Raw genomic sequence first — 132,531 nt, forward strand, 5'->3', positions numbered from 1 at the left:
ACTCTGCGGGAGGAAGCTTGTGGGGTTTGAAAAGCCTGGAGCAAACTCCTTTTAACACCACTGGCTTCAGTAGATGTACCCCAGGGTTGCATTGCCCAAATATTTCCTGCGAGTCTCCCCCGAGGACAACGTTTCCCTCTCATCCCCTCTGTATCCCCCTGGCACCGCCACGGGGAACAGGAGCCCCGGGGTCCTGCGGCTCAGGGCTGCCGACTGCTCCTTGCTCTGCAGTCGCCTCCACGGGAGACCTGCACTAAGGAGCCACGTGATCGCTGCGCACAGGCTCGGATCTGCCCGGGGCACTGGCAGCATGTGACCAACACAGGTTTGAGACCTCCCTCCTGGGACTGAATTTCACCCAGCCTGGCGGATCACCCGCTCCACGTCGCAGCCTCAGTCCCGGGCGCTCGTGCCGAGGGGAGGGCGGAGGGGCCGCCCCGTGCCCGCAGCCCGGAGCCGCCCGCCACTTGGAGCTCAGCGGGGGAGCCCCTGCGCCCATCGGAGCCGATGTGATCGGCTTTGCTACTGATCGGACGGGCGAGGTGGCAAGCAGCACAGGTAAGACGAGAGCCTGCAGGGATGCCGGGGGGGGGGGTGAGTGGGCGGACCCCAGGGCCGGGGAGAAGTGCGCTGCGGATGACCCCAGGCGGGGCAGTGCCTGCGCGGACCCGGGGCTGCTCTGCCAGCGCGAGGCCCCAACTTGCCAACATGCTGGGAGGAAGAGGGTTAGGTAATCCACCTCCCACCTGTGCCTGGGGGTGCCTTTCAGCCCCTGACCGGTCAGAAGAAGGAAACAGCTAGCCAGCTCCTTTTCATGCTGAATTGCTTTGCTTCCCTAGAGAGTAGTTTCCTTGTAGGTTGAGCTGAAGGCAGGGCAGGTAACTTCCTTTTCGCTCCGGTGTTAAAGAAAGTGGAGGTGGATGTGCTTTAGGGAGACTGCTTTTCCAAATAGCATCCTGCCTACTTCTGGATGCAGATTCCTACGCAGAACTTTTGGCAGAGGCGATGCCTTTTATTAAACCAACTAAGTTGCAAAAAAACCCCCAAAACTTCATTTACAAGCTTTTGGGCAAAAAAAGACAAAAACATTGCAACTATTTTGTTGGTCTAATAAAAGATATCACCTCTGCCAAAAGTTCTGCATGTTTTTGCCTGTAGACCAACATGGCTAGAACCTGTATCCCTGCAAATTCCTATTGTCTTCCAGAGGCAAGGATTTCTTAGGGCAAAATGCTCTGGTATAATTTCTGGGCCATTACAGCTACAACATCGCTCTGGCAGTATTGTCTTTGAGGTGTATGTGGACTAGGAGTTAATCTGCAACACCCTATAAACAGACCTGCCTGCCACCTCCTCTTACTGTTAACACAAATCAATTATCTAATCCACTCCCAGTGGTACGGAAAATGTCCTCAGTTGAATGCTCACTGTGACTGCCAGTTCAGGAGTTGGCTTTAAAACAAAAAAAAAGATTCTCAATATCACAGAGTGGTCTAATTCCCAGTGAAAAGTAGTTGTGGCATGAACTGGGAAGTTGAGTTTTCCAAGACCAAAATTGGTCTGGGTTTATCCAGGTACCAGCCACAGGTGATTTGTGTAATTCAGATCTGGTCTTGGAAGCTGCTAAGTGCCTTTAAAATTCTTCTGACTTCAGTAGGAGTTGAGGACACAGGTCAAAGACTAGGCACTTTCCTTGCCCTTCTGTCTGGTTAAGTGCAAGTGAGATTAAGAACCTCTTGGCGGGGCAGCGGAAGTTTTGGCAAAAAGTAAACCCTTCAGTTGTATTCATCTGCTTTATATCCTGACAATGTCTTCTATGTAAATGTCATAATTATTTTACCTCAAATGTCTTAAATGAACTGTTAAATGATACAACTACTTACTCTAACCATATTCTTCTTTCCAATCATTGAAGTTACTCTCCCTCCCTTCTACCCCCAAAATGATCCAGAAGATGCTGTACTCTGACTTCCATACAGTTTTAAAACTTTTGGCATATTTAGGCCCCCTGGTACTAACCCTCCAGAACTTAGGGTCTTCTTCAGCAAGGTTTACTGAAATACAGAAAATGTAGGGTTTTCAGACTCTGCCATCTTGAAAGAAATGATGAATCCCAAAGGTATAATCTTGGTTGAATTTTTCAAAATACTGTTTTTTCAAACGGTCGTTTTCCCCAAACTTCCCAGAAAACCCATCCCCTGGGCTGGGATGTAGTACACAAAACTTCCTGGAGATCTTCTTTCTCTGAGCAAGTTGAGGGTGAAGGTGGAATATTATATTTAAGGTTACTGCAGCTGTGGAACAAATAATGTGACTCCCCAAAGCTGACAGTTGCCCAATTTATGTTGTTCCATGTCCTGTCTGGAGCATAATACAGCTGGATTTTTATTTCTCTTCATTAGGGTGGCATGCCCCAGGCTCTGAGGTCCTGATCTTGCAGTCTCTCTCTCTTTCTCTCTCTCTCATACACCCCAATTTCAGGGAAAGGATGTTTGGGGTCATTAGGAAAAGGAATGGTTAATCTCACAAAAGTCCAATGGGATATGTTGTTCAAAAGGATCTGGATTACAGTCAGGACAAAGTATTTGTGTAATTGCCATAAAAATGTTTTGTTTTTCTTCTTCTATGCTACATCAACCAGTGTACTTCACTTCTACGCCTACATGACAAGTGCATAATTCACTTGACCTCAGAGAAGGGGAAACAGCTGTCAAAAAGGTGCTATTATACATACTCCTGCACCAAATATTAGAAACCTTGGTAAAACAAGAGGAACTAATCAGTTTTGAGACTGCTCTGTCAGTGCTGCGATATTAGCATTGTTTATGTTAAATTCAGATACATGCAGGCTCTGGGTACACACATGGCCTTAGGACTGAAAAAAAGGCTATCCACTTAAATGGAGTACACTGTACAATAATAAATACTGCTTGATCTGAGACCAGAGATTGTCAGATATGTCTGAATTTAAGAAATGTAGGGCTTGTCTTGGCACAGAGTTATTCAGGAAAATCTATTCTTTTATAGCTGTCTGTGTGGATGCCTATTCCAGAACAACAGCTCTTTTTCAAGTTACTTCAATCTGCTTTGAAAGTAGATTAAGTAGAGAAAGCTAAATCAAGCAGTTTTATTCCAGATCAAGGATAGTTATGCATGGAGTTGTTCCAGAATGGGTATACCAATTTAAATTCATCCTCTGCTGCCTTTTGGAATAGTTTTCACGTGTAAACAGACAAGCCCTTACTGTGTTCAGCTGTTGCCATCTGAGAAAACTGTCATGGTCTAGTTTAATAATATACAACACTGCAGTCTTATAAGGCTAAAATACTATAAATGGCAAAGAATGTGTATGTATGTAATTTAATTATATTAATAATCAGGCCTGGTAAATGTTGATTCTTTTCCTTAGTGGAAGATATCATTGAAAAATAGTTTGTTTTCACATCTGCAGGGGGGCTGGACCCAATGATCTGTAAGCCCCTAACAACTATGAAACTAAACAATGTTAAGGTTTACTTTGGTTGCTCCCCCTTATTGTATGAGAGGGTAGTTCCAGAAGGACGTTTTATTTCCACAATTGCCAAATTCCCAACGTGAAATTTAATAGAACCTCAGAGCACTTGAAAATAAGTCCCTCGGTCTCAATTTTGTATGATTTTAATGTTAATGCACATGAATGTTTCTGAAGGCTTGAGTACGTAAGTGAATTAGTGCATGTTAAAGATTAGTGTGTGAATTGCATGCAACCAGCTGATGCACCAAAATATTATCGCCTCTGTGTCCATTTCCTTAATGTAATCGGAGGCTAGAAACAAAAGATAGTAACCAAAATATCTCATATTCTTCAAAGTCCAAATATGAAATGTGGTTCACCAAAGACAAAAATGAGGGCTATGGTGGGGGGGCAGGGGTAGAGGAAGAAACGAGAGAAAGGAAAATAAGTTAGTTAAGCAGGAAGTTTAATATTCTGAAGAATTCCTTCCTTTAACTGTTGATAACTCTTTCTGCAGATTCTCCTTCGTGATTCTTTCTAAAGCAAATAATTTTCACTGGTAAAGCTAAAAGGACATCACATTTTTTGTAATTCGGTGACTAAAATAAGTGGTTTCAGAAGGAAATACACTTGAGACTTGTAGTAACCTTAAGAATTTCAGACCAAAATATCTTGTACTTCTGAGGTTCCTTGTTTTTTCCAAAAGAATATTGGAATAAAGAATATTTTTGAAACCGGCCAGAAGAGTAGCAGTCGCTAGTCAGTGCGACAAAATCAGGCCCCACGTGGCCTTAGATGGCCCTGTACACTGGGATGGGGCCCTACGCCAGGATCGGGCCTCTGATGCCCAGTGTGGTGTGCAGGTCCACACAATCCAGCCCCACAGGTGCAGAAATTTGGCAGCAGGAAATTGGCAATTAATGCTGCCACCCCTACCGTGCCACCCAAGTTTTAGACCCATGGGGAGCTCCAAGGGCAGGGTGACACACCAGAGGCCAGGCATGGCCCATGGACTGAGGGTTGGACACTCCTGTTTTGATATGTTTAATATTAAGCACACTTTTGGCTTCTATTTTTTAATAGAGAATATTTCTACAGTTAGGATCCTAGGTATTCAAAGTGATATATATTTTAATTGTAATGTGTTTGCATAAAATTTGTCCATTCTTATTAATCACTGGAGACTTTGCTGCAGTCATTCCAGACATGGGGCTGGGAGCTACAGTTTCATCTTTTTATTTTTGCTTTTATTCATTTTCCTTCTAGTTTCATTTTTGAGCATCATGCCTCTGTAGCATTATCTTAAGACCTTTCTTTTCAGTTGTAAATAATTTTACATTGAATACAATTATGATGTTTCAGGCAGGCACTTTTCTATTTAAGGTACTTGTATAACCTGTTACGCAACTTAATGAGCACCTTGTAGTCTGTAAGTTTTTCATCCTACCAGCATCCCTGTGAGGCAGGCGAGTATAAATGGGAAAACAAATGCAAAAAGGGTAGCTTTCCCAAGGTCACAAAAGAGGAAAGGCTTAATTCCCTTCTTACAAGGTCTCTTGCACTGCCTACCTAGCTTCCCAGTGGAGTGGATTTCCAGAAACCAACCTGGTAGCTTTTGTTATGGCAGGCATCTCAACCTGAGTGCTGTGTTCAAATCCAAATTCAATGTTTGAACTGGGATCGGAAAGTGTGGGAGTGTTTACATCTTGGAACTTGATTCAAGCCTATCTCTAAGTAAAACACTAGCAACAACTGGATGTCTGGATAGTGAATTTGAGCAACAAATATCTGAATGCCCAAGAACCTGAATAATAACACTTCCATGACCTGTGAAAAAGGGCAGATTTAAAGGAGAACAGTCTTCTGGTGTTCCACTGTAACCTTTCAAGCATGGGGTACAAGGGCTTTTAGTGCCCCCTTCTTTTTCCAGTAGAGGGTGGATGTAATAATAGGATGAACATTTGTTCCCATTGAATGTTGAATAACCAAGGCAATTACCTTGTATTGTCTTTGTCAGTGTTATTTGAAGATAGAAAATATGTTCCTGTACCACATTTGGGCCCTTGGTAGTACAAAGATGTATAGATAATGTATGATTTAGTTGTGGGGTTTTCTTTGTTTTTTAATGAAAGCTAGAGAAGGTCCAATTTTTTTAAAGGAAAAAAGTACTTTCCTTGTTTTTTCATTTCTTGAGGAAGTATCACTGGCCTATACTGGTATCACTGGCATAAGAGCAAATCCAATAAATATGTATTGATAGTTCTGACTGGAATGTGCTGGAAACCAGGCTTTCATTTTTGAGGGGAGGGAGAACATTTTTGTTTGTTTCTTTCATGGAAAAAGTTGCTTTTTTCCCAAAAACCCTGAAGCAGAATTTCAGTTTCGAAATGGAAAGTGTAGCCAGCCTTGCCTCCCAGTAATCATGCATAGGCTCTGCAAGTCTTTCTAAAGTAGGCACTTAGGCTAGGGATAGAAATTACACATAAACCAGTAGAAGTGATCAGTAACCAGTTTAAATCTGTAATACAACGGAAGTTCAGTGCATATAAACTGCTTTCAAAATGGCCAAAACCGGTTTAAGATAAATCTGGATGGATGTAGTATCAGACTTAACAGATCTAGGTTAAATCAGTTTATTGAACTTCTATCCCAGATCTGCTCCAGTTTCAAATTATCTCACAGTCCCCCAGCTTCCCCCTAGGATTATTTGCAGGTAGGGTGGGCTAGCCTTGGCCAAAGCTGTTTACACTAGCTGAGCAGGAAGGTAAGGTATTCTCTAGCATGCACCACCCACCCACCCACCCAGCTTTTGGCCTGGGCCATTGCAAGCACGTGGCTGCATTTCCAGAATCAAAAGGGAATGCTTATCATTTAAATCTGGGTAGCTTAGACCAAGCTGCAAAGATTGAATCAATTTAACCTTGGGCTTTTTGACTGTCTGTATATAGCCTAAGATACTTGTACACCCAGTCTGTATACACTTTATCTTCTGGAAAGCACATACACCTATAGGTTTGCCTAATCTTGTTTTCTGTGCAGACCTGGGGCCAGATCTGAGGCTAATGTAGATTGTTGGAATCCCATTGATGGTTTTGCACCAACCAAAGATCTGCCTGATAATCTCCCATTTGGGTAAGCTTTAAATGTAGCAGGTCCTATATTCTGATTCATCAGAGCACAGAAGTAGATGCTTAACAAGCAATCTCATTGTGGGGCCAGTTATTGTGCTTAAACCAGGGATTTGCTTTGGGGTTTTGCCAAATCAGGGCCTTAATGATTTACTACTGTGTTGAAAATCAAATCCTTAAGTCATCTTGCTGCCAGGTGAAGCCCAAGATACATGAGCAAAAGTTTCCTTCTAAGCTCAACCCCTGTAGGTTGCTCTAGAGTATGGTCATGTTATGCTGGGAGCAAGACTTGTGCCCAGAGGTTTTACATTGACTTGTTCACATAGTTGGCAGGAAGTACTCAAATGACTGACTTGTAACAAGGATGTATCATTTGCTGAAATGGCTAGAAGAAAGAGCAAGCAGCAACTGTCATGAATATCCTTCTCTTTGCCATGGTAAAAATAATGGTGGCTTCATTACAGTAGGAAATTCAGTTCCCAAGATTCTTCATAGGCCAAATAATGTAATAATAGATCTCTTCTATGTTCCTTTGAAATGCTTTTATTCTAGACGCAAGCCCAATAGTATTCCATAACCAAGATCTGTAGGGCCAAATAAATTTCTGTTGTAACTCTATTTTATTGAGCCATTGTTAAGACTGGTAATAAAGTTTGTCTGGTCCTGAATTTTGAAGCATGCGATGGCACTCAGACCAGGTCTTCTGAAATGTACTTGACATTCGTTCATCGTTCCCTTATGTCAGCTGAAACCCCACCGTCATTCCCATCCTTTAGTTAGCTGTTTAGTCATAGAAAATACTTATGCGTGTGGAATCCTTGGACTTGCACAAGATGGAAAAGGAGATTGGGTGCATGCGTGAATCTGGAATTTAAAAAAAAGGAGTGCAAGTGATGAGTCTGGTGCCACAGGAAGGCTGCAGCCACCTTCTCCCTCCTCAGTCTCCCATGGGCAGATTATGCCATGGCAGCACCTTCAGGGGACCTTTTATGTGCCTGAAGCATGTATAACTTCCCCCCACCCCACTCTGGGTACTCCCTCTCCTCTGGCACTCAGTGACACCTTCTCTCCTATTCTTCCTTCTCCCTCTCCACTCCACCAGGGCTTGCTTCTTGATGTAGAAAGAGGAGTGAGACACCCACAACTATTGCTGTCTCCAGCAGACTTGGGTCAGGGAAGGCCTAGAGCTGCTCCTGCCCTGCTCCAGCTGAGGGCTGCAATGAACAGCTGTGTGGGGTGCCAGGTTCAACCAGGGACAGCATCAGTGGTGGGTGGGTTCCCCCTTTCAGTGCCTGCTCCCTGTCCATTCCCTTTAGGTATCCCCCACTGGCCAGGAGTAGGCACTGGAAGGGGAGACTGACCACCACTGCCAGTTCAGCCTGGCACCCTGAGTAGCTGTTCCCCACAGATAGAGCCCCCAGGCTAGCAGGAGAAGCCCAAGGGAGGGGATGGATCAGGGACCCACTTGTTACCTCTGAGCTAGGCAACCCATGCAGCTGCTCCCAGCAGTCCCTAGCTGGAGTGGCATGCAGGTGGTCCTGGGGCTTTCCTTACCAGCTCTCTACTTGGTCCCTTCTCCCGGGTATTCCCCACCTGTCCAGGGCTTCAGCCACCAACTCTGCAGGAGACCCAGGAGTCTGCTGCATGGAACTGGAGTCAATGCCAGGGAAGGGAAGTGCAACTGCCAGTGCCCTCCTCCCCACCCTTGAATCTACCCCAGCTTATGTGTGTTTTTACCTACTGTTTACTTTTGTAACTTTATTTAATTTTTTTTTTTTAGCAGTTCTGTGTAGCTGCTTCTACCAAGTTTTTAATATCTGCCCACACACACTAGATACAGCATTGTCTAGCACCAGACTGTTTTTACAACATTAAAAGACTTATAAACACCCCTTATCCTTTCTTGGGCATGATCTAGTAGGTGCTTATTTTTCTTTTTTTAAAGGAAAAAAAATCTTTGTCCTCTTGTTAAGCCAAATTCCTTTTCCCTCTACTTTTTTGCATTGACTAGCATTTTACCTCTCAAGTATTTCTGACAGTGGGACTTACTTGCACAGTAAAGTACTAGTTAGAATGAATAAGAATGACATAATCTGCTCCTTGTTTAAGACAAACCAAAAATAAGAGGGAGGATTGAAATCTTGCTCATTGTGGTAAAACCCAAACTCTGTAAATTTGACATGCATGCTGTAATGTCTCAGACATCAATTAGCCAAAATGTTCCTGGGCTTTTAGCTAGGGTGACCGTACATCCCACTTTGACTAGGAGAGTCCCAGATTTTCTAGGCTGGTCCTGGCCAAGCTGTGAAAATGAAAAAAGAAGTTCTGGAATCACAGGGGCATGGGGTGCAGTCTCATGGGGAGGCACAGTGGTATGGTGTACCTTGCTGCTCTGCCTTCCTGCTGGACTGTGCCTTGTGCCCCTATGTGCCTGCCTCTACCTGCAGCAGCACTGCTGACTTGAACCAGGGAGAGAGAAGTGGAGGGCAGTGTCTTGGATGTCCCAGATTTCCTTATGGTCACCCTATTTTTTCCTATAACTTGGACCAGTTGCTATTTACTTTTGGCTTCAGAGAACTGAGTTGATTATGGAACAGGTAAATAACAGTCTTTATCTTGGAGCCAGGTTATGGCTTGTCCTACGTGACCAGACATGATAATAAGGAGCTGTAAGATGCCCCCATGTGCAGTCACTCCAGTGCAGGCTATGATATGGTGGGGAGTGAGCAGCCTCCAAAGGGCAGGAAGTACCTGGAACCTTGAGTTCATCCAACCCTAGCACATTGTGACTTTGGCATAAAACAGATGTAGGATTTCTTTCAGGACAAAGACTTTAATTCTGGGATCCTACAGAGGTACAAACTCATTGATATTGTTCCACCCTAAGTACCTGTGAAGTATCAAGATGATGCCTTACCCCCCCCCCCCACACACACACACAATTGGGGCTAATTTCAGTTAATTGCCATTCAAGCCCAGAACAGTTGACCAAGGATATGCCTGAGTCTGTTTTTAGCCATAGAGAAACTGCCTGGGGGCAGCATTGGATTCAGGGCCAGCACAGTCTCCTTCCCTAAGAAACAAAAAGGTATCATAGCTGTCAATCTTATTTTGGCCCAGCACTGACTGAGATACCACCCTGATTCAAGGCTAGCAGCCAATCCATAGTGTAGTCCACTGGGAAGTGTCTTTATAAAGTCATGGACACTTAAAGGAGGGAAGCATAAACTAATCGAGTAATTTATAAACTAGACTCTGTTATGCTGCTATCCAGCCTAATGCTCCATATCTGTCTCGCATGCTGCTCTCAGATTAGGGAATATACCCCTTTACAAAATATGGCTTGCACTATTAGTGTTAAATGCTTGTCAGTTTCCAATAAAAACTGCAGATAAAACTTAATTTTTTAATTTTCAGTGCTTATAAATTTGTGTCTGTAATTAATGTCTGAGATGTTTGCTTTGGTCAGTGATCAAAGAACAATGTAGTAGTATTTCACTATTCCTTACTGTTCCTGAAGTGATGCATTACTTGTTACAAGGTTTGTTCTGGTCTTCTTAAACTGTCTCCAAAATGAGGTTTAACCATTAAATAAAGGAGAGAATTGTGAGAGTGCCTGCTGCATAACAGAGAAATTCCAGTTAGAACCTGTGTTGCATACCTCTGCTGAAGGACTGAGAAGTACCAATAATACAGGCTCTTTTAAAACCTGCCAGCAAGCAAAATGGGGGGACATGTGATTACAGACCTGAAACATCCCATGACTCTGACACTGTTCCAGAGGGGGAGGTAGAGAAAAGAACTAGTGAATTGTCCTTTGACATCAGTGGAGGCTCCCTCAGGGCCAAGCAGTGTGAGCTTTCTGCGGGCCTTGTTTGGAGATAGTAGCTTTCCATGCTATAATGCACTGTTTTTCAACCCATGGGTCACAAGAATATATGAAAGCATCATGAACAAACTTAAAAATGGATCAATGCACCTTAAAAATGGATTCTCCTTTAAAGGAGAAAAACGTGGGAAACCGTGGCTTTTCCCTTGCAAGCTGGAAGAGTTCTAGCCTGCAAAAGGCTCCTGGTCCCCCCCCCCCCCACCCCGTGTGTGTCTCCCCCCCTCCCCCCCCCTTCCACACACCAACCCCCTACCCCACACACTGGCAGTCTGGGGGCAGGGGGCAGTGGGTTGGGAGTGAGGGGCACGCACAGGGCCAGAGGGCTCTTTTCTACTTAAGCTATTTACTGGGTCAGGACTGACCATCCGTTTTTACAAATGGGTCCTGGTACAAAAAAGGTTGAGAACCATTGCTGTAGTGAATGTAGTCCTTTGTGTCTGCTTTGCTTGGGCATGAGCTGCAGATTTGGCTTTCAGATTCAGGTTTCAAAGCCACCCATCCAGCTACAGCTTGGGAATTGTCCACTGAGGGCATAAGGTGTGAGAGATGTGTAGAGATTGACATCAGTAGAATCACATTTGACTTGAATGAGCTGATCTGGGTGATTATATCTAAAAGACTGGTTACTTCATTCACATGGACAATCTAAAGCTTTAAATAATATTGGTACCTGATTTTCAAGAAGGACAAAAGTTTTGAGGACTGGCAGTTTGAGGATAGTGGAGCCTTTGGTTCAATGGCCAAGCCAAAAATATTGGCTGTACTTTAAGTTTCATTGTTTCATAATTGTTAGGGGATGGCAGGGACCTTACAGATCATCGGGCCCAGCCCCCCCCTGCACTTGGGCAGGAAAGACTGCTGGGGTCAGATGACCCCAGCAAGAAGGGCATCAAATGCTTTTTGAAGATTGCCAGGGTGGGTGAGTTGATCCTAAATGCCTCATTTAGTCAAAATGAAATATTTATTTTTTGAGTTATTTATCCCTAAAGAAATGGAAATAAGGGTTTTATTCTTTTTCACTTCAGCTATTCACCAAACCTGAATTTTCAATAGTGTCAGTTAGGCTTGTAGACTCCTTATCTGCCATGTGGGAGACCCAGGTTTGATTACCAGGCATGTATATAACTACAGCCATCAAGGCACCAAATATCTGTCCTTGGTCTGACTTTTGGATTCTGTCTTAGTTGTCTAAATAGGGATGGAAGATCTGGGCAGCCGCCACTCTTTTATGTTCCTGCCTAGGCATACGTGTCAAAGGTCCTGGGGACCTCTCACATGTACATCATGCTCCAGAAGGATCTACAGTTGCCTATTACAGTTTGGCTCTCAGAACCATGTCTTTCAGCAACTTTACTATTTGCCAAAATCATTTTCACCTGGCTTTGTTGATCAGACTTGCAGACTGAATATACACCCCGCCTTAAACTCTTACTTAGTAAAGTGTTGGAAGAGAGAGACACTGCTACTCTCCAGATCTGAAAACAAACTTTGCCTTCTGTCCCCGATTTTGATCAGCAGTACCTCCTTATTCTCCTAGTTTTTCATCCTTCAGTATAGGCCTGTTGGAGCCTTCACTCTACTTAACCACATGTGAGGCTGCTTAGGAGAACTGCTGTGCTATCCTAGCACAGAGGACTGAAATCACCACTGCGCTACATTAACTTTGCTGGGAGTATGGTGGTTAGAGCCATAGGTGCAGAGTATGTGGGGGCCTGTTCTCTCAGCAAAAATAAAAGACAGCACCTATGGTAAAAGCAGCTCATTTTAACCAGTCCCAGTGGCACTTGTTTTGTACCTACAGGTCCAGCAGCTGAGCATACTTGTTGAATAGCTGCATTGACAAGCAGTTCATTATGGCCAACTGGCCACACACATGTACAAGTTCCTGATTTCTGTGGGAATCTGTGTGCAATATAAGCACATCTTTGTGTGCAGCATAGGGTCTTTCTCCTGAATATCAAGCCGTCAACATAAGCTGAGAAGCCTGTTTGTTTCTTGAGACACTGGAATATTATTGCATGTTAGCTTTGTGAATTGGTTAGTCATAGACTTGTATTGCACTACAGTGTGAACTAAAACACATTAGGACACAATCTAGTATCCTTACTTCCACCTTGCACCTTGCTCTGGACTTGTTTACATTATGGAGTTGCTGCTATAGCTGTGCTAGCAGACCCCCCACAGTGTAAATGGTAGCAGAAGGGGTATTTTTCTGCCAGTTTAGCTATGCCACCAGTCTGAATGACAAAAGCTAAACTAAGAAAAACCCTGTTCTGTCAATCTATCTGGATTCCCTAGCCTCATTATGGATCTTCTCACACCCCAACCTGACATGTCTATGTGATGAAATTTTGCCAGCTTAACTAAGAGCTCTAACTTCACTGAGTTCCATGTGTAGAGTAAGACCACTGGAATATGGCCTTGGGAATCTGTTGTCCTGAGATAATGATGTAAAGATAAAGGAGAGAGAAGTCACTGAAGCCACTTGTAGGACACATTGGTACTTTAACTTTGAGTGATTTGAGCATTTGATCTTAATCTGATTTTTAGAACAATTTTCTTGTATAAAAAAATATTCAACCAAAAGAGCAAAGGTGTCAGGTTTATTTTGTAAAGAGCAGCCCTTGGAGATATAATGTATACAACAGCTTATCCCTCTAAGTTTTGTTCCTTTTATTAGCTGAAATGGCCAGATCCCCAGCCACTGTGACCTGGCATATCCTTCTATGAGTCTAGCCAAAAATCTAGTGCCATTACTCCTGTGATCTCTATAGCTAGTAGTGAAGTATATAAAAGGTTGCTGACCTTTCCAATATTTAATATCATCCAGTGTTAGTTTCTTTTCTTATTTTTTTTTCTCTCTCCTTTTTCATGATTCTTTTCTTTGCCTTGGGCTAATAAGATTATATGGTTTTCATCTGCATTTGCAGCAGGCAAAAATGATGGGGAGATCAGTTGATGGTCATGTGGATTTTATTTTCTTTCTTAAAATAGGAAGTTGTGTGTGTTGCTTGGATCTTGATGAATGCCCTTCTTGTAATACCACCATAACATGAACTGATTTGAAGATCATCTTTAGTCAATGCGTGTCACTCACTAGCAGGGCAGAGATTTTATGCTTGAAATGGCTTGTGATACCACATACCTAATTTGCTAGAACAACTTCCAAGAAGCTTTTTGCTGGTGATCTCTAGTTAAAATAACCATTTTCATGAGAAATTAGCATTTCTGACTTGTGGATTTGCATACTGCTGACAAAAATAACATTTGCTTATAACAATAACATTTTTGAGGATCGATGGCAGGAATAGTATTGATTTGTGTAATTCTTTAAGAATTTAGGGTACAGTTTTTCAAAGGGGGTGAACTTTGGATCCGTTCTGTTTCCAGGTCTCAGTTCAGCAGACCATTAAAGTGAGCAATCGCTGACAGCATCAACTATACATTGATATTGTCAGCTCTGTTTTTTAAAGGGAAGTGTGTCTTTATGTTGCCTACTAAGTTGGGGTCCTATTGAAGTTACTGGGAGTGTTTCCCACTTCAACAGGATTGGACTTAAACCATTGGTAAGTGTTTAGGGTTCAGGTCTGTCACCTCTACTTAGACCAAGGGCCACTTTATTTCATGAGTGTGCTCCTGTGGGGCAACTGATTAACAGGTGACACTTCTACAGCCATTCTGGGTAGGGAAATACTAAAGTTGAACATGTGTTGCATGGACCACTGTATTTTCTGCCTGGTGGTTTAGGGCTTGTCTGTTTTGCAGCAGCTTGTCAAACATGCTCTAAACTTGGAAGGTCCCCAGTGAAGACGCAGATATATAACTCTATGGCTGCTCTTGAACCCGTGGTGTCTGGTACCCTTGAGAGCAGCTGCTGGAGTGAGCCCAGAGCAGCCTCTCTGGCATATCTCTGAGTTTGGAACATGTCTGTTATTGCAGGGGAGTGGGGCATGATTGAACCTATCATGGTTGGACCACTGTGTGGACAAGCCTTTAGAAGTCAGCGTTCGGTGCTCTCATCCATGGTGTCTGCATCAGATTCCTGGTTGGGAAAAGCTTTCCCTTCAGAGGTTGGACAAGATGTCCCCTGTGGTCATTCCAGACTTTAGGTGGCCATGCATTATTTCACTGACATATTGTGCTAGTCGATAAACATAGATTGCTGTATGTGGACGCTAACTAGGGTAACCACACGTCCTGGTTTGTCCAGGATACTCCTGGATTCCATAGACCCAGTCCCAGCCAGTTGGTCAAAAGTCCTGGGCTGGAGTCCAGTGGGGAGGCGGAACAGCATGGTGTGCCAGGCAAGTGGACAGGCAGACATCATTGCCACTGTGTGGGAACAAGGAATGTAGGGATCCTAGATATGACATCTTAGGGGGGCCATGAATTTATCCACCTTTCTCCTTCACCACAGCAGCAGTGTCTGCCTACCTACCTGCCTGGCATACCATGCAGCTCCACCTACTTCCCCCCCTCCCCTCCCCAGATTCTAGTCCAGGACTTTTGGCCTACTGGCCAGGGCCAGTTTATGGAATCTGGGGGAAGTGGGCAGAACAGAACAGGATTCAGTTTAACAAAGATACCATGGGTTGCACCTAGGGAGGAAGGATCATCAACACTCCTACAGCCTAGGAGGTACCATTTTAAGTAGCACAGCTGCAGAAAGGGATCTCGGAGTCGTAGTCAACTCCAAAATTAACATGAGTCACCAATGTGATAAGGTAATAAGTAAAGCTAATAGCACTCTTTCTTGCATAAGTAGGTGCATCACAAACAGGTCCAGGGAGGTGATACTTCCTCTCTCTGTGGCATTGGTCAGGCCACAACTGGCATACTGCATCCAGTTTTGGGCACTGCACTTCAGTTGGGATGTAGATAGCCTGAAAAGGGCTCAGAGGAGGGCCACCTGCCTGGTTAAAGGCCTACAGGAAAAACCCTTCAAGGACCAATTGAGGAACTTGAATCTCTTCAGCCTGTACAAGAGAAGGCTGAGAGGTGATCTTGTGGCCGTCTGCAAACTCATCAGGGGGACATAGCAGGAAATAGGGGATACCGTGTTCACCAGGGTGTCGATCGGGGTAACTAGAAACAATGGCCACAAACTGAAGGAGAGCAAATTTAGATTGTACATCAGGAAAATATTCTTTACAGTAAGGGCTCCCAAAATATGGAATAGGCTTCCAAGAGAGGTGGTGCTGTCCCATTCTTTGGTGGTATTTAAGAGGAGATTGGCCAAACACCTGGCTGGGATCATCTGAACCCAGCACTCTTTCCTGCCCAGGACAGAGGGTTGGACTTGATTTAATAGGTCCCTTCTGACCTTAAAATCTATGAAGTTAATGATGCCTCTAGCTCTGACTCTTCAGCCTGACTTCAACATCCACAGATCTGCCTGTGGAACCATGATTGTACAACCACCCATTATCCCACACTGACAGAGCATCTTTTCTTCTCTTCTGTTCCAGATCAATTGTTTCTGCCTCTGTTCAGTCTGTTTCTCCAATATAGAAAAGCTCAGAACTTTGTATCAAATTCAGAACCATTTTGGTGGCAGGCAGTCTAACTGTATCGTTCATATTGTCATCAGAAATCCAATTGTCAGGCTTGATATAGTAAGACAAGGTAAATTTAAAGTTAATGATGACTAGGGACGGACATTCAAAAAGCCTGAGCCTGAATTGATTCAATCTTTGCAGGTTAGTCTAACCTGCAAAGCTTGAACCAATTTGGAGGTGGATAGACATTCATTTTTCATTCCAGAAATTCAGGCACATGCCTGCAGTGGCTCTGGCTAGAAGCCAGGGGGCACTAGAGCAGCCCTCCCTTCCTTCCACTGTGCTGAGCTGAGGGTGCACGGCCAGGCCCCAGCAGGATGCTCTGATTAGGGAGGGGTTTCTTCCCCCCCCCGCCTCCCCAAGCAGCCCAGCAGAGAGTTGATAACAGTGTTCAGCAACCCTAACTCCGTGTTTATCAGCCATTAGAAAAAAAAAGTGTCTCTCATTAGTTCAAGCTCTTGTTAAACAACTTTTTCCAAGGAAGGAATGGAGGGACATTACCAGCTACCTGTTGATTAGCTCCAAAAAGCCATGAGCCAACACTGTGCTGTCTGCTTTTTGTCCTATCTGCCACAGCATGGACCATAGCCAGCATGTGGTATGCTAGCTAATGCTGAGAGGTGTCTGTGTAAGACAGAGGGGAGGGGGAAATCCCTGCTTCAGCAGAGAGTGGGGAGTGGGAGTAGTGGGGAGCAGGAGGAAGCCAAGCAGACCTCACTGTCCATGTAGTTTCTGCCAGAGCTGCAGCCAGGGAGCAGAGGGGAGGTGCCAGAGCCCTGCCGAGCCCAGAGATCATGCTGAGATGCTGGGGGACTGATTCAACTTAAACTTAGGATGGGGTCTGGGACAGACATTGCATACCAGTTTGACCCAAATCAGTTAAATCTGATACTACATTCAGCCAGGTTTATCTTAAACCAGTTTCAGCCATTTTCAAACTGGTTTATGTGCCCTGAACATCTGTTCTGTTACAAGTTTAAACCAGTTTCTGATCGCTTAAACCAGTTTATCTCTGTCCCTAGCCTAGCAGTCATTAACAAATTAACGCTCAATTCTAACCTGTAACAGCAGAAGCTACAAGGCCCAAAGTTACACCTACAAACAAGCTCATAACTTTAGCAGGTCTAGTTATGACCACTGTTTCACTTTCTCCTAAAAAGATTTCTCTATTACTGTCTTAATCAGAGCAAATTTTAATGTACATAGCTCTCCTTCAGTTATTTGAACAAACAGCAATATAACATTATGCAAAGATGAAAAGCTTTGTTTGCTGACACCAAGTTCCAGGTCATACTCCATCCACCTTCAACAGGTTCCACCCATATCACCTCAATTTTAGATATTGTCCTACAGCACAGGTGGGAAAATCCTGGTCTCATATAATTAGACCCTGCATTTTATCCAGAAACACAAAGGACTATTTTAGTCTGATAATTCACCTGAAAGAAGGCATGGAATAACTTTGATACCCTGGATGTAAAAAAGATGGGTGAGCTGATACCACACTCAGATGTCTTCTGAGTCAAAAGCAAGTTTTTAGGAGATGTAAATATCAGAGGAGAGTGAATGACCTTCATTTCATAACCAAAATCTATTTACAACTCTTCTTCCAGCTGAGGTATTAGCTCAACAGGCTCAAGTGTTTTACTAGGAAATGAGCAATTAGTTTCTCAGCTACTTATGTAAGCTTATTTGTAGAATGGCTTTGACCCAATGAATCTGAACAGCAAGTTAATATTTAGCACATCACAATGAGACCCTGTTTAAAGGTTTTTGGTGCAGTTAATTATACCAAGACCTCCAAGGCACAGGTTTGCTAGGAGAAGAGTACTTTCTAACTATTCACATTCAGCTGAATATCTGCATGCCTGTTTTCAGTTTCCTATCCCTTCCCAAACACAATATACAATCATCTCAAAGAAGTAAGAAAACATTTATTTGTTGACAAGACAGTTACACCATTTGCGTTCCACAAGCCAAGAAACCAAATGCAGAAATGATCATTTGAAGTAGAATTTGAAAAATTTGCTTAACATTAGACAGAGTGATCAAGAGTTCTCACTTTCATACCTTTTACAGCAATGAACTTTCTGGACTTACTCTTGCACAGGCATAGCCGCAGTTAGCCAATATAAAGGATTTGCCAAGACATCCAAAGTTTGCTCATCACCCATTTGCCATTTTTTGGGGATGACCTAAATTTTCATTTGTAGCTATCCTGCTCTTATGAGCATAAAGACTAGGGACAGAAATCGCACACAAACTGGTATAGAACCAGTTTCTGGTGATCAGAAACTGGTTCAAATCTGTAACATGACAGAAGTTCAGTGCTCATAAACCACTTTCAAAATGGCTGAAACCAGTTTAAGATAAACCTGGATGGATGTAGTATCAGACTTAATTGATTTAGATTAAACTGGGTTATTGAACTTCCGTCCCAGATCCCCTCCACATTCAAGTTAAGTCCCCCAGCTTCCCAGGATGGCTTGCACTTTCCCCACAACCCCTTCCCCTCCCCCCCCCCCCCGTCTTGCAGGGTAGGTGGCAGCCTTGGCCCAAGCTGCCTGCTCCAGCCAAGTAGGGAGGCATGCTCTAGCACCCCCAGCTTCTGGCCTGAACCACTGCAGGTATATGGCTGCATTTGTGTAATTAAATGTGAATGTCTGTTTACTTGTTTATCGGTTTAATCTATGTAATTTAAACTAATCTGTGAAGATTGAATTGATTCAGCCTTGGACTTTTTCACTGTCTGTACTTAGCCAAAATGGTAAATTGGCCTGTCCAAATCCACCTGGATTCTCTCCCTGCCCTTTAGTTTACCTCCCCCCATAGTTTGGTGTTATCTGCAAACTTGGACAGAGTGCTTTCTACTCTCTCATCCAACTCACTAATGAAGATATTGAACAGTATCAGTCCAAGGACAGAGTCTTGGAGGGCTCTGCTGCCCACATTTCTCCAGGTAGAAATCGACACATCCACCACCACTCTATGGGTGCGTCCCATAAGCCAATTTTCCATCCACTGGACTGTGTAATCATCTACATTGCAACTGTTTAGTTTATTTATAAGAATTGTGTGCAACACTGTGTCAAAGGCCTTTTTAAAATCTAAGTAAATAACATCTACCTCTATTCCTTCATCCAAGCATTTTGTGACCCAGTCACAAAAAGAAACCATGTTAGTCAGGCAGGATCTGCCTGCTGTGAACCCATGCTGGTTGCCCGTTAGCATTATTTTACCTGCTGGTCCCCCACCAATGTGATCCTTAACAATTTTCTCAAAGGTCTTGCCAAGGATAGAGGTCAGGCTAACTGGTCTGTAGTTACCTGGTTTCTCCTTCCTCCTCTTCTTGAAAATAGTGACCACAATGGCCCTTTTCCGGTCCTCCAGGACCTGTCCTGAGCACCACATTTGGCAAGTGTCATTTCCTCCCTCTCTCTCTCTCTCCCTGTATCAGATCATCATCTAGGAATGACATTTAAAAGTCTAAGCATGTACTGTAGTTCAGATGCCTACAAGACCACATGCCCTGAGACATGGTGTCTTTGTTTATTGTATGTGCTGTTTGCAGAGGAAAATAAAGGAAAGGACAGAACAACAACGAAGTATATATATGCCACTTATCCCTTGAGGTTTTGTAGTTCTTTTCCATTTTATCAGACTTGAACTTCAAGGAATCCCATTCATTCTGTTCCCTTACGGACACAATGACCTTAAATACTCCTAAAGCAGTCAAGTTTAGTTCAGGTTTATCTTATAGTCTGTACTTGCTAATTAGCAATTCATTCCACAACACAAATCCAATGAGGACTTGCAAGTGCATCTTGTAGTCCCAAGAAGACTGGTAAAAGGAAATATACCACTTTCCCATAATTCCAAAGAGCTTTCCTGCTAGTAATTGGCCTTAAATTATACTCAGTCTCTCTCTCTTCCCTTCCCCTCTCTTTCCCCCTCTAAAAGCAGGTTCTGTCAGTGGTTAAGTTACATTATCACAGGAGGCCAAGTATAGTTCTCCATACCATCTAGCATGCCAAATTGTTTGAATGGACCAGCTCATATGGGTGTTGACAGAGATGGAATAAAATGCTTTTCCTATGTCAATATCAAATCCTTCCCAGAAGGTGTGAGCTTGTACCCTCATGAGTAAAAAATAAGATAGTGTCTCCCAAGAAAGCATATCGGGATTGTCTCTAATTTGGCCTGCCATGGTAATGTTCACTGCTTTTCTTTTTCCTGCTGTTTAGGTTCCTTAACATAACTTCTTGCTAGGATGGGAAGGAAATTGGATCTGTCCAAGCTCACAGATGAAGAGGCCAAGCATGTTTGGGAAGTGGTTCAACGGGACCTTGATCTACGGAAGAAAGAGGAAGAAAGATTGGAGTGAGTACATTCTTTAGGGCTACTTCAAGGCTTTGATGACGCTCTGAAGGAAATAGCAGGTCCCTTTAGATCTTGTTAAACATGAAAACAGACGTTAGAGATTAAGCCAAGAGTCTGAAAATACAGACAAGGAAAAAGAATGAAGCTTGAATCTGACTATTAACCCAGTCCACCAAATGTTTCTGAAACTAAGAACTCAATGGATGCAAATTACAGTAGCTCCATTGGGGTCAATCATTGGTTTAAAGCAGCATGGCTACATCAGTTTACACCAAGAAATTGGGCACCCCAAGGCATTATCATCATCCAGGGAAGCATGATAAACCAACATCTAGTTTCAAATACACAAGAGCAAGTGACATCAGGAGGAACTCTCTGCATGGATCAAAGGACAGAATTAGCTTTGGTCACTTTTGTTTTTATTAATGGCCTTTTATAGGCTTGAATTCAAATATCAACATGATTCTCATAAGTGCACGGTTTACAAAAGAGCTGATTTAAAATGGGTCAAATTCTATAAAAAATTTTATTTGTTTGTCTCCTTAAAATGGGACCTTTTCTCCCCAAAATGGTTGATAATTCAAGTCTAAGAATTTGGACCAGCTGCAGTCTGCATTGGGGTCAATCGTTTTGTGCCTAGGAGCCAAAATGTATGGTAGAGAAGTTATCTGTACTTCTGTTTGAACAGAAGTGTCTGGCTACAATTTGTTCAAGCAGTTGTCTAAAACAAGTTTCTCACATCACAAGGTTTTTGGGGGGTTTTTAATAGTGAAATCTAGTGGGCATGGGAGATAGATGCATTATTTTTCTTGTCACCAGCTATATCTCGCATAGTTCTAAAGACTAATCATGCAGCATGTAGAGCAAAAATAAAGGTGGAAAAGAGACATAGTACCTGGAAAGTGAAGGGAAAAGCTATTCAATTCCTGTAAAGGATAAGAGATAGAAACTGACTTAACTCCGCCATACATCGTAAGTGGGTGGTTCCATTGAGATTCCATTTGTATTAATCACTTTACTGTATTTGATTTGTACTGTAACCATAAAAGATTTTCCTGTGGCCACAATGAGCTGACTTCCTCCCAGCCAGAGTGGACCTGGAGAGAGTTAATTTTCTAGTGCCAACAAAAATCAGAAACAGCAAATGCCTGCTATCCACTGCAAAAAGTTCAGATTTCCCCACAGTTTGCCAAAGGATCTCCATCCTGACCTGCAGACTTTCCTGTGCACTTCCTTGGGCAGAAATTTCTGGTTATACTGTTAAACATATTTTTCCTGCTTTGCCAGGCCATTTCAATGTAATCAGCCTTGTGAAATGTCTGATTCAGGGGAGCATGAGAGGAAGATCAGAAATGATAAAGTTTGTAGTAAATCCTGAAGAAGATGCTCCAGCATTAGTTGCAATAAAGCACAGGTTAGTCTGAATGGTCCAGTAATGCTGGAAGTTGAAGGAAAGCTTTATCCTTGATGAGTTTGATTTAGTGTGGCAGGGATCAGCATTTTTTTCTTTTTGATCACTGGGCCTGAAAGTGTTTTAGACCAGTTCATTAGCTAACCCATTCTCTCTCCCATGCGATTTCAAAAGGAGATGTCTTGCAGAAAGCCAGAGCTAGAAAGGAATATTTTAGGTCATATGATAGCTTGAAGAACAAGTCTTCAAGAACAAGAGGGTACAAACATAACTGTTTCACAATCCAAGAACAAAGGGTCAATTCATGTAATTAACTCTTGAGGCTGATTTCCAGGGGGATAGCATCTGGATGCTGGATATGTCTTGAGGGTTAGGAGACAGAAACAAAATACCTACCAGGTCTTGAAGGTGTATCTGTATATCCTACTGTGCCATTAATTTCTACCTCTGGTTTACGTAATATCAGGCCTCCAAAATGAGTTTTCATCTTGTTCTCATTCATGTTAATACCACCATGGCTTTACTAGCTGCTCATCAGAGAAGCATTTACACAAGCTTACTTGTCTTCCGTACACAAAAATGAGTTGCCAGAAACAAATCTGCCTGTTTGCTTTGCAGCAGAACCTTGGAGCTCCCGTCCGGAGCAGGCTGTATTTTGTAGGGTGCATTAGGATTGATTTAAAGGTTTACCAAGCAGCCACACAGAATGGTGAAGAGCCCTTGGGTGCAGACACATTACATATTTGCTCCCAGGTAACTTATCTTGGATTCTACTCCAGAGTAAATGACCTAAGTTTTCTGCACAGATACACACCCAGCTGTCTGGAGATGATGGTCAATAGTAAGTCTACTAGATGGCAAGGGAGCTAGTAATAGCCTGTTTTGCTTTACCAAAGTGCTATCCCAGAAAATCTAGTAAATTGTTAGATATGTGACTGGTTCACCTGTGCAGCCTACACTGGTTTGTATTTACTCTGGACTTTCCAAGAAATTACCCTTTACCCCAAAATAGTTATGCACTTTGGTGTTAGGCTGTGCACAATGTGTCTGCTCATCTTTGACCCTACAGCTGGGGTGCTCAAACCCTGGCCCATGGGCCAAGTCTGACCAGTGGAGGTAGAGGAGCAGTTCCCCTGCTGCCAAGTTTCCAGACCCATGGGGGAGCCCCACAGGCCAGATAATGTGGCCCTACATGCCAGATGTGTCTGGGTCAAGACCAGACCAGGTGGTGTACAGGTTGGATCGGGACAAGTGGGTTCAGATCAGGTGGCACAGGTCCTGATCGAGGTGGCACATGCTAGATCCAGTGGCATGGGTCCATTGGGGTAACACATGGCTGGATCTGGCATCAAGGGTCCAGTTCAGGGTGTTGCTTGGCTGGAGCAGGGTAGCACAGGTCTAGATCAGGGCATGTGGGATCTGGCCTATGGACCTACCCTACTCCACTTATCTGGCCTGTGGAGGCAAAAGGTTTGGCACCACCATAAAGTAAAGGCAAATTATTCTGGAGGAAAGTACCTCACCAAGGGCTAGTAAACAGTGAGCATCACAAAAGGCCAGCATGCTCACTCTGTGCTCAGTGAGAGAGATGCCACCTTGGGAGGCATCAAACCTTAGAGACACCCTTTCCAAAACAGAATTTCTGCTTCCCTCAGGTAAGAAAGTGTGTACATGTCACAGCCCTTTCTGGGCAGGCCATGCACAAGGGCACAGGGCATTTTTACCTGGCATTGGGGACACTCAGTTGAGAACCACTATTTTGCTGCCTCACCTTCCCTCGGTAGTTCTCAAATGAGGGTACCACCAAATTCAAAAAAGTTTGGAGAGAGGTCTCCTGACTGAAAAGGTTGAGAGCCACTTGTGTAAGTGTTCAGTAGGTAAATGTTACTTATCCTTGGGTGCTGAGAGCCAGCACCTAAATGCATAAAGATGGGGTAAACAGTGATTCTTGCTCCTCTGCACAGACACATAGCCAAGAAAAAAGTTCACTGCTATCAATCCATACTGTATATGACCCATTTTCATCTGCAACAAATTCTTCCCCCCTGAAAGAAACTTCTGAGCAAGGTGTGTGTGAGCGCAGAGACTGCCCTTAGTGGCCAGGCTTGGAGGTGCAGCTGGAATGTTATGATATTTAAAATATTTTTTCATGGTACATTAAACAGACCCTGTGCCACAGTAGTTTCACACTAACTCCATTGCATCCAGGATTAAAAGTGCTTATAATACAGGCTGGGTAGGTCAGAAATGGGAGGTAATGCTCAGTGGCAACCAACATGGGTTCATTGCAACCAGATCCTGCCTGAATAACCTTGTTTCTTTTTACGACCAGGTCACAAAGTCCTTGGATGTGGGTGTTGAGGTGGATGTTGTCTACCTGGACTTCAAGAAGGCCTTTGACACTGTTTCTCAGCCCATTCTCATAAAAAAACTAGGCGACTGCGGCATTGATGCCTACACAGTCAGATGGGTGACAAATTGGCTCGATGGTCATACCCAGAGAGCAGTAGTGGACGGGTCATTTTCGACCTGGAGGGATGTGGGCAGTGGAGTTCCCCAGGCCTTGGTCCTCGGGCCTGTGCTATTCAGTATCTTTATCAGCGACTTGGAGGTGGGCGTGGAAAGCATACTGTCCAAATTCGCTGATGATGCAAAGATGTGGAGAGAAGTGGGCACACTGGAGGAGAGGGACAGAATCCAACTAGATCTAGACCGGTTACAGAGGTGGACAGATGAGAATAGAATGGAATTCAATGCAGACAAGTGCAAGGTGCTGCATCTAGGGAGAAGGAACCTGCAACACACCTACAGGCTGGGGAACACCCTTCTTGTCAACACGGTGGCTGAAAGGGATCTTGGAGTCATTGTTGACTCCAGGATGGACATCAGCCGCCAATACGAGGAAGCGGTCATTAAGGGTAACCACACCTTGTCATGCATCTATAGATGCATCACAAGCAGGCCCAGGGAGGTGATCCTTCCCCTCTATGCGGCGTTGGTCAGGCCGCAGTTGGAGTACTGCGTCCAGTTCTGGGCACCGCACTTCAAGAGGGATGTGGCTAGCATTGAGAGGGTCCAGAGAAGGGCCAATTGCATGGTCAAGGGACAGCGGGTCAGGCCCTACGAAGAGAGGCTGAAGGCCTGAATCTATTCAGCCTCCACAAGAGAAGACTGGGAGGGGATCTGGTGGCCATCTATAAACTCACCAGGGGGCACCAGCAGAAAATAGGTGAGGCTCTGTTCCCCCGGGCACCACCTGGGATAACAAGGAATAACGGCCACAAATTGATTGAGAGTAGGTTCAGGCTGGACATCAGGAGGCATTACTTTATGGTTAGGGCTGCCAGGCTCTGGAATGGACTCCCAAGGGAGGTGGTGCTCTCCCCTACCTTGGGGGTCTTCAGGAGGAGGTTAGATAGATATCTGGCTGGGGTATCATGATCCCAGCACTCATTCCTGCCCAGGGCAGGGGGTCAGACTTGATGATCTGTTCAGGTCCCTTGTGACCCTAGAAACTATGAACTATGAAATGACAGGAGATGGGGAAGGGGAAGTAGAGAAGAAAAGTTGTCCCCTTTCTTGCTGGAGGCAGGTCAGGAGGCAGGGCAGAAAGCAGGCTATATTGCCCCCAGCAGGTCGTGATTACTGAGTCTGCCTGGCTACCAGTAGCCTAAGTGCCCCTATCATGGAGAAGCTGCCTGCTTATAAACAGCAGGCTACTTAGTATAACAGATGCCTTGGCTCCAGCCATTGACTCTTTATTTCCCAGTCCCTGGGTCCTGCCTTTTTGTTCCTAGTGTTTTAGGTGCTGCTTGTTTGGTCCTAATTTCTTGTTGCCTGGGTCCACCTTGTTGGTTTCCTGGCTTCATCCTTATTCCTGCCTACTGACTCCTTGTTCCAGGCTCCGGCCTCGACTCCCCATGCCCCAAACTGCCTTGACCCCTTTTTTCCTGTCCTCTGACAGTCAGTTTCTCGCTGGTGACTTAGCTTGGCAATTGCCCATGTTTCAGCTCTATTCTCAAAGAGCTTACTGGCATCCAGGATCACGGCGTCCGCTCACTGTGCCAGCACTGCACAGCCATATGGGATGTGGCTGCATCCCCCTCACCATAATCCTGGATTCCCTTATGAATGCAGCTGCACTGTTAGTCATTCAGGAGGTTAGTCATTCAGGAGGTAGTGAATGCAGAGCCTGGCATAAATTTGGGGTATAGACGTGTTCTTGATTCCTTTAGTAGTCTGTATCAGCTGCACTTTGATTACTCATTCAGCACTGAATATAGTAACAGATCAGCAGGTTGTGATCCTGACTTCTGAAAATATATTTTTTTTAATGAGTCACGTGGTTATTGTAACCTTTATGTCAGTTCAGCTGAGGTCTGTCATCACCTTGGCATCTCTGGAGCAGGAGGAATGGGGTGAGACTTGGAAAACAAGACAAACCAGTCTAGTGAAAGTTTCTAGTTCCCTTGGAAACAGCTGGAGCATATAAGCCCCATGAGAAAAGTTGCACTGGGCACATGGAATTAATATTTCACATTTTCTATTGTGGTACCAACCACAAACTATTGCCAAGTTGAGGTCCCTTGTGTTATGTGCTGTGCAAGCATAAAATAATGCCTTTATAAGTCACTCATTGTGATGGACAGGGTCTTGCTACTGTAAAGATCTAACTATAAGCACCGTGCAAATGCATGGCGCATGCTCATAGTGGTGCAGGTTCACAGCTAATGTAAATCAGCACAGTTCATTCAAGGTAATAAAACTATTCTGGATTATACCAAGTTAGAGTTTTAGCCAAGGCTAAGAAGCTCAGTTAAGACAAATTATCCCAGGTCTTGGCAGCTGATGTCTGTCCCAGCCTCTTTGAATAAAAGTTGGGAAGGCTCCTGTAGGACCAGAGAAGCATGCCCTCCCATCCTGCCCCACACGCTTTGGCTCAGGGGCAGGCCTGCAGTCTTTCTGTCCACTCCACCATCACCCAGTACCTGAAAGGGGAAAAAAGTTGAATGGATTATTTTCTTATTAATTAGCTTTGAGCTGACATTTGACCTGTCCCTTAATGGGTCACACTAATATCCATTTATTGACCTACACTAAAGCCAGTGCAGTGGTATGCAATTAATGAGGTTACTTTAGCTCCAGTCTAGGACTTTTAAGAACAACTCGCCTATTGAGGTTTCCCTTGTGTTGCACCAATGTTAATTCTGTTTGAAAAAGGGCAACTTCCCAGCCCTGCCCAGATAAAAAACAAGCCTTGAAAGACCTTTCCTACAAATCAAATAGCAGGCCTCCTGATCATAGCCCAGAAGTCAAACAACCTGTGGTAGGTGTTAGCTAAAACATTGTGCTGAGAACAAATAGAAAAGCTTCAAGTAATGAGACATCATTCAGTTTAATACGCAGGTGTTTGTTTGCGCTTGCTCAGCTGACTGGAATGTTCTCTTCAGCCAGTTCTGTCTGCTGTTCAAAACCCAGGGTACACAGAGGGCTTCCTGCATTGAGTCCAGGCTTTCGTGTCCAAGAAGCAAATAAAATGCTTGTTAGCAGAAAAGGGCTATTGTGAAGCAAAGCATAGAGGAGATGGTCATTTGTGGGGCTGGAACATCTTTCACAATTGCTTTCTTATAAATTAACAAACTGTTCTGTGTGTTGGGTTAAAACCTATGGGAATAGACAATGAAATATTTTTGTAAGCATTGGCACAGTAGCAAAGTGGAGTAGGCACAATGCACTGTCTAGCGAAGATGCATGAACAGACAGTGTTTCTGCTTTTAGCCAATTTCCATACTCTTCATTCCCAAACCCCAGTTATAACCAAATGCCTGAAATAAATGATTGTTGGATCATGTCCTCAGTTAGAGGAAAATGAGTTTCATTGAAGTCCTAAGGATGTGATTGTATGGTTTTTAATTTCTGATTAGAACTAATTGGAACAGTAAGTTGGTTCCAAACCCCAGCGCCTCTGTTATGTTTTGGATGCAGGCAAAGCCTTGTGAAAACAGCCAACCTAGTCACAGTTCTGCTGTTCACAACCGCAATCTTACGAGGACCAGCTGACAAGATTTCAGCATGGCCAGCTCTGAATCTGAGTCTTTACAGATTTAGGTTTGGCCTTGAACTCTCCATCCTTAGCCTGAACTCAGTCTGAATCTAGATACAAACCAGTTCTCTGTTTTCTAATACATGTCCTAGTGGACTCCAAGATGAACATGAGCCGGCAGTGTGACGAAGCCATCAGAAAAGCCAATGGCACTTTATCGTGCATCAGCAGATGCATGACAAATAGGTCCAGGGAGGTGATACTTCCCCTCTATAGGGCGTTGGTCAGACTGCAGTTGGAGTACTGCGTGCAATTCTGGGCGCCACACTTCAAGAAGGATGTGGATAACCTGGAGAGGGTATAGAGAAGGGCAACTCGTATGGTCAAGGGCCTGCAGACCAAGCCCTACGAGGAGAGACTAGAGAAACTGGACCTTTTCAGCCTCCGCAAGAGAAGGTTGAGAGGCGACCTTGTGGCTGCCTATAAGTTCATCACGGGGGCACAGAAGGGAATTGGTGAGGATTTATTCACCAAGGCGCCCCCGGGGGTTACAAGAAACAATGGCCACAAGCTAGCAGAGAGCAAATTTAGACTGGACATTAGGAAGAACTTCTTCACAGTTCGAGTGGCCAAGGTCTGGAACGGGCTCCCAAGGGAGGTGGTGCTCTCCCCTACCCTGGGGGTCTTCAAGAGGAGGTTAGACGAGTATCTAGCTGGGGTCATCTAGACCCAGCACTCTTTCCTGCTTATTCAGGGGGTCGGACTTGATGATCTATTGAGGTCCCTTCCGACCCTAACATCTATGAATCTATGATTCATTGCTGATAATTGCCCTAGGGCATTTTCTACATGCCACGAGACTTGGGCTTTCACATTTACGGAGCTAGTCATGGGGCAAGTTGTGCTAAATGAAATCATAGTCCTCATGTTACACAGGTTTAAAAAAATCAATTATTGAGTCAACTTGTGTTCTCAGATACACTGATGTGATCTTGCAGCTGGACTGCTCCGATAAGACTATTTTTCAGACTCAGCCCCCTTATATTCATTTCCCTTTCTGATTTCCTGATGTATGTTTGTTTGTTCTGTTTAAGGGATCTGAAAGGCAAGATTGAGAGAGAGAGTACCAAGAGGGAGTTCTTATCCAATCAGTCCCACCTAAATGAAACCCACTGTGTCCACTGTCTGCAGCCTTTCAAGTTCCTGGTGAACAGCAAGCGACAGTGCCTAGACTGCCACTTCTACACTTGTAAGAACTGCAGCTGCTACAACAAAAAGGACCAGGGCTGGGTCTGTGACCCTTGCCGTTTATCCAGGTAAAGGGACTGGATCAGCCAACCTCTTAAAGGAACAAGTGTTGGAGGCCACATCTCTGCTGCCTCCCTGCTGAGTCTGTGTCCTCTGCTAAGAAATAAGTGCCACCCACTCACTCTTGCTCTTTGTGTGCCCAAGCCTGGGAATTAGTCAGAGTAGATGCCATGGCATGTGTCCCACAACATGCTTGTGTTCTCTCACACATGTTATGTTGGGGTACATGCTAAGAACCCGTCTAAAACATCTACACTGCCCAACTGCCAGGTCTGAGCACATGAGAGATGCAAGGGAGCAGAAGAGGCTCTGCCCTCAGCAGGGAAGTGATATAGGCCTGGACACAGTGGAATTAGGTTGAAGTTGAGAGGTGTTGTGGTCTGGTGAATAAGTGTTTTGACAGAGACTCAGGAGACCTGGGTTCAAGTCCTAACTAATTCCTGGCCTGTTGAATAACCTGGGACAAGAACTCTTCTTTACTTCAACTACCCCATCCATGAACTGGAATGATACAGCCCTCCCATTGTAAAGTGCTTTTAAATATATCAATGAAGAGGGCTTTGTCAGAGCTGGATTAGCTAGTGGTGTATTTACGAAGAATCCCTGTAGGCTCAGCAAAGAAATATTATGATAGAGGATCACAACGGTTCTTGAGTACCAGTTCCCTCTCCAGGGAGGTTTGATACAGGGGTACCCAAGTTACTACAGTAACCTCAGGTCAGTTCACCTTCCCTGGGGCTTCTCTGCACTTTCTGGATGTTAGATGTCAGTGACACTTCTTCTGAACCAGGTACACAAGCTCTCTCCTTGGGCACTCATTCTCCTTGGGCCAGCCTTCTCAGGCACTCCTTGAACTGTGAACTCTGCTCAAAAGAAGTGCCATTAGAGGATGGGTGTTACGCTGTGGGAAGTACCCTTAAGCAATATTCTGCCCTGAATGGATAGACTTACAAGAAGAGCCATTGTTGTACATACTCTAAAAGGGAGGTTGAGGATTCAGTAGAGTGCAGTAGAAGTGGTACCATCAGGCCTTCAAGGCACTGGCTAAAATTGGAGCTTGTCCAGGCTCTTACAGTCTCAGGATGGGGAGGGAGAATTGAGACATGGTCCCCTCCCTGTCTTTTGGACTAATATGGCATACAAAGGGAATGAAACTTGTACCTTCCAGGCACAGAGACTGACAGAGTGACACAACTTTGCCTTGGGTGTAAAACTCAGGGAGGATCTTTACCATCTCAGTGCATGAGGGCTATTCACGGTCTAGCCTAGAGGAAATGGAGCTTCTGTGCAGACATCCTCCAGAGCTGCTGAAGGGAATGTTGTTACCATTACAGGTGCTGTAAGGCTCTAGGGCTGGTACTGGCCTTGGTTACACCCACATTGCTTCCTTGACCTCAGCAGAATTGCACAATACAGACTATGACCCTTGGTCTTCTTAACTAGTAACACATTTTCTAGCACAAGGTATCAGGTCATTCACTTGAGGAAAGCCAGAAGTTGTATTGCAAAAGGGCCTGAGATTCAGGGTTTTATACCCACAGGGAAAATATAGTTACCACAAGCCAAAGGTACTCCGCAAATCTGCCACATAATGACCACAGAGGTCTTTTTCAGTAAGCCCCACTAGGTCATTTTATTAAGGAGGAAACTTGAGCCATCATTCCATCCCAAAAACACAGCAACTTAAACTAACATGGAAATCCCTGTGGCATTTACAGCTGGATGGTGCGTAATGCTCCATAGGATGTGCCACAGAGATGGGAACAGTGTCCGTAGAAGGTCTAGCTGAAATGCCAATATCGTCTTACTGACTCAGAGTGGGAAGGAGGGTGGATACGCATGTGCCTGTTGTGCTGTTAGGGAAATAGATCCTATATTTTGATTTTTGTCTGTCTTTCATTTTGGGGCCCAATCTGACAACTGTTGAAGACTGTAAAAGTCTTTCTATTGACTTTGAGAGGCGCTGGGTTGAAGCTTGGCCGATGACAGCATGGCCACACTGGCTTATATCTGTATATTCCCACATCTTGCTCTATTTCTGTTTTGCATAGGGTTGTAAAGATTGGCTCCTTGGAGTGGTATTATGAACATGTGCGGTCCCGTTTCAAGAGATTTGGAAGCGCTAAAGTGATGCGGTCACTCTGTGGCAGGCTTCAGCCTGGGCAGGGAATGAATCCAGCATTACTAGGTAAGACAAAAGTCTGGGATCCCTTCAACCTGCCTTACATAGTTCTTTAACGTTGCTGTGGTGCTTTGAATATATACAACATTATATAAGGGCTATTTATGCTAGTGGTGTTTAAAATCTAACCAAATTAATGCCAAGTTATTGTTTTTGTTTTGTTTTGTTTTGTTTCTTGCTTGCTTTTTTTAAAACTAGGAAATGATTGGCATCATAAAAAATTATGCTGTTTAGATAAAATGTATGCTTGGTGCAACTTCATCAACAATGGGGGTGAGCTTGGTTGTGTGTATGTTTTAGTTGTAGTAATATACACAATAATATAAATATGGTGCTGTTATAGTTGTATTTGCATCTAAGTCTTTAAGTCCCAGCTCTAGCTAATGGCACTGCATAGTCAGAGCAATACACTAAAAATGCCCTAGATGTCATCTGAGGGTTTTCCAAAATTACCCATCTGGTGTAGTAGTCTCAGCCCTTTTGAACCTGTAGATATCAGGAGCATGTCATGGCAAAAGTCTGGCATGCACTGCGCTTTAAGTTTTGTCAGTGCAGTGAACCAAGGCAGTGGATGATATCAAAAGATTCACTTGCTCTAGGGCTGTAGGGTCAGGATTTGATGTCACCTTCCCTCTTACCCCACATACAATGCTCCGCTCTTCTCTGGACCAGCTGCGGATTTATCCCTAAATCAGCATTTACCTTTCCTAATACCAAGGAAACCAAAGAGTGTGGATATATTTTAAAGAAATGGCTTCAATATGACTTCGACAGTTTATGCAGGTTGGGGTTCTGGCCCATTAGCTCAAAAATGTACCACCTACTATTTATCGGGCTTTCTACAAACCAGTAAATAATTGCATTCTAACTTGCCAGCAGGTGGCAGTGTTGCACAGTTTTTAAAAGCAAGTGGGCTCTTAAAGCTGGCGCATGTTGTGAAGAAGGCTGGCTACCCCTTCAAAAGTCAAGGAGCAAATCTGCTGAGTTTGCTCTTGGTCAGCACAGTTCAATGTCAAAGAAAGCAAAGGGAAGTGTGATGTGCTTCATGTGACTGTTCTAAAGTATCAAAAAGTAGCACAATATGTGAAAAGCACGTCTGTGAAGATTGGGTGGGAAATAGGGACATGATAAACTCAAAAATGCCCATGCAGTGGTCTTCTGGAAATATTTCGTAATGTTACCAAGTCCTGCAACTTAAAAGAAAAAATCCAAATATTCCAAGACTCAGAACCTACAATATTCCAATGATGAGAGAATCTCAGGGTTTGTTTTAAAATAATAATATAAAAAAGTTTTAATCCTTATCCACCTACCAATAATAATAATAGAAATAGAAGTAAATGACTCCAATGCATTTTTAAATCTCATGATTTCTTAAGCCAACCTCATGCATTTGCTTGGGCTTGGCAGTACTATCTGAATCAAGAAGATTAATAATAGTGTTGCTAAATTCTATAAAACAGGTATTTCATGATTCTTTGTTTCAAAGGTTGGTGGGATAGCATAGAAACACCTATTAAATATCTCTGTGGAGAGAGAATTAATTAAGTGAGCATTATCTGCTTTTAACATGTAGCATCCGTAATTCACATTTCTAAAAACCTTTTGACTCTGATGTGAGAACAGCTTGCAGGAATGTCATGGGTAAGAACTGATTGAGCCTGTTTTAACACAGAAATTTATAGACATATGAATAAAAGCCCATAGTGTAGATTGGATTTAAAACGATGAATGGATCTGACAATCACTTTATAAAAAGTTCACTTTGAACATGTACCAGTGCTGTCACTCTCTAAAATGGGGACATAGAGTTTAGGTTAAAACAAAGAAAGAACTGAAACAAGCATGAAGATTATAATCAATGTAATCTTTTTCATTATAGAGGGGCTAATTACTTTTCTTATTTAGTAAACACAGTTAAATTGCCTGGCTCCTCAAGCTTGTTATGACCTCCTTTATAGTCCCTTGGCTTTACAAGGGGCATTGTGATAGAGTAATTCTAGCCTTTATGTTCAGTATAGTACTGCAGCATCCACCGTACCCAGGATGGACCCCACAGTTCAGCAAAGTATGTAAGACTGCCTCATTTTAAATCCCTGTGTAGTTCTGATGGAAGTAATGGGACTTGGATACTTATCATTTGGCATTAGATAATTACATTACTGAATTCAGGCCTTTATTAATAATGCAGTTCATAAAATACCCTAGCTCTGTTAATTCATATTGTTAGAATACAACGTACCCAAATATAGTTTTCTTTTCCTTCCTTGTTCATACCCTTGAACAACATAGGACGATGGGTGAAACTTAGCAATAAGTTTCTTAACTTCAGGAACCATCAGGTCAGATAGGAAAACAAGCTTCAGAACCAGGAACTTAATTAAGTTGGCTTTTAGTACTTCAGCTCATCTGCTTCACATCACACAATCTCTCAGTTAAGATTCAAAACATTCAAAGCTTTAGTCAAAACCACCATCTACATTCAGTCTGTACTAGAGAACATGTGGCAGACAGCAAAGGTCACAGAAAATGAGCATCTTTGTTAGCTCTGAGAAAATAATTAATTTATTTTTGATTCACTGGTAATTCAAAAAAAATTATATTGGACACACCAAAATTAAATATTTGGCAAATCAAAAGTGGGGGGGGATTGTTTTATTTTGTATGTGAACGTTTTTCCTGGTGTTAAATAGAATCAAAGCAGGTCTCAAATGAAAAGTCACTGGATTGGATAAACTTTTGTTTTATCATAGAATCATAGAAATTAAGGGCTCTAAGGGACCTCGAAAGATCACCGGATTCAACCCCCTGCTCTGGGCAAGAATACTGCTGAGATCAAATGATCCCAGCAAGGTGTCTGTCCAGTCTCCTCTTGAAGACTTCCGAGGTTGGGGACTGCACCATCTGCTTCGGAAGTCTGTTCCCAATTCTGGTCACCCTTACCGTAAAGTTCTTCCTTACATCCGATCTGAAACCATCCTTAACAGTTTATGGCCATTGCTCATTGTCCTCCACTGAGACACCCTAGTGAACAGTTTTTCTTCCAGCTCCCGATATTTACCTCTTACATTCTTACGGACGGCCACCAAATTCGCCCTCAGTCTTCTGTTCCCCAGGCTGACAGTCCCAGATCTCCTAGTCCAGGGGTCAGCAACCCCCAGCACGCGTGCCAAGCATGGCACACAAGGCCATTTTGCTCGGCATGTGACTGCCAGCCTGGGCTCTAGGCAGCTGCTGCCAGCCACAGAGCCTGGGCTGCGCCCAGCAAGAAGCTGGGAGGGTGGAAGCCCTGCTGCAAGCAGCCCAGGAGCCGTGGCTGGCAGCAGCTACACAGAGCCTGGGCCTGCTGCAGCCAGGAGGCTGCAAACAGCTGCTGCCTCCCTGCCCCTGGCCCTCGCCACCTCCTAGCCCTAGCCCAGGCAGGCAGCAGGTGCCAGTGATGCCCCCAGCCATGCTGCCCTTCCCTGCTGCCTCTGCAGAGCAGCCTGTGGAACCCAGCGCGGCAGGGCATAGCAGGGAAGCACACAAAAGCTGCCTACTGCTCTGAGATTCCCGCTACCCTGGCCACACTTCCTCTGCAGGCGGGGGCAGCAGCAAGGAGCACAACCCCTGCGCTACTGCCCACACTGTCCCCATGCACACAAGGGAAGTGTGACCAGGGCAGCATGGAGCTTGCAGCAGCAGGCAGCTCCAGATCATACATGCGCACTCAGCAGGGCCCCGGGGGAGAGCAGCAGTTGTGCCTCTCGCTGCTGCCCCCACCTGCAGGGGAAGTGTGGCCAGGGCAGTGGGGAGCTCAGAGTAGCAGACAGCTTTCATGCGCCTCCCCGCTGTGCCCTGCTGCACTGGGTTTTACACGCTGCTCTGCAGAGGCGGCAGGGGAGGGCAGCGCGGCAGGGAGCACAAGCCCACAGTGCGCACCTGCCCTGCCCCTGCCCCTCACACAGATCTGGGGGGTGCAGGTCCCCTGTCTGCCCCCCAGGAGTGCACAATGCCTCCGGGAGCTGGCCCCACCCTGTGCCCAAGCCTACAGTAGACGGCAGGAAGCAGTTGGGGAGCTGGCTCCTGCTTCTGCTGCAGCAGCTGCTGCCTTCTGTTGGGGGCAGGCTGCGAGCTGTGGACCTGGGTCCCTGGCCCCATAGCCCTGGCAGCTGGGGACCTCCTCCCGCAGGGCTGGGAGGCAGGGGCTTTGGGTGGGGGGCAAGGGGCATGAGCGGGGCTGGGGGGCTGTTGTGGGGGGACCTGCACAAAACAAATACACAAGATCAAAGATAGCATCAGAAGTTTTATTTATTGTCACCAGGCTTACAATTTTTAGAAAATTTGGTATTTTCTGTAAAAAAAAAAAAAAAAAAAAAAAAAAAAAAAAAAAAAAAATGGCAACATTTATGATTTAATTATACTAATATGCACTGCATCCTGCCATGTACCCCCTACCCTCGTTTTGTTTTTCTGGCATGCCAGCACTCCGGCACCTTCCAAGGTAGGCATTGTGATTTTTTTCAGCACTCCGGCCAAAAACTTTGCCTACCCCTGCCCTAGTCTTTCCTCAGATTTTCCCCTTTACTGGAATAAAATGCAGATTTTTCATATTAGCAGAGAAACCCACGGATTTTGCACTTTTGCAGCAAGCCCTCTGTAGGCTGGCAGAGTTCAGCCTGCAGGGACCTGGGAGGGAGCAGGGGCAGGGAGGTCAGGCAGGAGGTGCCATGTGCATGTACATGCACATGGTCCCAGGCAGCCAGGAGAGCAGCTCCCACAGGTAACTGAAGGGGGATTGAGGCCCCCATAGGGAGGGAGGGAGTAGGGCAGGAGCCTGAGCCCACAGCATGCACCTGCCCCGCCCCACCCCAGCCCTGTGCACAGATTTGGGAGGTGCAGGTCCCCCCTTTTCCCCTTCTGGGAGTGCACATGGGAGCAGGGAGTCGGCCTCCCCACCCGAGCCCACAGCAGGTAGGAAGCAGGGGAGAGCCGGCTCCGTGCTCTGCTCCACTCAGGGCGGGGAGCAGCTCCTGCCACTGCACACACCTCAGGAGGGCATGGGGGGGGCGTGTGCCCCTGGATTTGCGTGGGGCAGAGTGGCTCCCACTGCAGGCTGGGGCCAGGGCTGCACTAGACTCTTCCCGGCGGGGTTGGGCTGAGCTATGCTCCAGGCAGGCAGCAGTGGCTCTGGGAGGGGGCTATGGAAGGGACTGCAGCCACCCCAAAATTTTGCTGTAGCCCCCCAACCCCGCTCCCAGCAACGTCACTGCCTACCCTGAGTGCAGCCCAGCACAGCCCCTGGCCCCAACCCACAGCAGCAGTCCACCCCACCCCACCCCACCCCACCCAACGTGCCCTCCTGGGGTATGTGTGGTGGTGGGAGCTGCCCACGCCCAAGATGAGCAATGGCTCCATGCCCTGCCCCGCCCCGCCCCACCCCAAATGGGCAACGCCTGCCCCAGCCCCTTCCCCACTCACTCCCTCACCACAGGAGCCTCGATCTGCCCCTCCGACACCCCTTTCCTTCTGCCTCCCCTTCCACCACAACAGACCAGCCAAACACTGCTCTTCAAGCTGCCAGGCTGTGTATTGGAAATCGGATCGGTATCGGCTGATATGCCTCCTTAAAATTCAACTACCAATATCGGCCCCAAAAATCTCTATTGGTGTACCCCTACTTTCAATATTCTCCGCATCTTTTTTGAAGTGTGGCACCCAAAACTGGACACAGTACTCCAAATGGGATCTCACCAGTGCCAAATAGAGAGGAAGTATCACTTCCTTAGCCCTGTTCACAATGCATTGGCTAAAGCATCCCAGTATGCTATTAGCTCTTGACTACGGTGTCGCACTGGCAGCTCATGTTCATCCTGTGATCAACCATAACATTGGTGACTGGTCCCCCAGCAGGCAGTCAGTGATGGAGGGGGGTCCCCCCACAACCGATCGCGCTGACCAGGGGTGGGGAGGGTTCCTCCGCAGCCAATTGCACCGACATGGAAGTGCCAGTGGCATGCCGCTGGCAATTCTGGGTCAGCATGATCAGCCACGGGGGGACCACGGGAATTGCTTCTCCTGGCACCCCCACTCCCCAGCTGGAGCACTCGGGGGGGGGGGGGGGGCGCACAAGCGCTCTCGCCTACCCCCCTGCCCATTGCCTTAGTGGAGAGCACTGGCTGTCAGGGGATGTGCCAGCACTCTCACGGGGTGCATGTGCACCCCCATGCATCTCCTGCACATCACCACTGCATCATAACCCCAAAGTCCCTTTCAGCCATCATGCTAGCCACGACATCTCCTCTTAACCTGTATTCATACCACTGAGATCAGTGGTTACTTCTCCCCAGATGAAGCACTCTGCATTTATCCTTATTGAACTGCATCCGATTCTACTCCGCCCACCTTTCCAGGTTTTCCAGGTCTGCTTGGATCCACATCCTGTCCCCTAGCATGACTGCTTGTCCCCATAACTTGGTATCATCCACAGACTTGGCCAGCATGCTTTCCACTCTTCATCTAAATCTTTGATAAAGATGTTGAACATCACAGGCCAAGAATCGAACCCTGCAGGACACCACTGGCCACCTCCTGCCAAGATGGTACAGACCCATCCACCAACTCTCTCTGGGTTTGACCTCTTAGCCAGTTTCCAACTCACCTGACCATGGACTCTGCCAGCCCACAATCCCCCAGTATTTTTATAACAGCGTCATGGGAGACCATACTGAAGGTCTTTTTAAAATCCAAGTATATGACAAAATAGAACAATTAACTTCCTAGGATATTTTGCTGTTTGTTTGTTTTCCCCTAACACAGATATTTTGGTATCATTTGAATCTGTGTCGTTTTGCTGGAGGTGGAAGTTTTGGCTGAAGAAATTCACACCCTTCAAAACGTTGGCACAATTGAACTGTTGCTGTGAGCAAGAAGCTACTTTTCCCTGTAGCTGTAGTTTCTTGTGGTATGAGTGCCTGGAAAGCATGTTACTGCATTTTAGCTTTGAGGTAACAAGTGTGCAGACAGTGTCATAGCAAGGAGCGGGGTGAGCAAGGTGACTGCCCCAGTTGCCAAAGCAAAGAGGCACTAACAGGCACTGCCCAGCCAGGGTGGGGCACGGGGCAGAGCTGTGAGCAGCTCATTTTGGGATGTGGGGACGGGGCGAGCGGCTCCCACCACTGCATGCACTCCCAGGCAAGCACGGGGGTTGCTACAGCACAGCGCGTTCATATCTCTTAACACAACCTGCAACCAAAAGAAAAATGTAGGATGGAAATGTGGCCTGTTGTTTGTCAGCGCTTATGAGTAATAAATGGCAGGCCCACACTTGGTGGAAAAAGCCAATATCCTCTTGGGCCATTTCATCACTTGCCTCTTATTCTTTTTGGGCTGAGTCTCTTGCCAGCTGTTTCTTATACAACTCTGCCAGTGTCTGTACAGCACTGAGTTAAGTTACTCACCATTTTGAACTGACTGGCTGCAGTAAATGTATTGCATGTTTATAAGGCATGTCCACTCACTGTGGCAGGCTCTATATATGTGTTGAATGGGAGAGGCTGACAGAATGGATCCCTTTAGAAACTGCACGAACAGAAGTGCAGTTGCCAAACATACCCACTGGGAAGTCTCAGAAAAAATAGCAAAGCTCCTTGAGAAATCCTGTCTCTGCCCATCTGCAGACCCACTGCACATCCTGATCCAGATGCTGTTGAAGTCAATAGGAATTTCTCCACTGAGTCCCACTAGACGAGAATCAGACCTACAATGAGGATAAATAGACCTCAGTAGAACTGAAACTTTGACTTTTGTTAGGAGGCCCAAACCAGGCGCTGCTGGTGAACTCAGACTGGTGGGGCAGGTGGAGCAGCACATGGCAGCAGTGGGGAGGAGTTTGCAGCTGGCCGGGCACTCTGGCTAGGAGCAAGGAGGCTGCAAACCTTCTTCCGCCCCACCCCGCCACCCCCCTCCCATGTGCCACTCCACCTGCCCCCATCAGTTGGAGTTCACCAGCCATGCCTGGCCCAAACCCTAGAAGTGTTGATCACCCACAACTCCCAGAATCAGGCCATTAAATGAAGTACTGAAATCACCATGTGCTCATTGCCTAAAACCATTGGGTTCAGACTGGTGCCAAATGAATTAAGTGAGAATTAGCAGCAGTAAGCCTCTTATGATGGTATATCATGTAGCAATAAGCTCCTGGACTTAGAGTCAGACTATATCCAAAGCTCATGGCTTGGTTCTTTTTTACTGGCTTAGCACTGAGTTCTAGCTCCAGTTAATCCTAGCTCAGGGGCTTGCTTCATGTAAGGTGTCTGTAAAAAGTGTTTATTTTTTCCCCTTCTCTCTTTGCACTTAGGGCTTCATGACAGAGTTTACAGCTTGCCAGACATCAACAACAGTAAGTTAGAGTTCTTTTAAGTATCCCTTAAAACAAAACTACATTGGGTAGACTGTCCTGACAGCTCAGCGTGTAGACACACAAGACCTATACCAGTGTAGGTCACTTGATACAAGGGTAAAATTACTTCTTGGAAATTTGGGAGCACTTATACTCTCATGGAAGGGGTGTACGTACACAGCTCTAGTCAATTTTATTCAAGGTAGCATTTTGTTCCATGCAGAAAGCCTCCCCACCTAGTGACCAGGCTCTGCAGCAGCACTTATTGCTGGCAGTTACCTCAGAAGAGCTGATCCTGCCTGCTGTGAACACTGGTACAATTTAAAGCAGTGTACACACCCACTGCTAGTTACACCAGTGTTCATGTGTCATGTGTCTGCACCTCAGTTTAGTACCCATGGAGTTTTCCAAGTCATCTGCTTTCCATGTCCTCTTGGTTCCTGTAAGTCCAAAGTGCTATATCAGGAGGCTTTGAAGTTCAGCACCTCCATCATGATCAGTGTAATCTTTAATACTGATCCTTCTCTAAATTACATGCCTCAGTTTAAGCACGTTTGCATTCTCTTGAAGTCAAAGGGGTTAGTCATATGCTTAAAGCTGGGCATGTCTTTAAGAACCATGCTGAATGTGGGTTCGTGCAGGTGATGATCAAGTCTTCCCCCTTTGAGATGAACAGGCAGTTTGTTGACCTTAGTGACTTACACTCTTAAGGATTGCAAAGAGTCTGTTGCTTAACCCTTCCCTCCCCCACCCCCAGTATATCCTCATATTGAGACTGGGGCGGCTTGTTACAGTGTGACCAGATGTGACAGTCAGGAGCCAGGATCCATTCATAGAGAGGGATTGGCACAGGTAGCAGCTATAGTTTGGATTTTCTCTTCATAGTGCCTGATCCAAGGCAGGTGGGAGTCAGGAATAAAATGGACATAAAACCATATAGGGCTGAAGTTAGATGTGAAACCCTGCAGTCACCACCTGAAACTCAAGAGCATATCTACACATGCAGTTAATGCAAAGCAATACTGCTCTTGGGTACACTGTTTGAATGTGTGCCCAGGACCACAGCATGTTGAGCCAGATGGAGCAGCCCTAGCTAGCAGGAGGCCTGTGGAGTCAGCCTGCCAGCCCTGGACTGTTCCTCCTCATCCTCATCTCAACACGCAGTGGAAGGGCTGGTTGAGGCACAAAGGTGCTCTGGTGTGGGGCTAGCCGGCAGGCAGTCCCCAGACTGAAGCATCCTTGTGCCCCAACCAGCTGAAGCAGTGTCTATACATGCGCTGCTGTGGAGTGAAAAATTCCACAGCAGGATTGTACTTGTATTTACAAATACTATCCTCCTGCAGAGTTAATTAGTTTACTGCAACCTAATACTGTTGGCTACAAAGGACCAACACTCAGGATCATCATAAATTCTAGTTTATTGTATGGGATGTGAAGTTACCAATAAAATCATAAATGCTTTCAAAGCACCCAAAGCCTTTGTTCCCCTGTCTAGGAGAACGTCATTTCCGTACCAGCAGCAGGGGAGGCGAAGACAGTGATGATGATGTCATAGGTGGTGCGGAAGCTGAGTGCTACAACAGGGTAAGCGTTTCCTGATGCAGACACATTAGGCCTACTTCCATATACTTAAGTACGGACCATGCTCTTGCTTTTGGGTTTTCTTGGTTGATGGGAACTTTCTCTCCTGTGCAGAGTGGGGTCTTCTCTTGCTTTCATTTTCTGGGGGGAAAAAACTATTCTCCCATGTAACAGTTTTCTGTACTGAATGCTTTTCAGGCAAAATATAAATTATGTAAAACGGAACAGATTCCTTTATGCTGTCTCCTTTCAGGTCCCCAGAAAACTGATGTTCATTAATCTCTTCTGAAGATATTAGTCAGGTTTCCTTTTCCCTGATCAATATTTTAAGTTCCTTATATCTATGCCAAATGAGTTAATAAAACCCCCACTTTTTATTCACTTATTTTTAAATAGGACGGGATGTTGTGATGTAAGAGCTAGTGCCCTGGACTGAGACTCAGAAGACCTGGGTTGTGTTCTCAGATCTGTTACTGGTTTGCACGGTGACCTTGAGAAGTCACTTAACCTCTCTGTGACTCAGTTTCCCAGTCTGAAAAATGGGAATGATATCACCTGCCATTTGTAAAGTACACCAAGATGAAGCACAATGAGCTCAGACATGTTGTGGGGCTCACAACCTGCTTCATTTGCAGTATGTTGCTCTGTGAAGGATGAGCTGCTCAGCTGTTCACTGCACTTTTTTTCCTCCAAAGGGCACTGCTTCTCCATTCAGCTGGAGCTCATCTGTGCAGAGCTGAGCAGAGAAGTGGTGCCTTTTGAAATAAGTCACAGCTGAAGAAACGTAGGAGTCCTCCAGAGCTGTTTGCTGCAATAGAGAGGTAGATAGATATCATGCATTACCCTGCATAACACCAGCATAATATATATACCCACAGCTAGTTTGCAAAGCTTCATTTTTACAGGGGGCTAATGAACAAAAATCCTGTGAAGATTCTGGTTCTACTGTATTAGTATCTATCATAATTCAGCTGGAAGGCCATTATTCTAAATGGACTTTTGCTTTTGTCTCAGTATCGTAGAGGTCAGCCCTTTAGACTGTTTCATTATCACAGTCATTTGTTACATCATCTATGTTTTCTAGGTCTATAAGCACTTGTTCTAGAAATGTTGGATTGAAATGAAGTTATAGTCCCTTAAAGAAGGTCTCAAAGTTTTGTACAACTTGATCCTCCTCCAGAGCTACTAGTTCTTTATCAATGATCCTATAAATCTCAGACAATTAATCATAAAACAACATGCATATTGAAATAATTTCAAGAGACACTTTTAAATACTAATCTTCAAGCTTGTGTCTCTTTCTGATTTATCTCTTTGCTGCAGAGGGAAACAAAACATTCAGGAATTCAACATCTCCTGGAGATCTCTGTAAAATCTGTTCCAATCCCACTTTTCCACAACTCCTTAATAAACCTCCAGTGAAGGATTTCTTATCAACTGCCCAGAAAACTCTAGATTCAAAGGTCATTGAATGCAAAGGAAGTCTCTCCATAGACTTCAATTTATACTGAAATGGACCCTCATTTTAAGCATGTCCAATGCACATGCTCAGTATTGGATGCTAGTAGTTTCATTCTCTTGAATGCACCCCCTACCATGAAACAGGTAAACATTGTAGTCCAAATTTTGCTCTCAACCACCCATGAATTGACTTTACCAGGGTTTCATGGAAGAAAAGGAGAGCAGCATTTTACTCCTGGAATAGAACAGGGCAAACTAAGATGCATCTGGTACTATAAGGCCCATAGGAAGTTGAAAAGGAAATATACAACCAGAGAGAGAAGCAGGGAGAGCCAGTTGTGGCCTGGAGGCCACATGAATCTCTTTCTAAAGACCAATCATGTATGTGCTGAATTTTGCCTTCTTGCATTTTCTATGCTTTCTAAGATGCGTAAGACAAAGCGCCTGCTATCCGTTCATCCCTTTGATTTTGATCTGGACTCAGAATATTCCGCTCAATCTCGCCGTCAGTCTATGCAACTTTCTCCAGCTGCAATCAACCAGGATGGCCTCCAGGTACTGGGAAGGTGGTGGGGAACTGCTTACCTCTCTTTCCTTGCTCCCTCCATTTTGTTCTCTTCCCTTTGTCTGTCTCCTTGGAATTTCGGAGAGGATAATGATGATTATCTTTTCCCTTTGCATTCTTCTTCTTCCCTATGGACATTGAACACCATGACTCAAAATGAGGATAGCAAATTGGAGAGAGGACTGGTGAGCTAAGAAACAAGAATGTGTCCTTCTCATATTCCTTTTGGGTTTACTTGCATGTTGTTCTTTTGGTTCTTGCATCTGTTCCTTGTAGTCTCCAAAATAAAAAGGCACAGAACTTTCCACTCTACAATAACTGAATAACCAGCAGGACTCCAACAGCCTGTGGCTCCCAGGCAAGTCCCCTCGTGTGGACATTCCCAAAACATGGGAGCTGATCTCAGTATTTCCAGGCTTTGCATTCCTACTCTGCAGCAGAGAACCTAGAAGGTCTGATATCCCTGGCTCCAGCTGGGTTTCTGAGAGCTTGCAAGATACCTGCTGCGGAGCAAGGAACCACGCCTTGGTTAGAGCCAGGGCTTATGAGGTCATGCCTCCACAAAAAGTGAACCTGGAAACTCTGGCATGAGCCCAGACTGCCCCAAGCAGAGGGACTGGAGCTTCTTGGGTCCTCAGCTGTGGTGCAGTCTATCTAGCGGGTCTGTCTTGGAGTCCCAAACCTTGGAATTGGGACTGTTCTGTCAGAAATTTACCTTGAAGAATTTTCACTGAAAACAAAACTGGGATGAATAAAATAAATTTGAATAAAATGCCTTGGACTCTATTGACTAGCATTTCTCAATGATACTTGATTTCATGAGAAAATTTCCAGCTGGCTCTAACAAGTAAGTTTCTTAAGGTACCTCATTGTCTGAAACTCTGCTCCTGTGTTAAAACTAGGTTGTATTGAAACATGTAACAACAGCTTTGTTTTTTAAAAGTCAAACATTTTTTAAACAGAAGATATTTGATAAGACTTTTGGCCCAGACACTTACATTTACATATATTTTTATCAAGCCCATCCTTATGGATGGTTTTTGTCGCATGGGAAAATGTAGGAACCAGATGAACAAAGTCTGGGGAATATGAAGTGTTTTGGGATGGGGTATGTTACCATCTTATCAGTGAAAGGATATAGCATTTTAAAAACACAGACACGGGTTGAGATTTTCAGGCAGCCTTAGGGTAGAAGTCAGCAATTTATGGCCTGTGGGCCATATCCATCCCTCAGAGCCATTAGATCTGGCCCATGGATGTGGGGCTTTGTCAGCATTTGGCAGCAGCTGGTTTCCCCTGTGCCACAGTGGGAAGAAGCAGCAGCAGAGGGCAATTCCCCTCTGCCATCATGATAGCACTGGCCAGGTCCTAGCATCTGCTCGATGCTTACCCTAGCTGGGTCATTCCAACCTACAGCTTGAAAAGGTTGGGATTGGGTAATGGGACTGAAATGCTCAATTTTCATTGAAATTCCTGGGAGCTTGATGTTCAAATCCTTATGGCAGACTTCTCAAATCCTACCGGGGATTCCTCGCTGAGATGAAAAAGGTCGGTTGTTAGGTTGTGGTCCAGGAATTGGAACTTAAACATTAATCAATTAACTTTTTGGTGAAGGGAGAAAAAATGCAGCCTGCCTCACCAGTGTCCTCTTTTCTCAGTCATATCCAGATTTCCCAGACGGTAGGGAGGACACGTCCCAGAAGGAATCGCTGATAGCAGAAGCAGACCTTGCTTCGATGTTCCATCACATCCTGCAGGAGCAGGGACAGCACCTGGCCCCTCCAGAGCAGGAGTTCAGCACTGAAGTCCGGCTTACAGTGAACTCACGCAGGAAGAGCCTGGAAAGAAATCCTAACTTTGGTAGGTTTTTCTAGTGAAAGATAGTCTGTGCCTTTCATGGAAGGGCAGGCTGGAGAGCATTTCTACCAGAAAGGAAATGTTAACAGTTTCTGGGCAGTCTTAAAATAGTAAAATGACCAAATCATGAAGGGGCTGACTTTCAAAATTAGGTGCACACCTGTGCCTCAGATTGGCATATACAGATTAGATACCGCTGCTAATATTTGAGTTTGAGTGGCTGGGCATACTGACCAGGTGCAAATAGTGTTATCCGTTGAAGCATTATGATTGGGCTGAGGTCTTTCAGCCTTTCCTTGCTTAGCGTGTGGATGGAATCCCAAGCCAAATAGTACTGCTGCAAACTTCATTGCTACCACATTTCAGCCTGGCCAAGCCCTTCCATAGTGTAAATTAAAGTAGTTCCACAGAAATCAGGTGTCTGTGCTGCTTGACACCATCTGGCCTATTAAGTCAGCTCTGCATATGGCATGGAAAGCTACCTTTTGTCCTTGTTTTCAGGTTGTGCACCAGATGTTCCCATTTCAAGTGTATGGCAAGTGTCAATCTCTTTCTGTAATTTATTCCTTTATTCTGAAGCTTGTGCAGTTGCATTCAGGAATTGTGCACTGTTTGTTGAAGGGTCACTAGTTTACAGCTACTATAAATACTCCAGCAAATGAGATTACAGAAAATGAACTCCTGCTTCATTGATGTGCTTTCTCCTAAGGGGACAACCAAGAAGAAAAGGATTGCAGTACTTGAGCATGTGCACTCCTAAAATATTCTCCTGTGTTTCTTTAAGTTAATGTCTTTGATTTATTAATACCCAGCTGCCTGTGCCCACAGATAGACAGACATACGCCTCTAGAACTGGGTTTTAAAAGTTTCAAGTATTTAAAAACAAAGTCTCTTTTATCACTTGAGACCTGATACAAACCCACTGAATTGAATAGAAAGATTCATCTGATTTCAGGTGGCTTTGGGATCTGGCCTTTTATGAATTCATTTCCCCAAATGATTGGGAAAACTATTGTCTTAAATGTCTTCCAGGTGAAGTCTGTGGCTTGCCTTTTTCTGTAATTATAGGCTTCCTTACACTCTCCCAAAATCTGGGAATTGTTTATTCTTCACCACCATTCATTCAGTATTTGGTCTCTTTCCTGAACCCCACAACAAGGGAACTAATTGGAAATGTTGATTTTTGTGAGGCATTTTTGTCTCAATAGGATAACCTGTTGTTTTCATACAGGTCAGAGGAGCAGTTGCCAGGTGTAGCTCAGTTGCTATTTACTGAGGCTGAACTTGAACCTGTGAATATAGCCCCATTTTCCTAATACCACAAGTAGGAAGTGCATTCAGATTATCTGACATGCAGGGTGGGTGGTCAGTTGTCCTTGCCTGTCTCATCTATTAGCAGCCCTGATGCAGACTTGATCTTGTTAGTGTCAAGACTACTATTAGAGGCCAGGCACTGCGTGAGTAGCAATATAACAAGTCCTAATGAGGTACAACCAGCCTCATGGGAGCAAACTGTTCCCCACAAATTAGCAGACGCACTTAAGTTGGTCTTTGTTTCTTTATTAATGAAATTAATGGGAGCTGGTAAATGGTTAGTGCCATTTGCACAATTTAAATGGTAGCTTTCCTTACCCACAGGGGCTCCTTGTACATGTGACGGGGTTTAGTTCTCTCTAAATTGAAGCAGTGTGTTTTTAATTGTGTCAATTAAAAATCCACCATTTCAATTTAGGGACTTCTGTCACTATTACAAAACTGTGACTGCCCACCGGCAGCTCCCCCAAGGGGCCCACTTTTTTTTTTTTCCCAGCCAACCCTGCCCACCTCTCCTGCAGCCAAGGGGTGAGCTGCCGGAGGGATCCGGTCCTTCCTTCCATGGCAGCAGTGTCCCCTGGGCTGCCTGCTAGCACCCTGCCCAGGTGGTCCTGGGAGGGGGGCACTGCCATGATGGAGGGAAGGACCAGGCCCCCCTGAAGCCCAGGGGCTGTGCAACCTGGTGGCAGCTCACACAGACAGGCTGCACTGAGGGGGGGGGAAAAAAAAAAAAAAAGTGGCAAGGAGCTTGTTCCTTCTTTTTTTTTTTTTTTCTCCTAGAGGCTGCCCATGTCATGGTCGGGGGTGAGCTGCTGCTGGTCCAAGCACCCCCTGAGCTGCAGGCAGGGGCCCCGGTGCTTCCCTCCACAGTGACAGTGTGCCCCGGGACTGCCCAGGCAGGGTGCTAGTGGGCAGGTGCTGACTGGGAGGGCACTGCTGCCACGGAGGGTAGAACCAGGACCCACCAGAAGCTTGCCCTTGGCCACAGGAGAAGTGGGCAGACTCTACTGGAAAAAAAAAAAAAAAGAAAAGTAGGCCCCTCGTTGCTTTTTTATTCTTCTTCTTCTTCTTTCTTTTTGGAGCCTGCCCCTGCAAGCTGTCATGGGGCTGCACAGCCCCTGAGCTGTGGGGTGGCCCAGTGCTTCCCTCCACAGCAGCAGCACCCCTCGGGACTGCCTGGGCGGGGATTAGCGGGTGGGTGTTGCCCTAGATCACAGGCAGCACCCAGCCCAATCCAACAGTGCACAGGGTATTGGAAACCAAGGCGTGCTTGGGGAAGCTCAGGCTTGGCAGGCTTACAGCGCCCCATGCACCGTTCCCACTGCCTGGGACCATCCAGGAATGGGTTGGCTTGCCCCTAGGATGGTGCAGGAAGGTAGCAGCAGGGTGACTGTGTGTACTAGTAGCCAGAGAAGGTGGCTGGGACAATGCACAGGGTGCTGGAAGCCCACCAAGCCCAAGCTTCCCCAAGCATGCCTGGGCTCCCAGCACCCCATGCACTGTCCCCACCACCTTCTCTGAATGTATTACTGCAATTTGTTACATAGCAAAACAAAAATATATTGGATGTGTTTTACTCTGCTATATAACAAAGTCATTTAAAGCAAAATACACCGCCGCACATGTACAGCATGAAAAAATGAAAACATTTTATGCTGCGCAGATGGTAACTCCATTAAAACAGTTTAAAAGGGCAGTTGAACCACTTAAAAGGCCAATTTTGTCACACGTACAAGTGCCCAGGCATCCTAAGTTACTTATGCTGTGCTGTCAAGGTCCTTTTTTTTTTTTTTCTCATCCCTCTGCATGCATCTTCCCTGTTTTGTCCTGATACCCAACAGGACAACCCCTGCACTGAGCCCCCAGTAACTCTAACACTCTTTTTCTACAGGCAGCCTCTGGAATAGGCAATACCCACCCCATTACTCTGCAGATATGGACACCTCCGATGAGGATGTGAAGGGAGCTCACAAGTTACCCCATCACATAAAACGCAGAAACAGAGCCTCATCTCAAGAGAGCATAAATCACTCTGGAAATCAGGTAACAATGGGGTCTTAAGCCATTCCCTGTGGCCCTTCCAATCTGATCTCTGATTAAGACTTTGCAATCCACTTGCAAAGCATATAAGATGCCTTTTCAATTAATCTTCTGCTGAGTTGGCCTAGGACCAGAGGGTAGGATTAGAGCAGATGGAACGTGCAGTAGGTAAGCATAAAATTAGCTCCAGTTGCCTGTGAAATCATGGAGTCTTTCAATCCGCACAGAAGTGCTGCTCCACAGTCCCTGCACTGGGGATAGGAGGGAGCAGGACATAGGGCATTTGAACTGAATTCCCCAGCATTTCTCCTTACACAGAGAGAATGTTTAGGAGGCTGGACAAGTTTGTTTTACAGCCCCTTTGCTGGCTCTTAAAATAACTTGTAGCTGCTCTTTTATGGCCGGACGGCATCTAGGAAAGTATGACACAAGCAACATTCTAGGCTGTATTCTGCTGTCAGGTGCAGAGCAGCTGCAACTGATTCTACCACGGCTGTACTAGTGGAACTGGATTCAGGGTTTTGCACCAAGAAGTGCACCTGTTAAACTGCATTAACATTAGTGTGAGTTATATATACATATGTCTGGTCAGAGGGAGAACCGACCCTTCTGCCTGTCCCTTTTCATTCCTTTTTGTTTTTATGCACAGATATTTGCTCTGACACCATTGTTTTTCCTCACTCTGTATTTTTCATGTTGCACAAATGAAATTTGACTGGAGTTCTACCTCACACTCCATTTCATCCTAATGAAAAGTCTATATTTGATGCTTTCAGTTCTCCAGATGTGCCCAGTTTATTTTGCAAGTTGCATGTAGTTTCCTATATAGTAAAGACTTTATTAAATTGAAGATACCAGGGCTTTATGATCAGACAAAATCATGGAGTAGGAAAACTAATCAGCTTCAAGATCCCCTCTACCCCTCCCCTTTTCTTTTGTAGCTCTTTGAATGTTCCAGAAAATTGGGGTCTGTCATTCTGACTTGTCACATACATTTGTTGAATGATACTAGAGAAAAATTGTAGAGTTGGAGCTGTCTGAAAGGCTGCAAGTGTTCCAATTTTTTTCTAAGCTGATAGAGGGGAGTTAGACTCTTTCCCTCCCCCACAAGGACATTTTTGCAAGGTGTATCACATAACTCTATGCTGATTTAGCATAACTCCATGCTCAGCTTCTAAACAAAAATGTGCATTTTTATTTCACCAAGCATGCAGTTAAGTAAATTTCTTGTGTGGATTAACAGCAAGGGTATCTGTCATAAATTTTTTGTACATCCCAGCACAAGTGCTAGGATTGTAAGATTTATAACAAATTCAAAAATTATCTTTATCCCTAGGAACCTCAATTTAATTAAGGTTACACACTGAAAGGTAGATTTTACCAGACTGTTCCTTTCCTCATTTATTTTTCTTGCTGTATGTTTCAGTCAATGAATGTCCTTAGTTTTATATTAAATGATAAAGAAAAAAATAAATAGGATGTCTGTAACTACATATAGTTAAATCATGCATACAGTAAACACAGTACTTTATAGTGGGGAAAATGGGGCCAAACTGTGCTTTCATTTATAGATTTGCTGTCCCATTAACATCAGATAAGTATAACTTGCTATAGAAAGGAAGGACAGATATAAACCTAAAAGAGAGAAGTCAAGAATTTTGTAAAAGACAGAGCAAACTATCTCTTCTAGAAATGCCTGGAAAATGGACATTAGAATAATACCCAGCTCTTATCCAACATTTTTCATCAGCAGATCTCAAAGTGTGTAAGAGGAAATACTATTATCCCTGTTATAATGATGGAACATCCAGAGAATTGTAATGACTTGCCAGCAGGCCAGTGACAGAGCTAGGAGTAGAAGCCAAATTCAGGGAACTCTTCTCTTGGACTCCTTGCCTCTATATAGAAAAAAAAAAGGATTCACTTCAGAGTGATATGTTATGTTCTTTCTGTAGTACGTCTCTCCACCCCCCAAAAAACAAACAAAAAAACCAACCCTCCCTTTAATTTATTCATGCAACTTCAATTATGAAACCTTTAAATCCTCTTTATAAATGAAGAAACAGAGAGAGACTCCATTAACTGACTTGCCTGAGGTTGTACAATGAGTTAATTGTATGACTAGGAGAAAAAAATAGAAATGGTGTTCCCCGCACTAGCCATTACATTATACCCCAGAACAGACTGTCTGTATTGTATAATGTCCATCACTATACGTTTTCTGATTGCTTCATGTATATTCATGAATATCCTGGATCAAACCAAAGGTCCATCTAGTACAGAATCTTGCCTCAGACATTGGTAAGCAGTGGTTGCTTTATAAGGGGAGTATAAGACACAAGGTGCATGTGAAAACCGTCCAGTTACCAGCCACGATAGGTTTAGGGGTTACATTCCTGTCATATCTAATAGCTCCCACCAGACACGTCTTCTGTTTAACCCCTTTTTGAAACTGGTTTTACCTGACTTTTCAGTGTCCTGTGGTAAGGACTCCAACAAGTTACATGGTCTGTTTTTCAAAAAATAAAGGGGGTTTAGGGACATTTTTGTTTTAAACCTGCTGCCTGATGGTAATTGTATTGGTTGCCCCCTAGGTCTTATATTATGTGGTGTAGCAAATAACAGCACCCTATTCACTTTCTTCACACCAGACGGGATTTTATCTATCATATCTTTCCCTTTGTTGCTTCTTTTCCAAGCTGAAGAGTCCTAGCTTTTTCAGCTGCTCTCTGTATGGAAACCCTCTGTACCCTGATTGTCTTTGATCCCCTTTTCTGTTCCTTTTCTAGTTCTATATCCTTTGAGATGGGATGACCAGAACTGTACATGGCATTCAAGATGTGCTTGTACCAAGGATTTGTATAATGTCTTCTGTTTTGTTTTAACTCATTTCCTAATGATCTCAGCAATGTCTCCAACTCTTTCTTGAGTGCTAATGGCTAGTTCAGAACCCATCACTGTGCCATATATACTTGGGGTTATTTTTTCCCCGGGTGCATTACTTTGTGCATATCAGTGTACTGGCAGTTTTTTCATCAAAATTCTTAGTTAAATGAAAAAGTTGATTTCAATTTAACACATTTTGTGTCAAAATTAACCTGATATCTAGGCAGCTCTACTTTCAGAAGAAAAAAATTGCAGCTTAAATAAAACATATTGCTTTTTAAAAGGAAAAATTATTCAACCCAACATTAGTTTTGGGGTGAAAGTCTTTGAAGTAAAAAGGGAGCAGCAATATCCAAATACTGGAGATCCACGTGTTTCAAAGGGGTGCCGTGGCATGGCCACATCCCCCTTTCTCTGAAAGGAGGCTTCAGAGCCACCCCTGCAGCTCCAGCTGTGCTGCACAGGGGCCAGGGTCAGCCTAGGACAGCAGCAGTGGCAGGTGGGTTCCCCCTCCCTGCCCAGTCCCCCCTGCACTAGCTCAGGAACAGGCATAGGGAAGGGAAACCTGCCTTGCCACTGCTGCAGTCTGGGGCTGAGCCCAGCCCCTGCACAGCCCAGCAGATTTAGAGCTCTCCTCACCCTAGGTCAGTGGGGACTGTAGCAGCAGCAGGCAGGGGAGGGAAGAGGACAGGAGTGGATGCGCCTCTGAATAGGGAGGGGAAAGTGGAGGTTTTTTACTTGCTTTGAGGACTTAAAAGTCCCCGACTGCTGCTCCTGTGGTATGGTGCATCCTGGTTGGGTGGCAGGGCACGAAGAAAGGCTGGGCACTGGGGTGCAACCACTCCTGCAGTACCAGTCACTGCTTCTGCACCCCGCTGTGTAAAATTCTGGATCTGCTTCTCTTGGACTGAGAGAGCAGCTACGACAGTGTGGAATTCATCCTAATTCAGCACTTCGGAAGCACTTTAAGGCTAAGAAATGAGATATTCTTTCTGGAGCAACATCTATACCTAGTGGTATAATTTCCTTTAATGAGAGTCATGCAGCTAAGTCATATCATGTTGCTTCAAACTGAGTAGAATTGCTCGAATTAGCACGAGTGCTTCCTGATTCTACAAATATCAGCTTATGGTATTGCCAGTCCCAAGTATTCAAAAGCTCAGAGATACACAGAGTACATACAGGATGGTCAGATAATTTAATCTGCCCTCCTATATGTAAATCGTCCAGTTCTCCCTGCATTGGACCTAATAGCTAATGTTTGTCTAAAACGCATCATCTTGAAAGGTATCTAACCTTAACTTGCAGATTTCAAGAGACAGAGAATCCACTATTTCCCTTGGTAGTTTATTCTGGTGCTTAGTCACTAAAAAATGTGTGTCTTATTAAAATCATGAAAATGACAAAATCATTATAAAATATTAAATATTGCAGGAAAGGTATTTTTCTTCTGTTTTTAACCTAGAGGGGGAGGGTCACATTTCCAGCCCTTTTTTTAGCAAGGCTAGAGATTTACATTTCCTGATCAAAGTAGAGATTCTAACAGAATCTCAGGACTTCAAGAGCTGTGGGTTTAAGAGAACTATCAAATATCACAAGCCCAAAAGATTATGGAAGTTGGAAACTAATAAAGTTTGACCCAGTCCTGTTTCCCTTGAAATCTGGTAAATCCCCTGCTAGCTTCAGTAGGAACAAGAATAAGCCCACAGGAGTCCTTCTTTTCTTTTAACCTCTTTAGTAAAAAAATTGCTTTTTTTCTCAGTTTTCTCAAATTTCAGAGCATGTCAATGGTTTTATCCTCAAATGCTCTCTCTCTAGCTGTTAAATATGGCCATATCTTAGAGCCTGGTCCAAAGCCACTGAAAGTCTTTCAATGGGAGTCTTCCAGTTGACATGGATTGGTATTAGGTGAGGTCAAATGAACAGAGTACAGAATGGATTACTAAATCTTTTGGGATTCTGGCATGTTAGATACTCTATCAGTTCACAGTTATAGGGCAGAATAGTGACACAATAAATGGATGCTAACCAGAAACCAATCAAGCAATCAGCTTTGGAAAAGATAGCTAGTTCAGGCAGCTCCTTTCTCCAGTTCCAACCAATTGGATCCTTTTCAATGAACCAAACCTAAAATGTATTTATTTATTTGGATGGAATATAGCAACCGAATGACAGAACAACCTATAAACAATGTATAAACAGCAGCACTAAGGGTTAAGGCTACAGTGACAGTTTTAAATTTGACATCCATTGCAAGGCATCATCAAAAGCCTGGTGCAGGTCTTCAATGTAACCATTAAAATGATAAAACCTCAAATTACTGGAGGGTTTCAGGTCTCATGAATCATTATTTGATCATTGAGAATTGGGGGGTAGGTTCTCAGCTGGTGAAAGTTGCCCTCACCCCAGTGAAGTCAATGACAATTTACAGCACCCAAAGCTCTGCTTCCCTATGCTGGCAACTTTGTGTTTTAAAAAATGTTTTCGTATAGAGCATTTGTCTGCCAGCCTTTGTCACGCAGAGAACACTGTGACTTTCCAGTGCCTAATTGGGATTTATTAAAGGAAGGGAGCACAGTTTTCACTGTGATGCTGCATATTACAAGGTTCTAAAAATTGGACAAAGCTGAAGCAGTAACTTGATTGTCCTTCCAGCTTGTATGGCTGGGTCGTGCAATTTTATAGCTTGGGCCTGTGTAACCATATTACGACTGAAACAGCTGAGTAGACTAACTAAAAGCACTTGTGGCTGAATTCTCCTGTTACCCTCAGATAACCCCGTAGACCTACGTGAGGCTTTGCATTTGTACATGAGGGCAGAATTTGGCTTTTGTATGTGACTGGTTCACAAGAGGAGAGATTCCTTGGGCATTGTCCACAGGTTCACGTCACCACTGTGGTCACTTTGTGCTAATACTCAGGGGCCTTGGAAAAACTGTCACTTGCATCCCATGAAACAGGGGTTGGCAGTGTATGGCCTACAGGCCAGATCTGGCCCCCAAAGAGATTTGGGGCCCCATTCCACAAAGCCTGTTAATGCAAGAATGTGCCATCTAATGGCTGTCTCCAGTCCACTGCCTCCATCAACTGCCACCTCCAGCCCAAGGAGACCAAGCTCTGCTAATTCAGCCTGCTGTTAGTGTAAGGTTGCTGACCTCTTTCATTAGGGGCCCTATCCAAGAGCAAAATGAGAATTACAGATTCATAAAAGGTTTTCTTAGTGATCTGACATTTCTAAAGTAATACATAATTGCCTCAGCCAGGCAGTACTACCACTTGGGCTGTTAACACTGGGTTTTCTTCCTTGACCTGTCTTCCTGATTCCCTTCCTGAAGCTGATGGTCCCTCTGCAGCCTGCCTGTTATCACTGACATATTACAAAATCTGGACTCAATGGTGTTTACTAAGAAATCACTTTAGAATTTATTGGATCAGTGCCTCTGTGTTCATTTAATGCTGGTAAAGATGCTTACAATTAACTATGGTAAGGACTCTCTCCTCTGAAGTGCCCCCTTTTTTACATTTGGTTTATCAGACTTGCGTTATTCCTTTAAGCAGACACATCCGCTCCAAGTTCGCGTGATGATCTAATTAATCACATAGTACAAATACAAAAGCTACATAAGGAGATGTACATGTTTAAAAAACCCACACATTTCTCTGTCGTTTCATTTGTTAGCTGTTCCTCTTTTTCACTGAATATCTCACATGAAATGAGTATTGAAATAAAGGAACATCATTTTCATTTAAAACTAGCCCGAAATTTTCACATTTTATCCCTACAATAAAAGCTTTTGGAAGGAAAGGAAAAAGTATACAAATATTGGCTTCTTTTTTTTAATTTTTGCTTTAATGAAATAGTTCATTTAGGCATTTGAACATAATTATTATCTGGGTTTTTAGTTTCTTCTACCATACTTCGGGTTTTTTTCCCCCTTTGTTCACTGGAGAAAAGAAAGAGAAGCAAAGAACACCATGTAAATGTTTAAAAGTATAAAAAAATGTTATTTTGAATTAAAATTGTTTTGGTTTTTGAAAGCAAAAATAAAAATTTGCAGTGAATTAAGAGAAGAAATTCAAAGGAAATATTTTTAGAAATGTGTTTTAAAAATAGGCACGGAAAATACTTAACTCCTTTCAAATACGGACATTTCTGTTGCTGAATTAGAAAGAGGCTGGTGAGATAGTTGATGGCTGGAAGGTGGGTCAGTAAGAAATGGAAGCCATCCAAGGCTCACATCTGGCCTAGACCAAATGATCAAGTAACCATGTACAGCTGGGTTTGACTATAGGTGGCCTTCAGTGCAGGTCTGGAGCAAGACTCAAACTTATGCTTCTGTAGTCCTAGCAAGATTCCTTTGCCACTCTGCCACTGCACCCTTAGCTTAGTACATTAATAACCATAAAATGAATTGCAGTGGATGCCCATGATATCACATCAGGAAAAAGACTGATGGTATTGCTCAACAGCAGGCAGGTGTTCCTACCGTACAACCAAGTCAATCAGTGAAATGAGGTGCACCTCAGATCCAGTGTCGGATTGTTCAGATCGCCACTGTTGCCTCTAATGGAGCCTACATTTCATGGGATGTGGACATAAGAAAACACGTGGAGTCCTTTCAAAAAGGGAACATTTCAAAAGGGCAGCTGATAGTATGTTCTGTTGTTACATGTGAATGAGCTGAGAATTACTCAAGTACAGAAGAACTGCTCCAACTATAACTGGGGCCGCATCTACATGAGCAATGGACTATGCAGTTGTTACAGTGCTGACATTTAGTACTTAACCAAGTATTAAATGACTGTTCAGTAACCAGCGTAACTGCGCAGTACCATGCCCTGCATGGTTATTTTACCCTGCTCACTGTCACAATTCATGCCCAGTGAGCTCTGTAGCAATGAGCTGCTGTGCACTCTCATTGCTACTGTGCCATAGCATCTTGTGTATATGCACCCTGGATGAAGGAGTGTTAAAGTTGAAGCAGTTTTGCTGCATTTGAATCTTTCTCAGGTCCTTTGCACATAAAATACCAGCTGCTGTCTTTGTGAAACTTCCCCTTTTGAAAGCCCTTCCAAGCCTTCATACATCTGGAAAAGGATCGAGAGAGTATTTTCTCTGCCAAAGTGCATCCAGTGAGATACTCTATGACTGACAAACAGGGAGCTGTTCAGTTAAACAAGCTGCCCTTCCTCTCTCATCATTTAGGTTGGCAAAACCAAATGAAGTTTCCCACAAAGAATCAAGCTGACGCAAGCCCAGGACTATAGAAGTTCACCATTCTTCTTTCCTCCTGACCCATTGACTTTAAATGGGACTTGTACTTCTGAGTCACATGACGCTTTAGAAACTCCAGCCTATGGTCTGTTCTCTTAATAGCAAGCTGTTAGGTACTTCATGTTTACCCAGTGGTGATGGTAGGATCCGTTCTGCACTCTGTTCTTTATTCTGTGGATTTGATCTGTCTCCACTGTTTTCTCATGGTGATGGCACTGGTGATGGGATCTGTTCTGTACTGTATTCTTTTCTTTCTCCTCTTCCATAGATATTAGAACTCAACAAACGCATGTCGGCAGTTGAACGCATGTTGAACCGCTTGGAAGAAAAGGTCCTGGTGCCCTCAGAAGAGGTAACAAATAGTGCTAAGTTGAGGGGTTTTATTTGAAGGAAGTAACCATTTCCTTTCTTAGTCTCCTTTTTTTCTTTTTCTTTTTATCAATCAAAGAAAACTCTTACAACTTACTTGCATTATATTGTCGAGAGAGGTGGCATGGTACAATTGTATAGGCAGTAGTTGTGAAACCTCTGCACCACACAATGCACAACTTGGGTTAATGATAAAAATTATATCAAATACCGGCTTCATAGTGAATCAGGATGCCTTTATAGGATCCAGTTACAAAAATTAAGGCTCTTTCTCACGTTAATGGGTAGAGTGTCTAACATATAAACCAATTCCCATAGAGCTTAATTCTGTCCTATCTTCAAGTTGCTCCAATGCCAATTAGAATAATAATTCATAGAAAATTGGGTTGGAAGGGGCCTCAGGAGATCATCTAGCCCATCCCCTGCTCAAAGCAGGACCATCCCCAACTTTATAATCCCAGCCAAGGATTTGTCTAGCCTGGTCTTAAAAATCTCCATGGATGGAGATTCTACAACATCTCTGGGTAATCTGTCCCAGTGCCTGATGCAGGCTTGTTGTGGGGCTCTCTAGACTGCCTTAAAGAGGAACAGAGCACTCTACCATGGAAGATTTAGCATTGGTTGGCCTTCATCAGAACAACTCAGTCTAATGGAGTTGGAAGTTAAATGTTCCAGCAGTGTTCTAATTAGTTCACAAATTAGCTGCTCTTCAATCCATTCTCTGCAAAATTATATTCTAATCTAAGCAATGACCTTCTATGTGTATATATGCTTCCAGAATGATGAGAGTTCCACGGAAACCATACAGGAATCCATAACAGGATTCAGTGTAAATAACCTGCATGTTGTGAATAAAAGGCCCTGACTTAGAAGGGCATTTGTCTTTTTTCATGGGCCGCCACTATTTTATGGCCTTTGTCATGCTGTCAAGCAAAAAGGTAAATTTAACTGAAGTTCTTTTGTGTATTATGTGGTTCGCTTGGCATCAGTTTGAGTTTCTAACTGCCGGATATTTATGCACTTCTACTTGCTGTTTCTTTAATATAGGACCATGTTACAGTAAACTGATGTAGCCTCTGGTAGCTCAGTAGAATGGAAAATTACCAAGAATCTTGTAGGCATGCCTTGAACTGATGGTAATTTTCCCCCTCACTAAGATTATGGATGAGATCAAGCTCAGAATTTTGGCACTGGGTCCAAGCATCACCAAAGTTTGGGGGTATTTGGATAAAAGTTTTAAATGAGACTTATCTCTTCATAGCATTGCTTATTAGTAGACCCGTGTCATGGTAGCTTGCATATCTCATGCTCTCCTCTTCTGTTGACCAATCTGCCAAGCTCCCACAATTAACCATGATCTCGCCTCTTGGAGAGAGGAGGCAGTGCATCATGTTCATTCTGTATCCAGTGACCACCTTCTCTGACAGCACTGGCAAATCATAATAGTATTTTCAGCCATAATATTTCATTTGTGATGAAAAATCATACATTTTTATGGAAAATAACACTTGTGAGAGGCATGGTTTTTTTGATTTTTTTTTTTTTTTTTTTTATTGGATCAGCTATATATTTAAGAGAAGTTTGGCAAGCTTTTGGACACAAAACACCCTTCTTCAGATCAGATATCACCTCCCCCCCCCCCCCTTAAAAAAGGCCCTTGCTTCCTGTACATTTCCTAGACCATCACATCTATAACAACACTACAACCCTATAACTTTTTTTTGTTTGAAAAATTGAGTTTAATAGATATCCCAATTTTCTACCAAAATTTATAAGGATATACAAAGTAATTTGCTTGTTCAGTAACAGAATCTTTTTTTTCCTTATCATTTTAATAGTTTTGGAATAAATATCTGTCATAGTAAACTAAAAATCCCATCAGCATGTAAATTACATGAACTCCAACAGACTGAGAATTACTTGTTCTCATTCTTCCAGTCTCCAGGCCAGGAGCCCCCTAATGATCCTGATGTGGAAGAAGAGGAATTGAAAAAGAAGCTGGAAGAGTTGGCCAGCAACATCAGTGACAAAGGCATTTCTTCGGAGGAAGAGGAGGGGAAGGAGGAAGCAGCAAAACCAGAAATGAGTTCTTCCAGTGATGACTTGCCCAGTGAGGCTCAGCAGGTAGCATGCCTCCTACCATCTTAAACTCAGTGCAATGTCGTTCTCTTTGTTCCCATTTAATTTATATTCCTGCCCCTTCTGCTCTTAACATCTCCATAACTGCAGCATTGTAAATCAAGCTGTTGACTTTTTGCTACACCTCAGCTTGACAGGACAAAATCATTGCCTGATCAATGTGAATAGGCAGTGGGGGGACAGAGAAGACAGCAGGGGAGTGACAAATAAAAGTATCAGTAAATTGGCACTTAACTGTTTCCATTCTGAGACCCAGCTCTTCCCTCTCCCATTTGGTAAAAGAAATGCAAGGGAGTCCCAAATATATTGTTCCTAACCCCCAAATGGAGAATCCTTGACTTAAGTGTTTCATTAACCAATACATGGATCTTTCAGGAGCTTGCACTTCACACAAAGCATCCTTATAACTATAGCTAGAAATGTTCTAGTCCTGCTGAAATACCCTGACTACCTTGTGGTGGGTGGTGGTTGGGAGAGGGAGGAAGAACTGACCTGACGTGGTATTATTTCTTCTCCCATCACAACTCTTTGGAGATCTCTGCAGATCTGCCCTGATTCCTGGAAACCCTGATGGCTTTCCCTGTGTAACGTAATGCCACTTAAGTCTGTGCCTACTCTGCACAGGCTTGCCAGCATGGGCTGGGCACCAGAAAGGATGTTATAAAAGCTAGGGCAGGTTAAGAGGTCTAAACAGATAATACCTGTGTGGTGTTCTAAGTGCAGAGCATTAAGCCAAGTGAGGGGCAGAGATGGCATTAGAACTGGCCTGTGCTAATTTACACTCTAAGTGAATGGTTGGAGGATGAGTGACCATCTAGTTTGGCTTCATTGATGTGTCCATTGCTAGCAATGAAAGCCATGGAGTTCCAGACATGGGATCACACACTCTAAATTAGGGTATTAACAGGGTTTTCAAGGATAAATCCAGGCCCTCCCCTTATGACAGAGGTACCACCAGTTTCACAGCTTCTCCAAAGATAGTAGGTAGGGAACTGATGATAAGGCAAGGTCCTCTTATCCCAGGGGTGGGCAAAATGCAGCCTGGGGGCCAGATGCGGCCCACCAGGTCATTCTATCTGGCCTGCGGGGCCCCTAAAAAATTTGGAAAACTAATATTAAAACCCTGGGCTGCCTGTCATGTGGCCCTCAATTGTGTTGTTGAAATTCAGTAAGCGGCTCTCTGCCCAAAATAATTACCTGCCCCTGTCTTATCCTCTTCTCCTGCAGAGGCTGTATGGAAACCCAAACAGACTACTCCAGTTACTGGCTTGTAGTGTCCAGCACATGTTATAGGGTCAGATCTCTGCTGACCTTATACATCTCTGGAACAAGGACCTTATAATTGACAAATCTTTAGACCATCATTTTCCATCAAGCATTCAGTAGTTGTTGTTAAGTGCTGAAATATGGACCATATGCAAAACTCGCTTTGCTAGAAGAGGCCTAGGATATGTTTTTTTTCTGTAATAGTCTTGCTAGTCATCTACCACAGCTGCTCCATTCAGCATTGGAGCTGAGGCGCTGCAGAGACATCCACTAAATTCTACCCACTTGAGATAGATAGAGATCTCCAAGTGTGGCCTTCTGGCAGAGAACCGTTTTCATAGCTATTCTTCTGAAGCTGAAGAGCATAGGCAAACAAAGGCATTCTGTACTGTTAATACACTGGACCCCCTCCTCCCAGGCCCTTGTTGAAGTGATGACCTCATCCCTGAATTCTGCGAATCAATAGATCTGTGTTGACAGCTTTGGTGACAAGGAGCTGATGACAAATCATGAAGGGTGGGAAGCAATTCAAATACTAATTAAAGGAAGAGAGATCTTGTGCCTCTTGTGTTGTGCAGGCTTTGCAGTAGCTGCTCTTCCCTTAATGGAACACCTCAATAAGCATGAGGCGGAAAGGTCAGCATTCCTTTGGGTTTTTAATGGCTCCTTTGTCCTTCTCTTCCTTTTGTTGCTGTTGTTGTGTGCTCTGACATGTCCACTTCTAAAGAACAGCTTCCATATCAAAGCAATGAGTCCTTGAACCATGTTGCACATCTCTCCTTATGCAAAACTACTTTCCCCTGAGAGACTGCAGAAGCTTTTATTTTTCCAGGAGGCCTTTTTTATTCTATTTTGTTCTTCTGAATCCTGAAGAAAAAAAAAAGAAACTCAGCTGCCCTTATACAGATGACTCAAAATGTGCTGGCCAGTTGCTGTGTGTGAAGGGACTGTGTGCATTGGTTGGGTTTGTATGTATTGGGAGGTAGGTCTCTGTGCAGAACTGAAGTTAAAATCTAGGGATAGCACCACTCCAGGCACCACTTTGGTAAAGCTACCTTATGTGCTGTATACAATCCTCCAGCAACATTGCACAAACCCCAAAAAGCTGCTTAATAGAGGCGCATACTCAGTCTGTGCCAAAACAGATTGGTGCAGGAGAAATGGGAAGAAGACAGAGATAAAGTTGTGCCTTCCTCATTTTGGTGTATTGGCATGGGACTTGGCCCATAAGTTTGAATTAGAGCTACTTAGGATCAACCCTAACATATGCCAACTAGCTATGGTCTTATCACACCTATCAGCAGTCATAAATGGACAGACAGAGGTTCATCTGAGCCCCAGTACCCTCCTTATGCCAGAGGGGGAAAGCAGCTGGTATAGCTAACTGAGGGTTCATCTTTGCAAAGGAATTCGTCACAGGCCAGGGAAAGCCAGATTCTAGTGACAAAGTGACTGGAGCAAAACGTAATCTGGACCATGGAGTAGAATTTGGCATTATACTACTTAGAAGTATCCTGCTATATCTTGCAGGACTGAGTTAGAAACTAATTCTGTGACTTTACATAAACACTGTCAAGTTTGTCTGTACTTAAGCAGTAATTGATGCTAGCTGATGTAGGACATGGAGTAGTAAGACCCAACCTTTATGGCAGGCAATGCCACAAATTAACTCTGCATGCTCCCCAAATACCACTGCCCTCCGCCCCCCCCCCGCCCAGTCTGCTGCTTTGCTTTCTGTTGCCTGCCCACCTTGCCACTGTTTTCCTTGTCCTTTCTCTGATCTGCCACACGTCACACAGAGGCTGCCCATGCCACTTATGGCACACATGCCACAAGTTGACTGCCCCTGACCTAGTTCTCACTCTTTACAGTCTTTCTTATTCTTCTAACATTTATTATAAATATTTGTAAAAATGCATTTTTGTTGGAAAATTTTATTTCCCTTTAAAAGAAATCTGATCCTAAGGTGCAGCACTTGAACCTGTATTTGAAGCATATCCACAGAGCCGGCCTGTCCTATCCTGGGGAACCTGCAGCCGCAGGGGGCCCCGCAGCCAAGGAGCCATGCCCCGCTCGCCCCCCACCACCTGTGCTATGTTTAAAGGGCTCGATGCTGGCAGGGAGGCCCTTCCCCGCTGAGCGAGGGAGAAGTTCCCAGCCCCACTCCCGCCCCGGCCCTGGGGAGGGAACCCAGGTGTCCCCAGCACATGCTGCCCCCACCTCACGCAGTCCACGTGCACACAACCCAGCCCCAACTATTTTATTTCAGTAAGTTTATACAGCAATCCCTGCTGCATTACTGGGGCAGTCATCCAGGGCACCCCCACCCCCACGCTTTGAATGGAAAACCCAAAATGATTGTTATCGTTTTTATGTTTAGTGATCTATTATTGGGGGAAGAGGAAAGTGAAACTGCAATTTTGATTTTTCGATAGATTGGGGGCCCCAAAACTATATCTTACAGGGGGCCCCAAAAATTGTGGGCTGGCCCTGCATGCCCAAATGCATCTGGATCAAATTTTGGTTTGACCCATGACAAAGACAGAGGCTATTTTCAAATTTGCATTCAGAACTAGGATTGGATTTCCAGGGGCTCTGGGGTTTTAATTCAAAGCCATTTGTAGTCAGGAAGACTGTTATCTGAGGGAATCACTGTAATAAAGATAGACTCCTATTTCTCTGCAAAATAACCAGGAAGATACAGATCTCTCTGAATCATAGGTACACCATAAAATAATAAAAATATCATATGGGCTAAATTAACTACATCTTTGTTGAATGACATACCAGGAAATGTGCCTGTCCAGTGTGTGACCTTATAAACACAATTGTCTGTCTCTGCCTGTGATTTTTTTTTTTATCACCCCAATCACCTCGGTATCTAGGGAATTATCAGTAGAGAGTAGGATGATGAGTTCTTATTACTATTTTTAAATGTGCTTAGTGCTCATCAAACTAAAGGGCTAACCCAGGCACAGCACAAGGAGGCACTGTACAAACTTTATTGTACCACTCTTTCATCCAAAGTTTTGGCAGTACTGAAAGAAAATGCCTTTATCTATCTACATAGAACCTCAACAATATTTATATCTATGATCAGACCCATTGTAGTGTAAAGCAATATGTTGCAATTAGACTTAAAGTGCAGACTCAGTGCAGCATTAGACCTGGCTATTTAGTAAGACAGCAGCATCCTGAGATGCAGCCAGTGTAACATATGGAAAAAGGCAAGAAAGAATATTTTTTCTGTAACTTATCAGTGCTACCTACCAAGAACAGCTGTAGTCTAATGAGTCAGTGGTGTGCAACATCAGAGAACACAGTTGGCTGGCAAGACTAGAGGAAGGAGTACAGCCACAGGACCCCATCCCAGACATACCTGCTACTCGCTTTCCTGGGACACCTGTTGAGAAGCAGATGTCTTGAATGGAAAATAGAGACAAAATAAGCAAATATCCTGGTGCAATGTCTAGCACACTAACATGTTACTTGTAGGATGGCAGCAAAAAGGACCACAGCAGTGGCACACTTGCCCACTTTCATGGGACTACGAAAGGCTTCTTCCTTTGTTCAAGCTGCAAGAAGCAGTAAAGCACTGAGCTTCTAAAGATGGGTCTGAGACTTTGTCATTAGGAGTTTCTCCCTAGTGAGGATGACTTTAAAATCCATTAGAGGTTCATGGGAATGTAAGTTAGTGGATACATTGATCAGTTATGGACCATGTCCCCTCTTTTGGTTAGCTCCACCTACTTTTGGTGACTGCTGAGATGTTCTGTAGATAAGGGAGGTTTAGTGCATTTTGTGTATTCACTTTCTACCACCTGCATGGGGTCTCTGAATAGTGTCTGTCCTTCCCATGGGGAAACACAACTCAAGTAGAGAAAACAGATCAGGCAAATTCTTTACAACCACCTTAATGGGAATACAGGAATGATGGGCAAGGTCATTCCAGTTGCCAGGGATACCTCTCATCCTAAAGAACAAGTACAACCTATATCTCCACCACTAGGGTGAAATACAGTAGTTATGTAGTGCTATACTTTGGAGAACAGGGAATGTAATGCCAGCTGGGTCTACAGAGTGACTGATGTGGGAGTGGGTTGTAACCACCTGTCTCAGAAGACAGCGTATTTCCATTCTTTTTCTTTTTTTAAAAAAGGTGCTATAGAACCCAGGATGGTTGGGACTTCTGACTTATGCTTCCTCTCAGTCACAGCTGGCAGGTTCTGCTCTCTCTCCCCAGAGTGACATTTGCCCTGAGATCTCTAGCCTAATCTTGAGTTTCATATCAACTTAGAGATGAGCACACCACTCACTAAGACCACTTCCTTCAGCACACTGGGAAATATTTAGGACCAGCCATCTAGGCACTGTTCTACCATAAGCACTCCATGCTAGGAGAGGGGCACTGCCCCTCTAATTGTTCTCTTTAGTGAGGGGAAGAGTTTAGAGGTAGAATCATAGAGAATTAGGGTTGGAAGGTACCCCAGGAGGTCATCTAGGCCAACCCCCTGCTCTCAAAGCAGGATCATCCCAGCCAAAGCTTTGTCTAGCCGGGTCTTGAAAACCTCCAAGGGTGAAAATTGCACCATCTCTCTGGGCAACCTGTTCCAGTGTTTTACTACCCTCCTAGTGAGAAAATTCTTCCTAATATCTAACCTACACTTACCTTGCTACAACTTGAGACCATTTGTCCTTGTTCTGTCATCTGCCACCACTGAGAACAGTCAAGCTCACTGAACAAAACCAACCCTAGGACCAACTCCCGGGGCACTCTACTTGATACCAGCTGCCAACTACACATCAAGCCATCGGTTACTACTCTCTGAGCCTGATGCTCCAGCCAGTTTTCTATCCACCTTACAGTCCATCCATCCAGCCCATACTTCCTTAGCTGGCCTGGGAGAACGTTGTGGGAGACTATCAAAAGCTTTGCTAAAATCAGGATATACCACATCCACTGGTCTCCCCACATCCATAGTGCCAGTCATCTCATCATATAAGGCAATCAGGTTGGTCAGGCATGACTTGCCCCTGACTGTTCCTAATCACCTTTTTCTCCAAGTGGTTAGAAATGGATTCCTTGAGGATCTGCTCCATGATTTTTCTAGGGACTGAGGTGAAGCTGACTGGTCTGTAGTTCCCTGGGTCCTCCTTTTTCCCTTTCTTAAATATGGGTACTATGTTTGCCCTTTTCCAATCATCCAGGACCTCTCAATTGCCATGAGTTTTCAAATACAATGGCCAGTGGCTCTGCAGTCACATCAGTCAAGCCCCTCAGCACCCTCAGGTCCATCCCATCCAGCCCCATGGACTTGTACACGTCCAGCTTTTCTAAATAGTCCCTAACCTGTTTTTTTACCACTGAGGGCTGCTGACCTCCTCCCCAAACTATGTTGCCCAGTGCAATAGTATGGGAGTTGACCTTTCCTGTGAAGACTGAGGCGAAAAAGGCATTGAGCACTTCAACCTTTTCGGCATCCTCTGTCACATGGTTGCCTCCCCCATTCAGTAAAGGACCCACACTTTCCCTGATCCTCCTCTTGCTACTGACATACCTGTAGAAACCCTTCTTGTTTCCCTTCAGATCCCTCACTAGCTGCAACTTCAGTTGTGCGTTGGCCTTCCTGACTTCATCCCTGCATGCAGGTGTTCAGCTCTTATTAGGGTTGTAAATGAGTCAGCTGAGAAGTTTCTAGCCTTCAAAGTTCAGAGGTGTCCTGTTCTTGTATTTTGTACAAGATGCACGACAGTACATCCTTTAAGAATGTGCATTGCATTGTTTGGAACCCAGTTACTCATCAGTTTTTTTTCTGTTGAGTGAATTCTAAGAACATCGTTCATACAGGCAGCCTTCTCTATACCTATAACATATGGGATTCCACGTATGCTTCATCTTGCTTTTACCATAGGTTTAAAACATCTTACAGTTACTGTGTGCGTTGTCCTAAGTGTTAAAACTGCATCCCTTGTGTAAGGGGAGGATGAAAGGAAAGAAATGTCAATTCTGTTAATCATTTTTAATAACTACAGCTCTGTGAAACTCAACCAGAAAAAAAAGTTTGGAAAATCACAGTTTTTTTGCTAACAAACTTATAACCACATACATATCTCATTGGGATTGGAATGCATAGAAATTTTCTCTTTCAGTTCCCCGAACTTCACTCTTCTCATTGCCACTTTACCTCCAGTTACTTCCTTGAGCCGAATTCTTTCTTGTGGTATCCACGTAACCAAGCAGAAATTAGATGCAAGGGAACAGTAAGGAAGTATGATACGATGACCTAACAAAAGGAAAGAAGACAAAAAAAAATAGAAAGTTCATACAATAAAATTCAACACTTAGAACACTTGTAACACTCAGCAGCTGAGATCTGAAGTCTCCGTTTGCTTGGGCACAAGCACATAGTAAGAGTGAGTCCCTAGAAATTAAGGTTTCCATGATGCCACCACAAACTGAATGCAGATATCCAGAATCCATGTCCTGGAGCCATCAAACTCCTTTTTCTATACCACCCAAGTTACAGTAATAACTTGTTTAAAAGTCCTTTTATGCTGATTTGAGTGATCCCAGCCACGGGGTCTTGTGAGGACCTAAACAGACCTCTCCTGTAGACTGTAGTTATGTACAGGCTAATAGGAGCTCTTCAGTTGCATTTTGAGATGGTGTCTTTGTCACAGCCATATTCAACAAGTATCATCTAAGATCAAAGGACTACTTTAGCAGTGCTTCTATCTCAGGTTGAGAGCTCTCCAGGAACCATGAGAACCCTTTAATTAAAGCCCCCTAAGTTTCTCTCAGCTTCTTATGGCCTGCTGTCCCTCTCCCCCATTTCTGCTATTTTCTGTGCATGTATAAAAATAACTTATTCTCTGGCTGTATGTGGCATTCACAGAGGTCATCGGCTAAGGTTTTGTGCGACATCACAGCCAAGGTGTTGAGAGCCATAAATGCCACAGAGAAAGCTGTGCACGAATCGTTGAGTGGAGACGACCAGTGTGATGTTGCCTCCCCCTTCCTCAGAGGGCAGCCTTCCGGTCTGAAAGATGGGAAAGAGGCAACTGAAGCCTATCAAAAACTTGAAGAAAATGTAAGACTCTGAAGTAATAGCTGGAGTTACCAGGCTGTTAATAAGGAGGGCAGGAGCTTCATGTGTGGGAATCACAAAATATCGGGGAACTATAAAGCTCATTGCTGTGAATGTCAAAGTTGAAAGGGAGACTTTAAACCATGGATTGTGTCCTTAGGTGCTTGAGAATTAGGAGATGCAGGACTGGAATGGGAAATTGCTCCCAGCCTGCCCCAGCCACGCAGTGAAAAATGGGAGGGAGCTCACAAGTTGGAGGTGAGGAAAGGGCTCTAAATAAAGGGGAGTGTTGCCTGATTTCAGCTCAGAGGCCAAGTCGTCACTACAGAGTTCTGCTGACTTCATCCCAGTACTCACTGTAAAGTTCTCTGAATGCGGTGGGCTAGTGGAGGAGGAAAAAGTTGGGTTTGTTTTATAACTAGGAGTGGAATGACTAGTACATTGATCATATGTAGGAGGTATGGAGTGGGAAGTGTGGTATGATCCCATGAGTAGGTGAGTGCATGTAGTTCTTGGAAATTCATATTTTAACTACAAGGTAGCATCTTACATGCAGCTTTTTGTAATAAGTATGTCAGTGATTACTGAAATGGGACTCCTGCACTGGAAATGGCCATTCCAAATCTCTGAGTCCCTTCTTTTGACCTCTGTAAATGTTCAGGGGCAGCACTATGTCTGAGTGTTTGGGGACTGCCTTTAACAAAGTTCTGTATTTAGAAATATATCTTCTAGCAAACTGTGCGTCTAATCAGTTGTCCAAGATAATTTGGCAGACACATGCAGCTACAAAGGGCTAAAGTTTCTCAGAAATTCCACAGTCCTTCTGGTTTTTAATCAAAAATCACATCTGAGTGAAAGCAGGACCCTCTGTATCAGTCACAAGATAGCCCTCCCTCCTTGAGGAGAGGAGATCCAAGTGATGGAGAAGTGAATTTTAAATACTGGTTTTGCTTTTTAAAACCATGCAGAGCCCATTCTGGCTCAATAAGACTGTCAAGGAGCAATAGGAGTAAAGTGGTGGCTAGAAGACAGTACTGGGAAGCACTCTGGAGGTCCTATCCTGATAGCTCTCTGTGGTTTTGACTAAGACTCTTCTCTCATGCCTGTATCACTGGAATGTCATGAGACTGGATTGGGGCTTGTAAAGTGTTTAGGCTGGGATTTTTCAGGTGTCAGTCAGCAATTTGTGATTCTCAGGGCCCTGCTACATGTTCAAATTAAAGCTAGATAGAAATGAGCTATAGAGTTGTTACACCTTTTCAAGTACTAACTTTATAGCTGGTTGCCTCTTTTTATAGTTGAATAATCATTTCTTATCGTATGATAATTAGTTTGCACATGTGACTACTCTAAATTTATTGTGCAATTAACCAGTAAATTGTATAATATATGTAACATGTAGCAGGGGTCTCAATGAATCATTAGTCAAAATAATTGTAACAACTGAATAATTGTACTTAGTTACAAAAGAACAGTGTTCTGATTTTTCAGTGAGCCATGGGGCACATGGAACATTATTGCTCCCTGCATTAAGACTTGCATTGATTTTTTTTTTTTTACTGTGCTCACAAATGCTCAAAGTGCCCTCATGTATGTGTGAATTTCATGAGGCCCTTTCTTGACATCTAATTTCAGACATCGCAGTGAGCAAGGACCACAAACCAGTGAGGTTTGGTTAAAACAAAAAACTGTTCATGGTGCCAAGATCATGTGAATATTTAGCGCAAATATAGGAACTTCAGCCTTGGAGCTCTTCCTTTTTTTTTTTTTTTTTTTAATACAAATTTGTGTAACATCTTATACCATAAAACATCTTGGTTGATTCACATTTTGTGAGTACCAAAGTAGACACAACCCCTACAGTCAGATGCAGGATGGGAGGATTTATGAATATGAATTCAGAATTCAGTATTCACTTGAACCGTGCTCTTTGGAAACCTGATGGAAAACCAGATGAGATCACCAGAAATGGTCCTATTAACTCCAGTAAACTTGGATCAAGCCCTGTTTTATCATTCTTGACAAAACAGTCATTTAATAGCATATTCAATTAAAAGGGATGCAATTAGTGTCCTGTTCTTTCCTAGCAGGAGTTTAGGCAACTGCTGCCAAAGTCTCAATTGAAGTGCGAGGTTGAGTAGCATGTTTTGTGAAATCATGTTAGTTATGTCTTCACTACAGACATGGCCCCATCCAGCAAGGGGAAAGTACCCCCATTGCAAAACTCTTCTGGCACCAGACTCATGTAACTGCATCCCAAGTGATCCTGTACTAACAAATCCATGTATCACACCCTGACTTCATTTATAGGTGTTCTTTCTTTGTCTCTCTCTCTTGCCTATGGTACTGCTGCTGTTGTTGCAGCTCTACTGCAGACAAGAGAGCATAATACTTTGTGTAAATAATTTCCAAGTGGAATTGCTCCTCACTAATGCACTGAGTTCTGAAGGCAAAAGCAAACAGCATTTGGCAGCAAGAACTCTAAATGAGAAAGTCATTAAGGAATTCAGTTCACAAATGACAAAGTGATTCATACCCAAATGACTTCTCTGCCTCTCTGTTTCTTTCCTGTCCACTGAACATAAAAATTGCATTTGAGATCCATTTACCTAGAGGATGTGTTTTACTTCCTCCCACTCAAAATGTTGTCAGCTTCTAACCAACCAGAAGCATGGGAGAATTGTGGATTGTCTGTCTGTTCAAATCTTGTAGAAGCACAGAAGAAATGGAGTGTGCAAATATGGGGTTCAAATGCAGTACAGAAGAATGAAGGATTTACATAAAGTTCAGGCCAGGTGAAACTGTGGGATAGGTTTGAACTAACAATGCCCCTGGTAACTATTGGTTAAAAAGGGTAGTGATATTTTTTTAACACTTTTTATCTAGAAAGTGGCATTTCCAGGTATCTTCAATTAAACTTGTCACATATCCCTGGTACAGACATTCACCTGCCCCCCAAGATATTAAGTTTTGGTCCCACCACACTGCGCCTGTCTGCTCTTTACTTCCTCTGGTGTGAGTAGTTTGCAGCCCTGTCATTCTTTTCTCTCTGTGTGCCACAGGCCTATTTGTTGCATTTTGTGAATGTGGGTCTAGGCCCACCACAAACATCTATAAACCCCCCTTAAAAAGAGAGGTTATTGAGAATGCAACAACTGATTGCTTGGGACAAATAAAGAGAACAGGAATGGGAGTGAGGGTTACAGGCTCAGAACAAGGGATCCAGAGGTGGACACTGAGCCGAGCACACCAGCCAGCACCCACTGCCCCCTGAATAAATTGAGGGAGCCTGTGGATGCTGACCAGTGAAACTCTGCTGGGAGATGTGAGTGGAGAAGTGACATTCTCCCGGGTTCCCTCTAGTTGCAGCCTCCTTCCTGGTCTTGTAGATGGCCAGGTTGGCCAGAGCCAGAAGGAGGTTGACAGGGGGTTCCAGGGCTTGGTGGGGCCACAGATGGGGGATGCATATCAAAAGGTGTGGGGAGAAGTGCAGTGAGGAGGAGACCTATGTGACACAGGATACTGGGCAAGATGGACCCACTGTCTGGCCCTCTAAATGGCAGTTCTTATGTTCTCTCAGGCATGCTCCCAAGACTCGGATGCTCAGTCCGAGATGTGGGATCTTGGAGCGCAACTGTTCTAAGACCTCAGGACTAGTGTTAACCCCAGACCAGACTGCTCTGTAGTTTAAGCATACCTTTTCCCAGCACTGCAAACTTGTGGACACTCCAGGTTTATGATGCAGCTCTTTGAAAATGCATGAAAGCTGAAACAAACAGACACCAAAACAAAGGAAGGATTCCACAAGTTGGTTTTTACTCTATTCTACAACATACATAGATGCTGACAAAACAATAAACAGCTCTTTGCATTTTCCTGCCTCAGTTTCCTCATATATTCTTTGGGCCTACATTGTGCTCCTCTAGGGAGTCCAGGGTTTTTCTGCACGTGACTTCTCTCCAAATTCTGGTATCACTCCCTGTGAAGTCACTTTCCTTCTTCCTTGGCTGGTCTATAAAGCCCCCTTGCTATAAAATTGTACTCCAAAGTGTATTAGCAGAACATAGGAGTGCTATGGAAGGGGACTCATGGATTAATGACACTTTGCCTCCCCAGCTGAAGTGCCTTCAGTCTAACACTGCTCATCACTCACAAATTCACACGTATCAGAGAGCAGGAGGATTGCGTAAATTGGTCTATACCCATCACATTCAAATTGGGCTTCCCATCTTATTCCAGGCATGCACAGCAGGCCGTGGCAGCTTTGCTTGTTCCTCAGGGTACCAGCCTCTTAGTCTTGATGTGTGATATGAAAGTCCTTGTTCAGGCATTGACATCACTAGATCAGAGCAAAGAGCTTTTGCCACTTAGTGCTTGCTCTCAAAAGCAGGCAAGCTGAGGAAATGGCCTAATGTCTTAGAGGCAAAAAAAATCCTGCAATAATCAACATGCGCTGACTGTTCAGCAAGACAGAAGTTTGAAATCAGGTAGTACTGATCTCCCCAGTAGTTGCGGAGGCCGTTTGTGGCTGCGACCATGGTAACCCGAGGACTGCCTACCTAGGCAAAAGAGAATAGCCTGCATCTACCTAGCAGGGGTTAGAGTGTGTAGACCATGTAACAGATGATGCCTGACTGTGAGGTTGAGTCCCACTGTGACTTTTTTCAGGTTTACATGACTGCTGGGAAGACATATGGGCTGGAGAAAATGCTGAAGGACATAGAGGAACGTGCCCGTCACAGTGGGACCACGGATTCTGAACTGTCTGAGCTGGAGGACAAAGTGGCGTCAGCAGCTGCGCAGGTGCAGCATGCAGAGAGCGAGGTAATAGCTCTTGCCTGGAGACACATCTCGTTGACTCAACAGAGATAGCAAACAGTCTTAAAATGGCGTTCTGTTGGGATCATGAAAAATAGCTGATCCACTGAGGCCGAGCTACTCAGTGCCTTGCCTTTGAATATTTCCTGGTTCCCAGTGACCTTAGTAAAAACACAAACCCTGAATGAGTGTTTCCTTTACATTGTCATGCTGCCCACCTGCTCACCTGTATGTGCATGCCTGTATACTTACTTGGGAAATTACATATGTTTTTTTTTTCTCTCTGAGGTGTCGGATATAGAGACTCGGATTGCAGCACTGAGTGCAGCTGGAATGACTGTTAAGCCAATGGAAAAAGCAAAGAAGAAGTCAAGTATGCCAGTGAGTTTCTGGTTGCAGAGGATGTATGGTATAAGGACCCAGCTTGCAGCTATACTTGTTCCGCTACGCTCCAGAGATGTTAAAGCCAGAGAGGACCCTTATGATCATTACCTCATCTGATCCTATAAGTAACCCTCCCCCACTAACTTTAACCCAAGTACTGTGGGCCAGAAAAGGCTATCTGGGAAGCATTTTGAAGCAGTCTTTTTCTCTTGTCTAGCACTTTGCCCATAAGACTCAAGCTTCTCCTTTCTTGAATCTAATTGCCAAGTTCCACAAAATGAAAATACCTAGTTGGTTGCTTGAGGCAGGTGAATTTTTCACTCCAGTAAAGAGCGTCTCCTCCCTGAATTGCAAAGAAGTGATTTGGTATCATTATTCCTGCTGAGGCACAGGAAGTTGAAGTGATTTTTGTCCCCTTCAAACAAGGATACAAATTTCCCCATACACTGTAGATCAAACAGTTACACTGGACAAGCACCACAGGTATTTGCAGAGTCCTGGGCTGCTCTTTTTTGTGAATGCCACCCTTTCCATATCTCTAAGGAATAGATTTACTGTTCTCTCTATTCCCTCTGTGTTTTCCTTCCGTATGAGAGAAATGTCAGCCAGCCTCTTCCATTTCCCCCCTTCATCTTATAAAGAAGATATTTATCTGACAATGTCTGTCGTTTCAGTATTCCAGCCATTTAAAATTGGGATACCTTGGCCACCTTCTGAGAATCAGTCCACACAGGGTGGTAGAAATCCATATTTTAAAAAGATATTGTAGGTTTTTGCTGTTGTTTGTATTACAATAATGCCTAGAGCCCTCACTTATGATCAAGGCTTCCCTGCGGTAGTTGCTGTATATATGCATAGAAAGAAATAGGTCCTGCCTTACAGACCTCATATAGTAGTTTAAATAGACAAGACAAATGGAGGGAGGCCAGATGGAGGTGTAGTGACTTGCCCAAGGTCAGCTAGATGGGCACTAGAAATCAACCCCTGGTTCCTGAGTCCTCCTTCAACGTGCTGTCTACTAGATCAGCTGCCTCACCACTCTGAGCCTTGACAAACTGCTTAAGAAACTCAGGAGTTTCCTTCATTGGAAGTTTGCAAGGAGAGGCTAGATAGGCATCTGTCTGGGATGGTTTAGAAACAGTGAATACTGCATCTATGCAGAGGTTTGGATTAGATGACTCTAGAGATCCCAGTCACCCCTATGATTCTAAGTCAGCATAAACTCACAGCTTGCTCAGAATCATCTTAGAGGTTGTACCAGCATGGAGCGCCAGTGCTGCAGATGTCCCAGATGCTCTAGTCAGCCTACAGGCATCAGAATCTATGTATTTTGCACTGAAGAAGTCATAGAAATCTTTATCATGTCTTCTGTCTCTAGGTGTTGACTCTTCATTCTCCCAGGCATGGAAATAGTCAAGAGGATCAAAATATGAACTCCCCATTTATAACATCACCAAATGATGTCAAAGTGAGTATTTGGGTAATCTGCTCTAGAAAGATATGGAAAGTCTTTATCCTCTTGGTTGCCTGTTTGAACATAATCTCAACTTTTGCTGACTGTGACCTCTGTTCTCTGATGAGTCTTCAGAGACCTGTGTGAAATGGATATAGGAATTTGACCCAATTCCTAGTGGGTACATGCCCATGTCACGTGTTCATTACCATCAATAATTGGCAGCTGTTGTTGGCAGTCTAGGCAGAAGGACCAGCAAGCCACTTACATTGTACATAGAGAAGGTCTGATTCAGCAGTCCATTCCCAGTTACTGAAAGATGTACCTAGGTGTGCTGCTAAATAGGGATCAATTTATGCAATTGTGGAATTAGGGACAAATTGATCCTGGCAATGTGGGCCAGAGAAATGTCAGTGAAAAGGAGTTGACACTATTGATAGATGATATCCCAGGCTACATCCATACTTTGGTCAGGAGGTGCAAGTGTATAGCATGTGCAGACATGCCCAACCTAGTTTTAATCTAACTAGTTGCAGTACCAATAGCAGGAGACCTGTGGCAACACAGATTTCAGCTACTATGTGAAACTCCAGGGTCCCTGGCAAGACTTATAGTCTTGCCTCGATATTCTTGATATGGTGGCTGCACTGCTATCAGTACCAGAGCTAACTAAATCAAAGCTAACACAGGTATGTCTTCATGTGCTGAAGTTGCATCTTCTGATGTACCCTTAAATGTGGATGTGCCATCAGATTCCCTAGGGCCGTGAGTTTGGTAACTTATATGAGTGCTAAGTTATTTTCGTTATGAATTTGCTCTAATGCATGCTGCCCTTTGGAGAATGCAGGCTTCTGTATGGTTCCCACCTTTCTAATTATCCATCTGGCTGTCAAAAACACCATCTACCACAGGTGAAGACAATACCAGCAGACAGTACCAACCGAGATACAACACTACAGCCTTACAGTTAGTCCAAAGAAGGATGAGAGAGTTGTCTTTCAAATGGGATTTTGCCTTGTAAAAGGATTAAACATTTTTTTTCTTTCACCTTCTGTTTTTATCATGAACTAGCCAATTGCCCATCAAGAATGACGGGGGAGGAGGGAGGCAGGGAACTGGGATGGAGTGCCACCACCTAACGCCCCATGCTAATGCTGCTGTGCCTCTTGCAGGGTGCGTGGTGGGAGAGCCAAGGTCAGCAGCACCAGTCCTTCGGTCTGGTCCTTGGCATGGCTTCGGAATCATGGCTCACGCTTGGAGCACTCTAATTGGCTGTTTACATCAGCCAATCAGAGTGCAAATAAAGCACTACAGACAGACTTAGTTTTTTATAATATTAGAATTGTGGGAGCAGGAAGCTAATGAAAGTGGACTTCCTGCCAGTGCATGCTCAGCTGGCCTCTTTCATCTTGAGTGGTTGTATCATGAAGGGTTTGACTTTAGTATTTTTCTTTAACACAGTGAAAAAGGTTAACTTTAAGACTATCTACCACCCTCATTATATAGCATAAAGGGTTTGGCCACACAAACTGGCAACAAGTCCTTCTTTTTCTCTTATAGGTAATGTCCATGCCACAGGTGTTACAGAAGAAATTTAACGGCTCTTTTGAAACTGCAGGTAAGACTTGTGTGCTCTATCTGTGCCCGGGGAAGTGGTCGAGGCAGTATCATAGCTTGCAGAAGGTAATGTCCCATACTTGTAGAGTCATAGGTCATCTCTCTCCTGCCTTCATCTATTATTTTCAAGAAGGGATCTCACATAGTGCAGTGGCAGGGTTTTAAGCCAGGGTTCTGTAGCATCTGGAGACAGAGGTTTCATTCACGTCACTAATAGATTCTGTGTACAAAACTGAAAGGTGCTGCCTGCAGGTCAGGGAGCCAGGGAACAAAGTCTCCATCAGCAGCCAAGCTGAGTCTGAGACCAGATTTTAATTCACTCATATACCAGCATACATGTCATTGTGATGAAAGGTCCCTATCTCATAGACTGACCATAAGGAAATCCAGGACATTCATCTAGGACACTGCCTCCCTCCCCACCCCTCACCCTATGCTCTTTCAAGCCAGCAGGAGTGGGGCAGTGTGCCGGGCAGGTGGCAGTGCCTGCCCACCCACCTACGAGGTGCTCCGCACCACTCCAAGTCCCAGCCACAATGTTCCCTTCTCCCCTGCATTTCTGGGACCCTCATAATTCTCAACAGCCGGCTAGGGCCGACCTCTGAAATCTAGGACTGTCCCAGTTAAACTGGGACATATGATCACCCTACTGTCTCACCAGTCTAAGGCCAGGACTGTCTGAGCAGGGTCCTAATTTCCCTCATAGCCCTAAGGAAATGCCCATTGCTGAAATGCTCCCACCTCTTTTCATCCTTAGTATTTGCCACTCATCTCATATTTTTGATACAAGTCCACTTTTCAGTTGTTACTTTGCCACTTCTGGCCCATTATAATTCTGATCTGTCTAGGAGCCATCACCTAGCCCTGCACAGCCTAAACTACGTGACTGCACCTAAAAGAATTTCAAAGAAAATGAAAACCTGGAAGTTAACAGCAGTGGCTATACAATGATGATGTCCTGGGCAGTGTTACATCCAACAGCCTTTGGCCAAAACCATTAGGAAATTACTTTTTCTATTTCTTTCTTATCTTGATTTGTAAGCCCACAGGAGGAACTGAAGAAAAAACTGCTTTCCTTGGAGATAATAATGAATAGGAAAGAGAGAAATAATCATTTAATGCAGAAAATGAATTATAGTTGCCTTCCTCCAATTAAAAACGAATGACAAGGCCTGTTTCCTGAGTTCTGCTGACAGTAAGGTCCCTTGTCTTTGTTTCTGAGGAAGAGTCATCTGCTCTTCCCCTTAAAGGCAGCAAGATAAAAGGGGCTCTTCACCCTGAGCGTGCAGATAAAGTGATGGTGAAGTCAAAAGGACGTCAGGGTGTGTGTCTAATCCCTCCATCGACTCTGTATCTCGCCATATCTCCTTGCCATTCTTCCCACAGGGCAATGACATGCAAGCTCACTCAGGGGGGAAATGGAGATTAGGAAAATTGGAAATAGGCCGAAGAGAATGGAAGATTATTTAGTGGTTGAGAAGGTTGCCCCTGTAACCCTGACGCGTCAGACTTGATGGTGATGTCAGGATCACACAGCAGGGGTTGGGTACGCCAAGGAAGTTTCCAGAACGCACCGTACCATTCAGTGCAGAGAGTTCAATAAGTGGAGTTAAACAGGGGGCTGTTTCATGTGGCTCCTTTAAGCTAGTTTGAAAATTAATAATAATAATTAATGTGCCTTTTTGTGGACAGAGGCCCCTGGGCTGGGACAATCCACCTTCCAGACACAATGTGTGTTACAACATTAAAATGGGACAAGCACAGCCTTGGTTTTAAGCAGCGCAGTCTCTCTAGAAGTCAGTGCAATGGGACCTGCTTCCATCAGGGCTGACTTTGGCCCTTTTTGTCCCTTTAACAATGAACTGGAATAATTAATCCATGCATGCTGTCAGTTGATCCCCCTGCCTCCAGACTAGGGGCTACACCCTGGACCATGTTGAAGCTCTGATGGGTCCACATACTCTTAAGATGCCCTAACTGCAGCAGAAGATTCCCCATTACTTGGATTCCTCCACAGCCCTTCAGTGCAGGGACCAGAACAGATCTGCGTGGGTGACATGCCTGGAGCACACTCTGCTCCCATGGCCCCTCCACTCCTTCAATGCATTGAGCACAGCTCATTTCCCCCTTCCCAGAGATATTTGCAAATTCAGCTGGCAGCAGACACATGTAAGGCCATTAGGACTCAATGATATGCATGCTTTGATTCAGAGAGAAAGAATCACAAATGCAGCATTTTGTCCAGTGCTTCAAGTATATGAAGCAAGCCCATTTTCATACTGTTAAATTTTTTGTGCAGAAGGTTGTATTTCACATTTTTTCCTCATAGATCTTAAAAGAAAAACCCTTGATCACTTGAATGTATTATGAGATTAAGGGCAGGAAAGGGGTTTTGTAGAGATAGCTGGCCAGGCCTATCTGCGTTCCTTTTAGTGTCCTGTCTGCTTAGCTCAGTACCATAGCAAGGGAGGGTGGGGGAAGGGGGCGACCGCCCTGGGTGCTGAAGCGAAGGGGTGCCAACAGCCACTGCCCAGCCAGGGCAGGACATGGGACAGAGCTGCAAGTGGCTCTTCCAGGTGAACATGGGACGTGGAGCGGGGGAAGGTGGCTCCAGCTGCTGTGTGCACTTCTGGGCAAGCATGGAGGGGCGTGTGCCCCCCAGGTCTGCATGCGGAGTGAGGGCAGGCTGCTGCTGCAGGCTTGCCTCAGGTGCCAAACTTCCTTGCTACAGTATTGGCATAGCTGGACGGTTCATACCAGTAGCCTCACTTGAAAACTAGTCCAGCTGCAAAAGAACAGGCTGCATTCTATTCCACTGCCAGTATTAACAGTATTACCCATTGCACAGTGGCCCCAGAGTATTTAATGATGAGGCAGACCCAGGCTAAACAGCTTGCCTCTTGGTCAGCATGTTGAGCTTGCAGTCACAGTTGCAGTAGCCTTAGATTTTCCTTTATACCAGACATTTTAAGTGGCTCTGGACTGAAATGGTGCTTTTGCTGACTTCAGTGATAACCACAACCTTGCCACATGACAGGATCACCTAACAAACAGAAGAAAGTTGTGGACAAATACAAAGTGGAAAAAAATCTCCATTTATAAAACTTTTGAACAGGAGTCTGAAAGTGACTAAATTTATTTTAAGCCAAATCAATAGCTGCAGTTATTCCATTGAGTTTTATGGGCCAGTACACTGCATTGACACCTGAGTAAGTTGGATTGAAACTATTACTAGATCACAGTATAAGCATTTTATGCAACTTTGCCTTGGCTGCAAATGGCTATACAAGTAGCCAGGTAAAAGAGGGCCCTATGCATCCAGGATAATCCTTCTGTAAAGACCACCAGTGGGGCACCTCACATGTGCAGTGTTGCCATTCTAGGAATCTGTTTTGATTGAAATATTAGCCAGTCTCAAGATATGGAGACATCCTCCTGACTTGCTATAGCATCTGTGAAACTACTGCTTAGATTCTTCTCTCATCATTTTCAAGGAAGGCTCATGCTGTGTTTCTGAATAGCAAAGTAGGGAAGTATAGAAATATAATACAGGAATCACTACTAGAATAATGAGTACTTAGGTGCTGGTTCTTTTCAGCCTAATGGACTGGCAGTCTATTTTTTTGAATTGTTAGCCCATTCATAAAATGTACAGAATGAATTGTGAACGAGGGTAATAGAAGAATGGGTAGTTTAGTATTTGAAGCCTCTGACAGATACAGAACAATAATTGGTTTGCTTGCTAATGTTTGTCTTTAATACAAAGTGTCTAATTCTTTGATTTTATCCCATTGTAAATTGGAAGCCATTGGAATTATACTAGTGGAAAACTGCTATAAGTAAGAGGTAGTCTAACAAAGCTATTTCCAAAAATCTGTGCATTTGTCCAGTCATCTAATTATGAGATAGGACTATATTACCAGTCTAAGTCATTTTATCTTGTGTTTTTGTTTTTTTTGAAGGTGATGAATCTTTTGATAGACAGTCCTTGTACCGGGGCTCTTTGACACAAAGAAACCCCAATGGGAGGAGCAGAAGAGCAGAGCGCATCTTTGCGGTAAATTTCCAGAAGCTACCTTATTACCTGGATACAACTATTTAGAGGGGATCAGTCAGCAAAATAATGAATCAGAGTAGGGCTCTGATTTTCTGGTCTTTCTGGCCTGCATTCAGTCTGGGATTTGAGGGGGCATGGTAAAAAAGTGCCAATAGGTCTGCTCCACAGTGGGAGATGAATGGGTCCCACTGAAGCACCCTGTTTTTCTCCTTTTTGCCTAAGATTCCACCTATCCTGCAGGCTTAAAGGTGGTATTGGGCTCTAAAGGGTTTGTATATTTAATCAGATAAACACATTAGCAAGAAAGCTGCAACACTGAATGTTAAATTAGACATAGCAGCAAAAAATAAGTTGTGTTAATTGAATTATGCCCTCTGATCAGAAAACTGGGAGTAGGAAGAATCTGAGAAGTACCTTTCAACAGCCCAGCTGTTAAATACTCAGCTTGCTGAATTCACTTTAAACTGTTTCTTCACAAGGGTTGTTGACAAATGGGCTTGCTAAGGAATACCTACGTTACTTTTAAAACCATACCTTAATTGAAATTAACTTTCAAGTATAGCTAAATCCTCTTACAATATGGTGCCCAAAATGGCAAACTCTCTACCAATTATTTTATCCCTCTAAATATTGGCATGGTGCCTGTGAGTCAGTCAAGTCAATGAATATGCAGATGGGAATAGGTCTCTACAATACTGAAATCTGTGAGGGATCAATAGGGCCCAGAGAATAGCACCCGTGCTTCTCAGATTCATTCTGCCCACCCTCAGCATGGCACACACAACATGGGCATGCCAAGCTTAGAGCTAACCCTGTGATAGATACCCAAGTAAGCAGACTATTCCAGAGGCATTGTGGGAGAACATGAGTTGATCTACAGTGGGTACATCCTCTACTAAAGTAGTGCTGGCAACTTCATCTGCCATGCTGGTGAAAGCTGTAATCAGGGCAACTCGCTCACGAGTGGAGATTGTATGATGAGGCATGCAGCTTGGAGAAAAGGGAGTAAAATGCATCCTGTAAACAGGAAGCAAACCCATGTGTGTTACGTCATGGATCTCTAACACTTTCATTTCCCTGTTTTGATGTTTGACAGAAGCCAGTGATGACCCATCGACCCTGAGAAAGGCAGATGCTCCCTACCCTGATGTTTTACTAATGCTGCAAGACCTCAGCTCAGAGCTTCACCTTTATTTCCCTTAATGCTTGCTTTTCCTTCTACTGCTTCCTTACCTGCAATGCCAGATGAAGGGAAGGAGCACTCCTGCACAATGGGGAATCCTGTTCAGTTGTGTTTACAGAGCTCAGAGTTTCAGCCTCACTGCAAGACAATGTGGGTCCAATTCTGAGTAAGACACCAACTGATTATTAACTGGCAAGTCTTCTGGGCTACAGAAGATGGCAAAGCAGGCCCAAGAAGTACACCATGTGCCCCACTATGTCCCTTTTAAAAAGTTTTGATAGCTGTGACCCACAAACATTTGTTTGAATGTTTGGCTTAAAGAAACTTTGTCAAGGCTGGTAAATGTGGGCCAAGTATGTGCCTGATGCATGCTTGATGGCTTCACAGAAGCAAATAATTTGTCAGAGTGAGTTTTCACTGTAATGTTGCTTTTCTATTGAGATGGTTCAATGAATGGAACCGTATGCATTAAAGTGTTTTGCAGTGGATTTAAGCTGCATAGTTCCCATTGTCTTCAATGGGAATCACATGGCTAAAAAGTTGCTTTGCAAATGTCCAGCATATTTGCAAAAGTCACGCAATCCATGTTCTATCCATGTTTTCCCTGTGGGTATGTACTGTGCAGTGACAGAGACAGGAGTTGATTGTGTATGAAGTGTGTCTTGACTTACCAGTGCAATCTTTCGCTGAATATGACCACTTGAGGCCCAGCTATAAAATACAGACTGCAGGAAAGTTTATGACTTCTGGCAACTTGCCAAACCAGCAGGATGGAAAAAGGGGTGATGCAGAGGTAAAGAATACATTCAGTGACTATTAATTCTGTTAGCCAGGTACGTGAGTTACGTGCTCAACTATGATGCACCATGAAATAAATAGGTTAGCAGTGGCAACACTGTTGGCTCAGGGCTTAGAATGAGAGAGAAGTGGTCCTAGACCTGGATTTGGTGCTGGGTCCCTTTGGACAAGTCATCTTCTCTGTGCTTGATTTCCCCCACTAGTGAAATACGTGATTTATCATGCTGACTTAACCTGGTAAAGTGCTTCAGTATGTAAATATAAAGCATTATTATCAACACTAAATAAAAAGGCCCCATAGAGGGATTATGAAGCTTTTTTTCCTCACTAGGAAAGCAGAGACAAGTATTTTTGCCTAAAGAAGTGACCACTGAAGCTCTCGTTTCGCTCAAGTCCCATTAAAATCCATGGTATTGAAGCACTTTGCTTAAGGAGACTTCTCAAAATTAGGGTCCAAGTTAATTGCCAGGCAAGTACAGACCCTTAGGTAGTCTCTGTTGGATCTGACATCTTTTGGAAAGAGTAACTGTCACAAAACAGTTTAGCCTAGCTAAATGCCAGGCAAAATGGCAGGCAGTGCCATAGCCTCCTTACCCCTCCATCTGGAACATGAAATTCCTTGCTGTCTTTGAGTTTGATTTGCCTTCAACCAATAATGTCATTGGTCTCAAGTGCTTGTACAGCACCCTTTCCCCTAACCTATAGGTGCAATTTGCTCTTACTATCTTGTTACTTCCAAGAGAGATTTGTCAAAAGATTTCTCTCAACATTTTCTAACCGGATCTTTTGGTGCAGTCTTACCCTTGTGAGGAGGAAGTTCTGGTTGGATGAACTAGTCTTTCCATCCACAACATAAAATCTAGGTAATGTCACCTGAAGATGAAGCAAAAGCAGTAGAGGCCAAACCCACTGATGTAAGAAGAGAATTCTCCCACAGCAGCTCAAACAGGAGGGCTTGAGGCCATCCCAGTACTTTAAAATAAAATAATTAAAGAAAGAGCATGTGAATCCTCAGATTAGTCTCACATTATTGTATGAGAGTTTGGTTGTGATTTGGGAGTCCCTAAACATATATAAATGTTCCATGGTCACCTCGGAAGGTGATTATGTAAAGAGCAGAAAACAGTAGGAAGTGTTCTTCTTTTTGTAAAAAAATTCTGCAATTTTAAAATATTTTTGGTCCAAAACGTAACAAAATTAAAAATGAAATTTCTGTAAACTGAAATTCTGAAAAATACTTATTTCCGGTCAATTATTTCATTAAAAATAAATAGTTTTGTTTTGATTTTGCCCTTTAAAACTTGTTTAAAAATGTCTTTCTTTAAAGTAAACAGATGGTTTTTATTTCAAAATGTCTATTTGAAAGAAAACAGCTAAATGTTCCACTCTAAAAGTGTAAAAAATAAGAAACTTTGATATTATCAAAACACTTCATTTGGGGGAGTAGAGAAGAGAGAAAACAAAGCTATGTCAAAATGGGCATATTTTCTAATGCATTTTAATTTTGCCAAAAATGGCACTTTTCAATAAGTGGAAAGAATCTCTTAGGAAGATATCTTTTATTGGATCAACTGTGTAGTTAGGATGGAGTTAGACAAGCTTTTGAATGCCACACAATCTTCATCAGGTCTGACCAGAGCAAGCCAGGCACAGCATAGTAAAGAACAGTTGTGGCCACTTGTTTTGGTCCAGCATATTTATATTCCTGGGCATGGTAGCTGAAATGACTTCAAATTACTTTGTACCTCCTATGCATCATTGTATTACAATTCACATAGATGACATGTCTGATCTCAAGTTCCCATTTAAAGTCCATAGTAGTCAATTCCATTGTTACTAATACAGCTTAAGCTAAGAGATGATTTCTCAAAAAGATGGTCTCTGACAAAGCTATTGTTCCATTTGATCAGTATTGGCCACTTAAAATTTTTACACCTAGATGCATAGAAACTAACTTTAAGTCAGCTGTACCATTGCAACTTCCTGCAATAAAATTAAATTGCCTATTGCATATATTTCACAAGTGAGCTGCCTTTAGGCATTAACATAGTGGTCCAGAACCTCATGTGGTATAAGGTAGCTCCACTGAAGTCATAAAGTGATGTAGATTTATACCAGCTAAGGATCTAGCCACACTGTAGTACTACCTTGAGTACAAATGTACCCTTTGCAATACCTGTTTTCACCCTTAGTCCAGTACCAGTCTATCAGAATCCTAACCCCATGGAGAAGTCCTCATGACAAACCTTAGAAATGTAAAATAAGGCATTGTTTAGACTGTAGTTACCCAAGCATTTTAACTTTCATCCTCTTCTGTTTCTATATAAATATATGGCCTAAATCATTCAATAAAACTGATTTTGTGTTGAGATTCAAACATCCATTTTGCACAGCATCTGATTTTCTTCCTCTCAGTTCACTTTCCTCGCTTTAACCAGTCAATGTAAATGCATCCAATGAAAAAACTGAAAAGTATAGGAAATGAAGCTGTGTCTGAAGATGTGGTAGGATAGGGAAATAAAACAGCAAGTTTGTTCCCCTAGCATTGATCATGAATGTATTTAGGAGCAGGAGAGCAGGGAAAGAAAGGAATAAGTTTGTTCCCTTTGCGTTGATCATAAGCTTTTCCAGGAGCAGTACAATAAATGTGTTCAGTTATACACAATGCTGTACAGTCCCATTTAGGATGTATCGTGTTACCTATGTTCTTGCATATTGTATCATTGCATCTCAGACCCCAGGCACTTACCATAACATGAGAGCATTAGCACTTGTGATCACTTGATAAAACTAAATAGAATGAAGAAAATAGTTTCTAAAATACAAAAAAAATGTAACAGGGACAAATGTTTTTATTTTAATGACCACACGTCTCTAAGGACCCAAGTAATCTCATTTGGATGCCGTGATCTAGTTAGGGATTAGCAGAACAGGCAGGTTTAGTCATAAATTCTGTTGTCTAAACTGATTATCTGTTCAAAATGGCAAGTTGTTAAGTCAATACAGAAATATATTAAAGGATTTCTTCATACAGAACCCAAGAGGGACTATGGCTGTTTGTTTATTTTCTGTTCTGCTTTGCAATCTGAATTATCTTCTGCAGGACACAACTCTCATTTGTGCTTTGAAAAATCTTCCCCCAAAGCATGATTCATCTCCCAACAAAGCCAGTGGGAGCTCAGTACCATTGAACATCATATTCAAGTGCTTAAGTCTTACGTGTCTAACTTTATAGGAGTAATTAGCCAACACTGCCCTCTTCTGAGACAACCTTAACAAAGACTGCAAAAGAGCTAACTGAGCAGCTCTGCACAAGGGGCTGTATGCATGCCAATTATATCAAAGGTAGCTGACAGATGGACTAACTGGTGATTGTCGATCATTGTTCTTCCTTTTAAACAACCAGTGCAAACTCTCTTCCATACCTACTGGCTGTGTTCTCAAGAACCTGACCACTGTTCAGTGCAAATCTGAGCCATGTTAGCTGCAAACAGGTAAGAAAACATCAGGAATAGGACCAAATTAAGCATGCTGTCAGCCCCGTGGACTTTTTTTATTTTTTGACAAGTAGTAAATTTGCCAAAAATGGCCGTTTGGAAAGACCCATGGGAGGAAAAGATTTAAGAAGTCAAAATGACTCAATTGAACAGTTTTTAAATTAAGTAATGTATTTTAGTAGTGTTGGAGGGATGTTGTAGCTGTGATGGCCCAGGAATTATTTGAGAGGCAATGATTTTTGTGGGTGATAGCTATTGATGATACCGCCACCAAATTTCTGCTGCACACGGTGCATCTACATGAGACGCTTTAGAGCATAGTAGCATAGTTTACTGTGCAGTATGCGCACATGCTTAGTGTGCAGTCAGCCTCTGTAATCATGAGTAAATTTGGTACCCACAAATGCAAGTAGCAAATTTACTTTCGATTACTAATGGTGCAGTAGCGCTCGTGTAGATGCCTGACCAGGAGCAAATCTGCTTCCAGTCAGCCAGCCACCAGGGAGCAGGAGATTGCTCCCTGCTGCTGGGGTGGGCTCCACAATCAGAACCCGGACAGGAACTATGTCTGCCTTCTCCACCAGCAGGGAGCTCCAAGCCCCCATGCTGAGATCCCAGTCACGGGGCTGGTACTAGGAGATCCTTATCTCCCAACCCAAGCTCTGCAGAGCTGGTGCTGGGAGCTCCCTGCTGACAGGGAGCTGGGGAGCCTGTTCCCCACCCAGCTCCACACTTGTGGAGCTGAGAGGGGAACAAGCTCCCCAGCCTGTTCCCCACCCAGCTCCAGGTTCACGGAGCTGAGTGGAAAACAGACTTCCTGGGATCACGGAGCGGGGGCTGGGAACTATCCTGGTCAGGAGGTGGTCTAGATGATTGAGGCATGAGGCTTGGAAAGAGCTGCAGGGTGGGGTAGGTCCCATCCCCCTGCCCAAGTCTACCAGTGGAACAGATAGCCGTGAGCTAGCTTCTAGATGCCCCACCAGCAGGTCAGGAAAGGGGGGGAGGGACCTGCCCCACCACTGCAGCTCTTTCCAAGTCCCCTGCCCCACAAGCTCCCTGCTGCCAGAGCAGGGGGATACTGTCCCCACCCCAGCAGCAGACAGCCCCCCAGGCAGGGTTCAGTGTCCCAGCCCCGACCAGGAGACAGCTGTCTCCTAGCCTGGCGATCCCTGCCAGCCCCAGCGAGAGCCTAGAGCTCCACCCACTGGTGGCAGGGGCCCATTGTAGGGCCCCAGGAAACAGGAGAAGTTTGCTGCCATTAGCATGCTTCCTACATGTGTGGATGCCTGCTCAGGAGCATTTGCTCCCGAGTGGTTTACTCACAAGTAAACTGCTTCCAGATCTAATGTACATGTAGACACACCACAGATTACACTTTTCAAGCACGTCCTCTAGTGCAGCTGGAATCAAGACTACCTGTGTATAAGCACGTGTTTTCTATAGAGTCTGAGAGTCCTCTGCTTCCCACCATGCTCTGTAACTGGACATTCCCAGGCAAGCCTCTTTTTCACCACTGTTTCAAAAAAGCCAGATGCTCTGTAGGAGTGCACCACATCTGTCCATGAGGTAAGGACAGATCCTTGGGACTATTTTTCTCTTGAAAGCAGACCACCTCAGCTTGGTAAGCCCTGGGGAGACAGGAGAGCACTGACACCCTTTTTTCCAAGGCTTTGGACTCCAGTCCAAACAGAAAGGGAAAATCGATTGCATCTTTCTATTTCCCTGGGACAGTTCATTTTGCCATAGCAACCTGCTAACATAAAGCCGAGATTATATCTTGGCCCTTTGTCCCTTTATGAGACCTTAGGTGAGCTCACAAGTAGTATAACTAAAGGCTGAAACAAAGACATACCGTGCCACCTAATTTTAACAAGCCCTGTCTATAACAAATCTCTACATTTAATGATCCCAACAGCAGGATCCAATTTTTCACTAATATGATGCAGTACATTGACTAACCCTATTATAGCAAACATGAACTCTTAATGAACTTTTCTTTTGGTCCCTTGTGAGTTTATGATGATGAAGTTGTGATGTAAATGGCAAGTCAGTACAATCCTAATGAAAAACTGAGTATCCCAGTTCAGCTGGTCTCTACCAGCATCTTCAATGCAGTTGAATATTTTCCTTGTGAAAACACTGACAATGCATTGACATGCAGTTATTTTAAGAGATTTTTTTTTCACCCACCTGTCATCTTCTGAAAAGGCTTTAAGTTGGAACAGCCCAATCCTGTGTGGTGATTTACTCTCTGAACCAGATTCTAAACATTTTCTATGTTTTTGTAAATGAAAAAGCTCAGATTTATCTCAACCCAAATGCATTAGAAATAATGCTTTAAAGGAAAGGGGTGGAGGTTCTTATAACAAAATTACTCTCCAATGTTATAATACCCTGAAATATAGGGGTCTGGAGTTTGTTATATCTGTCTGATCATATTGCAAAACCTCCCTGATATGCTGAGAACTTGAATCCTCAATATCATAAATCCTCCTTTGGAGTTTTAAAATAGGTATTTTATTTAAATTGGTAGGATAGGGACCACTGAAGATCCTAAAACAGCCTTATTGTGTTGGTTACATTGTGCTACAAGGACATATAAGGGCAGAATATGGACTTGTATAGTTTTAACATTTATAGAGTAATTGATTATTGGCCCCAAAGATTTGGCTAATTATCTTTCTCATATGCTTATTCTGTTGTGTCTACAATATTTATACTTCTAAGAAGCCAGGCGAATGTAGGGAGTTGCTCTTCTAATTATTGAGGAGGGGTAATTTTGTTTATCTACTTCGTTTAGGCCCCAGTCTTACCACTTGTAACGTGGTAATGCGCAGATGGTCTCAGTCAGGGTGCTGTTGAAGTAAAAGGAGATTTGTGCAGGTGTTGCAGTCTGCCAGAGTATTGCAAATCACAGGACTGAGGCCCAAGTTTGGGTTGCATATACTAGAGGAGCTGGTCTGTATCAAGGCAATTTATTCAACTGTAACTATACTGATATAGTTATTCTGATACAACCTCCTCATAAAAAAGCACAAACTGGGCACATCTACACATGCATTTATGTTGCATTAAACTTACTGCACAGTAAGTGGGTTTACTGTGTGTCTACATGTGCAGCCACTAAAGTGCAGTAACACTGCATGTGGACTGACTTGGAACTAAAGTTAGTCCTAACACAGTGTTACTGCGCAGTCTACACACACAGTAATTAATCAGGTGTAAATCTGATACTGCATGATGCAGGTATCAAATTTACACCCAAGTCAGCATAAGTTGCCATATTTACTGCACAGTACAGTTGTGCATGTGTAGGCACTGCCCGTACTAGGCAGCAATTTTTGATTACTGCACAGTAATTTCAGTTACTGCTCAGTAAACGTGCATGTGTAGATGCACCCACCAGGACTGAGACTTACACCTGTGTAATGTAATTCTACAGCATATATGCAGAAACGTATCAGTGGGATTCTTTGGAAATGTGTGTATACTACACACACACACACACACACACACACACACACACACACACATATATATGTATATATACACATATATGTGTGTATGTGTGCGTGTGTATATGTGTGTGTGTGTGTGTGTATATATATATATATGTGTGTGTGTGTGTCCATTGATGATTTACAGATGAGTACATTTTAGCATGAACTAATGTTACTAAAAAAGGTAGATTAGCATATTCCTAAATTATCTGATTTGTGTAAATGAAAAAATATATAATTCTAAAGGAAAATAATTGCCATCATGAGTCATGAAAATCCCTTTCTTGATTTGATAAAAAATATTAATATAATGGGTCTTGGGGAGGGGAGGTGACATTAAAATGCCCTGGCTTTGTCCCGGGCTGCGTGTGTCTGTGACATCAGCACTAAGGCAAGGTATAAAAAAGGCAAACGGGAGATCTCCAGCTCGCGTGGAGTCCAGTCACTGGAGAAGGAAGGCAGCAGTGCACTCCAGAACTCCTGCTTGACACACAGTAAGTAGTTCAGCAGGTCTGTGTGTCATACACACGCACACCTCTGAGAAAAAGGCATCCTGCTGAAGAAAAGTGGGGAAAGAGAGAAATAGACCAGAGGTAAACTGGAAAGAGTTTTAACTGCAAGCTTAGTGCATTCGTTGGGATTGTTTTTCCATTCATTGTTAAGTTTTTTTGTGTGATGTTTTATCTTGGGGAAGTTGCTCTGTGTTTTCATGTAGTGACTCTTGCATGCTGTGGAGATGTGCCTATCTGAAGGTTTCTTTGTGTTTGTCACTGTTTCTGCATGTGCATATTTGTGTTCTATACATCATTGTGAGCACTGTTTAAAATTTTAAGCAAACAACACTTTCAATAAAATGGGCAATAAAAAGCAGGTGTCTATACAGGAAAGCCTACCCTCGGATCTTATTTCTAAATGGTTTTAAATTGTTTTTTCCCCATTACTGAGATGTAGCCACTACAACCAAGTTGCTTTCCATGGCAAAAGAGGTATTTATGCTTGATTCAATATAAAGTGTCCAGTTTTCAGAAGTCCTAGTGACTTTGTTTGAGTCTATAACATGGCTGTGTACATATTAAACGATCTCTCTCATCTCTTATAGGTTTTATATTCTCAGTTAGCTCCTGAACACCCAGTAGTAAAAGCTAATTATACCTATTAAATTTCTAGGGTTCACATTCAGACATTAACCTCGTTGTTTAAGATGCATGAAGCTTGTGGTTGCATCCAGTTAAAATTAAGGGGAAAGCTGGATAAGAGTGAAATGATGATATGCACAATTCAGTTCTTATAGACTTAGGGCCTTAATCACAAATTTTGGACCCAAAATTAAACTTCTCCAAATGGAGGGTCTATTTGACCCAGGAGGGTAGTGGTTTGGTTCAGGTCAGCATCTTACCTTTATGTCTTAGAGCACTCTCTTGTTCCTGTTGATGTCAGTATCAAAAAATGACATTCTGTTAATCTACAAGGGAATAAGTTGGAACCTTATGCATTTCTCCTAACCGGAGACAGATTCTTCCTATTACAAATCAGGGAGATTTTAAGCTCAAGAAGCAAGAGTGCATAACACTCCATCCAGTGTAATGTAACATTTGAGTATCACATGGAAAGCGCTTCCTTAGTTATTATACATGCTTCATCTGGGAAAATAGTTTAAGTTGTAACCTCCCAAGAGCATGGATTTTACATAAATAACTTTCCCAGCACAATAGAGGCCATGATCTTGATTGGGGCCTCTGGGTGCTATAGTAAAAGTATTAATAATAGTAGTAGTAATAATAATAATAATATACAAGTGCATATTTATTTGTGAGTGTGATGATTGTAAATGAAGTTCTTCACTTGCAAATGTATATGCTCAGTTAAATTTGTGGTCCAGTGGGGTGGTCATACTTGCTTCCCTGTCAGCTCTGGAAAAGGAGGCTGGAGTCTGTCCCTTGCAGATCTGACAAACAGTGATTTGTAAGGGCACAATCTTTATTGCTGGCGATGATGGGAAAGGTAGAAAAGAGCACCTTTATTTCAGAGCTTAATTTTTCACTTCTAGCAGGGTGCATCCACATGTGTGCTTTATGGCAGAGTTGACTCATTAGCCCCACAGTAAAATGTCACCATCTATACATGTGGCACTATTAGGCCGCAATAAATTAATTAACTCCGCTGTAAGACAGTACCGTCTGGGGCAAGTACTAACCTACAGCAGAGCTATTTAATGTGCCGCAACGCACATGTAGATGGTTTTCATAGATTTCATAGACATTAGGGCTGGAAGGGACCTTGGAAGATCATTGAGTTCAGCCCCCTGCCCGAGGGGCAGGAATCAGCTGGGGTCATAGGATCCCAGCAAGATAAGCATCCAAATTTCTCTTGAAGGCGTTCAATGTAGGTTCATGAACTACTTCTGGTGGCAGGCTATTCCAGACCTTGGGGGCTTGGACAGTGAAGAAATTCTTCCTTATATCCAGCCTGAAACGGTCTTGCTGGAATTTATAACCGTTTGACCTTGTAATCCCTTGGGGCGCTCTGGTGAGCAATCGTTCCCCCAGATCCTGGTGAACACCCCTGATAAACATATAGGTGGCCATCAGATCGCCCCTGAACCTACGCTTTTCCAAGCTGATGAGTCCCATAGCTCTCAGCCTGTCATCATAAGGTCTGTTTTCCTGCCCTCTGATCATGCACGTGGCTCTCCTCTGGACTCTCTCAAGCTTCTCCACATCCTTTTTGAATTGTGGAGCCCAAAACTGGATGCAGTACTCCAGCTGTGGCCTCACCAAGGCTGAGTACAATGGGAGAATGATGTCCTGGGATTTGCTTGAGAAGCATCTATGGATGCAAGCCAGCGTTTTGCTTGCTTGGTGACTGGGGCTGGCTGGGGTACAAGGGTGCTCCAGTGTGGGGCTGCCTGCTAGCTAGCTAGTCCTGCACTGGAGCACCCTCATGCCCCAGTCAGCCCTTCTGCAGCACGTTAGACCCCAGTGGAGCAGCTCTGGGCTGGTAGGCTGACCCCCCACACCCCCTGCCAGTTGGGGCTGCTCCACCCCGGTTTAACATGGCATGGTCCCGCATGAACATGTAAACATTGCACCTGGGAGCAATAAACTCCAGAGAAAAAAATTGTGCATTATCTAGGTGCATTATCTAGTTTATTCAGGTGCATTGATAGTGCATGTAGATGAGCCCACAGTTTGCTGTATAGGAAGCACCTGTTGACCTATTAACTGAGCAAATTTGATTAGGGTATCCAAAGAGGCAAAAGAAATGTCCTTTTCTCACAGTCCTATTAAGGTGGAAAGCACATTGCTCTAACATTAAACAGACACAGGTGGAGTCTCTGTGTTAATGAGAGGTCAAATAAATGGCCTTTGATCACCACTGGTGAGCTAGAGGATAGAATTGGGCAGGTCAACAATGCCCATTCTTCTGCTGATCTATATTACCATATTACCACCCAAACATTTATGACTTAGCAGGGCCATCTGGTATGTGAGCAGGATGTGGACTGCTCAACCATAATGCTCCATAGTGGGATCCTTTTGCACCAAAGAAACAATCAACTCTTCTTCTGCAGGCAATGGGAGTCTTTCTGCCCCTTTAACAGTTGCTGATTTATCAAAAGAAAGTACTGTCTCTGCCTATAACTGTCTTGCCTGAGGCCTTAACCTCCTTTTTATTAATGTTAATGTGAAAGTGTTTCTAAAATTCTATCTCTAGTGTAATAGGGAAAGAATTAACAAAACATTAAGGCTTTCCACTGCAATCGTAGCTTACAATGAACACTTAAACTTATATTGACTCCTCGCATAGCCAGATTTCTTGGGCATTTATTTTCTGTGATGAAGACACGCATCTATTTCTGAAACATTTAGTGCTCAAGGGGACCAGTAACTTAACTGGAAAACAACAATGAAATGATAAAATAAATCAGGGAAGTTTTCAAAGCAATTATTTTTTTACATCTTTCACTAAAGATGGCAACAAAAGGAATAACAATGGCAAAACAGCTGGGAATTCACCCACAACTCCAAACAAAGCAAGGCAAGTTAAAAAAATAAGCTGTGGGGAAAGATGATGACAGGAGTATTTTATTAATAGTTATTAATTTTTATGACTAGAATGTGAAACACCAAAGGAAAAGAATTAATGTTACTGGGAAATCATCACGAAGTTCATTACATTCTATTTTTATATCAGCTGAAACACTCTTTACTGGCAAAGCACCTTATTGGTGCCTCACAAATAAATTATATTAATTGCATGTTGAGAATGGACCACATCCCCTGAGCCCAGCTCCATACAGGAAACATATATCCTGTTAAATAAACTGTCCCAGTCATTAATACTTACTCAGAGCATGCATTGGGTCTCATGGAAACAAATATTTTATTTGAATGAAAACCCCTCAAAATTGTGCCAAATATGGGGGCTCCACAGAGATCACACTTACAAGCCTGCCAATTCTGTTAGACAACTCAGCACCCTCCTCACTACTCCCCATAAAAAGCATATAAAATAAGCTAATACCCATGCCAAGATAGAGAAGTGTGACCACCATGCAACTGCTTTGTTTGCTCCAGATCTCACCCTACTGAGTCACAGTGCAGTAGGAGATGCACAAAAAAAGGAGGGTTGAGTCTTTATCTTGAAAATGAAGAAGTTGGAAGCTGCCAATGTTTGTTTCATTTCTATATGACAATGATAACTTTTTTCACTGAGAAAATAACTGGTGAAATACTCATGAGAAGAAAGAAAACTAAACAAAATGAAATGAAACAAAAAGAAAAGGTATTTCGTGTTGTTTTTTACTCTGTCAAACGATAACTTGGTGCCAGTTTCACCAGTGGTGCAGTTTTGCACAGTTCTACCCTGTGCCTATCTGGTGCAGTCACTCTGACCGGACTGGCATGAATGTCCTGCAGGATGTTTCTCCATTTCCACTGTTGTGGAGGGTTGCACTGAGCCCAAAAGCAGAGAGTCTTGAGATGCTTCTGGTTGTATCTAGTGAGTGAACTTTGGATTCTTTAGGCCAATTCTGTTCCTCTTCCAGTTGCATCCAGTCAGAATTGGGCTCCCTTGTGTTAGGTTCTGAACAAACACATAGCAAAATGTATAGCCCCTGCCCATGAGGAGGTCTGTGAAGCTATACAAAGTCTGTGGCTTTGCTGGCACCCGAAAGCTTGCAAAATAGGGGCCTAATGTATGCCAGGAAATACTGACAGGATGCAGTAAGCAACTAAGTCAACATGGTAAGCAAAATTAGGGTCTATGGAGGCAAGACAACAGACAAGGTAGAGGGTGTTCAATCTTCTTACTTTTCTAAATAAATTGTAAGACAAACAAATGACCAAAATGCTGTAAGTGATGTTCACTGTCCATTACCAAGCCATTAGCAGTGGACATTTCCTGAAAAATGTCAGCGCATATAAACAAGCCTAGAGGAAGCAACTGAAAGTGGCTGGTAACTGCAAGTTGAGGACCACCTGAGGAAGGAAGTTCTCTGCACAAGGATTAGTACAAGAGATTGGTGCAGAGAAAATCCTACGAAGGCAAATTACAACAAAGACCATTGTCCAAGGTCCCTAGCCATATGAAGCCCCAGTAGGCTAAGTTAGAGTAAGTTACTCTGAGGGCGCATCTACACATGTAATTAATGTGCCCAAATAAACCAGCCTATAGAGGGTCTTCGTCCAGCCCACGGCAGGTCCTTTGATCCCGCCTGTCCCAGGCACCATTCAGCCATGGCGCATCTTGCCACCCCCTGGGCACACAGCAGGGTGGGTGCAACTCCACAGCTGGACTGCCTTTCTAGGCAGCCCAGGCAGTGGTGGCTCCTTCTGGCTGCCACCACTACTGGCCCCAGCCCCACAGTGCATAGCCCTGACCCAGCCTGCCTGCACCTGCTCTGAGCAGCAGCAGCGGTCAGGTAAAAACTGTTGCTCGATATGGGGGGAAAGCAGTCCCTCCCCTTTGCTGCTGCCAGGCGCTTCCTGCTGTAGCCACTGAGAGCCCAAACTGGGCTGTCCTACAGCTGCTTTGCGCTGCCACCGCTGCCCTGCTGGGCAGCCTGGAGGTGGCGGTGATGGTGGTGGAGAGTCAGGGCATCCTGTAGGCTCCAAGTGGCTGCAGCTGGAAGTGCCTGGCAGTAGTAAAGGGGACAGCTGCTTTTCCCCTGCACCAAAAAACAGTTCCTGCCTGGCCACCACCACTGCTCAATGCAGGTGAGTCTGGAGCAGACATGAGGCAGGCTAGGTTGAGGCTATGCATGCAGGTCACCATCAGTACCATGAGGCTAGGGCCAGTGGCGGTGGCAGCCAGAAGGAGCTGCCACTGCCTGGGCTGCCTAGAAAGGCAGTCCAGATGTGGAGCCACTCCAGCACCACTACATGCCCAGGGGGTAGCAGGATGCACCATGGCCAGATGGTCCTTAGGCCAGGTGGGATCAAGGAACCCACTGTGAGCTGGACAAAGACCCTCCACAGGCTGGATCTGGCCTGCAGGCCATATTTTGCCCACCCCTGCCTTAGCCTCTGCCTGGGATCCTACTGGTAAGAACAAGCTGTAACTGAATTCAGTGAACCAGGGAATTGAGGCAAAGTGAACTGGTCATAGCAACAAAGTAAGATAGTACCCTAGCAACAGGACAGATGGGTGTCCTGAAGGCCAGAGAAGAGGACATTATAGAATCAAGTCTAAGGATAACAAGAGATTGCAAAAGAATTTTCCTGGTGCTTGGTGCCCTCTCTTGACACAGGGCACAGCTATCACCAGGAAGGAGTACTACCGAATACTAGACTCAGGGCATCCACTCCCACTCCCTTGATCTTTAAGCAGACCAAGGACAAAGGTCATCCTATGCCTAGAAGCCCATTGTACTAGTCAACTAAGGCTCAACCATTCCTTTAGACAAGCAGCACATCTGACCTCCTTTGATTTCCCCTGCTTGAGTAACCAGGAATGACCCATTTACAACTGGGTCAACTCAGAGTAGCCTTCAGCACAAGTCTAGAGCAAGATTCAAATGAACACCTCCGATGCTGTAGTGAGACATCTTAACCACATTGCCACTACATTCCAAATCCCTTTGCTAAAAAGAGCAAATCCTAGCAGTAACCCACTGGCTAGCAGCTACTCCAGGACTCTCTGGAGAGCTGAACAGAAATGTACTGCTTGCTCTCATTGCCTACATCACCTCACCCTGATCTTGGCCTCCTGTCACAGTTGTAGGGAACTACCCCCTCAAATTGACATTATATGGGTGTCCATCTGATTGCACATGGCCACAATTCTTTTATGGTCCTTATCTGTCTGCAGACAAGGTTCTTTAGTCTTATTTAAGCTCAACCTGACAAGTGGAGAGAGACAAAAAAGGAATGAGACTATGAAGTCACATGGCTGAGAAAAGTTTAATGGGAAAAGTTCGCTTCTACTAGGATCATGTGTATGTAGTGGGATTGTGTGTGTGTTATACCGTGCATGTGTTTGTGTGTACATGCGCACCTGCTAGTATTTTCTTAGTAATAAATAGCGTCACAGTGTTGCTAATTCTCATAATCCTGTCATGCATCTTGCAACAGTTTCTCTTAAGTCCCCAGTTCTTTGAACCGAGAGAGTCCAGGAGAATCTTGAATTTTCTTTAAAGGTTTCTAGTCCTCATGGTTACAAAAAAAGATGGAAAACACAATCTACATGCAACTTTATGTGTCAGAACCTAGGTGGTGAAAAGAAAAGAAACCCAGAAAGGGCAGCTGACTGTCCAGGACATTTTAAGCCAATTTCCTGATTTCTGGGGGCCTGATTCATGATATTTTGTATACCTGGAGTGAGGGTGGCCATGCTGATCATACATCATGTTTCTGAAGAGAGTGGACTTGTTCACTCACGGTGACCTGTTCCCCACTGAGATAACTGTTTAACTCTCTTCCTGCTATCTGGTTCTGCAGGCTGGGATCAGGACTTGCTAAATTCTTGCAAAAGCCACTGGCCTTGGGAGAGCTGAAAGGAATGAACCTGTGGGCTGCCTGCTTCATGTGCCTGCTGCTGGTCTGCCTGGACCTGCCTGACACCGACTGTAGAATCCATGAGCGATCCATGGAAATCAGGAGTAAGTCCCCAAATTAATTGCAGCAGCAAGGCCTAGCTAGTGAAGACAAGCATAGATCCCAAACAACAATGATCCCTGTCTCCTCCTTCCCCCCCTTCCCCCCCCCCCATGCTGCTCTTAATTTTAGCCAGTATGTCCTGGTGAGTTAACCAGCTTGAGTTAAAAACACAAGTTATGTGTGGACAGGAGTTGGCTAGTAGCAACACTTGAGTTACAACCTGAGCTAACTGTGCAGGGAAGAAAAGCTCATTATGTAGGGGCTCTAGCCAGACCTGAGAAGGAGGCCCAGGCACGGACTTCCATTGTTTCCTCAGCCCTGGCTCTCCCCCAAACCAGTACTTTCTCCTATGAACTTCGGAGAACAGTAGGTCAAATGCTGAGCCAGTCTAGCAAATATGCAGTGAACTGAAGTCATGAAGTTGACAGGCCTCATGGCCTACTTCCAACTCCCCAAGGCCTTCCTCTGCAGCACCACTATGCCCTCTTCACTAGTATTTCTCAGGCCATTAGACTAGGCTGCTTACCAGTGACAACACTGCAGGTATAACAGACCTTTCCCTCAGCCTCATGTTCTCATTATATTTTGGAATTTTGTTTTCCAGACCCAGACATCGACCCTTCCTGGTACACTGGCCGTGGGATCCGACCTGTAGGAAGGTTTGGCCGGAGGAGAGCTGCTGGGGAGAGCCTCCAGAAATCTGGCTATGGACATCGGCAAGCTTGCTTCCCTCTAGAAGAAAGCAGTGAATCCATCCAAGATGAATGAAATTACTAAGAGAAAGAATGAATATAAATGATGATAATAAAAGAACCTTTTTCCTTTCTTTTCTCCATGTTCCAGCCTCTCTTCTAGGCAAATGAAAATGCTTGGTCTCATTTCAATGTATTTTTGTGGCTATACATTATATCAACCAAAGAGCAGTCGATAATTCCAGTAGTTCGGACAATTTTCCTTAGTCTGTTTTTATTCCCCCATCCCCCACCACCTTTCTTCACTTGCTCCCTCCTCATCTTACTTTTGCTTTGTGTCCATGATGATTTATAACACAGAAATTCTCAAGTTGGAGCTGTACTGGTGGGGGAAAGAAATACAAATCCTATTGTTAATGATCTTCATGGAGTATGGGCTCTTTTATACAGATCAGCACAATAATAAAATCTGAGAACCTGGCTTTTCACCTGTTTGCTGTGGATTCAGATGAAGCTGGCTTTTCATAACCATTCTTGACACACCATTCTGTCCTACAGCCATGAATCACTTGCCCCTAAGATTGCTTGCCTCCCTTCTCCACAATACCACTACTATAAATATGGTCTTTGGACTGGATGACTAGACCAAGCAGCCTGCTGTTAAAAGCTAGGTTCAGAATCCATCTGAAAACAGGTAGAGCCTTAAATATCCCCATTCTCCTGACTAAATATCTCACACCATAAGGAAACACTTATTACTTATGAAGCTGGTGATTCAGGATGACTATTTCAGTAGTGATACTGATCCTACATATTTGACTTTGCAGCCATTCAGACTGCTGAAGTCTTGGGCATTTAGGCATTTCCACCCACATAATAATCCCTCTGTCTGACTCACTCGAATTGGCAACTGATTTTTCTACCTTGCACTTATTTTAGTTGGTCACCCATGCTGGTGTGCATCAGATTTGCCTGCAACATATACAGACAGTAGTTGATCTAACTGCACTTTCTGGCCTTAAAAATCTATCAAGCAACATGGTGCTTAATCTTTATAGTCCTTTCTTCCTGTCTACACCAACTTCCAATTCAGTATGTTCTGCTGTCTTCGTCCTTTTAAACATAGAACTGGAAAGAACCTCCTCAGTCATGAGTCCAATCCCTGCTACCTCAGGTAGCCACTTCATATCATTGTATTCATATATTTACCAAGTTCTGTCTTAAAACCACATAGAGGGTTTTTTTGTGTCCCCACTAGCCCTATTGGAAAGCTGTTCCAAAACTTCACTGCCCTATTGGTTAGAAATCAACCAAATCTTAAGTTATAGCCAGTTTATACCCATTTGTTCTTGTGCCATTGTAACCAATACACTGTTGCTGGATTACACTGAGTTGTCTTTAATGGACTTCACCATTGCTGGCCTATAGCTTATGACAGAATAGCCACTCAGGTGGGATGCCATGATATGATGTGGTAGGTAAAAAACATCACCAAGAACAAATAGCAAAACTCCACTGGAACTTCAGCATTCGAGGTCCTGACCCAGCATGTTCAGCAATAGCCTAAACCTGAACTTACTTTACTTGTATATGTGGAGAGGAAAGAAATCAGAGGAAACAAACAACAAACCAGTTTGTACTGGGTGTTCCAACCTTCATCAGGACACTTCTAGATGAATAGGATTACTGCTGGAGAGTGCCCCTGGCTTGCCTAAATTATTACTCCCATATGTCAATGGCCAGGAGGTGCTGAGATAAGAGAAATTGTATCAGTGAAGCTCATCCCCTGCCACAAGCATGTACCATCCAAAATACTTTTTCAAACAGCCCTTGTATACACTTGCCTGGTTCTGCCCCAGAAATTCTGGCAACAGATAGCTACCATGACTGCCCAGGTGCCAGAGCAGTTATAATGCAAGAAGGTGAAGTGCACCCCAAGAATGCACCAGCAGCTGAAAGAGCCACCAAATCCACCCTGAGAATGTCTACATGTTCTTTCTACTGGACAGTGCAGAACCTTTACTCTGCTTTGCAGAGGCAAAAAGGAGCTGTGCTTTCATAGAGGGACTTTGATGGTGGACTTCAAATTCTGTCAGCAAATATTATAGTGTAGACTAGGTCTCAGGCAAGCAAAAAATGTCAAGGGAAGTTAAGCAAGAACCTGGTTCCTTTGGCCTCTCAGTGAACTATAGTGACTGAGATTGATGTTGACGTTTAGCCCTACTGCATAGCCTGCAGAGCTATGGACCCAGAGTATCCCTGTATTCAGGGAAAAATAGTGAAGAACTGAACACCTCTAGCATGAACAAGTGTTGGTGAAAAAAATGGCACCCAGCATCTATGTAATAATAATACAAAGTCAGGGCATGTACAGGAAAGGCAAGGACTTTTGATTGCTTTCTGCCCTGGTCCACCCTCTGCAATTTTAATAACTTTATTGGGTCTAACAGAGGTTTAAGGGATGATTTTAGACCTGATTATCCTCCCTTAAACCTATGTGATTTGGGAGTCATCCCAATGAAGGCGGCGAAGGAAATTTTCCACTTGCAAAAGAGATGTACGGCATACTCCATTTAAGAGCATACCCTCAGCTGAACGCTGAATTAACAATGCCTATGCACTTACCTGGCGTATATGCTTAGCCCCAACTTAATATGTACAATTCTCATTAACTAGAAAAGTAGCCTATGCAGGTTTTTCACAGACATTTAAGGCTTATTGTCTTGTTTTCCAGACTGGTTTATGCCTTTAATAAGAGCCTCAAAATTGACAGGACCTAGACAGTTCAGGGCTGTTTTAGAAGCTTTGAAATTGATGGTTCCTAGTTAGTTTCACCAATTGTGCACTTAAACAGAGTATAGTAGCCTTACAAATTTGGGGCTAGGAGTTCCTATGCACGTAAGCAGTTCAAGCATTTAACATGTAGATAACTGGAGTTTGTCATAAGGTAGGTAACAGGCAACAAACTGTGACTGGTATTGGGTTGCACAGGGAAGCAAATTTTGTATATATCCAGTACACATACAAGTGTGCAACACTTCCTGCAAAGAAACACTGTTAAGCAAATGGCATGACTTGCATAGGGCTCCTATGTTGGTATAGTTATAAGGCTCTAGAGGTGCTGCAATCTGCACCCTTCTGCATGAGGTGGGATGGGCATGCCTCACAGTAAGTCAGGTAGGGAAAGGTTAATTTCCTACAAAGGAAACTAGGCATCACCCCCAGGTATCAGGCTCAATCTGCCAATTACAGAGCCCAGCTTTTTCTAATTAGCAGAGCAGGTGTTTACCAGAAAGGGTCTTAAGAGTTTTTAAAAGGAAGAGAATGTCTGACCTTCTTAAGAAGCTATCTAGGAGATGGGCTTCTTTACTTCTGGTAGAAGAGTGCACTTCTGAGAAGTCTATCAGATAAGTGTTTAATTTCCCTTTTGTTTTTAAGCTACCAAGAGTAAAAGAAACCTGCCAGGAAACTTGGCAGATGGCTCTGCCTAGCTAATCAATACTGAGTTTAGTTTTCTTTGTTGGAAACCAAGCTTCCTCTGTGAGCCATGCTGACTGAGTCTAAAGTTGATTTATAGCCCTGCTGCACAGCCTGCAGAGGTATAGACTTAGATTGTTCTAGTGCTCAGAGGGCACAGACCATCCCTCCCCATCTATGCTGGGTTCTCTTTTGAGGCCTGATACTACAGCTCCAGACAAACTTCTGTGTATGTCAAGATCAGGAAAACATACCTCCCCCTAAGGAAGCATGTGGCCAGCTATATTTGGGATAGCTTACTAAATACTGTATATATTAAGTCTAGAGGGTACCTGCACATAAGCAATGGGTTTATGCCTAGAATCTCAGATTCTGCTATCACATTATATCATTGGTATTTCATCTCTCACTTCCTTTCCCTGCATATTAGTATCTTGTACCACTCATCTGAAACTGCTATAGCTAATAAAATGGCTCAGTTAAAAATCCCTGTTGTCACAAGCTTGTGACTCTGGCCATGTCTTTCAGATCAAGCTTTCCATGCTTGGTCTACTGTGGAATAAGATTTTTTCCCCTCAAAATGGTTGAGCAAAGTTCCTTCAGAGATTTTAATAATGATCTTCAAAGTAAGAAAAGCCACCACTTGGCACACAAAAAAGGTTGGGGGGAAAACCATTACTTTCTTCTGATGGAGAGTTTGCAAGTAGATCTTTGAATGATATGCCTCATACTTCATGGATGCTATCTGTGATTAGTTACCAAACTTAATGAGTTGAAAGCAAATCTGTAAATTGTTTACTTGATATGCACAAGGTAGCTTGACTATGCTTCCTAATCTACACATGATTTGCTAGAGTGGCTATACTGGGAGCTCTTTGTGTAAATGCCTACACTGGAAAGAGTGCCCTGACTGGTATAGCACTTCCTCAAATGAAATTATCTAATCCAGTAGAAGATGGCTTTTTGCCAATATAGAACTATTGTGGGAGGACATGTAGATAGGGGAAAAACACTACCTCTAACCAGCTTTACCATACTGAGAAGCATCTAGGATAGATCTTGTTTCTGTTCAAAGGCCTGATTCTCCTGGGTACATCAGGGTAATTGTGCCACTTCATGTTACAATGCATCTTATCCCTTGCTTCCCCTTCCACCCCCAACCTTCTCCCCCACTTCTCTCTCTCTCTCTCTCACCCCCCCCCCCCCCCCGATAAATATATGCTACAGCAGTAATGCCAACCTCTAACACTCAAATCCTGAGCCAGGATCCCCCAAAGAGCTTAATATTTCGATTGTTCCATTTTCTTTGAGTCTTGATACTGATCTGTGAAGTTGCTCTTCTTATTCTTGTGCTTTCCTCTATAGTCATCAGAGCTAAAAAAATTCCTGTTAAATGATTACTTAAGAATTTTAGTTTTAATTTGATTCCAGCAGTTGGGGGCTCTGAAATCCCCTGCTGAACTCCTCCTCTCCCCTTCCCCCCACCCCCCAATCATGATATGTTCAAGAAAGCATCTGCTATAGGGTTCGCAGAGAAATCTTAGTTTGATCATACTTCATATTCTGTGCCTTACTTGCATATGTGATTTAATAGCTTCTTCCAAAGTTGTGTGTGTGTTGTGGAACTTACAAGGCTGGGGGCGGAGGGCAGAACATTGTCTTGAGTGTTGTCTTTTTTTATGGCAATGCTAGATATTGTATTCTTATACAACGCGTACATTTCTTACAGAAAATATGGTCATTGGCAGTGCTTTTTGAGCTCATGTATATCTTGCCATTGTTTCTATATGAAAATTTGTTATTCTAATACTAATACTGTGAAAATAAAAAAATAACCATATAATCTTCCAGTTGCATCATAAAGACTTCGTTGTCATATCAAAATTGGCACTAAGCCCAATACATAATGCCTCCCTTCTTCCTGTCTTTGCACACTCACCTTCCCCCTTTCCCCTAAACCCCTTTTAATGGTAAATCTAGGCCAGACTGCCATTTCATTTAGCTCTTGCAGCACTTCTTAATCTGGTTACTGTTTGGCGCTCTCAGATCCACATGTGACTTCTTCCAGGACTGAGACTGGACTGGCATAGTCTCCTTCTGTTGCTCCTGTTGCAATAATTTCTGAGCTATGAAAAAGTATATTAAAAAAAAAAAGTTAATCTTTCTAGGATAAGCTGCAATGATGCTATATCCAAATCCCTGGACCCAGTTCTGATTGTTACAACAACTTTCTGGCTGCTTGTGAAAACAGTAAGTAATTCTCCGGATGTCTTTCCCTTACCAGGGAGGGACTGTGGTGTAGCTAGGACATGCCATCCTCAGCCAGGCAAAATGGTCCTGAGGAGACTGTTCAGCTGCCATTACCTGTCCTGCAGTAGAAGTGGTTTGTCAGTGGAGCTATGCAACTACTGAGAGCTGTTTGAGGGCAGGGAGGAAGAGAAGGGACACAGTATATAATACTTCAGCTGGGTATCTGGCCCTGTGTTTCTCAAACTACTCAAGGCATTAATTTACATCCTACAAAAGTTAATTTCTGGGAGTAAATTAAATAGATGGCTTGTTTGTACTCTTGCATTATACTTGGATGCAAATAGGAAATAGTGTCTGACAGTGGTGAAGATAGAAATAGGCTTAAAGTGGAACCTGATGAGCAGGAAGAAACGATCAGCCCCTGGAGCTGTTGGGGCCAGTGGTTATAACTCATGGGTGTAGGAGCCTCTTGCTTTATGACTGAAGTCCCTGCTGGGAGACTACCCGGTGACCTTGGAAGTTCAAACCTGAAGAGTCTCCCAAACTTCTGAGTATCATACCCTGTTTTAAATTATACTGCTAGATATCCCTAGGATTCCATGTTATGGATAATAAAAGTAATACTTCATATAATTGCAGTTGCACAGTAACCTCTCTGCTTTTCTCAGTTAAGGGGTGTTTGCTTTGGGAGTGGTGGAGCTTGGCGTTGAGGGTTGTGTTGTGGTGGTGCTTTTGAAGTGGGCACAGGTGCCTCTCCCTATTCCTCATTTCTTGTTTGTTTGTTCCCTTTTGCTTTTTCACTTTGTCCTTTTTGTCACTTATTCCACTCTGAGGAGCATTGTTGTAAGCTAATTATTTTAAGTGTCATCCTCTGATTAGAAGTGAAGCATTGGAAGTTTACTTTTCTCTGCTGCCATGTGTGGTGATGCAGCTTGTCTCTGTTCTAAGCAAGGAGGTTGCTGGTTGGGTCTGTCTTGCATACTGTTGATGACAGTGTTTTGTTGGCAGGAGTGCACTTGGTCACCTCATGCCTGTCCCTAGGAGCAAGATATTGCTGAGCTTTCCAGGTGGTGAGTTTCTGTCAAATGATTCAAACTCAACTATTCCTGGACACAAGGGGTTAGACTGACAGCTCTCTGAAGGACCTGGAAGACAAAGAACCACATACATGGGCCACAGCATCTTTGCTATTAATTACAACAGCTTCTTATTCTGAACTTACCTATAGCCATAAAAACGTCAGTCACTTGATGGTTGGATTTTGCGGATGTTTCTGCATGCAGTAGGCCTTTGCTTCTTGCAAACTCTTTCCCCTCCTAGTTGGTGTGTACAGAAGCAAAGTTACTATGGAAAAGACCAGGCATGTTCTAAACTGTAATAGTACCTTGCCAGTTTCAGTTGGGCTACTAAGATAATGTCTGTACAGGGTGACATTAGGGGGAACTCAGGAGTTCTACTGAGAAATAAGTCCAGCCTACTTTTGTGTGTCCTCAAGCCTGCAAGTTAGGCCACGATGAAGGTACAGAGCTCATCACGTGCCCTGGAACTGCACTCTGCGTTCCTGGAGGCAAAACAAAACTTGAAATGGGGTGCTGTTGGTTTTTTGGGTTTTTTTGGGGGGGAGGGGGGCTTGTTTGTTTGTTTGTTTTGTTTTTAAAGCTGTTTTGTCATGCTAAGAAGGAGCTTTGTAGATTTATTTTACACTGATTTTATTCCCCTAGCGTTGGGAATCTGGTAATGTCCCAGTGACTGCCACTGTTTCATTCTAGAAGGCTAAATATTAAGGCAAAACGGAGCATGAGTTGAGAAGATGGACTGCTGTCATTGGTTATGCCATGCCTGTGTTCTTTTATGATGCACCTGGAGGCACACAAGAAACACAACATGTTTGCTCATGTTGCCTGGGTTAAAAACACAACATTGACTAATAAGCATCGGGGCAAAATTCCTTGTAGATGGCTCGGTTTGTGCAGAGCTGTGCCTTGTCAAAGCAAGGGATGAAAAGGAGAATCCATAATACTCCTCAGTTAAAGGCAAGAGTACTTAAAATAACAAAGAAGGTAATGAACTGTTTATATGCTATAATTTTAGATGCATGAACCAGGAAACTTGGTGATAAAGCGACTTCTCTCTGTTGCTTTTTAAAACATTTTTCCTTCCTTCCTTAATTCCTTTCCCACTTTTCTAATCAGTCATAGCCTTGTATCTAACCCCCAAAGGAGAGGCATCACAACAGCACCACCCAGGCCATCTGCCAGCTCATCTCCTGCTGAGGCCTGTCAGCTGTGGGCGCTTTCCCAAGGTGCACACTATCTAACACTGAATCTCTACAAAGTAGTGCACCAGTTCTAGCAACTTCCTGGTTGTATGTATATTAGGACAACACAAGCTACCATTGCAATATACATAAAAATCTGCAAAAAGACACAATAGAAACTTATGTGCAGACTTTAAAAAAAAATGCCCTGGCTGAAAAACAAATCTACCACATTCACAGAAGTCTAACATTTTGGGAAGTTATGAACTGAAACCATGCAAGATAAGATTAATGAGGTACTAACAACACAAGTACATAAGACTTTTCTTTGTTCACTCATCAGAGTACCAGTTTAACTTACACATTTATCTGTAATTTATTAAATGTGAAAGACGCCCTCTGTGCTGATGGAACGGCATCAGATTGCACCTCTAAAAATAGCAAATGTTTAGTTCTCTCTCTGAATGCAATTTATACCATTTACCTCTGACGTGACTTCTCGTTCAGTCACAAGATCTGTCTTATTGCCAACTAAAATGATCATTATTTCATCATGAAGAAAGTCCTTCTCTAATTCCCTCAACCACAGCTTTGCTCTGTTGAAAGTTTCCTGGAACAAGAAGAGAGGAGCTCTTGTAACCCAAAAGAGGCTGGCAAGCAATAAAGTGACCAGCCATCCTGAATTTTAAGGCTGTGCTGTCAAGGAGCCTCTGAAACAGGATTTTTGTGGCAAATTGGAAAAAATGGTTCTGGGTCAACACTAGACAGGGTACTGCTATACCTACTGGGAATATGAGGCTGTACTGCTTACAACTTGGAAGGTCGCTACAAGCTGCCTCCTAAATCAGTTTCTCCTAACTATATGCATGTGGAGCTTATGAGTAGACTAATTCTGCTTCTTAACAGAGCTCATTAGCCTGCTCTCTGCTGTGTGGGATTGTCTCCTTGAAGGAGAGGTAATTTGCCCAAGTACAGTGCTTGATGAATGTGGCTACGCTGTTTCTGGCTCAGGAGATACCTTACAGCTGCCTCCTTGAGTGAGAAAAGTAAAGCAGCATCTCTGTGATGTTGATGCTGGGCTAATTAGCTTGCCAACAGTGCTGTAGCAATGTAGTTATGCTAACTGCAACCAAAAGTAATATAGAAATGGATGTAAATTGCTCTTCCTCTGTTCTGGAACGCTGGGGTGTCTGAGACCTGTGTTCTAGATTCATTCCATGAATTTTAGTCATGTTAGCTTAATGTAACATGTAGAAAGGAATGATGTATGATGCCTTTCGTAATTAGCAATGGTCAGAAAGTGGTCATTCAGTATACAAATAACTTGAAGTATGCCACTCCTCTGTCTTCCTGCTGCCAAAACTATGGTTGGCATTCCTGTGTCCATAAGACATGACAATCACTGCATAACTTACTTGAATTGCAGGCCCCTATTACAAATAGTGGACTGAGATGGGTTGTTTCTTTCACAATGGAGCAGGCTTTTTAAATGCTTGCTTGATAGGGCTGTGTGAAGCTTTGGTCCCTGATTAGATTCAGGAGAAATTTGGCCTGATTCGGTGGCCAAATCTCTGAATCCACATTGAATTGGAGGACCCTTTAATCTCTCCAAATCGATCGGAACCTTCTGAATTGATTTGGAGAGATTCAGAAAGATTCGGCAATTTGGACGTGGAAGACAGCTTTAAATGTTTTTTCTATATGCCTCTAGGTAGCAGGGGCTCATGAGTGCTGCGATGCTGGGGTGCATGGAGCATCCCACAGAAGCACAGCGTGCTCGGCAGCAGACCCAGAAGTGGACCAGTAGCACTTCCACTCCACTTCCAGGTCCACTGGGGAGTGCACTGGGGGGCTCCCCCACACCTCCCTGGCTCAGTGACTGGTGCCTCCTGGGTCTCGGGGGGCACCTGGGGTCCCCCTGTGGCCGATCGCCAAGCTAGGAAGGCGCAGGGGGGGCCTCCGGCGTGCTCCCTAGCAGACCCGGAATTGGACCAGAAGTACTTCTGGTCCACTTCCAGGTTCACCACCGAGCATGTGGAGGGGCCCACCTGCACTCCTGTGGGACACTCCATGCACCCCAGCATCACAGCATTCACAAGTTGCGCTGGTGCCTCAAGATGTGTAGAAAAAACACTTAAAGCTGTGTCTATGTCCAAATCACTGATTCTCTGAATCGGCACTGAACCTTCAGATTGGATTTGGCTGAATCGAATCGGGGACAGTGATCCAAATCAACTAATTGAATCACTGTCCCTGATTTGGGGTGAATCTGAATCGAATACAGCCCGTTTCACACACCCCTATATGTTTGATTTGTTTTGTCACTGTACGTTGTCTCTAGGTGATAATTTTACAGCAGTTTAGGACACTCCCCTCTGACCCTCATGGAGGTAATGTCACAATAGTGTGCTTTTGTGACTGTTTTTATGTATTGCCAATGAAAATTAAGCTGTGTCCAAGTGGGGATACTACTTTTATTAATTTTATGTGGCTGAGTTTCCCTGTTTAATTGCTTTCTATTGCTATCTCTGTTAATGCAGATTTAAATTAAAGGAGGTGTAAAGGGATAGTTTAGGGGATTTTTTTGTTAGTTTTTGCCCAGTTCTTTAATTGCATTAATACAGCATCTAAGGTTCATAGCTCCAAAAGAGTCAAGTTGACAGTGGCTGGGGACTTCAAATGAATACCTGCTATCAATATAACTCTGTCCAGGCTCAAATGAGATACTTTTCCCAAAGTAAAGCCTAGGATCAAAAGAGTAACAAAACCCCCAAAGCACGCACGCACGCACGCACGGGGATTTGAGGGAGCTCGAGTAAGTGTGCTGTGCATGAAAAGCCAAATTACCACACAGGAAGAGACAGGCTGTGAACAGTGTGTGTTGTTTTTCCCTGCCACAGATAATCAGCTAGATTGAAAGGGAATGTCCAATGTATGAGTAATACTTATGTATGTAGACACTTCAATGTGGACTTTAGGCACCAATATTTTGCTTAGATGTATTTGGTGAGATTGAGAAGGAACAACAGGTCATCTAACCTATCAGGTCATGTAATATATCTGTGTGAAGTAGTCTAACAAAACAGACCTGGCGGACAATTGTGATGCATCTAATTGTGATATCATCATGCCTGAAGTCCAGAATTTTGTTGGAAAGGAATGGAACTGATGTGATCATAACTGACTGTCATAATTCAGTTCCTCCTGCATGCACATTTATGTCACAGAGACAGCCTTGATTCTGGCTTTATTTTTTATCTCAATATGAAGATTTTTCAGGGGTTAATGTTCTTCACACTTAAGTATGGTACATACAGAATGGCAGAGATCTGTAATTAAAGTCTACAATACATTAACTATTTGTTTGTGCAGTGCCATTAACATATATTTAGGGTTGTCTACACTGGGAAATAGCTCAAAATAACCATCACACAGTTCAGTTCCCCCTTTGTAGAAAATCCCTAAGTAGCCATGCACAAATCAGAATTTTTTTTTACTGAAAAACCTAATGTGTCAGCCTTGCTCTGGGAGAGGGGTTCTCAAAGTTTTTATGCTGCAGCCCAGCAAACCATGGCCCAGCAGTCACAGCTGACCATGGCTGGAGTTTCCAGCTGGCAGAAAGGTAAGGATATCCCACCCACCCAGCCAGGGGGGGTAAGCCAAACCAGGGGGTGGGTGAGCCAAACCCTGCACTGCCATGGGCCCTGCAGAAGGAGCCACAGCCTCTCTGCCCAGCTCTGGGGAGCCGCAGTTTTCCGGTCTGCAGCCACTTCTGGTCCAGTAGCTGACTGTGCTGTGGACTGACACCGGGCTGTGGCCAAAGGATTGAGAACCCCTGCTCTGGGAAACAGAAGGCTCAGAAACAGCCTGTTTAAATCGAATCTATAGCAAGCTTAGGACTTCCCCTGAGAAGCACATCCCACCCGATCTCTCCTGCTCACCACATGTCAAAGCCTGGAGTTAGGCTGTGTAGCTGGTTTAGCCTGATGCTGCATGCATGCTCCAAGCTACTCTCAGGTTTCTGTCTTGGGTGTGCTCCTTTGAGGGCACTCAAGGTCATGCTAAACCAGCTTTGCTGCCTAACTTCCAGGCTTTGGCCTGGACTGAGTAGGAGTTAGTGGACAACGCATGCTTCTTCTTTGCCCCTGGGGTAGCTTCAAACATTTCCTAAATGTGAAAATAGCACATGTCCTTTTCCTGGACAGACCCTACAGAAAAAGTACAAGGAACTTGAGTTCTACCACCTGACATCTGGAGGGCTTTCAGACACTAAAGGAGGGAGGAGCTTGATTTTTAGAACCTGGTCTTTTTGTTGCATTGTTTTCTTTCAAAGATTAACCTTGTGCCATCTTGTTATAAAAGATTAATACATTGTGTAAGCTGTCAACAGCTACATTTATCATATCTAAACATTCATCACATCTAGAGGTACCAGAATGGCATTAAGGAAATCAGTGCATATTGAAAAACCAGTTTATCAGACTGGAAAAGAAGAAACAGTCCCATTGTTTTGGCCATTTTAGGACTAGATTGCTTAAGACTCTAGGCTAAAGAGTCAACAGAAACAACATAACCCAAGAGCTGCCAGGTCCTTAGCCATATTGTTGTGTTGCAAATGTAAGCCCTTTCTATGTCGCCAAGGTAGGGAAGCCATAAAACTAAGCCATGCTGACTTGAGCAGTATTGCTTTTTAATGTTTGAAGAATCCTCTGCAGTTCAAAGGAGAAGGGCCTCACTCAGTCTTGCTGCTCTTCTCACCCATTTGTCTGGCCTTGAGAATAGACCTCTATTTGTAGAACAGGGGAGGCCAGCCATTTAGAATAGGGAACATTATACACAGTCTTTCTCATTACACCACCCACCTCTCTTCTCATTCCTGTTGGCACTAAACTATCAAGTGAGGTAGTGACTTGTCTTCCATAATATATGTTGAAATTAGTTATATTTACAATATAATCCCTATTTACTAACTAAACTAATGAAAACATCAATGATGTACCTGTATACACGGTTATCACTTAGCACACTATAAGAAAGGAGCCTTGGTTCATTGCTTGCTATAATGACTATGACATACTAGTAATGTTGCATTATTATGAATTAAGCAGAATACCATGGAATGTTGGAGGCTGATGATGGATGAACAAGACTTTAGTCTTACCTTTCTAGAAATATCATATACCAGAAGAGCAGCTCTAGCACCCCTGTAATAAAGATGACAAACACTATGGTACTTCTCTTGACCTGCAGTATCCCAGATCTCAAACATAATATTGGCAGTCTCTAAACGTATCATCTGTTTGAAGAAAGAACCTGAAAGAAATGACAAGGCAGTGGTACCTTTCACTTGGAAGACTCCGTGCACATGTATTGAATATTAATCTTTGTCCACTATGAGCTGCCTGAAGAGATGGCTCAGGATGAACAATAAACCCTTTAGACATTACTTTTAGAAGGAGACTGTGTCTTTTTAATGTGGGAAATAATAAAAAATATGCAAGTGAAATTCAGTTACCACCCAGTAACACCAGTGTATTAAGTCAGCAAACTTCAGCAGAATTGTCAGCCCACCAGGCACATGTACACACAAATGTAAAAATGAAACACTATTTCAGTGTGAAGTTACTGCATGAAAAAACATAGTGCCTATTCCCTGGTGTATGTATTACATATCTGGAACTCTAGCCAGTTTTAGCTGACTATACCAGTTTAACACTTTTCTTAAACTATTAGTTGCTCCCTTGGCACACAGGAGTAGACTACTGTAGTAGTAGCCTACATTTTACTACTCTGAGAAAAACTAATCATTCTTCTCCAGATCCTGGTGTACAAAATCACTGTGACAGATGTAAATGTGTTGTGTGTTACCTCACTGGTAATTTTATCTTTGGAGCTCTCACTGAAGAAATGTGGTGAAAGGGTGGGATGAGACATCAGAATTCAAATCCACTTGCATATGCTTAACCCTTGTGAGAGGTGAGGGCTGTTAGCTTAAAAGTTAGAATCAAAATCTAGGCTTAAGCATAATTCTGAGCAAGCATTAGTTGTATGACCCTGGGGAGGAGAGTCTGTGCCTCATATTTCTGAGATGCAACCTTTCACTTGTTCAGAAAACAGGGAGAGAAACTTGCTGCTGGCACGTGCTAGCTAGCAGCATGTTGCATTTTCTTCCCTTCCACAATCCCCAAACAGGCTGAGGTGTGTGGACCGAGTAGGTATCATGACAGAGGAAGCCCATACTCCCTGTTTTTCCTGTAGTGCTTTTCAGAAGTGACTGGGAGCATATGGTGTATGCTGGACCTGAGGTGTATGTGATGGGGAGAGGATCTTGGGCTTTCTTTAATCCATTATACAAACATGCAGTCAAAGCTGTAATTTAGCCCTTTAATATTTGTACCTCAACTTGCCCATTTTCCAGAGGGGTCTAATTAAAAAGTCAAAAGAAATTTCAGTTTGGAACTTGCTACGATGTTTTTAACTTTGTTTTAAAATATCTTCCCCTATCTCCCCTTCCCCCAACCTCAAAAAACCATCTAAATTAAAAGCTCTTTAAAAGGCTTAAATAATCTAGAAAATTGAATGATTCAGTTTTAGATCAAGCCTAGCATTTTTTCCCCCACTTCTTGGTTTCGGTTGAAAACTCAAATTTCTGTGTTGAGTCTTGTATTATGTGCAAGTCAATCCAAAAGTCAGCTTTTTCTTCCCTATCCCACTGAATTGAAATATTATCAGCTATAGTACAGTAGCTCCCTAGAATTGGCACTTCTGAGAAGGATTCTTTTTTTTCAGAGTACTATTTTCTCCACGTAAGTAGCATCATGCTCCTTGGTGTATGCTCTGCAGTCACAGGGCTGTTATGCGAGATGCCTTGAAGTAAAGCGTCTAAGATGCTTGCAATCAGTTTCTGCAATAGCTGTGGTGGTGCTTCTAACCCAACTGTAAAAGCATTTGTAGGAGAATGGGAGAAGGGTGGGAATAAATTCAGGTGTCCTTATAGGAGTACGGCCTATAAAAATGGCACCTTTTCTTGGGCCATGATGTGCTCTGACGCATTCTAACTGGAACGCTTCGGAGCCGCCTCGATTAATCAAGTCTGTTGGAGCGTTCTAATTAAAACACTCCAGGATGCTGCAGTGTCACGTGTATTCCGTGTTCTGCATTTCAAAATGGTGGCAGGGGTGCTTTTAACTAAAATGCACTGAATTAACTAAAACTCATTTTGAAACGTGGGAGGCTGAATACATGTGACACTGTGGCATTTAATTAAAGCGGCTGTACTAGAGTTGCTCTAACCGAAACACTCGCCTGCCTCCCTCTTGCCCCTACACCTCAGAGCATGTGTATAGACACCCTTCGTTCTCACGGTACGTTCCACAGAAACTGCCAATGGCAGTATTGAGATTGTCAGCAACCTGCACCGTGTTGAACAGCACACCTGAAAACAATCACTAGATGTCACTCTCACTCCACAATTAAGACCTGTGCTCTGTTCCAGGTTTATGCTTTCTTGTTCTGTTGCTTCCCATTATCTCGAATATAACCCTGCAGAGAAATGTCTCACAGACAGCTGAAGTCTCCCTGCTACTGGACTTCTGTGGGAATTGAGAGCAATAGGGAGAGCCTCTTGCTTAAATACCAAAAATGTTTCTTGTGTAACTCTCTGAATAGCCATAAAAGGCAATATCAGGTAAAGCCTACCTTATTTTAAAATATGCAAGTCTCACAGTCTAGTGTGTCCAGTTGCATCTGCTTCAACCAGAATTTTCTGCATCTTATTGTGAATTTATATTTGAAAGGGCAAAGCAAATTTCTTTTCTACCTGGATGTGATGTTGCTGCCAAAGCAACATATTACAGTAGAAACAGAACCCATAACTACTAAAAAGCTCTGAGGCCCTTGAACTACAATGAAGGCACTACTGTAGTGCCCTAAACTTCAGTAAAGAGTCTCCTGCTTTTAGCCTCCTGCAAGGTAGATCCTTCATGTTGTGACTGTTTACTTACATCCAACAGTTGGCATTGTTTCCCTGAAGCTATTCTTCACGTATCGGAAGGCTAAGCTTGACTTTCCCACTGCCATGCTCCCTAAGAGAACCACCTTGTAGACATAGGTTGGGTTTAAGTGATGTCCATCTGAGGTGACGGTCATCTCCTTCCACATTTTTCTCTGTGCCATATCCTGCAAAGAAACAAGCCCTATTTAAAATGTGTTGACAGTGAGCCTGATGTCCCTCAGCTGAGCATCTGCATGCACCCAGAGGAGTTAGGCTCAGGGCCTTAAATTTCCAGCTAATATAATGGAAGATGTGGCTTCAGCTACGTTCTTCCTCTACCTCCATTTCAATTAGTTTCATGACTCAAGTTTAACACTCTTGAATAATGAGATTCTAGTGAGATGCACATGCTGTATGGGGTCTCTCTTTTCCAGTGTTTTATCAGTATGCTCCCAGCTCATACAAGTCTTCATTAGTATATTACTTGCTTGACTTATAAATCACTGTCTATATTGCTTGTGGATATTTTAAGTGGGAAGACATTTTTTTTACTATCCATTGCAGCCCCAGCTCCTACAGATCAGAATTGGTTTTGTTTTAAAGATTTTGAGACCACAAAGCTGTAGAGAAGTTTGAGAACTTGACTTAAATGGACCATGAAGGCTCAAATCAGGAAGTCAAAGTGCAAATTCATGCTTTTTCAGTTTATAAATCCCATGGCTTTTGGGGAACACACTTTCATGCCTCTTGACTGTTCAGGACTGCCTATATTTAAATGCTTATCGGCTATCTGGTGACCTGACACCATCCTGGGTTTACCTTTGTTAGTTATCTCAGCAGGATAACTCTCTTAGGGCCTTGTTACATACTGCACTGTGAGCTGCTCAAATGCTGATAGTGTTAGTGCTAGCTTGAGTTTGGAGCAGTAACACCATAAAACTAAAAACCTTCTCTGACTGCCCCCTACCTGCACAGCTGTGACTTGCCACTAGAAGGCTGGTGAGCAGGGGCCTCACTAGGAGCTGGAGCTGTGAGTTGCCTCTGGCTGAGTCTTCTATCCCTGGGGAGGGGGAGAGATGGGTTGGGTGGGCAAGGGGAGGGTCTCCCCCTCCCCTCAGACATGAAGCTGGGAGGTGGAGAGTTAATGAGATGGAGGTGGGTAATGAAATGGTAGATGGAAAGGAAATGAGGTGAAAGAAGGCTGGTGAAATGAAGTCGCCTACTGAAGGATAAAATAAAAAGAAGTAAAGAAAAAAAAAGAATTTAAAAAGGAAAGAAGGAAGTTAAAGAAGGCCTCATGTTTTAATAAATTGGGGTTTGGATGTGGGGGGTGTTGGTTATGCTTTCCCAGAGTGGGATAAGAGAGTGGTAAGGGAAGGTACTTTTGGGGGAGCAACTGCTCCTGCCCTGGGAAGGAAGCCCCAGCTTATGAGGACCTGCCTCAGCCCTGTAGCTTGTGGTCCCCACTCCCTCCCCACCCTGTAGGCCCCACTCCTGGACCCCTCTTGCCCTGTGATCTAGTTAGCCGGCATGCATTTTGCAGGCTGTTTGCATAGGATGCACCCCTGGGGGGGGAGGTTGCACCCCTGGGGGTGAGATGGGGAGTTAGCTTGGTGTGAGATCTACCTCCTGGGTAGTAGAGTTCATGGGGTAGAAAGTTTGTCCACATAGAACAAGAGGGGAGGGGAGGGGACAATGCATCCTGGGATCCTGGAGTACTGCAACTTGGGTAGCTTATCTATGAGGAGTGACCACACGTTATTGGAATATGACCTGGATAACACAGATCAGAGAGAAACCTGCCTTGGAGTGGTGTAAGCTGCCTGAAGTGTTCTTAAAACTTAAATCCAGGTGTTCGTCCCTAGATTGTCCATACATTAACTGCTCTAGGAGCCACCTAAAATTAATGTGAAACAAGGCCCTTAATCGAGGTCTTTATACATGAGGACCTACCAAAATCACAGTTCCGTGATTCTTGCAGAAAATTCTTGCTGAAAATTCTTGCTGAAAATAGTACTGGCTCCTTCTGGGTAGTCAGTGGTCCTCATGGCTGCTATGCCTGATCATGCAGCCCACTGAAGAGCAAGCTCTATGATAGGCAGTCATTGCAGCCAATCAGTGGTGAAGGGTGGGGCTACTGGGGCCCCTTGGCCAGTTAGAGGTGGGAGGGACTACAGTCTGCCCGCAAAAAAGGCTGTTGGCCCTGTGATCTGCATGCAAAATTGGCTGACAGCTGCCTCGAGTTTGGCAGACATCTATTTATATGGGAATGAATGGGGGTATCTTCCTGGCATGTCCCATTCAAGGGACTGTCCAACCTTTGGTTCCTCTGTACTCCAGGGTGTGCAGAGACTTTTTCCTCTGTGCATATCTCAATAATGGGATCAGAAGTAGGACACTGCTGAGTGTACTTGCTGCAAAATCAAGACCTTTTGTATACCTAGTAAAGACACCTTTCCCCTTCTCTTGCCAGTCTTTGGTTCTCATTTGTTTGCTTATTTTGGATGGTTTACCCAACTTTGTGGTGACCAGAGCCAGGCTTTGAGACTTAGGAAATGATACAGTGACTTGATTTTTCCTTCTTCCCTTACCTTCTCCAAATGTGCCTATGAACATGGTGTTAGAGCACCTTTCACAAAGAATAGCCAGCACATATTCAGCACAGCTTACAAAGGAAGCCAGTATCTTGTTTACCCAACTTCCAAAAAGAGGACAGAGGAACAGAGTGGTGCAGTGACTTGTGCAAGGTCAAAGTGGCAGTTCAGAGCCAAGGACAGAAATAAGTTCTCTGACTCTTTTTAGTACCTTGCCCACTGGACCACATCATTTAATCTCTTCTTCCCCCTTCCATTCCAAGGCAAGTGGTGCTCACTCTTACCTTGGGGGGTCTTAAAAGGAGGCTAGATAATCACCTAGCTGGGGTCATATGACCCCAGCATAAATTCCTGCCCATGGCAGGGGGTTGGACTTGATAATCTGCTCAAGTCCCTTCTGACCCAAACAACCTAACAATTCTCCTTCTGTATTCCACTCCATCTTTGTGCTCTCCCCAGGGTCAGACTTGACCTGTCAAATCTTAAGCCTCTGGCCTGAGGTTCAGCCTTTGAGAAGTCTCAGGCCCTTGGGACCTTTGCTGGTATAGCAGTTGTGCTTATGAAAATAAGTGAGTTTTCTTGCTTAGCCTCGAGTTCCACTTTCCTCCATTCTTTCCAGGGGAGATGCCCTTTTCCTCCAGAAGTTCTGCTGCTCTGCCTTCTGGCTAGCAGCCACAAGAACACTCCAGCCAGGTACAAGGACTTCCTATGGCTTTCCATCTTGTATTTTCTGACAAGCTGTCATTTCTCAGTCAGTTGCCAGCATGAATGACTGGTGCGTCCCGAGACTGGGGTGGGGGGGCACCATGGCAGCGAGCGGGGACTGCCTGCAGCTGCCGTCGTTGGTGTCAGCAGTGAGGTGGTGGGGGGCGGTGGCGAGCGAGGGCCACCTGCAGACTCCACTGGCAGGTGAGGGCAGCAACTGCCTGCCTGCAGAAGCTGGCGGCAGCTTTGGCAATGGCCAATCTTGGGCGGGGGGCATGTGCCCCCCCATGCATCGTCTATGCTTGCCAGGAGGTGAGAGCTGGGTTCTCAAGGTGTGGGAAGAAGATGATGGAGGCATAATTCTGTAATGAGAACTGAAGAGCTCTGTAATTCCCTGTGCTCAAGAGCATGGCTATCTATTCTTCCCTTTCTCCTTTGAACAAACCCCTGGTCATTTGTACATGCCACAGGGGTTTACTTCAATCTAAATTGAAGCAGTGAGTTTTTAAAAACCCTGCTTCAATTTAAATTCAAGTAAACCCCTGTGGTGTGTACACAGGGGTTGGGGCCTGATCCTTACCTGTCTCTCCAGGAGCAGTGGTGGGAGGGTGAGCTGCCAGTGGGCCAAGTGGTCCTTGAGCTGCAGCAGGGGGGACAGTGCTTCCCCCTGCAGCAGCGCCCCCCAGGTGCCACCTGCCCACAGGCACCTGGACCGAGTGGTCCCAGGGGGCACAGCAGCCACAGGGGGGAAACACTGGGCCCACACGCAGCTCAAGCACAGGAAGGCTCCAGGGAGAGAAAAAAAAAATTTAAACAGAATGTCGCTTTTTTTCTTCAGTGGAGCCTGCCTACACAGGCTGCTGCTGGGCTGTTTGCACAGCCCCTGAGCTGCACAGGGCCCAGTGGTTTCCTCTGTGGCTACCAAGGTAGCAACCTAAAACACCTCGGACATGTTTTATTTTGCTACATCCAAAGTCATTTAATGTGCAATACACTGCCAAACATGTAAACAGCAGTGCCATTAAAACAGTGCAAAAGGGCATGTAACCCACTTTAAAAACCAATTTTGTGGCATGTACAAAGGCCTCCTGAAACTGTTTGGATGAACCTGAGGCTTTACTGCATTTGTGTATTGTTCTTCCTTTAGTACTTAGAAATGAGCTTTTGGCTGCCTTTTGCATTTAAGTTCTAGATTTTCAGCTCACTTAAATCAGTATAACTCTGTTAGAATCATAGACCTGCTGTCTAAAATGGAGCTAGGTTTATTTGTGGCAGCCTGGGATCTGGTCTAAAATGTACAAGTGAAACAAAAACTATACTGTACCACAAAGTTAATTAATAACCTTCAAACAGTAACATCTGTTATGTTTGTCAGCTTATTTTTTGTTTCAACTTGCTAGAGTTGGAGTTTATTGCTCCCAGGCGCCACATTTGAACATGCGCTTGAGACCGCAACACGTTGAGCTGGGTTAGAGCAGCCCCGGCTGGCAGAGGATCCTGGGGGTCAGCATGCCAGCCTGGGGCTGTTCGCTGCTGGCTCAACATGCTGTGAAGGGGCTGGCTGGGAAATGAGGGTGCTTTAGTGTGGGGCTAGCCAGCAGGCAGCCCCTGCACTGAAGCACCCTTGTGCCCCAGCCAGCCCTGATGTCTACACATGCACTGTGGTGGGGTAAACAACTCCAAAGCAAGATGACTACTCTTATGTACAACTACTCAGCTACTGCGGAGTTTATTAGTTTCCTACAGCCTAATAGAGCCACATGTATAGATGCGAGATATTTACTGCTGCACCGTACAACTCCAAATATATTTTTTGTTATATCTATACTTGTAGCCAAGACTATGGTGTATGTACCTAGATAAAGTACTTCTAAAACAATTGTTTCTTATGCAGCTTCTTAGGTCTGTTTGTCTTTCTTGTATTGTTTTGCTGTTTTTTAAGAAACAAAACACTTTGTCTAGGTTAAAAGATATATGCACGCAGAACTTGTCTGGTTGCATGACACAGTGCTACTTCAGTTTTATGAAGTAGGATCTGGCGTGGACAGGTAAACAGGGCAGGTGGTAGGTACTATGGACCTGTATGTCCATTAAGGGGCTGAAGGAGCTTGTGGGAGCCTGCTAACATTGAGCAAGCAGCCACCTGGGTAAAGAATGGAAACATGACACCTACACTGGACCATTTCTTATATTGCTGTAGGGTTTGTGTGGGGAAGGGGCAGAGAGGAAGTTTTGGTTTTCATTTCTTGTTGCTTTCCTGAGTGGTGCTGATGGTTGTTCACCCTCATTTCCCACCCCTCCCCCATCTCACCCCCCATGAATTAATCTACCCCAAATTCTAATAAATCATGTTGGCATCAGACTGTGTTGCATGTTGGCTGCTTATTTACACCATGCTTATATAAATTTAACCCACGCTTATGTAAATTTAACCATGGCCTATGTTGAAGGCCTTTTAAGGAAAACTCCTATGAAGACAACATTGTATGTGGATGTTCTGGGTTTTTATGTTTTTCATTTAGTTTGTTGGTTTTCTTCCTAAACTCATGCAAAACTTGCAATGGAAAACCTCATATTTGAGGCTTTCAAAAGGAATTACATGTATTTCTCTTAAATGGAAAAATTGTTGACTTAGGTTTTTGGTAGGGTGTGATGGCTCTTTGCTCTTTCTTCCCCAGCCTTTCTATTTCCAGAGAAAAAGGAAAAGAACAAATTTCATTTTGAGTTATTGCTTTATTATGTGTCATTGAAACACCCAACTTCTATAAAAATGTTCAAGTGTTGTTTATCTTTAAGTGGTACATTTTTCAGTGAGGCCTGCTTAATATGTCACATAGAGGTGCTGTTTTGACTAATTGTGCCATGAGGAATAGAGGTATCTTAAGTAGAAGACACCAGGACTGTCCTACTGTGTAGGGTTGCATTTCCTCTTTAGACCATACGCTATGAAGATGTAGCTGCCACTCCACATAAACATCCCACCCCCCAGCGGTCGATCGCCAGCCGGGGCTGGGGGGGGGCGGTCCCCCAGCGGCTGATTGCCAACCCTGGAAGTGCCGGCGGCAAAACCGGACGTGTCAGCAGTGCTTCTCTTGGCACCCCCACACGCCAGCCAGTGAGGGGGAATCTCAGGGGGGGAACATGCCCCCCCCCATACTCTCCCTACACATTGTCTATGGCAATAGGTTTATGTAGCAGTAAAGAAGGCTTAGATTAAATCTCAGGGAAAACTTTTGAACTGTAAGAATGGCAAGATGAGAACACGTTGCCTAGAGAAGCTGAGGAATTTCCTCCTTTGGAGTTTTTGAAGAAGGGGTTGGATGGCCATCTGTCTGGGTAGTTTAAGAACAATGAATCCTGCATCTCTGTAGGAACTTAAGTGAGATGACCCTTGAAGTCCCTTTCCAACCCTATAATTCTGTAAAGCAATAAATGGTGTTTGCAGCTTTGTCTAAGCTAAAATAGGCTCATATTATCCTCATTGCTTACTTGCTTTCTTAAGTCTTTGTTCCCTTAATGTGGTGACCATGAATCCATAGTGTTATTCACCTGAAAACTAGAGATTCTTTTTAGTATGAATGAAAACCAGGCCATTGCAGAGGAAATAACAAAAGAACCATAAGAACATAAGAGAACATGAGACCTGTTATTTACTGGGTCGGACCATAGGTCCATCTTGCCCAGTATCCTGCATCACAGTGACAAGGTGGATGCTGAAAGGGAGAGTGAACTGGGTATGACCCAGGGTTTTTTCTGCCGTTCTTCTCCTGCAGCCTCTAGCATCAAGGAAGTTCTGATTCAGAGGCTGCATCGCTAATTCCCATGCTCAGTAGCTACTGATGTCCCTTTCTTCCAAGATTTATGCAATCCCTTTTTGAAGTTGGCTAAATTGTCATCTTCCACATCAGGTGGCAATGAGTTTCACACTTTAATGACATGCTGTGTGCAAAAGAACTTCCTTTTGTTTGTTTTAAGCTTACTACCTACTACTTCCATTTTGTGACCCCTAGTTCTTGTATTGTGAAGGAGTAAATAATGAATCCCTATTTACTTCCTTTTTGCCACTTCATATTTGGTAAATCCCCCCCCCCCAACATATCTTTTCTAAACTGACTAGGCCTATTTTCTTTACTCTCTCCTCATATGGTAGCCCCTCCATACCACTAATCATCCTTTTCTGTACCTTCTCTAGTTCCTCTATATCCTTTTTGAGGTGTAGAGACCAAGACTAAGCACCGTATTCAAGGTGTGGGTGCACCATGGATACCACCAAATTTGCACTGAGGAAAACACCCAGGATTGTCACCTCACCAGTCTTAAAAAGGCTTTTGCCCAACAAGGACACTCCTCCAGAGAGAGAGATCACACATTTGAAAGAGCTACCATCCCCACCTCACCATGCCTCTGGGAGCGAGAAGACGCATGGCATCGGGGCTGGGAAAGAGACGCATGGCTTTGGGGAGGAGCCGCTGCCTGAGCTTACCTCCGGTAAGTGCCCCATGCTGGCCCCAGTGCCTCTGCCACATGTGAAGAATTGCTGCAGTACAGAAGAAAACCCCCCACAAGTCGCACACCGCTGGTTATGACACATCACCCCTCCCTTGAACCCATACAGAAAATCCTCAAACAATTGCAACCAATGTTCCCTCTAAGATGTAGCGATCTGTGAGCGCGCCACTTTGGTCCTGCCACCCGCTTTCAGCGCACGCTGCTTCAGCCTGCCCCACAGCACCCAAAGCACCTTGTCTGCCTATGCCCTTAGACACAGGTGTAACCAGTACCCTCAAACTCAAGATTACACAATTTAGTTCTTCTAACAAAAACAACGCCATTTGCAACTTCTTTTTCTGTTGGAGACGCATGGCATCGGGGCTGGGGAGCAGAGCAGTTTCCCAGTACTGGCAGAGCCTGTGTCAGCCCAGCCCCTGCACTGCCTCCGGGAGCAGAGAGGTTTCCCGGCCCCAGCCCCAGCCTCACTTCTGGGAGCAAGGAGACACATGGTGTTGGGGCTGGGGAGCGGAGCAGTTTCCCAGTGCCAGTAAAGCCCACACCAGCCCCAGCCCCTGCATTGCCTCCAGGAGCGAGGAGGCACGTGGCATCAGGGCTGGGGAGTGGAGCAGTTTCCCAGTGCCAGCAGAGCCTGCACCAGCCCCCACCTCACCATGCCTCTGGAAGTGAGGAGACACATGGTGTCTGGGCTGGGAAGGAGATGCATGGCCTTGGGGAGGAACTACTGCCTGAGCTTACCTCCAGTAAGTGCCCCATGCTGACCCCAGTGCCTCCGCCATTGGTCTCTTCTAGTGCCACTTCTATGCTGCACCTCTCCGGGAGGGTGTGCAGCATTAATAAGTTCATGAACAGCATGCTTTTAAAGCGTGCGTGGCTGCGCATGAGTATAGCTTGGAGGGAACCTTGATTGCAACTCATACTAGAAAGAGATTTCTTAAAGAAATCTTCCCAGAGCCACCCATTGTAGCTTTCAAACAAGCACTGAACCTCGCTAACCTCATCACCACAAGCAAACTTCTTCAGGCCTAGAACACACCGAATGGATTCACACTATGCTATGACAAGAAATGCAAAACCTGCCAACACATCTCCACCACTCCCACAATTACTACACCCCACACAAAGCCATTAGCCAGATCTTACAGCTGCACCTCCAGAAATGTAATATATCTCATCCAATGCACCAAATGCCCTGATGGAAAATAAGTACGAGACACGAAACAACAACTGCACACCAGAATGAATGCACGCTGGAAATCTATCAGACAAGAATACCCAATTACTGATGGGGGCACGTTTCTCGCAAGAAAACCACTGTCTCCAATCTCTCAGTTCTAATCCTCAAAGGGAATTTACAAAACACTTCCCAGAGGTGAGCCTATAAGCTTAAACTAACCTGCAAAGAGTGAATCAATTCAGGGTCAGGCTTTTTGAATGTCTGTCCCTTGCCAAAGTGTATGTATAGGCATTATATTTAGATAAATATAACTAGGGTTGGGTGGATCTAAAGGCCCATCTGTACATGCATTCAGGGGGTTAAATTGAGCAAAAAAATGGCAGGCCCTATCTGAGTTTTAGGTCACCTTCTCCAGTGACCTAACTTAAATTGGGTAGTGAGTTAACCTAATCTATTGAATATCTGCACACTTTCAGAGCATGGCCCTGGGGATGCGAAAGCCCATCTGCCACCAGCCCCAGGGCTGTTTTTCTCCCCTCCCCTCCTTTCCCTGCCCCCACTGGACAATTTTTTAGCCCCTGCCTTCCCCTGATCCATTATCCTCCCTGATTTCCCACCCCACCCCATCCCTCTGCCCACCCTAATTACTTCGCTTTCCCTGCTTGGCTCCTGGAACTGGTAAGCACCTGTACATGCCACTCCACTCCTAAAGCCTGTAATCAAGGTGAACTGTGGCTTGAATATGCAGCTTAAAGCAAACCATGTGAATGCAGACTGGTTGCAGCAAAAAACTGTACACACCCTAAGACGCCACCTTGGCCTACCTTCTGCCTGAATTCACACTAAAACGGCTAACTGCCTCTGTGGTTGCAAGTGGCTGGTCTGTTGCACACGGTTGACACTAAAACATCTGCATTACTAGTACCTAAAATAGTTTTTGGAATTGCTTTAAAAAAGTGCACAAGTTATGTCACTGTTTTGGGGAGAAGAGGTGGGGTACACTTACACTGCATGTTGCGTACAAGTGCAGTACAGGGTAGAAATGCCTGAGCTAACTTGAGTCTTGGAAGCAGTCTAGTCCCAGTAGCACATCATGGGCACAAAGTTCTGTACTACTAACCTGGCTTTGCTTCTCAGTCCTCTGTGGTGTGGATTTGGTTTCATTTCCAAAGCCCCAATCTAAGTGCAGGTATAGAGGAAAAGCTTACCTTTCTATCAGCTATTTTTCTTCAAAGGAGGAAAGACTTCAGTCCACTGAAGCCAGGCTGGCTGAGAAGGAAGCTAAAATGCTGTGCAGCTGCACAAACAAGCTGAATCTGAGCAAATTAAAAAGCGAAACTCCACAAGCACAACCAAGTGCTTTCTCCAATAGGGAAGCTGCTCCGCAAGATCTGTCACAGCCCCCTTAAAAGTTTAAAGGTAAAGTAAATAACAGATAAATCAGTGGACCTTAAACAGGCATGGGAATACTAAGCCATGAAGCCTGTAATCAAGGTGAACTGTGATTGAATAGAGGCAATGCCCTGTAAGGGGAGTGGAGCCTCACGTGCTCCAGCACACCCAGCAGCAAGCGATTCTGTTGGTCCCAGTCTCTTTTGTCTTTCTTTCAGGACTTCAAATTTTGAGACTGTTCCTTGATTTCTGTTTTCAACTGTGAGCCCCCTCAGGGCAGTGCTTAAAGTACTGCAGATATTAAAGAATGAATACACTAATCCAGGGTGGCAGCTCTAGGAATTGAGGGAGTTGTTAGTATTCGATGGCTGTATCAGGGTGGTATCAGGCCATACCTATCAGGGCCCAAAACTTGGGCCTGGCTTTAGCCAAACACAGTGTAGGCAGAGGCAGGGAAGAGAAAAAGAAAAGCACTTCCATGCTTAGGGCTGAGCATATTTGGTCAAAGATGCTATGTATTTTGTCAGCTAAAATAGGCCCCTTATAGGGCCATTACAGTATTAGTATTTCACCCAGGATATCAAGCTGTCACCCACACTCGAGGTGAGGAAATTAAGGTTAGGTATGCTTGGTGTACACCAAGCATCCCCAGCCAAAGGGAGTGCTGAGAATCAGGGCTTCAGCATTCTTGTACTATATCATAGAAAAGTAGTGCTGGAAGAAACCTCATGAGGTCATCTAGTCCAAGCCCCAGCTCAAGACAAAATTATCCCTATCTATATAGTACTAGACAAGTGTTTATATAACCAGCATGTAAAACAGGTTCCAATGCTTAATCACTCTCATAATGAGTGGTCTTCCTGATATCTGACCTAAACTGCAATTTGAGACCATTCCTCCTTGCCAGTGTAACTAAGTGGGGGAGAGAATAACCAGGGCAGAGGCCCCAGATACCACTTTTGGTGGTGTTTAATTGGAGTTTAATTACAGATTAAACTCAACTGCTCTGAGTTTAAACCGCATTTAAACCAGTCTGAGCATTACATATGTCCATGTCTTCTGATATCATGTTCATATCTTTGTACTAGTGCGCTCTTCTTGGCCTCATGTCAGGATGTAGTCTCAGCTTGCTTTGTTTGTGTGATACCCAAAGAACCTTCCGTTTGCAAGCTACGTATTTTTATACTTACTATGTGCTTGTAAATGGCAAACTATACCCTTTGCAGATGTATAGGCAGGGAGGCAAGGTGTAGACAAGGGCAGAATCTAACTTGGCCTCTCTTACTACCTTTTAATTAAAATAATGAGTGGTTACTCCTGATCACTAGAACCTGCTTCTTCATAGAGAAAAAAAGCTCTTTTCTCTCTACCAGGAACCCTAGTATTGCTATAATGACCAGAACAGTGCACATCAATGTAGTGGCATACCAGTGTGGAGAAAAAGAAAAAGCACCAAAGACTGCAGTTAAGTGAACAAAAATGTCAGCATGTACAGCTCCTGAAATTTAATCACAAGTATCATAATTGATGTCTTTGCCTTTAAAGCCTTACCTCACTGAATCTTCTGATAAAGTAGAAATGTTTTAGACAGGCAAAATTTTTTACTGGACCATCTATATGGTTGGGATAGACTTAGTCAAGATTTTGGATATCCCACTACCCTTCCTTGGATGGGATTTTTAAATTAGCACTTGTAGTTGAGAAAAGACTGAAAAACACGAGTCCTAAAGGCTTGGGGGAAAAAAGGAAAAATCACAGTCGCTTCCACACACAATCTCCTGACCATTGGGGCTGTCTCATTGGAAATGCACAATAATTCTACTACAGTAACGCACATGTAATTCAGTCATGGTATTTGCACACTATCTGTTCTAAGGAACTGAGATATACTACTGCAGGTATTCCTATTTCTGAAGACAAGTAGTTAAAGTCAGTTTTGATCAATTTAAGATTAAATCTGTGTTTAGCTATTCTTTATTCTGAAATGATCATTTCCATATATAAGTGTTCTAAAACAGCTGAACTGGCTCAGATTCACACTTTTGATTGTTTGAGGAAAAGTCTACGCATCTGATTCTGATATCAGGCCAGATAATCATTCTACACAGAACACTTCCATTACTGGTGCTTGACTGGAAGCAATGAAAACATTACACTGTCAAAAGGAAATAATGGTCCACTTCTATTATATACATTATTGGGGGTGGGAGGGTGGGGGATAATATAGGTGTCCAATGTGGGCCTTGGCATTGCATTTCCTTTGTTGTACTGCCCACTAGTCTAAACAGATTTTATTAGATTATTCCTCCTTTTCCTTCAGTCAGCCTCTCCTTCTACTCTAGCTCTGGATGTTATATTCATGCTGAGACGTTGTCATATCATTACATCTCCATTTTGAAAATGATGGTGCTAACAACACATTTTATTGTATTGACAAGTCCAACAAAGGGCTTGATTGTGCCACTAGGGCACAGCCCAGCATAGAGTAGGTTTGTCCTGGGGTGAGTTCTCAAAGGTTCATTATTTCCCCATTTGCTGGGATAGCACACCTTTTGTGCCACGTTTTCAGAGACGGAGGCATGCACAGTACAGAACGGCATCTGCTACTGGGGAGGCTTGTGCTGATTTAGGTTATTACAGGGAACCTGTAACTGGGGCACTATCACTTACTAAAAAAAAAGGGGGGCAAATAATACTTTTTATCAGGGCATTAGACTTTGAGATAAATTTCTTTGTATCTGTTAGAAATGTAATTCCATTTTTTCCCCAGCTTCTTAAATGCCAGTTTCCTGTTTTGATGTTTTGCATAGCAATTTTATCTGCCCTTACAGATCAGATAAGAAGCATTAAGTAGTAGTGCTGTTTAGTTACTTAAATAACTATGAAATGGTCTAAATGGAATGTTCCAACACAAGAAAACATGGTCTCACTAGTGTAAATCAGCATACCTCCTTTAAGTCGGTATATCTGCACCAGTTATATCAACTGAAAAGTTAGCCCACACTCTTTCTCTTGTCATTTAGAATTCACTGTGATTGAGATGCCATAAGAGGGCACTACTTAGAATATTTCTGTGGTGTCAGATTAGTGCTATGTGGTGTTCTTGTTTCTTAAAACCTACATTTTTATTTTCAAGACAAAGTATATCACTTAGACAACAGGCAGCAGGGCAAATATAGCAGCAGCAAAAGGACAGATGGACAGGTATTTTTTCATATGAAACCTTCTAAACTTTATCTCCATATAGCATTGTACTATGAGCATTTCCATCCTTACTACAAGGGCTGTGTATCCACCCCTGAGCAATTTAGATCTGAGGCTGCATTGTTTCTAATCCTCTAGCTCCTTTCATCACAGGACTATGAAGCAATTTCACCAGTTAAAAAGTTATAGCACCTCAAGATGAACTTCTTGACATCCAAATATCTTTTTACCTTGAAGGGAAGCTCTGACACTATAAAGGGTCTGAGCCCACATAATAGAATCCAGTAGCCATGAGCTTGAACACAGGCTTTTGTACCGAAGGAGTACTTTGCTGACATACCTCTATGCTATGTCAGCAAAACACTCCTTGTGAATATGCAACTTTCATGGCAAAATTTAATTTTTCTACCATCATTCATTCCAAATCTCTTGAGCAAAATAACTTACAGTGGCAAAAATTCCATTTTTGCTGATATAACTGTAGAGATTGTACTTCATCAAGTGTCTGACATCATGCCTATGCCGATGAAGTCTTGCAGCGTAGCCCTGGCTAGCAGGAGTCCAGACGTTCTGGGTGTAGAAGATTATCTGAATACTTAAAAACAGCTGTAGTGGTTCTTTCATTGCTTCACTCTTCATTTAAATACCTGCCCGCCCCGCAATTTGTAGTCAAATAGAGACTATAAATAGTTCTAATGTATATGGGTCAGAATCCTATAGAAAGGTGAACAATAAATTATTAAACTATAAACTCCTATTTCTTACAAAATTATATTTCTGCAATCTGTTAATACTTCCAGTTCTGCTGGTGGCTTTCTGGCTGATTAAGTTAGTTCCCTTTGATTTCAGATGGAGAACTTCACCTGCAATTCCTCATCAGCAAAACAGGGTTTAAAATAAAATAAAATAAAAGTACTTTGAGAATTACTGATGGCAAAGTGCTGTGAGTGACACAGATGCTGGTGTTTATTACTTTCATTGCTCTGTTTGGGCCTTTTGGCTATCTTTGAATTTTATGAGGGAACAATGACAATTTTTTGAATGGGCAGCGTAAATATGTTTAGTTTTTACTGAGTGGTGAAAGGGCATCTGGCTGGTTACAGAGGTAATGTGGTCCAGCTGATAAAGCAGCAACCTGCAGTGAGACCTGGAGTTTTAATCTTAATCTGCCACTAACCTATTATGTGACCCTGGAAGAGTCACTTAATCTCTGTCTCTTCCTGTCCTTCCTTTTATCTGCCTTTGTCTTTTTCCCTCTTAGGTGTAAGGGCTCTTCATATATCTGTGTGTTTGTTTAACACAATGGGGCTCCGATTCAGCTGGGGCCTTTAAGTGTTGTTGGAATAAAAATAGCAAACTACTATTAACAGGAATGAGACTTTTAACTGTTCATCTCCTGAATTTAACCTTTATAAGTTCTTCCAACAGTCCAAGATGCTTTGCACCACCCTGGCAAACTGTCTACCCCTCCCCTTCCCTCCCCGCCCCCCCGCGCGGGGTAGGCAAGCTAGATTTGACCCAAGCTGTCTGCTCCAGCCCAGCAGGGAGAGGTGCTCTCATGCCTCTCAGCTTCTGGCCTGGGCCACCACAAAAATGTGGCTGCACTTCCAGAATAAAAAATGGATGTCTGTTCATTTGCTTACTGGTTCAATCTACATGTCTTAAACTAACCTGCAAAGACTGAATTGATTCAGCCTTGGGCTTTTTGACTGTTTGTACTTAGCCTTAGACATTTAGAAGCCCCAGATATTTATATGGAAATACTCATTTTTTCTGAGTGGTTCAATGGATTCTGTTGAAATACCCCTCCAACTTTGCTCTCTAACTAGCTTTCTGTTGATGCATTTCGATTTCAGCATCCACAATCATACCCAGCTGAACACTGGGTGTACTACTTAGGCCACTGTGGTTTTTGTTATTCAGCTCATTCATTTGCAACATTTAAAATAGCAACCACACTACTAGATGTGGACAGGTCTATGCAGAACTCTATCATTCTCACAACATCAGCTGGCCAGATTCCTAAAGAAGCAATGTCACCCTATTGCATCTAAGGCCTTGTCCATACTTGTCTTGCCCTGCTGTCAGGACTTCTCATAGCAGACTGCAACTGCTGCCCTAAGCTTCTGTCAGTTCCATTCTGCAGCCATGCTGCAAGTGTGCAAAGTGCACCGTGGGAAGGTGGCAGCTACTGAAGGGATGATGGCAGCAGTGTCAGTATCTACTTGTGCCTCTTGCTGACCCTTCGGGAGCAGCAGGTTTACTCTGCCCAGCAGATGTGGACTAACTCTGCCAACAAACAGAAGGGATGGTTCTGCTGCAGACAAGCTTGAGGTGCAGATGGTCTTTGTAGGGTAACCAGCTTTAGTCTCAAAGGGGATTTCCATAAGCTAAAGGAGAAACATCCAAAAGTGTGTTTAGATCAGCGGTTCCCAAACTTGGGGTTGTGATGTCATTTTGCAACCATAAAAAATGGTTTCTTACTCCCAGGGAGGGAGGGATGGGGGGGCACATGCCCCCCCCCCCCCCACATACACATTTCTGCATGGGGTAGGGGCAGATTCAGGTTGCCTGCTGAAGGCTCCGGGCTCCCCACCTTGCTGCCCTCCCCCCAGGGTCTATGTTGCAGAGGAGGGTGGGGAGGCTCTGTACTGCTGCCAGGAGCCCCATGCTAGCTGCACTGCCATGGCAAGGCACTCCCTGCCCACTAGGCAGCAGTGGTGGCACAGCTCAGTGCTGTTGCCCCTGCTGCTGCCAAGCAGGTACAGAGCACCTCTTCATGGCAACACAGCCAGTGTAGGGCACCAGCAGTGGTGCCAAGCCTCCCCACCCTCCCGCACTGGGTCCTGCCCGATGGGCTGCGGAGGCCCCCAAAGGGAGGACAGCAGGGTGGGAAGCCCCGAGCCTGCTCTCCCATCCCCCCCATAAGTTCCATGTCCCCACTGGTGCGGGGGGGAGGGGCTGTGGGTCATGCTGAGGAATTGGGGTCATGCTGGGGAAAAGGTTGGAAAGTACTGGTTTAGATGGTGCCTTGCTCTTGTGTTCTCTTCAGTTTTTAGAAACAAGGCAAAAAAGACTGAAATAGCTTCTTAGATTTTTTGGAGCAGATTGAAAGCTCTGCCTTTATGGTAATGGAAGCAGGGCCCAAATCCCTGAGGTTGGTAACTTGTACTTGGCACAGGCCAGGGCATGTTGGGACTTGTTGAAGGAAACAAAGTAGGGACATGTTCATACTTGCTGCCTTAGCCTGAGGAAAAACAGAGCTGGGGAAGGGTGGGGAAGAAAAGGGATCTAACTTTATGTTCAGCTCATCCTTACTTCAGATTGTCCAAGAGGCCCGGGGAAATGCTGGTCTCTTTTTTTTCTTCCCTGGCTTTGGAGATGCTTGGGAACGATAATCTATGCTTTAATAGTCTGATGTGTATGAGATCCTTCCAGAAACCAATAGTTCTAGGGAAGGACCAATTTTCATGAGTCTTTTTAAGAGGATGGACTGACATGGAGTAATTGGACTTCCAGAAATCAAAACTGAGGATGAGAAGGTGTTCTTTATTTTGGTGTAAACGCTTAGTAGATTCAGGACATCTAGCCCTATGCTGGGGCTAGGAATAACCACATTACTTGGAGCCAGGAATAACCACACCAGGGCAAATTCTATTATATCAGCTGTGGACACACAGCCTAGTCCTTTTCATCCCAGTTTAGTCAAGTGCTCAACACAAGCAGGCTCTTACTGGCAAGTTTTGAATTATGGGAGGGTTGAGCACCCCCCCCCCCCCCAAATAAGAGACAAGAACCCCCTGGCAGGCCAGTCACCCCCAGCCCGCCCCGTGCCTTTCTAAGCAGCCCAAGCAGCGGTGATGGTGGCTCGTTCCAGCTGCCACCACTGCAGACCCCCCAAGAGTCTAAGTGTAATTTGAACCTTGCTTACTGGTTCCCCTACTACCTAGTAGAAAGGTGCTATTATAAATCATGTAGGCCACTAGCTCAAAAGCTGATCACCTGTCCCCTTTAGATGCCAGTGTAACTTTAATCAGTACACAGACTGATGCCACATTCACACTGGTGTAATTTACATGTGTCCATGTCCAAATATTTATAACACTAGAAAATAAATGAGATAACAAGTGGATGTGGTATGGGGCTGAACTGCTGTGTCTTTTAGAATCTGTTTACAATAAATTAATGACCTTCAGGCTGAATTATTAGCACCACCTATCTCATATAGTACTCTTCATCTCATAACACTTCACAGAGGGGCAAAATGCTCATTCCTATATTAGTGGTAAGGAAACTGCAATGCATGTGAAGTGATTGGCACATGATCCCCAAGCAGGCCAGTGGCTTTATGTTATGCTACCTAGAACAGTACCCCTTTTGAGCCATTAAGCTAAGTACAGACATTCAAAAAGCCTGACACTGAATTGACTGCATCTTTTCTATTTAGTCTAAACTGTGTAGATTGAACTGGTAAGCAAGTGAACAGACCCTTACTTGGAAGATTTAAGTGTTAAGTTTTTTGGGTAGATGCGATATCTTTTATTAGATCAACTAAATAGTTGGACAAAAGTTCTTTGCAAGCTTTTGGGCTCAAACACCTTTCCTCAGGCATGGGGGGGACACTACTGCTGTTCTGAGATCTCCAAAGTAGAAAAAAAGCTAGAGTAAACTGAAGTCAGTGAAAATGCAAATAAGTGGAAGTTTGTAAGACAAAGAGTAGAGAGAGGAGGGGGAAAGTGAGGGAAAAGTGTGAAGGGATGCAGGTCTTCAGCAAAATTTAGCTGAAGACCTAAACTTTTTTTCCAACTATTTAGTTGGTTTAATAAAAGATATCTCATCTACCCAAAGAATCTTGTCTGCCTGTGTCCTTAGACCAACATGACTACAACCAACAACCCTGCAGACCCTCACTTTTGATTCCAGAAATGCAGCCACATTCCTGCAGAAGCTCAGGGGCACTAGAGCACACCTCCCTGCTGGGCTAGAACAGACAGCTTGGGCCAAGGCTAGCCCAACCACCCTGCAAAGCATTCTGGGATGCTGGGGGACTGTGAGTTAATTGAATCTGGACGGAATCTGGACAGAACTTCAACAAACCAATTTAACCTAAATCAGGAGTATAATTGGTGACCACCTGTGGAAAGTTCCAGTGATGCTTCAGATCAGCCTCTGACAGAGGTAGGGATAGAAATCAGTTTTCTAGAATTTGAATTAATTGCCTTAAATATTAGCTGAGAGAGATCGTTAGCCGTGTTAGTCTGA

The 132,531-nt window shown here is 43.9% G+C and overlaps 3 protein-coding genes across 10 annotated transcripts; 2 read left to right on the forward strand and 1 right to left on the reverse strand.

The window, feature by feature from the left end:
* Positions 1-265: 265 nt before the first annotated feature.
* MLPH (melanophilin) lies at positions 266-84,959 on the forward strand. Of its 7 annotated transcripts, XM_019492210.2 has the most exons (18): positions 273-558; positions 20,313-20,448; positions 28,997-29,218; positions 31,262-31,398; positions 39,731-39,772; positions 41,268-41,356; positions 43,241-43,369; positions 45,038-45,239; positions 48,442-48,593; positions 57,020-57,103; positions 59,059-59,244; positions 67,422-67,616; positions 72,282-72,437; positions 72,720-72,812; positions 74,194-74,283; positions 75,829-75,886; positions 79,848-79,942; positions 81,039-84,959. In XM_019492210.2, exons 2-18 carry the CDS (start codon positions 20,339-20,341, stop codon positions 81,063-81,065), a joined length of 2,067 nt encoding a protein of 688 aa, XP_019347755.1. In that variant the 5' UTR covers positions 273-558; positions 20,313-20,338; the 3' UTR covers positions 81,066-84,959. The 7 variants fall into 7 exon arrangements, with proteins under 7 accessions (XP_019347757.1, XP_019347756.1, XP_019347755.1 ...); XM_019492212.2 differs by lacking the exon at positions 43,241-43,369 and having other exon boundaries at positions 266-558; XM_019492211.2 differs by lacking the exon at positions 57,020-57,103 and having other exon boundaries at positions 272-558.
* Positions 84,960-89,420: 4,461 nt separating this feature from the next.
* PRLH (prolactin releasing hormone) lies at positions 89,421-98,192 on the forward strand. Its single transcript, XM_019492221.2, has 3 exons — positions 89,421-89,513; positions 96,861-97,021; positions 97,624-98,192. The coding sequence occupies exons 2-3, from the start codon at positions 96,922-96,924 to the stop codon at positions 97,785-97,787; spliced, it is 264 nt and encodes an 87-aa protein (XP_019347766.1). The 5' UTR covers positions 89,421-89,513; positions 96,861-96,921; the 3' UTR covers positions 97,788-98,192.
* A 4,220-nt stretch (positions 98,193-102,412) lies between these two features.
* RAB17 (RAB17, member RAS oncogene family) lies at positions 102,413-124,102 on the reverse strand. 2 transcript variants are annotated; one of them, XM_019492219.2, is made up of 6 exons: positions 123,882-124,102; positions 113,699-113,873; positions 110,857-111,008; positions 106,180-106,305; positions 104,661-104,754; positions 102,413-103,314 (listed from the first exon to the last, which is right to left on the reverse strand). In XM_019492219.2, the coding sequence occupies exons 2-6, from the start codon at positions 113,868-113,870 to the stop codon at positions 103,187-103,189; spliced, it is 672 nt and encodes a 223-aa protein (XP_019347764.1). In that variant the 5' UTR covers positions 113,871-113,873; positions 123,882-124,102; the 3' UTR covers positions 102,413-103,186. The 2 variants fall into 2 exon arrangements, with proteins under 2 accessions (XP_019347764.1, XP_059583164.1); XM_059727181.1 differs by lacking the exon at positions 106,180-106,305.
* Between the last annotated feature and the right edge of the window lie 8,429 nt (positions 124,103-132,531).

Source organism: Alligator mississippiensis, chromosome 4 (genome assembly GCF_030867095.1).
Source record: "Alligator mississippiensis isolate rAllMis1 chromosome 4, rAllMis1, whole genome shotgun sequence".
Taxonomy (NCBI): Eukaryota; Metazoa; Chordata; order Crocodylia; family Alligatoridae; genus Alligator; species Alligator mississippiensis.

Bases quoted from the DNA above. Each gene is read 5' to 3' on its own strand.
- MLPH (XM_019492210.2), top strand. From the start codon at position 20,339: ATGGGAAGGAAATTGGATCTGTCCAAGCTCACAGATGAAGAGGCCAAG. The intron at 41,357-43,240 runs GTAAGCGTTTCC...ATGCTTTCTAAG, and splicing joins AAGCTGAGTGCTACAACAGG to ATGCGTAAGACAAAGCGCCT. The intron at 57,104-59,058 runs GTAACAAATAGT...TCATTCTTCCAG, and splicing joins TCCTGGTGCCCTCAGAAGAG to TCTCCAGGCCAGGAGCCCCC.
- RAB17 (XM_019492219.2), bottom strand. From the start codon at position 113,870: ATGGCACAGAGAAAAATGTGGAAGGAGATGACCGTCACCTCAGATGGA. The intron at 111,009-113,698 runs GTAAGTAAACAG...CATTTCTTTCAG, and splicing joins AACAATGCCAACTGTTGGAT to GTTCTTTCTTCAAACAGATG. The intron at 106,306-110,856 runs GTAAGACTAAAG...TTCTTGTTCCAG, and splicing joins TATATGATATTTCTAGAAAG to GAAACTTTCAACAGAGCAAA.
- PRLH (XM_019492221.2), top strand. From the start codon at position 96,922: ATGAACCTGTGGGCTGCCTGCTTCATGTGCCTGCTGCTGGTCTGCCTG. The intron at 97,022-97,623 runs GTAAGTCCCCAA...TTTGTTTTCCAG, and splicing joins GCGATCCATGGAAATCAGGA to ACCCAGACATCGACCCTTCC.